Genomic DNA, 144179 nt, shown 5'->3' on the forward strand with positions numbered 1-144179 from the left:
TTGCAATCTGCTGTGTATGTACCTCTTCCTCCTTTCATGTTATAAATCGCAGATTTAAGCCTCACACATGGTTAAATATGGTTTCCATGTTAAGGCCAGGAAACCCAGAGGTCCCTTTCCCTCCACCCAGTATGCAGTTGCCACAGTTCTTGGGCTCCATTGCCACTGGCTCCTCATCAGATGCCTTCCCTCTAATGGCCACCCTTTCCAGTTCATCTTGTGTTGGTGTCTCCTCTGAGAGAAATTAATAAATTGCGCTGAAACAATTATATCAACAGGCGGCTATCTGGCTGACAGGAATATGTGTTAAAGTTGAACCTATTGATAAATAAGGGGAAGTATTAAGGCTGGCTAGACAGATTTGCTGAAACAGTGGAAATGGCCAGGCTATTTTATGAAAGTACAGGTGAAAGTTGAGACTATTGCCCTCAAGAGGAAGTGTTATGATGAGAGTAAGACAAAGTGCTGGGGTAAGGGGAAAAGACTGTGAGTTAATCTGCTAGCCATAGCAACTTATACTTCCCTATTTTATAACACACAGGAATCTAGCCAACTACTAACCGCAGACTGAGAGGGGAAGCTAAGGCCATCTCTGATCAGGTCAAGTGCGCTTGCTTAATGAGAGCTTGCGTATTATTCAGTAGTCTATGAATATGTAACCTGCTTATTTACATTTACATGGGATGCATGCGGGGGCATGTAAGGGGTGGGCTGAGGTCCATGATTTAGGCGGATGGAAAAGATTGTGACTCTTAGTACCTGTTAGCCAATGGGGAACAGAGAGGGGTGGTTTCATCGGAAGAGGATTATAAAATGATGTACGGAACAGGGAGACATTCGAGCCATGTCCTATGACTCCCTTTATTGCGCAGTAAATCTCATCCTTCTATTCACTGAACAACAGAGTCCGTGTCTTTATTCTCTAGAAGCCAAGGGTTAAAGCAGAGTGGCTGCTTAGACCCCTTTGGGGGTTTCTATCGTGGGACCCCTGAACAATTTTCCACATCCTCCAGCCTTGATGGCTCCACTGTCACCACCATGGACCTTCCCTGGACCTCCACCACACTTCTGGGTTCCCTGTCAGCCTTGGAACTTTCCACCAGTTCCTGTGCTTCCTCTGGGTTGGAGACTGCTGAAGCACACTCCCTGGATGCCACAACCATCCTCCTAAATTTCCAGCTGCTGGTTTTTAAAGCACCTGGCTGGGTAGTGGCATCCTGCTCTCCTGGCAGTGGTGGTGCTTCACTTCTGGCCCAATGTCAAGGAAACACAAAGCCAAACCCTGTGGATTCTCAGTGAAAGTGCACACAAGAACCAGGCTGTTGTTTATAAAATATTAAGTTAATTCAAGAGATATTAATACAGAAAAAATATTGCCAACACATTATTCAGAAATCACACAGAGCAGAAAACAAGAAAGCTAGCTTCAATTACCTAACACTGTCCAGAGATGTAGTAGATAGCATCAACCTTCGTTTTCAATAGGAAAGCCTGAGATTAGCATTATCTATGCTTCTAGTCATTGTAGGTCATAGTTTTGATCCATGGTGCATGAAAATCTCACCTAGCCTCCTCAGTCCTGGGATAAATTATACTTTTTGGCCACCCAGTTAGGTGATGATGACGTCCAATCAGAACACATCTCCAAGAGAAACCTAAAGAAGATTACATCACCTCTCTCAGTCTCTTGCTTCCTATCACAAGTTCCCATGAGAAGTTAATTAACCAGCCTCCAACTTTGACCTTGAAAATGCTAAGAAGCTTGCAGGCAAGAAAACCAATTAACAACACCTGCAAGTCAGCTCAGGCCCATCATCGTTCATGTTAACCCTTGAGGGGATGGAAGGGAAGGTGCTTTGCTTCACACTCAGTCACATTGATCATCAGCAAGGGAAGGCACCAGCCTCTGTTCATGGCTTGCAGGGTTGGTTTATTAGCCACACTGATGCTGGGGAAATATAATTTCCAGTGTGAGCCAGTTAGTTCTATTGCACCATGCCTCCAGCATCATTTATTATTTACACATAAGCAGGGGTCATTTTGTAGAAAAATAGGTGGTGGAGCTCATTAGCATAACTCATTAGCATATGCTGCCCCCCCCACCAGCCAAAGGCAACCCCGTGCAAGAAAGGAGAACCCCAGGTGAGCAAGGCCTGCTTGGACTGGCTAGAGATCCTGACAGCCCAAGCAGGCCTCGCTCACCTGGAGCTCTCCTTGGCCGCCCCCCCCCCCCCCAAAAAAAAAGGCCAGCAAGCCACTCGCCACCCAAAACCACATAAGAAGTGGGGAAAGGGTGGTGGGAACTTCTCCAGGGGTTGATGGGGGCTGCTGGGGGTGTGCCAAGCTCCTGGTGGGTGGCTGGCCACTCTCCTAATCTGGGGATTGTAATGCAGCTGCACCTGCTATTCCATGGACAAGGTAAGTAGGGAGGAAGAGGGGGAACCCTCAGAAAGTTCAGGAGCTGTGCTCCTGTGAGTTCCTGCTGAATCTGAGGCCTGCACATAAGGCATCAATACCAACTGAATTTAACATAAACTAATAAGGAAGTTTTCTGTTGGGGAGGGGGGAATATATAGCAAGTCTAGATAAAGCATGCACTATTATGGACTGGGGTGGGAGGAGTAGGAGGAGGAAGAAGAATAAGGACTTATATCCCACCCTATACTCTGAATCCTAGAGTCTCAGAGCAGTCACAATCTCCTTTTACCATCTCCCCCCACAACAGACACCCTGTGAGGTGGGTGGGGCTGAGAGAGCTCTCCCACCTTTTAAGAACAGCTCTGCGAGAGCTATAGTTGACCCAAGGCCATTCCAGCAGCTACAAGTGGAGGAGTGGGAAATCAAACCCGGTTCTCCCAGATAAGAGTCCACACACTTAACATCTACACCAAACCAAATATTTGAAGAAACATTTTCAAATTATCATTTTTTGCCACAAATGTGTTTGACAGTCAAACTTATGGTGTTTGAAGATACTGATCAGATATGAGCTGATCAGTCCATTCTGTTCATGCTGAACAGCTACTTAACACCTACTGAACAGGTGCATACTAGGTTTTCGCAAAATCATGCAAATGCAAAGATAGTGCTGATTTAAACCAATTAGCAGCCATAGCATCACTTGGGATTACTTAGATGAACCCCGAAGGGCAGAATTTTCTTAAAATACAGTATTTTTAAAAAAAAAATTCTTAAAATTATTTTTATGATAATTTGTGACAGATCTGTTTGTCTATTCAAACAATTGCCTTCTGAAAAGATCAGCTGAACTGCAATGGGGGGGGGGGGATTTGTACAACTTGTCAGGCTATGTGAAAATGTTTGTGCATGAAAACCAATTGTTGTATGGTTAGGTTAGGAAGGAATAAAGTGAAGCAAGCTGCAAACAACCACAGATGGGTCAATGAACACTTAAACTAATAATAAAATAACCAGCTCCCTGTTCACAATCAGTGAACAGGATGTGAGCCAAACTGGTGGGTATGCAAACCTCCCTAGTTGTTCAAATCTTCTTTACACTTTAAAGGGACTGCACAAGGCAGCCCAAAACAGCTGAGCAGTGGGGAGCAGGCACTTCCCACCACTCACCTGTTTTTCAGGCTTTTGTAGGCTGCCTTGTGCACTCCCTTTAAAGTTTAAAGGGAGTGCACAAGATAGCCAAAACAGTGAGCATCAGGGAGCAGGCACTCTCCACTGCTCAGATGTTTTCCAGGCTTTCTTGTGTACTCCCTTTAAACTTCAAAAGGACTGCACAAAAGCTGAATGACGGGGAGCAAGCTGCTCCCTGCCACTCAACTGTTTTTGTAGCTTTCATGGGGAACAAAAAGCAAAGGTTTTAAAGGACTAGGAGTCTCTTCATATCCCTGCTTTCTGATCTATCCATGAACCACCATGAACTGTTTAAAAATTCATGGAAGTTTGTGATGGTATGTCAGTCACAAACTTTGGTTCATGAACCACAAACAGGGCAAAATTCGAGATAAATTTTGCTTCATGGTTTAGTTTGCGTCCATCCTTGAGGAGTGCTTCTGAAAGCAAAAGCCAGAAGGGGCCTAAGAACAACATACTGTGCACTTCTCTATGCAAACATTAATCATGAGTTTTGCTGAACATCATAGCTCTTACAGGCACCATTTTTGAGGAGAATCTAAAGAAACTCAAAAATAAATAAATAACTCTTAAAAGTAGCACTAATATTGGGTATAAGTTCCTTTCCATTTGATTTTAAATTCACTCACACATTAGACAAGATCAACAAACTTCAATCATGCTGCACCAGTTTAGAAGATTCCAAACTGCCAATAAAGTTTAAAATAATTATCATTCCTCCACAAATTGTATAATTGTTTTAAGGAATAGGTAAGAAGCAAAGTAGCCAGTGAGATAGATGATAATACTGTAGGTTAAAAAATCCAGATGGTATTCCCTAGTCATACTATCAAATTGTGTAGAAAGTTTTTAATGGAACAAATATTGATGCTGCCCAAATTAAGCCTTGTTTGCATGACATCCAGCTCCCTTGAGTTCTAGTTATGGAGTCCATAACTCTAGTAGATAAGATTTTGCAAGATGAGGTTAAAGAGGCAATTGACTCTTAAATTATCGATGATCCCTCGGGAAAGGTGGCTCATGGCAGAACTTTATGAAAATGTAATGAGATCTGAAGAAATTATTACAAGTGTGTAATCATATGTTATGCATTTTCCCCCCAGAAAACACGTAAATGATGCTTCACGTTAGTGTTCAATGCAGGAGGGACCTTTGGGGACAATTAATTTATTGGCAGCATAAATATAACAGAATTGTGACAAATTTTGTAGTTAGCAATAGGGGCAAACCAGCAGCAACTCATAGAAATGCAGGCCTGCATATTAAAGCAGAAACAGGTTCCTCAGCTAATTAACATAGCTCCAAAATTTTGTGGTTTGTTTCTCCTGTGAAGAAAATAATTAGTATTGGGAGAATCTTATTAACGATGTTTGTGTCTAGCTTCAGACCAGGCCTGTAGCCAAGAATTTAAAAGTGGGTGGGGGGATGTAAAAAAGTCAGGGGGCACTTAGCGGCTCCCCTTCCCTATCTGCCACTGTTGTAACTCAGGGTACCCAACTAGAGTGCCTGACTTTCCCTCTGACCCCCCTGCTGCCACCACAAAGACCATGTGAGGGACTTTAAATGGTGTGGGAGGGGCAGCGGCTGCTACTGAGTCCCCCTCCCATGCATTTTAAATCATGGGGGAGGGAGAAGCCCCAAGCCTCTGCTTTCACCCCCATGGTGGTGGCAGTGGGGAGAGGGGAAGGAGGGAAGGTCGGGGGCATCTGAGTTGAGGCACCTGACAGGAAGTCAGGACAGGGCCACCACAGGCCTCCCTGTAGCTACAGGCCTACTTCAGACTTACATTTTTCTACAGCTATGGTTTCATTGAATTCTACCTCCCCCATATGTAGAAAGGATTGTTCCATGGCGGGGTTTATTATAGCTCAATATTCAAGTATATGCTTTGCATACAAAAAGTCACTGGTTCAGTCCCCAGCATGTTGAGCTCTAAAAACTCTTAGATGCTGAGAAAGGTCTTTCTCTTCTGGAGATCCCAAGGAGCTGCTGCCTCTCAGAACAAATGGCTTTCACACAATAGTGGCCAAAAATTAATCTACTAGCAAGTATATATTAGGATGATATACATCCACTACCACCATATCTGAGATGACCATATCCATCCATAATTGTGTACATTTGATTCTAGCTGTCACTTTATACACTTTTAACGGGGAACTGCAGAATTAAATGTATATACACATAACCACCATAGTCACATATGTCTTCAGTCAGATGTTACATAATTGCTAACATCCTAGCATAAATAATGTTGCCCATTGTTAGGTTTTGTTCAGTTTAACTCAGGCCTAAATCATACTATGGCAAAAGAAAACAAGTCCATTTTTCAGGTTTTTTCCCCATCTGTTGCAACGCCCTTGAAATAATGACATTTCTGGAATAGCAGACTAAGAAAAATCAAGATCTCTAGTTCCAGGAGCATCTCACTCAGAAACCTACTCCAAATGATAAAAGATGACAGCCAAATTGTTTCCTTATAGTTATTGGAAGAGAAGAGAATGGCTAAGAAGATTGAGAACCTAAACTCCGAAGATATGGGGTCAGTGGTACTTTGTATTCATCCACCATCTTTGAAAATACCAAGAAACACTTTGAGAAGAACACACATACAAAAAGAGAGACTTCTATTCATTTGGGCAATGGAAGAAGCATATGGAAGATTCAACCAAATAGACTAAAACTGTTGTAAACAACTATAAAAGATAAGTAGGGACGGGCGCAGATTAAAAAAAGGCATTTCAGGGTTCGTGCTTCGTGCTCCAGTTCATGCCCATCTCTGGTCATTAGTTTAACATTACATAATCTATATCCATGTGGTTAATTACCATGGTCCTTCACCCCAGCAAAGAAGATGAAGAAGAGGAAGATATTGGATTTATACCCTGCCCTCCACTCCGAAGAGTCTCAGAGCGGCTAACAATCTCCTTTACCTTCCTCCCCCACAACAGACACCCTGTGAGGTGGGTGGGGCTGGAGAGGGCTCTCACAGCAGCTGCCCTTTCAAGGACAACCTCTGCCAGAGCTATGGCTGACCCAAGGCCATTCCAGCAGGAGCAAGTGGAGGAGTGGGGAATCAAACCCAGTTCTCCCAGATAAGAGTCCGCACACTTAACCACTACACCACACTGGCTCTCAAATAATGACAGCTACAAGGTATAACAGTACAAAATGTAATGTAAAATTGCCAAACAATGTTTTTTTTGCTTTTTTTAATGCCATATGTTCAAGGTCATTGTTTGATAACACCCCACCCCCACCCCTCCCCACACAAGTGAAATTTGTTTCAACACGTCTGACTTCAGCTACAATGGATAATTCTGTGAAGGAAATGTCTCTTAAATAAAATTCTTTGGAGTTACGTGTGTGAACTTTTCCATTTTTTCTTTTCCTTTGTTTTACTTCCATCTTTGAGATTTCACAGTAATAGTACTCTTTGATTAATGCAACTCCCTGAGCTTGGTGGTGACTCTGAACATTAAAGTGGAAGATTCAGGCTAGTTTGGAAAAGAGTGTTCTCAGCTTCATGAGCTTTGGATATAATTCCCCAAGCTCAGTCCCTTGTATCTCTCCCTTCTGTACACTACCCATCACCAACATCACTCAGAAATATTGGTGCTCTGTTTGACACAACTGCTGCTAAATATTTACAAAGAATGAGGAACCGTTTACTAGGAATGTTGTCATAGCAAAGATGTACTCTGCAAATCTTTCATTTAAAGAACACACACTCCACCCAGACTTTTAAAGAATTTCTAGACAAGTTCTATTATGCTTCTGCTGTAAAGCTTTCACAATGCAGCTGCTCTAGCTGCTGTTTTTCCACTGGTCAGGGCACATAACTTTAAAAAATCATCTACTAGCATCTCTCTTCCATCTAATGTGGCATGAACTCCATATCCACATCTAACATCATGGTGTTTTTGTCATTATGATGTCACCTTATAATAACAATCTACTTTTTTATCTCATGATGCTATCTTGTCGAAAAGCTTTCCACAGATTTTACTAAGCTACCTTAATACCTTGAATAAGTTTTCATTTGCTTACTACCAATGAAAAACTGATCTAAGTTAGATTGCAGTTGACCAGAAATCACTCTGTTTACATCTGCAGCCACTTTCTCAGGGTTCATTTCCTTAATCTCCCATTCATTCATTTTATTAAAAATATTAACAGCATATACCTAGTTCTTAAAGTGTATGCAAAGTAATCAAAGCATACTATTAAAAACTATGAAACCGTTAAAATAATAGAACTAACAACAACTATTCAAAATAAACAGCATTAATTTAGATCTTCAAAACTAACAGGCTTGTCAGTCCCCAGGTCCCAGCAGGGGATCCCCTGATTTTGCAGGGTCCTCACCACCAGCAGCCAACTGGACAGTAGGGGGAAGCCCCACCCCAACAACCACCAAGTGCCTTTAAACCTCAGCAGGCTTAGGAGACATTTACAACCTTTAAATCTCAGCAACAGGAAAGCAGGTGGCAGGGCGAGCAGGCGGAGCCATGACTGTGTGAAGCTTTGAGAAAAGCAGAGAACAGAGTCCTTCTGTTTTGCATTCACTTCAGAAGTAATTTCTATAGTAAAATGTATAGGAAAGAGCTAGAACCTGATTATGGGATGGAGGAAAACTCCACCCCCTTGGCGGCTCTCCTTTCCTGTTCCTGTCTGAAGAAGCTGGTTGAAATACAGGAGATGGTTACATTCAGCAACTCCCATGAGTAAATTCCCTCTCCCCTTGAGATCACACATGAGTGGGCTTGCAAACTCTGTTTATTTTGGCTGCTTTGTGAGTGTGTGTGCATGTCTCTTTAAAAGCCATGCTTCGAAACACTTCCTAAGCCTGACAAGGGGACAAATGACAAATGGGGTTATGACAAATTTCACCTTCATTTAGTGAAAGTGCAGCTGCCAGGGTAGGCAAAAGAAGAGGATGAGGAAAGGAAGACTGTATTCAGGGGAACTGCACTGCTGTTATTTATTTATTTATTTAGGGAATGGGAAAGTCTTCTGGCTCCACCCCCAATGTCCCCAGATGTTTCCTGAGTCAGACCTGGCAACCCTAAAAACTAATGTAAGGGAACCAAAACAAGACAGAGGGCAATGTAACAAGATCACACTCAGGACAAAAAGACAGATAGTTTTAAATAGGAAGAGATTGTCATTCTGATGCCCATGGCCCAGATCATGCAGGGTTAGGGCTGACAAGCCCTCTCTGGATGTGAGAGTTCCGGCCCCAGCTCCCCTTTCCTGCCACTGCTTGGAGAAAAAGATACAAAAATGACCATTGGGCCAACAATATAACATCACTTATGGGGGGAAACCCAGAGTGATGTCAGTCCTCTCTTGGAATCAGCAGAAAAACTATGGTTTTACCATAGAGTTTCTGGTGATTCCTAGAAGTCATTATTGCATAATGTAACTTCTAGTTTTTACCTTCCCTCCCCCCATAGGTTTCCAAGGTTTTAAAGTCAAGGCCAGTATTTTGAATTACACTGGCAACTAATGCAGTTATTTCAATTCAGATGCAATGAGACTGCTACAGTGTGTGTGTGTGTGTGTGTGTGGTGACGATATAAATACATATAGTGACTCTTTAAAAGTCCAATATATCCTCCTATTAAAGCCTTCATGTATATTCTATAATATTCTCTTACTTTCTGAACATTGTTATCCTATCAATAGTAATGGCGCATAATAAATAGTAATGGTGATAGGGGCACCCTTGATTCCCTCCTTCTCTATCTGAAATTAGTTAGTCAACGTTCTATTTATTAATCTTTTTTCCATTTTGTTTCGTGTAGATATCTTGAATCCAATTTTGAAATCCACAGTTCATATGCTGTAATACTTTTAGCATAAACAATCAAGATAAATTATCAAAGGCTTTTTCAGCATCTAATAACACACAAAAAAACCCATTTTTTTCTTCATTATCTTGTACAAGTTCCATGGCATCAATTACAAAGTGTATATTTTATATATCTCATTTGCTTTATTTTCCATCTCAGAAAATAATTTTCAAGCATTGATGAAACTTTTCAAGCTTTATTCTGTTCAGAATCTTGAACATGAATTCATTGTTATGGCTGCATTGGTGACTACAATTAAATAAACCTGGAGGTCTGCTGAATAAACACACAAGCAATCTTTTCCTGGAGTTAACAACTGTTCCTTAATAAATTTAAAGCAATGCTTTTGCAACAGCTGCTGTTCCTGAAATAGAATATTTACATATTTTCTTTGTCATAAGAACTGAAGCATCGTCTTGTGACTCTACCTGAATATGAAGGCAAGGAGGAAATGGTTGGGAAATATCTCATTTTGCAATGTCTTGAATTAAACCTCAGGTGTTAAAAAATTGAATACCTTGAATTTTCAGACAGGTAAGTTGCGAAAATGCCCTTGACAAGCATACTGTCTGCTGCAGCTGTTAGTCATATAATTTTACAAATCTTATATGCAGGGCTTATTGGATAAAGTGATGGGAGATGACTATTTTTGAGAACTAAAATGGTGCCACATCTGACTGTCTGCTGATAAACACTGATCAAACTCCAGGCTCCTTAGTAAGCTCGAGAGTCATGGAGTAAAAGGACAGGTCCTCTTGTGGATCAAAAACTGGCTAATTAATAGGAAGCAGAGAGTAGGGTTGCGGTCCAATTCAAGAAATATCTGGGGACTTTGGGGGTGGAGCCAGGAGACTTTGGGGGTGGAGCCAGGAGACATTGGGGTGGAGCAAAGATCAAGGCTGTGACAAGCATAATTGAACTCCAAAGGGAGTTCTGGCCATCACATTTAAAGGGACGGCACACCTTTTCAATTCCTTCCTTCCATAGGAAATCATGGATAGGGGCACCTTCTTTTGGGGCTCATAGAATTGGACCCCCTGGTCCAATCTTTTTGAAACTTGGAGGGTATTTTGGGGAGAGGCACTAGATGCTATACTGAAAATTTGGTGCCTCTACCCAAAAAAACAGCCCCTGCCAGAGCCCCAGGTACCCGTGGATCAATTCTCCATGATTTTCTATGGGAATAAAACTCCATAGGGAATAACAGAGTTCCCAGCAGACATTTCCCTCCCCGCCGCTTTCTGATGACCCTGAAGCGGGGGGAGGGCCTCCAAACCAGGGGATCTCCTGCCCCCACCTGGGGATTGGCAACCCTAGCAGAGAGTGAGTATAAATGGGCAGTCTTCGCAGTGGAGGACAGTGAGCAGTGGAGTGCTGCACGGCTCAGTACTGGGTCCCATGCTCTTTAACTTGTTCATAAATGATTTGGAGTTGAGAGTAAGCAGTGAAATGGCCAAGTCTGCGGATGACACTAAATTGTTCAGAACAGATAAAAGGAGGTACTTCACACAAAGGGTGATTAACATGTGGAATTCACTGCCACAGGAGGTGGTGGAGGCTATGAGCATAGCCAGCTTCAAGAGGGAGTTAGATAAAAAATATGGCGCAGAGGTCCATCAGTGGCTATTAGCCACAGTGTGTATATATATATAAATTTTTGGCCACTGTGTGATACAGATGTTGGACTGGATGGGCCATTGGCCTGATCCAACATGGCTTCTCTTATGTTCTTATGTCTGTTGCAGCAAAAACTACAAAGAGTCTTCATGGGCCAGAGGCTGTCTAACTGACATGATAAAGCCATCCTCCACAGCTCTGCAGAATTCTTTTTAAAAAGCTATCTGGTTAGCAGTTAGCACGACATTTTGTAGCCATGCCTTCAGTAAGTTACTAAGGAATTGCATAAGGGAGAAATGCTGCTCCTGCTGGGCTTGGGCCTGTTAGCAATCAGTTCATTGGATGAGTCCAATTTCTAGTACAGAGATAATAATTAAAAAAAGATAAAAAAGAAAAGACAGAATGAAGTGGACCTAATCATCTTCTGTAGAAAATGGAACTGGAATGAGAGGCTGGGAGCAACCCTAAATAAGGCTATTCAGAAGTATGTTTGAAGAGCGGGACTTTCTTACTCCCAGGAAAGCATCCTTAGGCCCCAATTGCATACACTACTAAATAATGCACTTTCAATCCACTTTTGATGCACTTTCCAACTGAATTTTACTGTGTGAACTGGCATTTAGTGTGTGTGATTGCAGCCTTAGGATTGCTGCCACAGCTTTGGATAACAGAATGTAATATAATGGACTAGATTGGGGAAACCTGACTTCTTATCCTTATTCTTTGGTGCACTTCCCTGCCTAATGTACCTAAATTTCCTCATAGGGTGGTTGTGAGAATAAACTGGGGAGGTGGTAGGTATGGCATGCTATGCTTTTCAGAGCAAGAGTGGAGTAATAAATAAAAGCGCACATTTGTGCTCTTGCACAAAAACATACATTCTGTGCCTGGTTGAGGCACAAAGTTTATCCTTACCATCAGCTTTAACTTCTGCAGGTAATCCAATAATAAATTCAATATGCAATCATCTGTCTGACATTCACCTCACCACATTTTTAAAGGCAGATAATTAGAGGTTTTACAAAAGTATCAACCCCAAAACTAGCATAAGGTAAAGCACTGATGGAAAAGCCCAACTTTTCAGATCTGGATTGCCACAGGAGGTGAGACAACTTTAGGCACAGAAAGGTCAGAATCAATATTATCTGAACCAATGCATAAGTTTTCTCATTATATACTTATTCATTTGGGTGGCTTCATCTATCACTTACCTTTCTGGACTTGATAAAGGTCACTCTTTGCCGCCTATCTGTTTGTATTCCATCTTAACATCCCCATTACTACCATATGGGAACCCAAAACCTTCTCGCTATCCCCGGGCCAAAAGAAGCCCGCCTAAAATCCACCAGGGATAGGGCCTTCTCTGTTATGGCTGCCGGAGGAGGTGAGGGCACCGCGGGACCTTGTTCAGTTCCGCAGGGCCTGCAAGACAACCCTCTTCTGGCTAGCCCACACCTAACTGATGAGAAACTAAACGTAGCTTACCAGACTCCTGTTATATATTCTGTTGTGATGTTTAATGTTTTTAATGTTTTAAATGTTTTCAATGCTTATATATTTAAATGTTAGTCTAATTTTATGTTGACTCTTTGTTATGAGTCGCCCTAAGCCACTTCGTGGGAAGGGCGGGATATAAATCCTAAATAAATAAATAAATTAAAAAAAAATATCTTGGACCAAGAGTTTGCTTTCCAACTACTTCCATAATCACAATAACTGGGGTGAATCTGGGGAAGCAAAATCTATTCCACTGAGGTTTGTGTTGTGAGAGGAAGTGAGATTTCATTAGTCTATGAAAGTTAAGGGATCGAATTTAGCCCTGTTTCTTGAACTCCTGGATTTGTACTGTTAAATTATTGCAGCCTTAATATCAACCAGTGAATATCATACTGTATATTCTGAAACAGCTTCATATAACAGATCACAACAAATAATCTGCAACAGCCTGAAGTCCCTACAAATTGAAATCTGGGTTATGCATTTTGATATTCTTTCTTTGTAGCATCAGTCTATCCATTGTACAGTCTATCCATTGTACCTCTACACTGGAAATGACATTCTGTGACTCCATGTTTCTGTCAATGTGAAACCATTTTCTACAGTGCATTGTGAAACTTGCTATCTCACAGCCACAAGGGAATCAGAGGCAACTGGCAGAAACAGGAAATGGTTTGTCCTAAACCAATATGCCTGAGGTTTGCAGACCATTGCAAGGGACAGTGGTCTGAATGCTAAATGTTAAATATATTTTGGAAAATAATTTTGGGAAATAATTGCATATTTTGCGGCTGCCACTACTGGTTGAGATCTGGATCATGTCAGTCATATATGGAAACAGACATCAAATGCATGAAGTCTGGCATGCCTCTATTTCCTTACTTGCCTATGGAGTTACACTAGAGCATGACATTGCAACAACATCATTTCCCCAATATATCTGCAGGGGTCCTGGGGCATGCCTTTTCCTCCAACAGAGGGAACTCACACAGCCTCCAATGCTTTTCGGGAACCAGGTTTGTTTTAAACTATAAATCTTCCTGTCAGTTCCCAGGCATTCTTAGATAGCAGCAAGTGTATATGAATAGGCTCACTGCCATGAAGTAGAATATGGAGACCACTGAGGAGGTTATGTATAACAGCAACATAGAACACTTATTTATTTACAGGTTTGTTTCAAAGAACAGATCAGCCACCCAGGTGTCCTGGTATTCAAAAGATAAACCTGACTGAAGCACATAAATTTAAGCTAATTATGGCTTCAGAGTGTGGTTTGAATCTTCTCTAAGGCTTCCAGGCACAAATAAGCTTTTACTGACTAGCCACTAGGTTGTATCTTCACACACACATAAGCTTACACCCTTACCCACCTACTCTTTCCCAGGAGTCAGACTAAATGTTACAAGGTCTGCTTATTACCAGAGACAAGGTGATCAATCATGTATTTTATTCTCTTCCAGAGGTAGAGCTAAACCACTCTCTCACGCTACCAAGGAGAGCTACCCTTCTCTGCTCTTTTTCTGAGCCAGATCTGAGCAGGGCAGACCTGAACTCTCTCCAGTTGTGCTTCCTTCCAGTATTCAATTCCCCTTCTGAAAGGTGATTGGATGCTGGAGCAGCACTCTGATAGGCTCAGCTGAGCGGCTGTTTTTCTCTTCAGAAGCAGGAAAGTCTCCTGCCTGTCACAGGTCCCCTTTCTGAAGAAGAAGACCACAGAGTTATATCCCGCCCTTCTCTCTGAATCAGTCTCAGAGTGGCTTACAATCTCCTTTATCTTCTTCCACCACAACAGACACCCTGTGAGGTAGGTGGGGCTGAGAGAGCTCTTACAGCAGCTGCCCTTTCAAGGACAACTCCTATGAGAGCTATGGCTAACCTAAGGCCATTCCAGCTGGTGCAGGTGGAGGAGTGGGGAATCAAACCCAGATCTCTTAGATAAGAGTCTGCACACTGAACCACTACACCAAACTGGTGAAGAAGAAGAAGAGGAGGAGGAGGAGAGCACCTTACAATCTCCTTTACCTTCCTCCCCCACAACAGACACTCTGTGAGATGGGTGGGGCTGAGAGAGCTCTCCCAATCTGAGAGCCCACCTGGTGAGCCCTGAGCAGTGGAGGCCAGCAGAGGTGATGGAGCAGGCACACATGGCGGGTGGGCTACTTCTGGACAAGTGATGGCAAGGCCCAACGGTTGGCTGAGGCCTCATGCTCCACCTGCCTTTCTTCCTTGGGCCCCGGCGGCAGCTGTCCACTGGCATGAAGAACCCACAGCTGCAGGGCAAGTAAGAAGAGAGGCAGTGGTCAGTTGGCAGTGGTTCTGCCAGCACAAGCGGCATGGCAGGGAAGCTGCTGTGACACAGCCTGAACAAGAAGCCTGCCTGCCCAGCTCCATACACAGGGAAAGCAGGGCTCACCCGTCAGCTGTGAACTACACAATATATGTGAACTGACTGCATCTGGCTTGCAAGCTGCATTTTGGCCACCCCTGCCCTAGAGTGCAAAATCTTTGCCACTTACTCACCTGTCCCAGCCATGGTCTTTGGGAGAGATCAGTTTCAAGCACAGGTGCAAGAGCGGAAAAACAACACTGCCTATTAAAGTTGCCTGGCTCAGTATTCAAGTTGGTCGGCAAACATTAAGAATAGGATGAATCAATTTGAGGTTCAGTTCACATGTACAACTGCAGTGGACAAACATGGTATGTTCGCCTGATTATTCAGTTGACTGCAAAGTTCTCGACATGCCTAATCCTAACTTGCAGTGCAGGATGACTTTGCCTTCCACTCTGATTAGAAATGCCAGCCTCCAAGTAGGACCTGAGGATCCCCCAGAAATACAACTCATCATTAGACTACAGAGATCAGTTTCCCTGGGGAAAATGGATGTTTTGGAGGATGGACTGTATGGCATTGTACCTCACTGTGGTCCCTGTCCTTCCCAGGCTCATAAGAACATAAGAGAAGCCATGTTAGATCAGGCCAATGGCCCCTCCAGTCCAACATACACACACACACACTGTGGCTAATAGCCACCCAAATTTCCAGAAGTTTCCCAACCTTGATCTGAAATCCCTACCCACCCATCCCCTGCCAGTGGCAAGGGAGAGGGGACCAAGCAACCTTTACTCCTATAGAGTTCAGTTGGAAGTGTTTATACTTATGACATCATAATATTATATCAGTATTGGGGAGGGTGGGATGGAATCTGAGTGGGTTTATGATACCACCAGATCTCCCCTCCTCCCCAGCAACTTCAGTTGCATCCATTTCTGACTCCTAAATCAGAAAGGTGTCAATAGGGTACTATACTAGGATATCTCTTCATTCTACTGGTGACTTAGTTGGTATCCTAAGTTAGTTAGTAAACTGCTTAGGAGAGCAACTAAGAATTAAGCAATGTTTGGCCCATTTGTGTCCGCATTTGAATGTGTGTACCTAATTATATGCCAACACACTTGCTACTGGTACATTGGTATGTTGGTTTTCTAGGAAAAATGAAAGCGGGTGCAGATTTCTAGAAGGCTAAAGGACAATGGCAAACCACACCATTAAAAGTCTGTCATGAAAACGCCATGATGCAACGTCACCCCAGAGTCAGAAATGACTAGTGCTTGCACAGGGGACTACCGTTACCTTTAAAGGACACTAAGCAAGCCCACTTGGAGTGCTGGCTATAATTACTATCATTTGGGCATCTTTTTTATTTTGCAAAATTGAGCTAAATGTTTAAGGATGCAATACAGTGGTAAAGAGAAAACCTTGCTTGGTCCCAAGCACTCACATTACATTTTTTTTTGAAAAAAACAAATAGTTCTTTATACATTTTAATCTGAGAATATTCAAGAAGAGGCTTTTAAACCTTACTGTAAACAATGCCCGCCTTGCTCCCCACAGAAACCTGGTGCCCCAATGCAAACTTGTCACATTCAGCCAATTAATTATGAAAACTCTGGATCAAAAGCATATCTTCATACTCTAGTGTCTCATATTATTTTTCATTCCAGTAATGTGCTACCTGAAACAATTGCACAATTACTGTTTTGCACTGTAATTTGCATTAATTCTGGCCTTCTAACTCAGGAGTGCTGTAAATATCAGTGTGTATACATATATGGAAATGCAAAGCTCATAAATGCATCTAGTAATTAAAACTCAAATTACAATTCAACAGATGTAATGAGATGTAATTATTAATAACCTCATTAAAGAGGATGATGGATGCAGGAGCTTGCCTATAATAATTACTTCTCAAAGAAAAGAGATGTTGTTAATCTGCTAAGTAGTTGATGACACAGAAATTATAAATAATAGAAATAGCGCACAAATTAATTCTAGATTAGAAAGTCGGAGTGTAATAATAGTTGAGTTTAATAATAGGACAGTCATTTTTCAACTCAGGATAGGCGTCACCATTACCACTTAAAGACTGCTTTAGCCAGTGCTCCTAAATTTTGTTTATTATTTTTTTTTCTCCTCTAGTCATGCTGCATTGAACTTGTAGTGGAACATCAAATGCATACCACAGGGAAAAAACTTCAGTCTCAGAAAATCTCTCTCTCTCTCTCTCTTTCTCTCTCTCTCTCTCTCTCGTAGTCTACATATTTTAAACAAATAAAATTTGAAGACTAGGTCATCTTTGAAGACCATTACTGTTCTTTCTGAGCATGCGTTTGGGAGAATTTCACATGGCTCTCCAGCAGAGAATTCATGATTATTAATAGGGGTCATTTTGTAGAAAAATAGGTAATGGAGCTCATCCAGGGATTGTTATGCAGCTGCACCTACTATTCAATGGACAAGGTGGGTAGGAGGAGGTGGAGCTCTCAGAAAGGTTCAGGAGCTGCGATCCCATGAGCTCCCATTGAATGCGAGGCCTGGTTATTAATATATTCATTTTGGCAAAAGCAGAGGGATTTTCATTCTTAACCAAGAATGTTCCACTGACTTCCTTGCAGAACAACCTCTTTGAGGGACTACAAGTTTTTCCATCGTGCAGCACAGCCGACATAGCCAATATAACTTTTGACATTTTGAATTTTTAGTAAATGACGTTACTATCTTGTCCCCACATACACTCTCTCACAGTGTCTCTTAATTCAGCAATAAATCATGCCAAGTTTGCATTAAAATTTCTAGGTAGTTTTATGAACTGCAAGTAACTTTCAGCTTCCATTAAAATTGCCATCTTTGTGTAGTTATCAATTCCATGAGGAGTCAAACACAGACAATTGCTTGTATTAATCATAGAAACAAATGCTAAGGCAGCCCACATAAGAGTAAATTTATATTTATTAGTTTTCTTGTGTGAGGGGTGCTTACTCTTTCTCATCTCTCTCTCTCACACACAGAGAGAGAGAGAGAGAGTCACTTCACAATTTTAATGCATGGCTTCAGTTTATAAAACATGTTGGTCTAGGTGAGTTGTAACTGTAGCATTACAAAAATAGAATCAGACAAGTTCAGCAACTCAGGTACTTATATAATAATGGCTGAAAAGCTGAGTGTTTATAGTTGCTTTTATGACCTCTATAAATGCTTTGGTACCTCAGAGACAGTGGATTCTGAAAGGACCAGATTTTAATTAATGTCATCTTCCATCCATCAAAACTGCTGTTATGCTGCAATTTGTAATTTCTAAAACCTGTCATCAAAAGCTTAATGTACCTGATGGAAGTTGAAATCAGGCTGTTAAGTGTGTTTCCTCCTCCAAAATATAGGCCATATACAATTGCAAGAGACGTTTACATAATCTTTATGGCTGCAATATAACTGTGCTGTCCAAGTATAAGGAAAATCTCCACAGAGGAATAGGGAAGGTTGACAAGAAAGAGTCAAGGTCTAGCCCAAGGGGGGGCCAACGGTAGCTCTCCAGATATTTTTTGCCTACAACTCCCATCAGCCCCAGCCAGCATGGCCAATGGCTGGGGCTGACGGGAGTTGTAGGCAAAAAACATCTGGAGAGCTACCGTTGGCCACCCCTGGTCTAGCCTACCTCCCCCCCCCCCAGCTGTAGTTTTGGTTAAGCCAGATCACACAGTCTTCCTATTGACACCATCTCCCAGTCTGTGGTTTTTAAAAGGATTATGATTATTATGGATTGTCACAGTCCTATATTTGACTGGTAGATGGTAGACTGCAATTCAAGATCTTGCTAAATTCTTGGGAACTGCAGATGTACTGACATGATTCTTGATGTTCTAAGCAACACTGCTTTCTAGAGCTGGTGTTATTTGCTCAATACCCAGAATGTCCAGCAAATATCATTTTGGTGAGGAGGACAAGTACAGTTCTAAAGAGTTCCTACATTACAGTGAATACACAAATAATCTGCAAGTACATGCATACACCTGCTTGTAAGAAACAGTTCACTTTACAAATGAAACCAATATCTGGATATGTATTTATTTAAAACATTTTTATGCTGCCTTGCCATTGGATCAGGGTTAATAATAAGGTGGTGAACATAAAAACAATTAACAATTAAAATGCAATTAAATTATAAAATAATTCAATTAAAACACTTAAACACTAGAAGGAGGTCCAGTAACCATTGTAGAGAGTATGCCAGACAAAACAAAAATGTCCAGTGGAAAAAGACACTGATAGAGGGAGACAGATGAATCTACATGGGGAAGGAGTTACAAAGTTTTGGTGCCATGACTGAGAAGGCCCTTTCTTGAACTGTCAGCCATTTAACTTCAAATACCTGGGACAAGCAAAGTCAGGCCTCCAAAGATTATCAGAGTTTACAAGTAGGTTCACATGGGTCCCGGTCTCAACTGGGAGCATGTTGAAATGGCCCTGGGCCTGGTCAAGGCAAGGCAGACATCCTTTGGTCCAGGGCTACAAGGAAGTGCTGCTCAGAAGAGCACAAGGTTCTTTGGGGCACATACAGGGAGAGATGGTCCTGTAGATATGCTGGTCTCTGGCAGCATAGATTGGTACCATAACATTGGTACCATAACCTTGAAACTGATCTGGTAGTCAACCAGCAACTGATGTAATTAGTGCAACACTGGCTGAATGTATATATACCCTCTATTTACCAGAGGGCATGTGCTATGAACAAAGGCTGGACTACTGTGGGCCAATGAGATCATTAACATATGCACCTGCTGGAATGAAAGCACCCAGTGAGTCCATCTAGACACACACAACCACTGCCTTGTATTTGAATCCATCAGATAACATCCAGATGTCTTTCCTACGCGCCGTCAGCAAGAATGGATAATCTACATACCAACTGCCTTGGACAGGGAAAGATGAGCTGTAAATGTGCTAGGCGCATTAAATAAAGCAAGAGTTTTAGGCTGAAGTTCTAAGGACACTTCCTTGTGAGTAAAAGACATTTAATAAAATGAGACTAGCTTCCAAGTAGTCCTCATTCTGCTAAAGCCTGCTTATGTAATCCAGCCAGTCAATTTTCCAGCAAGCTGTGGGAGGTAAGTGAGCTGGCAGGATTCTAAGAGGGGGATAGACTTGAGTACACCTGACACTTCCTGATCGTGGGTAATGTTAACAAAAATCATGACTGTTCCACTGATAAGTCTCAGTTGTAATATGCACTGTCAGGAATAGTATTTTCAGTGACCTCTCATAATGCAATTCTGGACTAAGTTGCTGAGGCCAGCAAGAAACCTGTAGAAATAGTAGCCTCTTCTTTATTTCCCAAACAAGATTCAGGCTCTGAGCTTGAGAACAAAAAATATATACATTCTTTAAGAACAAACAACAATAACTTTTTAAAAACCCCATGAGATAGTATTTTTTTCCTTCCCTGGGGAAGACAGGAATCATGAGAGCATATCGCCAAGGGAGTCATCATTTAAAAGATCGACTTCTTTTTTTCTTTTTACTGTGCAAAATTCTCTCATCCACAGAGGGGAAAATGCTGAATGATCAAAATGATTGCAAAAGTGCCGCCTTTGCATGTGTCCGACCAAATATAATAATTTATTGCTCGCTCTTTTTTTTAAGCTTTACTTGGCAAAAGGGCAGGGTGTTTTATCCTGTTGCCAACTGAACTGTGAAAATAGAATGCTTACTAACAACGATGTGCAAGACATAAAATAAATACAGAGGAACACTTGGACAAAGCCATGTCAGTGGAGTTCCATTGCTGCTGATTCCTTGGCCCCAGAAGAACTTCATATACCCAAGGAAAACACAAACAGTATAGAACCAATATAGAGCCAACAGGGCATAGTGGTTGGACTAGGATCTAGGTGACTCAGGTTCAAATTGTCATTATACCTCAGAAGCTTGCTTGGTGACCTTGGGGCAGTCATACACTCTTAGCTTAACCTACCGAACACGGCTGTTGTGAAGATAAAATGTAGCAGAGAATGATACAAGCTGCTTTAGGGCTCCATTGGGAAGAAAGGGTACAAATAAATAAATATTTAGGGAAATGATATCTATTGCCAATTAAGCCCCTGGAAACTAACGATCATTAACATTGCACGCACGCGCACACACACCCACCCACCCCCAAAACCCTGCTCCAGTTCTAATGTTTTTGGTATTTCCAAGTGGGCAGCCATGTTGGTCTTATGTTATTTGCCCCTAAGTAAAACTGTGGTAAGTAGTCTGAAAACTTTCATTTGTGCATGACTGAGCAGGGATAGGTACAAAGTAGGAAAATGCAGTTTGTATCCGTTTGTGATTCATGATGTTTATGGTTCATGAACTACAGACCATCATGAACTTTTTTACACCAGACAAACCAGTTCAGTTTGAGATGCAGTAGAATCCACACACCCCTCCCTCCAGTGTGCTAGATATACTAAACTCTCATGGGATATCCAGCTGACTTTCTTCCACCTCCCCTTCAAGATTGATGAGTACTGGATTTATGGAGTCTGAGTTATAGTCCCCAAAGAAGGAAAGTGCTTTCTGGGGAAATGAGGCACAGGTTCAGGAGTGAGCTGATTTGTGCCCATCTCTAGACAGGAGCTTCCTAAAGTAACCCCATGACAGCTTGGTAGGCACTGCAGCCCCAGCAGACCAGTGGAAATAGGAGTTTTCAATTTAAAGTAATCATGGTAGGTGTTGTGTTCCAGACAAGCATTGGGGGTTTGCACTCCTCTGGACATGGGCAGGGCACACCTGGCACTCTGCCACACAGGAATCACTGCGGAGGATGTGGAAATGTTTCCAAAGTGTGTGCTGGAACCAGGGTCCTAGGATTGGAAAAGCTGGGAGGGACAATTGCTTTCTGGCACTGTGCTGGGAGGAGCAACAGAGGAATGTACTTGAGGCTGGAGCAGCAACTGGGAGTTGTGTGGAAGGGGAGGGTGCATCCCCCTTCTGAATCACTGCTGGAGTCCTCCTCTTCAAAGAGTGTTAGCAACTGCTGGGCTCTGGGCAGTTCTGGTCTCCAGGCTCTGGGCAGAGTGATTAGGAGTGTAGACTCTAATCTGGGAGAACTGGGTTTGATTCCCCGCTTCTTCACATGCACCTGCTGAGTGATCTTGCTTCAGTCACAGTTCTCTCGGAGCTGTTTTTGAAAGAGCAGTTCTTGCAAGAGCTCTCTCAGCCCCACTTACCTTACAGGGTGTCTGTTGTGGGGAGAAGAAGGGAAAGGAGACTTCAAATGAAAGGTGGGGTATAAATCCAATCTCCTCTTCTTTCTCTTCTTCTTTTGCCTCTGGGGGGAGCCCCAAGTCAGAGAAAGGAGGCTCCAAGTCCCCTGTCGATACCAGTGGGCTAGCAGGATGGTGCCCTGATGCCCAGAGGTGGAGGCCTGTGGTACGGGGCAGGGGCTTTTATTTATTTATTTATTTATTTATTTATTTATTTATTTATTTATTTATTCAGGATTTATATCCCGCCCTTCCCACAAGTGGCTCAGGGCGGCTTTGCATCACTTTCACCCTCATGGCACAGAGAAGTTCACAATCACAATAACTCAGAGGGTATAATTGTGGGTCCTCAGCCAAGGAATCCACTAGCTGAGCCCTGGAGTGAGCAAAGAAAGGGATGGGTCAGAACCCTGAGTCCACCTAACACTCTAAACCCCAGCAGGAGAGAAGAATCATAATCAAATTGTAGGTCCTCAGCCAAGGGACCCACTAGCTAAGCCCCTCTGTTTAGTATAAGCAGAAAGATGGAGTGGTTTGGAACCCTGAGTCCACCTAACACTTCCAAATTCCACAGTCACAATCAGGAGGGAATACGCTCTGCTAATCTGCTTTTAAGAAGCTCCCTGCCTCTCTGCACAACTGCCAACAGCTGACAGAAGAAATGTGTGGAGCAGAGCTGAGCATATTTATAGCAGAATGGGAACTCTGTTATTTGTAGCCAGTAGTGCCTGTTAAACTTTGGAGGGTTCCTATTGGTGTTTCCAAAGCTGCAGAATTGCACTCCTCCTATTGCCTTGGAGTTTTGTTCAAATTTAATTGAGCAGAGACAGCCCGTCTGGAAATGTAGTCATTCACAAACCACCACAAACAGCACCAAAGTTTATGAAATGTTCATGCTGGTCACCCTTCCACAAACATTGCTTTGCAAACCATGAACTGGCTAAAATTAATGATGAACTTTACTTTGTGAGCCCATCCCTATGACAGAGGATCCTTGAAACACATTTGCAACTGCGTATTTGTCAAAATAGATGGCACGCTGGAAGACCGACAATTTCAAATGCAAACAGAAACACTGTGGAACCAGCTTCATATCCAGGCTGCGCAAAGATAGAGGGAGAGTCAAAGTGATCCCCTCCCCAGAGTACTATCGTTAGTAGCCATGCTGAAAATCCCACAACAAAAATTTCACCAGACAAACATATCTTACTTGACAGTCATTAACTACTTCTGAGTCAGGCTTTGGACATGTTCATCCTGTCATCATTGGGCTCAGCACAACTCGAGCAACAACCCAGTCAACTTTGAGGCTGCATAGTAGCTATGGTAGAACAGTTCTCTGTATTTGTCTTAATTTTTTCCTTAAGCAAATGTCAGCAACTTATGTTCCTGTGTATTTGGACTTCTATTGTGGACACTAAGGATAGACACGAACCGAATCATGAATCATGATTCATGCTAAAAAATGGCTGATTTGTGGTTCACTCTGGTTTGTTTGATCCTGCTGAACTTGAACAAAAAACACAGATCAGCCTTTTTTCCTGGCATGTTGTTGGATTCTTGTTTGCTTCACTTTTCCAGACAGCCTGACAGCAGCATGATTCCCCAGCCCCTGCACTTCTGGTCAGTTTCCAGGACATGGGGAATGAACCGGCTCATTAAGTAAAGTTCAACTGTAAGTGAAACTGATTAGAAGCAGCAGCTCCACTCTCCTCAGGTCACTGAGTTCCTGGTCTGTTTCTAGTGAAACTGACTAGAAGCCAGAGCTCTGCTCTCCTGGGGCCCCTGTGCTTCTGGTCAGTTTCCAGTGAAACTGACTAGAAGTGGCAGCTCTGCTCTCCCTGGGCCTGTGGCTTCTAGTCAGTTCCACTGGAAACTGAACAGAAGCACAGGAAGCTGGGGAGAGTAGAGCTGCTGCCACTTCTAGTCAGTTTCCAAGCTTCCTGGAGGTGAAACTAACCAGAAGCTGCAGGACAGTTTCCTTTTCTTTCCCCAGCTTAACAAACTTCTAGTAGAATAGTTTACTGGGAGCACCTGCTTTGTGGGGCTTAGCTCAGCCCCTCAAAATCCAATTTGCACAAAACTTGGAAAGCATGTAGAGGAGAGCCCACTTAAGTGTTTGCCACAAGTTTGGCATCTCTAGTCGACTTGGGGGCCATTCTACACCTTCACAAACTGAACAAGCCATGAATTGTTTTGGAAATTTTTTTAAAAAATGAAATGAAATGAACCACCAATTTGGGCAACCCAACAAACCATGAAACCACCATTTTCACATTCCATGCCCATCCCTGGTGGACACATTCATGCTGTTCATATGTGCTCAGTTTCAGCAATCCGTGCCATATAATTGCAACACAAACTGAACTACCTGACGCTTGAACTAAGATTATAGCACTGAAATATTTTATGTTTTTTATGTTTTTTGTATTATTCTATGGACTATGGTTTTAATGTATTACTGTACATTTAATGTATTAATGTACAGGGCGGCTCACATATGCATGTCTATGTGAGCCGCCCTGAGCCCACCTAGGCGAGGAGGGCGGGATACAAATGGAATAAAATAAATAAATAAATTGAACTGGTCTAATAATTACTTTGTAAGATGGATAAAGATAGGCAAAAATGTGTGTCCCACTTTTTTCACTAATAGGCTAATAACTGTAAGGAAAGTAGGGGCAGAGTTCAACGTTCTCTCCCCCAACCACCTGATCCAAAATGAAGCAATGTAAACACCTCAAATTAATTTACATCTAGTCTTCAATCTAGCATATGACACAGGAAAATGTTGCTAGGATTGTGTTTTAGTTTCCTTTGAAAGCTATCTAAGGTAGTGGCTCTTGGACACATTTTGTAACAACAAATTTTATAAATTAATTATGCAACATATAGGTTTGCCAGCTCCTAGTTGGGAAATTCCTGGATATTTAGGGATGGAACTGACAAAGACGGAGGTCCTATATCTGAGTCACTACAGTTCAGGACCAGAGCTGTACTGACCTTTGATGGAGCACAGCTCATGCTGGCTCCCAAGGTTAAAAGCTTAGGGGTGCTCTTGGATCCCTCTCTAACAAAGGAGGCCCAAGTAGCAGCCACTGCCAAGTCAGCCTTTTACCATCTGCGGATGGCAAGGCAGTTGATCCCCTTTCTTGAACGTGATGACTTGGCAACAGTGATCCATGCAACGGTCACCTTGATCATTGTAATGCCCTCTACATGGGGCTGCCCTTGTCCCAAATCCGGCAACTTCAGTTAGTGCAGAATACCGCAGCCAGGCTGCTAATGGGAATTCCTTTATGGGAACACATTCAGCCTGTGCTGAAAGCATTGCACTGGCTACCGATAGTGTACTGGATTCGCTTCAAGGTGCTGGTCATTACCTTTAAAGCCCTATATGACCAGGGTCCTGCATACTTTAGGGACCGCTTTTCCCTGCACATGCTCCAGGGAGCACTTCAGTCCGGATTTCAAAACCTGCTGACAGTTCCCAGTATCAGAGATGTGAGGCTCAAATCAACGAGAGCTAGGGCCTTTTCTGCTGCTGCCCCTAGCTGGTGGAATGAGTTGCCAGAGCTGGTCAGGGCCCTGCAAGAGCTTCCACAGGGCTTGCAAAATGGCACTCTTCCACCATGCATTTTCATGATGGCGATGCCTGCAGCAATGGGACTGGCCCATAAAAATACTACCAATGGTCTACCTCATCATGTTGTGGTGATCCTGGGACCTCTTAGAACAACTAACCACCACTAGAATTTAATTGCTGTCTGAAACCATAATATTAGCACATGCAGATGTTTTAGTAATTGTTTTTATGTTTTTATTGTTGTTTTATCTTATTTGACCACACTAATGTGATTGTGTGACCCTTAATTTGTGAGCCGCCCTGAGCCTGCCTTCGGTGGGGAGAGCGGGATATAAATTAAATAAATAAAATAAACCTGGAGAGGACAGGGTTTGGAAAGAGGAGGGACATCAGCAAGGTATAATATCTCAAAGTTCATTTTCCCAAGGGGATTTGATCTTTGTAGTCTGGAGATCAACCATTATTCCGAGATATTTCCAGGTCCCACATGGAGGTTGAAAACTATAGAACTGCATGACCTGTTTTATTTTATCTGTCATGCTTAGGATCTCAGTCCTGTATTATGAGAGGTAGGATCCAACAACATGGTGGTTGAGGAAAGATTGGTAGCAAGAATACCCCCTCAAGACAGACACTACAGACCACCATGAAGGAGGAGGAGGAACTCCATAACAGGGTGACCCATTTTCTGATTCCATGGATTCAACCCAGGACCAGCTGAAGCTCTGAAATTCCTTAATCTACTATGCAGACAAGTCCAGGAGAAGCAGGAGGCATACCAGTTCTATCAGAGAACAACCTTCAGGAAGTGTGATCTTTTAATCCTGATCAAGTCCCTTTGGAGAATCTGCTTAAGCCCTTCATCAGTAATGTTCCAAGTTTTCTGTTTGGTTTTGCATCTATCAGCTTACCCCATGAGATGCCCACGGTCTTGATAATGCCACCCAACTTCACATCTTCTAATGCACTTAACCCTGGCTACTATTGGAAACGGACTATTACTCACATATACACACTAGGTTTTGTGAGTTTTTTAATGCTTAGATCCACCTATAACAGTGTTCAGTGTTCATCCTTTGAGTTTAAGGTTTAAATCCTCTTTTTAGACATATATTTCAATGTTTTGTTAAGTAGACAACTTCAGGAATATGCTGAAAATTTCTGTTCAGCAAGATTTAAATGGAGACCGGAAAGGATGCGAAAGCATACATTAATAACATTTATTCTTTTTTGTCTTAATGTGACTTATTTATTACAGAATCAATAGTGTTTCTACCTTACAACGCTTCAAAGAAACCTATAGACACCAAAGAAATATAAATATACTGTCTGTGCATTTTTCTTCAGGCAACGGATGGTCTGATCCCTTAATCAAAGTGACTTTTACATTAAATAGCTCAGTTCAGCTATTACTCTCAGAAAATGTATTTTATCCTGCTTGGCTACATTTATTTTAATGCATGTTTGTGCATTCAGTATAGAGTAGCATTTTTGCAATGCTCTACAACTTAAGGTCCTTCATAAGTTTTGTTACAAATTCTAGTTTCTGGAAATTTTGTGGACACAAAGCAGAAAAAATATATACTGAAATCTGATACTCAGAATACATTTCTTCCCCATTAAAAACAACTTTTGTAAATGTTATATAACAACAGTCAGAGGGTCAAGCCCTAAAAGGGAGATAAAAAAACCAACATCCCTCTTCTAGTTATCTGTGGTAATGTAAGAATCTGGTAATTTGCTATTACACCTAATATAGCACATTACCTGTATTTATAAAAGAAAATACACTTGGAATCACTGACATATACATTTTTTGCAGATGAATTCCATCTAGAGAAGTAATTTTGTTGGAGTGTCCCATTCATTTGTCATAACATTTCCCTTTGAATTCTGGCATACACAGTTTTTAAAATGGTTGTAAGTATGCATGGACAGTGCATGCTTAGATTGTGGCTATTAGCAGCATATTCCTCCTTACATAAATTCCCAAAGGAGCATAATCCTGCACTAACACTAATGTTCTGATCGTACCAGAACCAAATAGCTACCAGTGGTAGCCCTGATCCAGCTCCCAAGAACAATATATGAACATATGAAGCTGCCTTATACTGAATCAGACCTTTGGTCCATCAAAGTCCATCAAAGTCAGTATTGTCTTCTCAGCCTGGCAGCAGCTCTCCAGGGTCTCAAGCTGAGGTTTTTCACACCTATTTGCCTGGACCCTTTTTTGGAGATGCCAGGGATTGAACCTGGGACCTTCTGCTTCCCAAGCAGATGCTCTACCACTGAGCCACCGTCCCTTGGGCACACAAGACAGTTGTACTGCTTCTACACCCACAGTATGAAAACACCATAACCTGATATGTCAGAGACATATTCTTTAAAGCACTATCACATATAAGGTGCTATATAAGTAAGTAGCATGTCTCCAGTGTCATATGCCTTCCATGTATACTACTTAGCTGTGCTGTATCCTGAGAATCAAAATAAGAACATAAGAGAAGTCATGTTGGATCAGGCCAGTGACCCATCCAGTCCGTATAGCATTTTCCTTTCTCCAAAGCAGTCAGATCCTAGGCAGTTGGTACTAATGCGAGATGCAGTAGATCCAGGTGAGGTGGCAGCCCTCTCCCATTTAGATGTCATATGCCATCTGAAACAATTCAATCTTGCAGGCCCTTTGGAACTGCAATAAATCCCGCAGGGCCCTGATGGCTTCTGGGAGGGTGTTCCAGATTATTGGGGCTGCCACCGAGAATGCTCTCATTCTGGTGGAATTTAGCCTAGCCTCTTTTTGCCCAGGGACAACCAAAAGATTTTGAGAACCTGATCAAAGCGCTCTCTGGGGAACATGTGGGGCAAGGCACGGGGGAGGGGCGGGAGATAAATCCTGTGAATTTAGGGGGAAGTGTTTGTGAGTTTCCTGCATTGTGCAGGGGGTTGTACTGGATGACCCTAGAGGTGCCTTCCAACTCTATGATTCTATGCTCTATATGATTCATGCACTCCCATCCCCCAGCATAAGATTTCAATAGTGTGCTGCTAGTTCAGTGCGTGTGTTTTGGGGGAGGGGAGGCAACCTCAAACTGTAATACAGCTATACAATTTGTACATGCAGCTGGGGCAACACAGCCTCCCAGAAACAGCGTGGGGCCAATCAGAGGCTCTCACCAGCAAGGAATGTTTTGACATATGCCAGCAAATAACTCTGTGCCACATTTGCACATGCACATTGTGTTGAGCAAAGGAGACTCTCACACAGGGGCTAGTGAAAGGAGGGCAGACAGACAACAAAGCCACCTAAGACACCTTTGATCTCAATTGCAAAGCGGCCATGCTCCCTGGCCAAGGAATGCAGCCCCCAGCTTGCTCCCTCCCTCCTCTGTGGGATCATCCACAGGCCTCTGCCCACCCCTCATGGCTCCCTCTCATCAGCTGTGTGGGGGGGGGGGAGGAGAGGCTGCTCTCCCTGCTGCTTTCTCTCAGGGGCCAGGTGAACAGATGCTGCCACCACTGCCAGCCCAGGAGGAGAGGAGTGTCACTTGTTACCCCATGAGGGCTGCCTGCACACCCAACAGCACCCATATTGTCCTTACCTGGAAACCGTTGCTGCAAGGCCCCCCCCCCCCCAGATGACACTCAGTGAACCCAGCCACTGACTGGAGCCCACCATGGGAAGTTGCAGCGAAAGACCAGGCTCCAAGGAAAGGGAGCACCCCTGAGCCGCGTCACCTACCTGGCACTTCTGCTACCTGGTCCACAAGTGCTCTGTCATGTGCGAAGCATCCAATTTGGCACCCCAAAGGCTAGCACCCTAGGAAGCCACCAGGACCAGTCCTGCACTTGGGGATTGAGACTTGCAAAAGATGGTCAACACTCCTCCATGTTGTTAAAGAAAGATAAGCTTTGTATTTGTTATTTTATCGTCTCCTACCTGATACTTACTGTGACAAGATTATTGGATTTGTGCTGAGCCCTTCCCCCATTTGGTGGGAGGATTTTTTTCATGTTGTTATGTGTGATAAGATTGGGCTTTTGCCCAGGAAAACACCCTATGATTTGCTAATTAGGAGGATTTTCCTAATGCCACACAGATATAGGTATTGTCGAAGGCATTATTTTTGTACATTCAGTTTACATTCAACATATACCAGTGATGTCGGGTCACCAAAATTTGTTAGCGGATTTTGTTTATGCACAGCTCCTGTACCTCCAATTACCCAAACAACCAGGAGCTTCTAAAATCACATCGCTGGGTTACCAACTTTGTTGGGGGGTTTATACTGTACCCCCAGTGGCATAAACCCAAAACTAAAACCTGCAGTTCCCAAAACAACCTGCAGTTATCAGAAGGCTACTCACTAATAAGTTTTAAGACCTTGTAGATAAATTTTATTAAACTCCCAGCTTGGAAAAGCAAAACAGTTTATTAGACTCCAAGTTCCTCCTTTAGACAGAAGGCTTCAAAATACAGTTAGAAAGGCAAAACAAGAGATTACATTAGTACAGTTGGTCATACAGTTCCTTTAGACAGAAGGCTTAAAATATATGGATAGAAAAGCAAAACAGAAAACAGCTGGATAAACTTAGTACATTTAAGAAAACAATTACACAGTTAGAATTCAGTCACGCATAAAGCATAGTTCTACCATAAAGCAGAGAGCCTACTGAAAAATATGTCCCAACAGCAACAAGGACTTTAGCCTATTGGTCTACATTTTCTCATTTAAGGTCTAAGTCCCAAGTCCCATTCTATATTAGAGCTATGCTCTATATTCTAAGTTTGAGCATGTTTGAGGCTTCTTGGCTGGACTGACAAAGAGGTCCTTGCCTCTCATACAGTCAGCCAAGGCTGTCTCTCCTCTTAGGTTGTCCATCAGAGAAACTGTCTCTGCAGAGCAACCCAAGAGTCTAAGTTCCAATTAGCTTGGCATGATCTGACACAGAGGCAGTGTAGCAAATTTCTAGTGCCGATCAGCCCCTTGCGCCCAACAATCCACAGCTTTTAAAAGCTCCAACCCTGACATAAACAATTTTACAGCCAAATGTAAACAATCAGTGTCCAGATTACCCTCAGTTCACTCTGGCCTTTCACCCACTTCGTAGGCTTAGTAGCCATCTTGCTTCCTGCCATACCAAATAAGGAAACAATCCAAATAAGGAGATTCCTGTCTTTTTTTTTTCCTATTCTGCTGACCTGTTAGCAATATGAATGCATGATAGTGTTGAACAGCTTAGAGCTCTGGTGGCCAAGTTCATAACTGTAGCCAAAAATCATAGAGAGCGGTATAGAGGCTTCTAAGGTGTTTGAAGAGCTTAGTGCCCATTTGATAAGAGCATGGCTACTTTCGGAAAGAGTTCTTGTAGCCAATTTCATAAAGAGTATGTTTAAGATCATAAAGAGGGTCAACTTAAAATATTTATGGCTAAAAACAATATTTTGCTACTGCCCGAGTTACAGATTTCTTAGTATCTCCCAGTAAGCATTTCAGTAGCACAACATCTGCAAATTTCAGATAATTATCTATAGGTTTACATTTTGAGAGTAATGGAATTATTAACTGATGTCTCTCTTTGGAATAGAGCTCACAGTGTAGAAGAATGTGAGTGACAATTTCAACTTCCTTTTCTCAGCATATACACCATCTTTGGTGTATAGGCCAGTGAAGGAACCTTCCTTGCAAAACATTAGAATTCGGCCCCGCACAGGCCACGCCGCAAAGCGGCTGCGCGCCGCGGGGCCGTTCTTTGCCTCCCTGGAAGGAGGGGAGGCTGCGCCTGAGCTTCCCTTCCATCCGGGAGTTACAGGCGGGCGAAGCGTCGGGGCTATGTGTAGCCTCGACCCCGCCCTCCCAGCCAGGCTCGTTGCCGCTCTCAGCCCACCCACCCACCCTGTGTAGTACAGGTTTGACCGATCGTCTTATTAGGGGCCAGGTAGGAATTTTTCATCTCACCTGATTGGCCTGTGGTGGGGGTGTTTTTTCGCCTACCTTGTACTACTGACAGTGGTGTGGATATTGGGTAAGGGGTGGGGTTTAATTTCGGTCACTTGGCAGAAGGTGCAAGGGGTTTATACCTTGCAGGCGAGCACCCAGGCAGCTGCACCTGTTCGTGCAGTCGATACGCAGGAGCGGCAGATGGGCTTTACGGCTCAATGCTGTATAATGCGGATCGTATTCATGCCTCCTCCTAAATTCGCCTCCTTCTGGGTATCGGGGCTGAAGTTTAGGGGAGGGTTTTGGCCTGGCCGGCCTGGCATTAGCCAGAATCTTATGGCTCGTGCTGGGGGCAGGGTGACTCGCCCTTCGTGGGACTTGGCGGGGTATGTGGAAGACCCCAGGGCTTGTCCCACCGCAGGTTGCCCTTGCCGTGTTAGTTGTGTTAATTAAATAAAGTGGCCTGTTTCCCAATATTTTGTGTCAGCCTCTTTATTCCAACTAGGGGGGCAAGGGAGGACATCAAAACACGCCCTAGAAAAGGCCCATTTGTACTTTTCATATGTGATGTTAGATAAATATGGGGCTGCAGCAAATCCAGACCAAAATTTTAGTTTGCTATACATGCTAAGTAAGAGGGCTTCATCAGTTTGGACCTCAATGTCAGTCAAGCGTTGGTGTACCAAAGATTTGGCTTTACATTAATCTATTTCCAAGAGATTAGTCAGACATAACCCAGTTGATTTCAGTTTGTTCATTATTCTAATAGACCCATCAGGATAAGGGGTAGATGCTAAGAACAAAGGGATGTCCTGTAGGCTTCAGATGGATTCTTAGCCAATAGCAAATTGAAACCTTCCAGATTTTCAATTCCACTCGGTATCCCAGCCTCTTAAGACTACATTGGATGTACATTTTGGTACATTAAATAGTGCTCTGAGAAATTTAGATTGTACTTTCTCTAATTCTCTGTAATTGTTGCTGTTATTTAAAATGACTTGCGGCTCGCAAGTAAGTTGGGTCAGTACTTTGTGAGAAAAGAGCTTTCTGAAAGTTCCACCTCCTTGTCCATTGAATAGTAGGTGCAGCTACATAACAATCCCTGGATGAGCTCCACCACCTATTTTTCTACAAAATTATCCCTGGATCTAGCTACATCAGAGGCCACTACTCTCTCCATACAATGGAGAACATGCTACTTCTGTCTTATCATGCCAGTTAATAATGACTGAAACCTTCCTCCAGTCTAAAGAGCCTACCTTCAACTTAAGTGGCTCTTACAATGGAAGAAGAGAAGAGACTCTTAAGTTGGAGCAAAGCTCCTTAGGCTGGAGGAAGGCTGTTTGGGGGATGGTTAGACCCAGCATATCATGCTTTTCAAGAAGTTACAGTGTGGTCTTTGGTCCTTCTCATTAATTCCTTTACTATATTTAACACGAATCTTCTTTTCACATACAAGTTTGTCAATCAGTAGGTTTCCAGTATAAGTGGTGTCTGTGTTCATTGTATAGTGTTATACTAGTGTCTAGAAAATATATTTATTTCATAGATTGGTTCATTGACAGGTTGATGCTGGGATGAAAGTCATTGAATGCCTGGTGGAATATATCCAGGGCTTCTTTACCATGTGTCCAGACAATAAAAATGTCAATGTAACCAGGGCTTTTTTTGTAGCAGGAACTCCTTTGCATATTAGGCCACACACCCTTGATGTAGCCAATCCTCCAAGAGCTTACAGTAGGCCCTGTACTAAGAGTTCTATAAGCTCTTGGAGGATTGGCTACATCAGGGATGTATGGCTTAATATGCAAAGGAGTTCCTGCTACAAAAAAAAGCCCTGAATGTAACTATGTACTATGGATGTGGAATCTCTGTATACCAACATCCCACACCAAGATGGACAAACATATCTACATGCCTCCAGCAACCATCGCAAACATACCAAACAATCCATTGAATACAGTCAGGCTCTAAGCTACAGCTGCATCTGTTCCAGTCCTACAGACAGAGATTATCACCTAAGGGAACTACAACAAACCATTTTGGAAGTAAAGTATCCACCTGATGTAGTTAGGAAATAGCTTAACAAAGCCAGAATGGTACCCAGAGAAAACCTGTTACAAGATAGGTCGCCAGTACTTTAGTATAAATTTGATGCAGTTTCCTTCACTGATGTGGTTTTGCAAATAAACCCCTTTTCATGTTTAAACAAATTTTATTACTCCACAACGTATTGTTACTATATTCTAAAAGAAAAATAAAGACATTACGTTATGAAAACAATACATCACACTTTTCACCCTTCCTCCAATCCCCCCCTTTTCTTGACCCCCACCGGTGTTACTTAAAATTATATAAAAAAAATACAAGGTAATTTTATCAAAAGGAATTTTCATTTTAAAATAAAGTCTGTAAATCCATCTTTACTTTTTCTCCTTAGACCTTTAATTCTGGAAAGTTCTTTTTTTTAAAAAAAAATAGTCCATTATTCCAACACAGTTCAACTATTTTCAAAAATCACTAAATATCCCTTTACCATCCAATGTTTTTCAACATATTTTTGAAATTTCTCCCATTCCTTTCTAAATTTCTCCATATCATAGTCTTTTAAAATTCTTGTAAGTTTATCCATTTCACTCCAAGAAATAGTTTTTAAAATTCAATCCTATTTTTCTGGTATTTTATCTTGCTTCCATAACTGCGCATATAATGTCGTTGCTGCTGAAAGCAGATACCACACCAACATTCTATCTTGTTTTGGAAAACTTTCCATTTGTAATCCCAACAACAAAGAGTCTGGAGACCTCTTAATATCATAGCCTAAAATTTTTGACATTTCTTGCTGGATGATTTGCCAAAATTGCTTTGCCTTTTCACAAGTCCACCACATATGGTAGAAAGATCCTTCATGTTTTTTACATTTCCAACACCTATCTGACACCTGATTGTTCATTTTTGCCAGTTTTTTAGGTGTCATGTACCATCTATATAGCATTTTGAAACAATTTTCTTTAATATTATAACATGTCGATATTTTCATAGAGTTCTTCCACAAGTACTCCCATGATTCCATTTGTATTTCTTTGTTAAAATTAATTGCCCATTTAATCATTTGAGATTTAACTACTTCATCTTCTGTAGACCACTTCAATAATAATTTATAAGTTCTTGAAATCAACTTTTCATTATCTCCCAACAGCATTTTTTCTAATTCTGTTTGCTCTTATGTAATACCTTCGCTTTTAATATCCTGTTTCACCAAACTCTTAATTTGTTGCAGTGGAAACCAATTATATTTATACTGTAATTCTTCAATTGATTTGCATTCCACCTTTCCTCCCTGTATCTTTAATAGTTGATTGTACGTTAACCACATCTCTGCATCTGTTTCTGAAGATAATTTTATTACTTCCATTGGCACAATCCATAATGGCTTTCTCTCATCACCATACTTTTTATATTTTACCCAAGTACTTAGCAAGTTTCTTCTTATATAATGATGCGAGAAAAAGCCATCCATCTTTTTTTCCCCATAAAACATATATGCATGCCAACCAAAAATATTTCCATGACCTTCTAAAACCAGCAGTTTCTTATTTAATAACTTATCCAATCTTTAATCCATACCAAACATACTGCATCATGATACAATTTTAAATCCAGCAGTTGGAAACCTCCTCTTTCTTTTGCATCGGTTAAAATTTTCATTTTAATTCTTGGTTTCTTGCCCACCCATACAAATTCTGAGATTTTTCTTTGCAATTTACTGAATTGTTTATTGTCCTTCACAATTGGAATTGTTTGAAATAGAAACATAATTCTTGGTAGAACATTCATTTTAATTGCAGCAATTCTGCCCAGCATAGACAAGTTCAATTTATTCCATTTTATCAAATCTTTGTCAATTTTCTGCCAAAGCTTTTCATAATTATTTTTATACAAATCTATGTTTTCACAGTAATTCCCACACCTAAATATCTTACTTTTGAAGCAATTTCACACTCTGTTACCCTTTGCAATTCTTCCTGTTGACTCTTTGTCATATTTTTACACAAAATTTTCAATTTTTCTTTATTTATATAAAAGCCTGCCAATTCTCCATACTCTTGAATTTTACGAAGCAGCAATGGTGTCACAAATAAGGGTTTTTCATTGATAAACATTACATCATCAGCAAATGCGGCTCAACTCTCCATGATCCAACCCCGGAAGTCCAAATAAACCCCTTTTGTAAGTACAGGTGATAAAGACATCTCTATCACCTTTCCTTGCAAAAGAGAAATTCAGCTTTAAGTATAACCTTCTGTAAAATAATCAGTTCAAAAAAATGGAAATCATGTTATTTACACTCTGTGCTGTGTTATTTGGGAAAGATAGCAAATGTATAAAATGAAATCAGGCTGATGAGTAGAGATGGGCATGAACTGGGAAAATGCAGTTCCGTTTGTGGTTTGTGGCATGCCCAGTGGGCAAACTACCTGCCCCAGTCCTTTTGTGACTGACTCCAAAAGCAGTAGCAGTGGTGGAACTCCAGCCTTGGATTTGCAGCATCTGATTATAGCATGACTTTTCTATGGCAGGTTGGAAAAAATCATGAGCCAGAGTCTTATTGTGTTTTATATTACATTAATTCACACAAATACTTTCAAAGTCTGTATTGTATCAGTCCCACATGTTTCATGACAGAGAATTTGCCTTTAACAAATATCAACAGGCAGAAATGCAGCAGGTACAGATTTCTCCTTCAGAATTCATTTTACACATCGGCACGACTTCCTGTTTGCTGGAAGACAGGCTGCAGCTCCCTAACAGAGGGGGATTTTATTGTCACTGTTCAGGGTATAAAAGACCCCTGAAAAGGTCTATGCCCATTAATCCTAGGCAAGGGTTAATCCAAGACGATGTTTTATTTTTCCCTTTAGCTGTTGATATCGAACTGGAGGGGTCAGGAAGCTGTCTCCTTCAGTTCTTGATGTCCGGCCGTATGGGACGTGTCAACCATTATCTGCAGTGATTCTAAAGTCATTAATTTGACTCAAGTCTGTCGGAATCCAAACACTCTAGACGGACTGACTTTAATTGCAAGAAAACGTGAGCCGGGGGAGTTGAGAACATCTACAAGGTACATTCATCATTTTTATCTTCACTCTGAAAGACTTTGAATATAGTTTAAACACTGAGTGGATTATAAACAGATGAAGGCAAAGTATAACTGAATGGAAAAAAAACCTTTTACCTTGTTAAGCTGAGCTCTGGGGCTTTGGAAGTGAATAACAGCAAAAGAACTATAAGATAAGAGTGAAAGTTGGCAGTCTGTGGCTGGTGACGAAGAAGAAAGAAAAGAGATTTGCCGTGTATATATGCCCATAAACTGTGGAACTTTGAATGAACTGAGCTGAGTGGGGGCATAGTAGGAGAAGAATTCAGCCTGTGAAAATTGAATGCTGCAAAAATAATTGCCTTCAAAGATATTTGAAGAAAAGAAATTGTTTTGGGTTTTTGTGGTTACGGTTTCTTCATGTAGCTCAAAAAACTGCGAGACTTAGACACGAGATTAGACCAAGCTGTAACAAGAAGTGAAACTAAAAGGGGCTGGACAATAATTCAGAGCCTATAAGGATTACAAAAGCTGTGACATCCGACCTTTGAACCAGGAAGGAATTGAGTCCAAGACTAAGAAAGACCTCTCTGGACTGGAACTGTACCATAGAGAAATAACGATTGCCATTTTAAAAGGGAGAAAAACTGTCAAAATTGTTAAAATTCAATATCTTTGCTCAGGAAGAAGGGAGGAAAACGAAATTAGTCTCATCTGAAAGAACTTGCTCTAAGCTATTGGACTGGATGCTAAACTTTATGTGGGGATTTTTTTAAGGTTTGGTGATTTTTTATATGTCAGTAGAAAGAATAACACGTGCAAGAGCCCAATCATTTGATAAGATGCAGTCCAAATTTGATGCTCTGGAGGCAAAAATGTTAAAAGCAATGGACAAATTGCATTTGGCAATGAAAAAAGATTTTAAAAAAGAAGTTGGAGATCTTAGGAAAGAGATAGAGGGTTTTAAGGAAGAGACTCAAAATAAAGTGAAGGAGGTAGAGATGAAAGTGGATACACAGGCCTCTGCCTTGCTAAAACTTCAAGAAAAGGTCATAATACACGATTGTAAGTTGATGGAATCACAAGTTCGTCTGAGAGGGGTACCTGAAAAGGAAGAGGCAGATTTAAAAGGCTATATGGTGAATATCATCACTGAGTACATAGAAGAAGACCCTGACAAATTTAAGAGTATGTTGGAGGGTGCCTATAGAGTCAACTCAGTTTATGCGAAAAATAAAGGCCTGCCAAGAGACATTGTCATAAGACTAAGATCAAAAGAGGTGGCAGAGAAGATTTTGAGCAAAGGATACCAAAAAGCCTGGGCAATAGAAGGGAGCAGAGTTAAACTAATGAAAGAGCTACCAAGACAAGTGATCAGTGATAGGAAAAAATACAAGAGGCTAACTGACCAGCTACGTGCAGAGGGCACAAGATATAGATGGATAATACCGGAGGGTCTTGGATTTGAACAAAATGGCAAGAGGATTACAATAAGAAGTGAACAAGAGATGCATAGCTTTTTTGAAGAAAATAAAGAACCAACATAATAATGGAGTACAAATTACTATCTTGGAATATAAACAGACTAAACTCACCACAGAAAAGAAGGAGAACATTTCATTGGATTAAAAAGCAAAAATGTAATATAATTTGTTTACAGGAAGTTCATATACAACGCAAAGACAGTAAATTTTTGTGGAATAGAAATAGAAATTTTTTTCACTAGCAGAGCAAAAGAAAAGAGGGGTGGTCTTTTACATCAAAGAACAACTTGAGCCAAAATTAATCTTTAAAGATAAAGAAGGAAGATATATTGCTGTTGAGGTGACGATAGAGGCGAAAAAAACATTACTACTAGGACTTTATGCACCCAATGGAGCGAAAGACAAATTTTTTAAAGACATAAATCGACAAATGGATGAAAAGACATATGATCAGGTATTGATGATGGGCGATTTCAATGGGACAATACAAAATAATCTTGACAGATCAAGTTCAAAGAAGAATGATAAAGAAGGGAAGCTACCCAATTCTTTCTTTGAGTTGATTAAACAGGAAAATTTAGAAGACATTTGGAGAAAGTTCAACCCTGATGTAAGAGACTATACATTTTTCTCAGCAAGGCATTATTCTTTTTCCAGAATTGACATGTTATGGGGTTCCCAAGGCTTGGGCCTCATAACAAAAAAAATTGAGATTCTTCCAAAGGTTTGGGCGGACCATAATCCAATATGCTGGTCTACAAAATTGCAAAGGAAATCAAGAAGATGGAGAATTAATGAGGATTTACTACAAAATAAAGACATTGTGTCATTCTTAGAAAAGGAGACTGCAGCATTCTTCCAAATAAATGAAACGGAGGATATGGAATTTCAAACAGTATGGGACACTTATAAAGCAGTAATGAGGGGTATATTAATTACATTGAATAATAAAGACAAAAGAGCAAAAGAAGAAAGGCTGTCAGCACTGCAAAATGAAATAAATAAAAAAGAAAAGGACTTGAAAAGAAGACCAGGGAAGAAAAAATTAATAAAAGAAATTACGATATTACAATCCCAAGTTAAACATTTGCTGAATAAAGAATTAGAATGGAATTTAAAAAATTTGAAACAGAAATCGTTTGAAAGTGCGAACAAACCTAATAAATATTTGGCCTGGCAACTAAAAAAAAAGCAAGAAAATAAGACTATAAATAAAATCATGGCAAATTGGAAAACAATAGTGGATCAAGAAGGAATTAAAAGAGAATTCTTTAAATACTATGCAAACTTATTCAAAGGTGTGAACATAAGTAAAGAAAAAGTGGAAGAGTATCTATGAAACATCCAGGTGGCACCTTTGACGGAATATATGAAAAAGACATTAAATGATCCAATAGAGAAAATTGAAGTAGAAGCAGCAATAAAAGCAATGCAAGAGGGTAAAGCTCCAGGGCCAGATGGATTTACATCAAAATTTTACAAATCTCTTAAGGACAAATTAACACCCAAACTGTTGAAGTTGTTAAATACGATAAGAGAAGAAGGGAAAATTCCAAAGTCCTGGAGGGAAGCTGTAATTTCTTTGATTCCTAAGGAAGATAAAGATAGCACAAATGTAAAAAATTATAGACCAATCTCATTGTTGAATAATGACTATAAGATCTATACAAGAATTTTAGCAGAGCGATTGAAACAATACTTGACCAACTTTATAAACAAAGACCAAGCGGGATTTCTTCCTAAAAGACAAATAAGGAACAATGTAAGAGCTGTTGTTAATGTCGTGGAATATTATGAGAAGCACCCAGAAAAAGAAGCGGCCTTATTTTTTGTCGACGCAGAGAAAGCCTTTGACAACTTAAATTGGGACTTTATGTTTGCGGTAATGGAAAAAATTAATCTAGGGGAACAATTTATAAAAATGACAAGAGCAATATATACAGATCAGCATGCAAAACTGTGTATAAATGCAGACCTCACCAAAGAATTGAAAGTGAGTAAAGGAACAAGGCAAGGATGCCCGTTATCACCATTGTTGTTTATAATGACCCTAGAAATTCTGTTACAACAAATTCAAAAAAATGAAGAAATAGAAGGTCTAAAAATCAGAAGATTCTCTTATAAATACAAAGCATTTGCAGATGATATAGTGTTCATAATGGAGAATCCGATTCAAGTGTCACCATTGCTGTTAGCTAAGATAAAAGAGTACGGAGAACTAGCAGGATTATACATAAATAAGGAGAAATCGAAATTCCTTTGTAAAAACATGCAACCAAATAAAATAAAAGAACTACAAAAGGTGACGGGTTGTGAAGTCACAACCAAAGTTAAGTACCTTGGAATAGAGATAACAATGAAGAACATTGATTTATTTAAAAACAATTATGAAAAACTGTGGTGTAAGATGGACAAAGATTTGATGAAATGGAACAAGCTTAACTTGTCCTTACTGGGCAGGATAGCTGCAATTAAAATGAATATTTTGCCAAGGATAATGTATCTGTTTCAAACCATCCCGATTGTAAAAGATACAAAACAATTTACCAAATGGCAAAGGAAAATTTCTGATTTCATTTGGGCCGGAAAGAAACCAAGGATAAAGATGAAGATCTTAATGGATGCCAAAGAGAGAGGAGGTTTCCAACTTCCCAATCTAAGATTGTATCACGATGCAGTTTGTTTGACATGGATAAAAGATTGGATAATGCTGTTAGACAAAAAACCTTTATGGTTAGAAGCTCACGGAAATAAATTCGGCTGGCACGTGTATATGTACTATGGGAAGAATAAAATGGATGGTTTTTTCTCTCACCACTATGTCAGAAATACTTTACTAAATACTTGGATAAAATACAAGAAATACGGGGACGAGAGAAAACCGCTATGGATAGTGCCAGCAGAAGTAATAAAAATAACAGCTGAATCCGAAGAAAAAAGAGAAATGTCATATAATCAACTGCTTAAGATTCAAGGAGACAAAATTGAATTAAAAACCTCAGAAGAGCTAAATAACAATTATGATTGGTTTCAAATGCAACAAATTAAAAGCTTGATGGAAAATGACATAAAATCAGAGGGAATTAGACGAGAACAAACAGAACTGGAAAGGGTCTTGCTAGGTGACAATGAAAAATTGATATCAAAAGTATATAAGTTATTATTGAAATGGTCTACAGAAGAAGAAGTAGTAAAGTCTCAAATGGTCAAATGGGCAATCAATGTGAACAGAGAAATACAAATGGATGCATGGGAGCACCTCTGGAAGAACTCAATGAAGATATCAACTTGTCAAAGTATTAAAGAGAACTGTTTTAAGATGATGTATAGGTGGTATATGACTCCGAAAAAACTGGCTAAGTAAGAAAATGTCGGATAGATGTTGGAAATGTAAAAAACATGAAGGTTCTTTCTTCCATATGTGGTGGACATGTGAAAAAGCGAAAGAATTCTGGAAGATGATACAACAAGAAATCTCCAAAATTTTGGGCTATGACTTTAAGAAAACTGCAGTGACGTTTTTACTTGGATTACAATTAGAAAAATTTTCAAAAGAAGACAGGACTCTAATTTGGTACCTGCTATCAGCTGCTAGGACATTATACGCGCAGCTTTGGAAGCAAGAAAAAGTACCGGAGAAATGGGACTGGACCATGAAAGTTTTATCGTGGTGCGAAATGGACAAACTAACTAGAACACTATGATTTAGAGATATTCAAAAGGGAGTGGAGAAAATTTAAAGGATATATGGAGAAAACTTGGAAAGTAAAGAAACATTGGACAATTTTTTAGTAGTAAGAATATATATATTGAACTTTGAGCAGTTAGAAGTGCCTTTAATATTGATTTTGAATTTATAACCTCGGGGAAGTCAACATTGGAGGAAGGGGGGATGGAAATGTCATATGGGTTAATGCGGGGGGAAAAAAAATTAAGAAATAGTTAAGTTTTGTAACCATCTGCTACCAATAAATTGTTTAAACACAAGAATTCATTTTACACATCTATGTCATCTAAAGATCTCATCAGTCCTATTGGCAGCTACTAGGATACTCAGAAAAACTACATAAGGAACTCATTCAATTGGGTTTGTACTCTGCCTTTTGCTGAAAGTCTGAGGTGCATTGTAATACATTCAAAACAATACCATTCAAAATGAAAAAATAGGTATAAAGAAAGAAGTAGTAGAAGTCATCTTCTCAGAAAACTAGACAAAGGGGGTAAACAGGCATATAGAACCATTGACATTGGAAAATGCATCATGATCTCTCAAAATTAACAGAGCATCTTACAGTCCTGGATAATGAAATATCTAGAAAATATTTACAAACCTGCTTACAGAGGTACATTTTCTTCCAATAGATCAGTTACATTTCCAATATGTTCAGACTCATGCCCTTCATCTTTTAACAAGTTTCATTGTCGTGAATGAATTTTTAAAAGGTTTTACCATATCTGCATAAATGATCTTGGCATGGCAAATTGAAAAAGTGTGTACTTTGAACAGGTACATTCTGTAAACAGGTATTCTTTCAAATTGATTCCAACATAATAAGATACAAGGTTTGGGTAATGAGATGGAAAATTACTAACTGCACATTAGGAGATTACAGTGTTTTTGATTAAATCAATTTTGTCAGACAATAATATAGAAAACATATCTGCAGTCTATATCATACAGACATAATCAAAGGCTATATTTGTTAAAATATTTTCCAACTTGTTTCTTATCTAGTGGCTCAGGACAGGGGACTGTCAAATGCCAAATGAATGATCATAGATAGCAGAACAATTCATGAGCAAGAGTAGGATAGAAGGAAGAGAGAAATTCAAAAGCATACAATACATGTTTCTGCCTTGTATTCTCTCTAATGTACCATTGAAGTATGTTATCATTGTTTAAAGCTTATCACTGAATATTGTTTTAAACCCTGCTTCTTTTATCTTCTCATGGCCCTACAATTTGTTTCACCACTTAAAATCCAGTATAAATCAATCAAAGCATTATAAGACTGATGGAGCACATGGTTATCATATATTCTAGAAAGAAAAGCCACCAAAATTGAGAGATTTACCATCATTGTCACCTGAGAATCCATGCATAAGCACTTAATGGTAAGGTACATTTAGCAGCCACTTGGAGAATTCCAAGATCTCAGGTGTTTCCTGTAAAAACAGAATGCTTTTTAATTTTTTTCTGTCAACAGGCACAGCTATACATTTACATATACTAAGCACCAGGGGTGGAATTCTAGCAGGAGCTCCTTTGCATATTAAGCCACACACCCCGATGTAGCTATCAGAAAAAGAGCCTTGTAAGCTCTTGGAGGACTGGCTACATTGGGAGGGGGCAGGGTCTAATATGCAAAGGAGCGCCTGCTAAAATTCCACCCCTGCTAAGCACTACACAAAAAGAATCTTGATGCACACCCAACAAGTTTTTTTGCAGTGGCTTATTAATGTACATGTATGGTTTGTAAGGAAATGTAGGGAACACAGAAATAAACAGAACATTTTTTTTTTGGTCAGCTCTATTGATGAGAGTGTTTTTGCCCTCATCCCCTAAAAAGCATTGTCTGGCAATGTCTAAGGCACTGCTTTGGGCAGCCAACCAATGAAAGGCGGTATTATAAGTGGGTTATGCTTTCAGTTTTTCAGCAGAATGAATGAATGAATGAATGAATGAATGAATGAATGAATGAATGAATGAATGAATGAATGAATGAATGAATGAATGAAAGGAGCAACTGCACTTATTTTCCTAGCTCAGAGGTCTTTTTGGCTTATCTTGCTGAAGACACCCAGTGCCGGTTCTATGACAAGGCTTTGAGTCACAGTTTTTATATCAACTGCTCACTCACTCTTATCAACAATTCAGTTTTATCTTGACTGAAATGTATTGGCTTCATCCATTTATCCAAATGGCCTCAGAAACCAGTAAGAATTTACCATTTCATGAAGTTTCAAGAGAGGGAAGATAACTAACTCTATGTTGATGACACCAAACTTTGAAATCCCAATGATTTCTGTGTGTTTGTTTTAGGCAACATGGGGGACAAAACAGAACATTGTCAATAGTCACTTGGAAGAAACTACCCTCCATCAGGAAAGAGGCTGAGGCAGGGAGCCAGTCAGTCTAGACTACCCTTTCCAATTCACTCACCTCGCTAGTCTGTGCTCCGCCACCCAAGGCAACTATGGCCAACATTCCACCATATGAAAAGTTGACTTCTGCTCTGGGTGTGGACATGTGAGGGGTGGTGAGAGAAACTATTTTCCGGAACCGCCTTCTGGAATGTCACTCTTGGTAGGAAAAAAACCACTCCTAAGTACTGCATCTGCTTTCCAGTTCTCTTAAATGACCTGGGAGGATATCACAGTACCAAATAACTACTTATTAGAATTTACCACTGTATTATATGTGTGTTAATGTCTCAGATTCAAATGAATGCTTAAGCTTCACTTACTCGAGTATAAATAAAACCTTCTTCAGAGTTGCTAAACTGTGCCTATAATATTAAGGAATGGAGAAGTATCTTTATTGGGAGCTGAGATGTCTAATGGAATACTCATATTATAATGGGAAGTCAACCCACACAGTGCGTAATGAATAATTATAAGTATCCTATCTAAATGAGGAAGACCAGAGTTAGGTAACCACACACAAATTATTGGACTGTGAATAGATCTCAATGCTGACTGCATAAAAATATCATTAGGCAGGGACCCTAAAACAATACTATAGATTTAATAATGATAGGATTTTAACAATATGACCTTTGCTATCAAAAACAAAAAACCCAAGAATGAAATAGGAATATCATGATGAACCAAGGGTGTTGCACTGGTCTTGTGTTTTGTTACTCTGTTTATGGCTGGAAGCAATGCTGCTTTTAAGTAAAGCAGTAAATCATCCTGTTAGCTCTGCCCCATTATCTTATACACTTCGTGTTGGGACTGGAAATACCTTCAAATAGAAATTTATACAGTAACATTAAATAACTTCAAGCTCAGTGTGTTTCTTCAAGGATGAACTACCCATTCCTATGCACTTTAGAACACAGCCTGCAGGGGGGGGGGGAATATACCAAAAAGTGCAAGGGGAGAGTGGATGCTGGGAAGATGAGGAGTTGGGGCTAGTGCCTCTTGTGGTTTCTTTCCCCAACCTTGGAAAATAACGTTTAAACAAGCAAAAACAAAAAAGGTCAGTTAAATGCATTTTGTTTTGTGATCAATTTGGGTTTAAGCAGTATTGATCAGACATTACCCTGGCAATGGCACCTGAGCAATGGAACAAAAACCAAGTGACTCCATGCATCACAATGATGGCATCCATCGGGAAATGTAAAACAAGACACACCAAGGCCCAAGAGATGACATAAAATGTGGCATTGCAGAATATTAAGTCTTCTGCAGATAACTAGCAAAGGATGGACAAAAATTAAAATAGTCTGACACCTGCAAGCTGGGAAACATTCATTCTCCTTTCACAAATGGTTCCCTGATGGAGCTGCCCAAGGCATAAGGGGGATTTATTTTTTGAAACAATGTTATGGCACCACCAGCTGACTTTCCTGTCAGATTCAATTAATAGAAGGAATGAAGGTGCTTGAAGACATTTCCTGCCCTGTGCTCAAATGAAATTTTTGCAGAGTCATGACAGGAGATCGCTTCCAAAGGCCTATCTGTAGGACTACTGCTAAAATCGAAGGCACAAGAACTTCTTGAATAGCATTCCCACTGGACCTAATCAGTGTTTGCCCATTCCATTCTATTCTGCTTTTGTTGGTTTGTGCTACTTTGCTTGCCTTCTAGTTTAACTTGAAAAATGTCTCAAATGAATTCTTTATTGGTGCATAGTTTGTCACAGTTTTCAGTCTGCATTTATTTCTTCTTTCCCAGCTACCATTGCACACCGGAATGTATGCACATTAATTAAATGACAATAAGAAAGAAGAATCCTTACACAATTGTACAGCCACATTTTTGCCCTGTGATTTGTTCAGTGCAGATAAGCACTGATGGGCATAAGTAATGTTTCTCAAAAAAAAAAAAATGAACAGCATTTTAGTAAAGTGCACATGCATAACCGTCTGAACAAGCCCAAGAAATGTACTTATGCCATATTGTTACAGTATCTCTGCTACTCAGAAAATAAGACCAGGAAGAAATTTAGATGGAAATAATTTCTCAAGCATTATTCCCAAGTGTATGTGCACAGATCAGGCACTTGGACTCAGGTCCAATGTTTTAACAAGCTGCCATTATTTATTCTTATTATTTATTTAATCCTGCTTTCACCTGTTGTAGAGACGCATTTTTGCCCTCCTAAGCAGAGTTACATACTTCTAAGTTCATAACGGCAAACAAGCATTTAACACCAGTACGAACCTCAATAAATAGGACCATTATTTACAGGGGGTTATAACAACATTGAGTGCCCATGCTTCAGCAAGCATAAGTGAGTTAACTGGGATCTGGAAAGTGGCAACACGATGCCCAAGTAGAGTCATGGATGTTACTGCCGAGACAAGAATCACTTTACACAGACAGGATGGACTTTGTGGCTTCTCCCCAGTGAAAGTAACACGTGTTCTAATTCTTAATTGTTTACATAGAGAAAAGACAGCATCAGTAAGAATGGGCATGAACTGGCTCATGAACTAAAGTGTATGATTAATTTTGGCCAGCTTGTGGTTTGCGAAGTGAAATTTGTTGCAGGTCAACTGTCACAAACATTCCACAAACTTTCAAGCTGTTTGTGGTGGCTCATGAAAAAAGACATCTCCAGACAATCTCTGTTCAATCTAAATGTTTACAAACTTAAAAACAACATAATTTGGAGGGCATGTAGAGGAACATCCGGGGGAGATCCCCTGCAACTTTGATGTCTCTAGCTTGCACAGGATCCATTCTATACACTCCTGAACCTCCTGAACCTGTGCCTATAAAAATGACCACCTGTCATTTCCCCAGAATGCTCTTTCCTGGGGGAGCCTTCTTTGGGGAACCATAATGTGGGTACCATAAATCCAATCCTCACCAAACTTGGAAAGCAGGTAGAGGAGACTCTTGTGAATTTGTTGTCTCTAGCATGCTGGGAAGGGCATTCTACTGCATCAAGAACCTCACAAAATGGTTTGTTTGGAGGCTAAAAGTTCATGGCTTGTGAACTGAGCATGCCAAAACCCACCAAAATGAACCACAATTTTCCCAGTTCATGCCCATCCCTACTCATCAGCCTGACTTCATTTTATCTATTTGCTATCTTTCCCAAATAACACAAAAGGAGTGTAAATAACATGATTTCCACTTTTTTGAACTGATTATTTTACAGATGGTTATACTTCAAGCTGCATTTTTTCTTTTGCAAGGAAAGGTGATAGAGACATCTTTATCACCTGTACTTGCAAAAGGGGTTTCCTTGCAAAACCTCTTTTAACAATCATCATCATCATAACACCATCCCTCTTGCACACACATCATGGTTTGAATTGGGGCTCAAATAAACATAATGCCATGAATGGAGCTCTGGATATTCTTTTCCTAAAAATCAGCCATGCAGGAGCCCATTTGGATTGGGACTGCATCATGAAAGGAGACTGGATTTAGGCTTCGATGCACGAAAACCCTGATCAGAAATGGCCCTGGAAACCTGTTATTTGCCCCTGTGGAATCACTTCAAATCTGGGGAAATGGTGCAAGAAATATATAACCCTCGTCATGTCCTTGGTACTGAATGAATCAAACACGGACATGCCTAATTTTTGAAGGAAAAACAAACAAAGAGGAATCACAGCCAAAAACCAATGTAAAGAGTAACAAGGAACAGTCTAAACATTTTCCTCCTGGTCAGGTGCTATAAGAAAGATTATTTTAAAGAATTGGCATATTATTGAACACATTCCAGGATGTGAAACCCCACCATATATTGACATGAGGAAAACCAGAAGCATCAGAAATATTGTGACATGTTCTGATATTCTTCCTTTTAAAAGGTACTGTCTACTACTGGACATTTTTCCTGTGAATCATGCTTGGTATGTCCACAATCTTGGAATGTTAAGGAGCTAATTTTTCCCAATTTTGTCAAGGTTTTATCATCCTACACTAACTGTGCCTCCTCGGGAGTAATCTATCTCATAAAATGTTCCTGCCAGCTCCTATACATTGAATCCACTATACAACAGGTTCAACAAAGAATAGTGGAATGTAAATCACATCTAAAATGAAGTACTTTTGAAGCCCCTTTAAGTTGACAGCTTCCAAGAAAAAAAAGACATGCATATAATAACTTCAAATTTATTGTTTTGGGAAAGTTAGATAAACATTTATACAAACATGCAAAAAGAATTGCTAACGAAAGAATGTTATTGGATTTTTCGCCTGGGCACCCTAGAACCATAAGTTCTTAACCAAGCTTTAGATTATCCTTGTTGTTTGTAAAACTTTTTAATTATATTATGTTTGTCTGAATGAGAAAGCAGATGTAGGTACTTGATTATCTTCTGAGTGTATTTGTAACTGTTTATAAGGGGTGTGGTCATACTTACCATTAAATCCATCTTTAACGCAACTCTATTATAATCCATTGCACCAATTCCCTGCTCAGACAACAGTCGGGTTCCCATGCTATCCCATGTTGATCCTGTCGCTAGTCGATCAGAGCACTCTACCAGACCTCTTTTCAAGAGACAGCAATCTGCATTAGCGCAGGCGCAGTGATGCCCGCTATCGCTATTTGGTTTCATTAAGAGGAAGTAGAATCAGCATTTCAGCGCATGCGCGTTTGCACTGGCTACTCGGTTTGCACTACTTTTGCAGAATGAGCACTTTGCATGCTGCAAAAAGTGCAGGATTGCAAAGCAGCTCACATCCATAGTTCATGTAGTTAACATTTATTTTCAAAATTGAGTTTTATTTCCATAAATAGGGTCAAATAAGTGATTTATCAAGCCAACATTTGCTCAATCATTCAATTGCGCAATGATATCCCTTGTAGTGTGCTTTTGGCAGGAAGCGCTGGTGCGCTTCCGACGAGTCGCCACCAATGGTGCGTTCAAACACAGAAAATCCGCTCAGGAACTATTTTAAGTGTTCTGTTCTGGATTTAAAGCAGTATCAAAGTAATCCGCAATCAAGGCACATCAGCATGGGACTTGCACAAACTAACCACCATTCGCAGATGCTGATGTATGGACAACCACTGAAAATCCGACATGCTTCCGGACTCCACTCATGCCGGTAACGGGATATAATGAACATCTGACCTCACCCAAGCTGTAGATACGAGATTATATGAGTGAATGGAAGGTGAGTTCCTATAATGAATTTTCCCTGAAGTGTTTGTACTTGAACTGGAAGTTTGTGGGTAAGTTTTATTATACGAGAATTTAGATTGTAAGCCTGTAAGCTTAATTGTACTTTAACTGTATTTCTGATAGTTTAGTTTCATATTTATCCACATGTATTAGAGACATCTAATAAGAATATCATTTCCTGGTGAATGTATCACTGGCTCCAATATAAGCAGACTAGGCAGCTCCAGATGATGAAGGCTTGACAGCTGAAAATGTCATAAAATGAATCCGGACACTGTATTCTGGACTTTGCCAGGATTCTCCTGGTTTCTCCAGGAGTTTATATGAATGGACTGAGCCACTTCTTGTATGGACTGACTTGCTTCTAGTATGGCGCCTAGTATGGACTGACTCATTAGTATTTAATAGGTACTTATTGTAGATGTTTAGTCTTGTGGTATACAGCATAGAATGTAAGAATCACATGACACTGTTATAGTTTGTTGTGTCTTTATTTACAGTTTCTTGCTACTCTTTACATCAACATTAATTTTTAAAGAAAAAAAATCTCATGGTCTACATAAGCTATGAAAGCAGAGTTAAAAAAACAACTAGCAATAAAGATTTGGAGCAGCCATGGCATTGCCAACACTTCCCATGTCTGTCTAATCTCCTTGCAATGTTCCTTCCTATGCTTTTCATACAGACAAATGTATTCAAGCTAAGGACACCACATTAATTTCCCCATCTGTGTTGATACTAAGGCTCTAAGCAAAGCAAATTGAGGAATGAGGTCAGTTGGTAATTGCTTTAATTACTTTGCTCACTAATATCCGGCTTCTTCATGAACTACTCCGCTGGTGTTACTGATTCTTTTGATTCCTCCCTTGTTACACTTTGTTCTCTTCCTTGTCATCACCTCTGAGGAGTGGATATATGATCCATGGCTCATTTTTCATTCTCTCCTTGTACTTGGTTTGCTGAATCAAGAAATAATTGCTGATTCTACCCCTAGGGATTTGAGACTTTCTTAAAAGAATCAACCCAGATGGTCTGCTAAAAAGTATGGTTGCCACCAAAAATAGTAGCTGTGTGTTTAGCACTTTCTCTCCCTTCTGAAATCTAGCATATCCATATCCTGACAATACAATTTCTCTACTTTCCTCCCCCGCATACTGTGAGGAGGGGATGTGGTGCAATGGTAAATCATCTGCTGGGCATGCAAGAGTTCTCAGGTCCAATCCCCAGCTTCTCCAGTTAAAGGATCTGGCAGTAGGTGATCTGAAAGACTTCTGCCTGGAGAGCTGCTACCATTATGACTGTGATGGACCAAAAGTTTTGTAAGATTTCAGGCCATAAGTCACTTGCTATGAGGCTCGTTCGACCAACCACACTCCACTCCAACAGGTAAGGCAAAAGGTACTTCATTGATGCAGATAAACCCAAAAGACGTCTAATGCCCATCATTAACCAGGCAAAGAAAATTTGGAATGCTCTCAGAGGTCCACAAACAATAACAAAACAATTGCAATCAAATCAATTCAAACTTCAAAGGCAGGAGGGTTTCCAGCCCAGCAAACCGTGCAGGATAAAAGGAACCCCTTTTTTTGGCTTGGCTTTATCTTTAAAGCAAAGTGCCTTGACTCCCTGGCCACCTCCCTTCCTCCAGTCCAGTTGTTAATTAAGATGACTCTAGCAAATTGATTTGTGAACCATTCCTGCAAAGACTTATAAATCAGTGGTCTTCTTTTAATTTCTCGGTTTTGCTGTTTTGAGTGTAAGTTGATCTCTTCCTTACAAGTCTGATTCAGTATAAGGCAGTTTCTTGTGGTCATATTGTTGACTGCTACTCAAGTGCGAGAAAGCAGGATGGTCATGGAGGAGATAGCATCCCTGTGGTGCTCTTCTGCTCCACCAAATGTGCAATCATGGCATAGGTGGAGTTCCTCATCCCCCTCCCCTTGCCTCTCATGTTGTAGGCAAGCAGACTTGATACTGTGCCAGAACTGGGCTGCCAGATGGTGGCAAGGTGAGGCTCCCTGTGCATTTGGTGTTTATAGCATTTCCTCCCAAAGCACTATTATGGCTTGACCTTAATCTTGTTGGGTTTGCACTGCCACAGTGGCTCTGGTTCTGCAGAACTTGCAAAAATACCACCTCATCCCTTTCAGTTTCTGCCACTGAGATTCTCTGGGACTTTGATTCTGTTCTGTGGACCTTCTATTGCCCTTGCTTTTGTTGGTGGTTTTATACCACTTCATTGGTAACACCTCCCTAGAAAGCACTTTCTTGGGGGGATGTAACTCAGACCCTGTAAATCCAATAATCACCAATCCTGGAGGACAGGTAGAGGAGTGTCAGTTGGAGAACCTCTGTCAGTTGGTGTCTCTAGCATGTTGAGGGGACCATTCTACTGCACCATGAACCTCACAAAGTGAATTGATATGTCTAGTGCCAAAATTTTTTTGACGGTCCTTGATTCATGAACTTTGCCCACCATGAACCATAAACTGAACTGCATTTTCCTGATTCATGCCCATCCCTATCCATGGAATGGCAAGCCAAGGGTCCCACATGGATGTCCCCCACCTTACCACTTGAGGGCTGGAAACAGGCACCAGCCCCTGAGCTGGATATATCATGAAACAGCTACACTTCCCCTTATAGGGGCCCCCAAACCAGGGGAGGCAGGCATGCCAGCTCAAACCAATTTGGATCTGCCTTATTCCTTAATCATCCATAAAGGCTGCAACAAAGCATGCAATAGAACCCACATACTAGACACCCACAAAACACTAAATCAAGGAAGGGTGGATAGGGGAAATGAGGAGCCAAATTCCTCCTGCCACAGTCTGCACAAAGGAGGAAACACCCTCCTCTTGCTTCCAGCCCCACAGCTGTAAGGGTGACCCCAGGTAAGTCTAGAACCATTGCTTCATCAGACGAAGGCTGCATCAGAATTCACTAAATTAATAAATAAGATCATTGTGCAATACTAACCTAATGCAACCTCTCCTGTTGCTATTACCCAGTGCAGAAAAGAAAACCTGCCACATGTCCCCAGAAGGATATTAGGCAGAAGATTTATGAGGTAAAGGAGATAGGTCTCAATCTGATCTAGCAGTCTCACACACAAAAAACCTAGCTTAATAACTAATTTTGTAAAAATACATACCTATACAAAAAAAAAAAAACCACTCCAAAAAGCAAGAAGTTGATGGCATTCCCTTGTCACTAGGCAATTGGCTACCTACAGTTAGTTCAAATCAGATTAAGGACTGCTGGTTTCAGAAAGAAAGACTTTCATGAGTCCTAGCACCTTTGATTTCAAAAGATAACATTTGCCAGAAGCACTGGTACCAAATGACTGAGACCAAGTGCAGAATGTTATCCAGAAGTATACCCTACTATATTCAACTCTCAAGCAATTGTGTATACCCTGAAGAAAGCTTAGCTTCTTTTGGGAAGGAAATTTGTGTGTGGGGGGGGGGGGGTTCTCCAGCCTTTTTCCTTGATTATACACTGAGCAAGTGACTTACTGAAGTCACCTTCCATGATTATTCTTCTTCTAGCTTCTCAGTATCACCAAGAAGGCTAAAGAACAATATTCCCTATTCACACATGTACTAAGAGAGGAACTTCTCTCCACACTAATCCTACAGCAAATATCATTGTGAGACACATACCTGTGAGACAAATACCTTTCCCCTTTTAATAATAGAAAACAGCTGTCTCCGAGATTGGAAGGGTTAGAATAAATGTCTGCATTGAAATGGGCAGGGCTTTTTTGCAGCAAGAACTCCTTTGCATATTAGGCCACACACCCCTGATGTAGCCAATCCTCCAAGAGCTTACAGGGCTCTTAGTACAGGGCCTAATATGTAAAGGAGTTCCTGCTACAGAAAAAGTTCTGGAAATGGCCATGTATAATAACCACCCTGGATCGATTCTACTGCATAGCCCTGCTTCTATATGGGGGGTGGAGGCTGTGAAGCACTTTTTAGTACACTAGTTCATTGAAGCTTGATCTCCAGGCTATAGAGAGCAATTCTCTGCATACAGTGGGGAGTTATCTCCCTGCTGCACACAGATCCCAGGGCATATGCAAATGACAGCTACTGAGCTCCTGCATCTTTTTTTTCTACAAAAAGACTCCTGTATATGCTAATAAATTGTATTGTATATAGCAAATAGCGAGTCTCTAATTATTACAAAAACAGTGCAAAAACTCAACTACACATTATATGACTCTACAGACTATGTAACAAACATACTAAACCACTGCTGGCATTGTAATCAGTACACTCCCACAGCTTGGAAAATTCCACAGACTATATAACAAACATTCTAAGTCATGATATGCATAGGATAAAGTCCACAGGGGCTGAATCCACACCAGCAGTTTAAGCCGGCACAGGGATGGGACCTGAGCGGTTCAAAAAAAGCATGTCCAAACATGAACATCTGCCTGCTGTCCCGCTCCCACACGCACCCCATCAGTAGCCATCCCCATCGCAGCTCAAAAAGCTACCACTTTGAAAATGGTAACGAATTGGAGGAGTGCCTCTGGGGCACCACCCTGGCCATCTGAACGGCCTGGGAGCTCCAGAGATGCAGTGGTTCAAGCATTTGAGTGCTGTGGATGCTACTCCAAGGTGCATGCTTCCCACCCCTGTCCCAGCAGCAGGCCACATGTCACCTGGCCATTCCAGGGTGCTTCTGTTTGTGTCGGCTCACTTCCAGGTCAGCACACTGCCGCCCTAAGCTGACAGTCTGGATGATGCCAGGGTGTCTCAATTATTATAGGCAGGGCTTTTTTGGAGCAGGAACGCACAGGAATGCAGTTCTGGCTGGCTTGGTGTCGGGGGTGTGGCCTAATATGTACATAAGTTCCTGCCGGGCTTTTTCTACAAAAAAGCCCTATATGAAACAAGGGTGATGTCAGGAGGTGTGGCCTAATATGCAAATGAGTTCCTGCTGGGCTCTTTCTACCAAAAAAAGCCCTGGTTATAGGTCCCATGGTGAAAATTTCTTGTTTCATACTTGCACTTTATTAATGGCAAGTTCCAAACCCCATGCACATAACAGACTTGTCACACAAGGATTTGAAATCTGGAGGACAAAATTTCATTAAGATCTTTAGCTGGCGATAAAGCCATACCTGTGTAGCAAAGTGTCATACCCAAGAATAGACTAAATTTTATATCTGGAGGACAAAATTTACAAACCATTCTTTAACTGGCTACAAAGCATTCTGATGCAGAGCAAAAGTCCTTTTACCTAACCTGCCTCACACCTATTCTTAAATAGGATGCACATGCATACTTATTTAAAGGGATACATGAAATCGAATTTAAAGAGATATACACATATATGTAAGCCATAGTAAATTGTCAAAAAATTAAATGTTCAGAATATGTAAGCTTGCCCCCTTATTACTAGGAGACCTTCAACAAGCACAAGGAACACAATCGGGATATTGGAAAAAACCTGAAAAATCAACTGTAAATAAATACCAGATTCCACCGTTTACAGAAAATAGGAGAAATCCAATTGCTGATTCAAACGATTAGGTTCCAGACTCTGTAATTTGTAAGTCCAATAAGTCTCTGTCCTGTCTTTGTAAAATGGACTGTATGTCCTCCCTATTGTATGGATAGCCATAATATCTAAAAATGACAAAAATTGGAGCTCCTCTGGTGAGTGTTTAAATTTAATGAAATGCTCAACTAATGGTGCATCTTCCACAGTTTCTAATTTTAGATTTATGTTCAATCACTCTAGTTCTGATAGATTGTATGATATACCCCACATAAATCAATTTGCATGGGCAACAAAAGACATAAACTATTTTAAAAGTGGCACAATTGGACCGATGTCTTAAATGTGCAGTATAACCATCCTTGGGATTGACAAAAGTCTTAGTTTCAACCACTAAGGGACACACTGAGCATCCAGAAAACCTAATAATGTCCTAATAATGGAGAGGTGAATGGCTCCCTATGGAAAATATCTGATTTCACCACCCAATATCTGATGTTTCTAGTCAGTTTCAGACCAATATATGGGACATTGGCACATCCTGGAATATCAGATAGTTTAGAGATTGTTCAGAGATAATTTTACTAATTTTACCAGTCAAAAGCAAGTATATTAAAGCACAAGAAATTCTATTTACAGAAGTCCTTTCTTTACCTTGTAAAATTCCAATTCTATCCTGCTCACCTGCCTTTCCGCTAGCAGTAAAAATGGCTCATAGAGGATACCTTCTTTTGTTTAATTGTGTAGTAAGCCTGTTGTCTAGACAATATAATCCTGGGCATTAGTAGAATTACATTTCAATCATAAAAATTACCCATAAGGCAAGTTGCATTTAAGATGGGCAGGATGGAAAGATGAAAAATGCAGATTTGAATCTTTATCCATAGGTTTATGATGTCTTCATAGCGAGTCTATTCCTATGGTCTGTATATACAAGGGTGTCCAAAAAAGAAACTGACCACATGCTCCTATGGCAAATCATTTGTATAGTCCCATGAGCACAATTAACCCAACACAATTAAAACTATCAACCTATGATGGATCTTTAAAGACTACAAAAATGTCATCAATAAATCTTTTGTATACAAGGAGATGCTCAAAGTATGGATTGACCAGGGCATTGCAAATAATGGTGATCTTTAAACGAGCCATAAATAGATTAGCTATACTAGGTGCCACTGGGCCACCCATGGCAACACCCTGTTTCTGAATATAAAAATCTCTATCAAATCTGAAATAGCTATTTTCAAGGATAATATCCAATAATTTCAGCAAAAAAAAAAAGGTGGGTGCTTTACCTTCCTTTGTCTAGATATTGCTCCACTATACGACATGCTTCCTCATGGGGAATATTACTATACAAAGCAGAAACATCCATGGACATAAATATGGAGTCAACTGGCACACTTGCCCCTTCTGTTTTACCAATAAAATCTTTAAGAAAGGATGGAGACTGAGCCACAAAAGATTGAAGATAAAAATTCACAAACTGTGCACACAGCTCAAGAATAGAGTTAGACCCCAAGAAAATAGGTCTCCCACGGGGTGGAAACCTTTATTTATGAATTTTAGGAAGAATGAAAAAAATAAACTGGAATATGCAGAAACTTATTGTAAAGAAAAGCAGCAGGCTTTTCATCTATCATCCCCAATGCTAATGCCTCATCAAGAATAATTTTAATTAGGTTAGAGATCCATAGTGTGGGATCTCCCTTAAGTGGCTGATAATATACAGCATCAATCAGTTGTCATCTGACCTCAGCAATATAATCTTTGGTATTTAGAATTACTATTGTCCTGGGCTTGTCATTATAATGATGTCATTAGCTAATTTATCTAAAATAGATTAGAAGGATTATGAAACAGCAAGAGTATATAGATGATGTTCAGTAAAGTCAGATGATACCAATACTAGTACTTACATTGGCAAAAAAAAGGAGTAACTTGGGTGGATGAAAGTGATAGCTCTTATGATTTGGATTTGAGTAATGGTGAGGACTCTTCAGTGACTAACTCAGGAGACAAAGTCCATCACAGAGATATAGACCTCCAAGACAATCTAAGATAAGAGCAGAGGAAATTTCTTTTTCAGTATCACCAATGCAGGGGATGAAAGAAAGTTTAGTGATTAATCTCTCATCATTATTTCATCATCAAATTTTTAGATAATTTTTAGATGCTAACTGCAGAGGATGAATAGATTTTATACCTAGGACTAGGGTATGTACCTACCCCATGGTATGATTCCTTTAAGACCCACACAGAAATTTTAAAGCTGATTAGAATGTTGAAACAAACAAAAAAAAAATGGTAGGTGTTTCTGAATGTCTGTCAAATAGGTTTAAACTGAAATCTAGGTTTATACCCAACATCTTGGATCCTAATATTATGGTAGTTGAACAGTTAATCCACAGAGATATAGCAAATGAAGGGGAGTGGCTTGCTAATTGCTGGAATAAAAGAACTAATCTGAATATGAGGTAATGACATTTTTTAGATAATTTGGCCAATAATAAGTATAACTTTCAAGGAAGCTGACAAAAGTGGGGGAGGGGTAGTAATTCTAAATACCAAAGATTAGGGAAGGACCGGCTTGCAATTCTGTGTTAGACAACAGAGGCTGACTTAGCTGACAGCCTGCCACCCACTGGACTGTGTCTCATAAAATTAGCAAGGAGTATGGTTGACAAGTCACCATGGCCACTGGCGGGGGATAGGTTTAGAGTTGCCTACTCCAGGTTGGGAAACTCCTGGAAGTTTGAGGATGGATCCTGAGGAGAACAGGGGCCTCAGTGGGATAGAGTGCCAATAGCGTGCACACTCCAAAGCATCCATTTTCTCCAGGGGAACTGGTCTCTGTAGTCTGAAGATGACCCAAAATTTCAGGGGATCAGCAGATCCCAACTCGAGGCTGGCTTGCGTAATGAGGAGGTAGTCAGGAGGGAGCTCAGGGGCAGCCTGAGTTGGTGAGCATTGCTTCATTCACCCTAATGGATCAGTTTCCACCAAGTTGGCCCAAACAACTAGACAGCCATAGAAAAGAACACAATTCACAAGAGTCTTCTTTGCCACAAGTCCACAGTGCTGGAGGTGGATGTGTTTGTAATTTAGATGCTAGAGCAAAACAAATCACAGGCAAGCAGAGCTCATCCTAAAGCAACATGTCTTGAACATAGTCCAAACATTCAAAAACCCAGATGGCTTCTTTGCAGCTATCTTAATATGTATTTGATGAGATATTATCTAAGGCAAATTATTATCCAATCCTTTACCATTCTGTAGTGTGAGTCAATGTCCATGCCTGGCGTAGCTGAAGACTGAAGCAGAACAATAGTGTAATCCTATGCAAGAGTTACTCAGATCAAAACCTTTATATTTCACCAGGATTAGGCTGATTTTACTCTGTATAGAACTGCACAGTAAGGGCCTAACTGATGCCTGATCTGACTTGGGCCTCCGTTCATCTGAGAATTAAGTTTCAAAATAAGCATATCTTGTTTGATAGGATCAACAATGGTTTTGGACACAGTGGGGTGGGTCTAAAAAAAAGGCAGTCCCCTGTGCAAGCACCAGTCATTTTCAATTCTGGGGTGACATTGCGTCATGATGTTTTCAAAGCAGACTTCTTTACAGGGTGGTTTGCCATTGCCTTCCCCAGTCATCTACTCTTTCCCCCCAGCAAGCTGGGTACTCATTTTACCAACCTTGGAAAGATGGAAGGCTGAGTCAACCTTGAACCGGCTACCTGAACCCAGCTTCTGCCAGGATCGAACTCAGGTCGTGAGCAGAGCTTAGGACTGCAGTACTGCAGTTTTACCACTCTGCGCCATGGGGCTGCAACAGTGGGGTGGGTCTAAAAAAAGGTAGTCCCCTGTGAAAGCACCATCTAACCATCCTCAAAGTAGCCTCTTACAGCTTAAGGAAACTTCTTCCAATTTAAGTGGCTCTTTCTCCAATGGAACAGCCACTTAAATTGGAGAAAGTCATCTTAGATCGGAGAAAGGCTTCAAACTTGAATCAAAAGGAATGGTGAACTATAAATATTTCAATAATTGTGTGTGTGTGTGTGTGTGTGTGTGTAGCAAGCTATCTTGCCGATGATTCACCTATTCTCCCATTGGCTGAACTGTGTGTCACTCAATCTCCATGGAAAGCAACCCACCCTCCAGATGCAGGACAGACAAGGATTGGGCCACTGGAGAAGCTGCCTTTGCATCCTACTGACCCGTTCCTCTGGGTCCTCCACTTTCCTCCAGTGGTTGTTGCTTGGCAACCATAGTATTCCAAGCTTGGTTCTGTCAATAAAGGGTGGGAAGGCGGCCCTTTCCAGGCCTATTTTGGCCATCAATTGCGAACTTATTGGGGCCAGTCCTGACTAGGGTTGCAAACTCCATGTTGATGGGGAATTCCTGGAGATTTTGTTGTGGAGTCTACAAGGACTTTTTTTGTAGCAGCAACTCCTTTACATATCAAGCCACACACCTCTGATGTAGCCAATCCTCCAAGAGCTTACAGGGCTCTTAGTACAGGACCTACAGTAAGCTCCAGGAGGATTGGATACATCAGGATGTGTATCCTAATATGCAAAGGAGCTCCTGCTACAAAAAAAAGTCCTGAGTCTATGGAAGCCAGTGTTTGGGAAGGGGAGAGGACTCAGCTGAATATAATGCCATAGAGGCCAGCCTCCAAAGCAGTTCTTTTCTCCAGGGGGAGAGAGATCTGTTGTCTGGAGTTCAGTTGTGATACCAGGAAATCTTCAGGCTCCACCTGAATGTTGGCTACACTAGGCCTGGCAGCACCCTCTGGGTGACTTGATGCCATATGACTTGGCATGACTTAACTAGGCCTGATTGTTTGCTCCTGTTCAGCAGCAGTCCTGCTATGACAGCCAGTGTGGTGTATTAGTTAGCACTTCAGAGCAGGGTCTGCCAGACCCAGGTTCTTGCTGTAGAAGTTGACTGGGTGATTTCAGACCAGTCACAGACTTTCAGCCTAGCCTACCTCACAGGGTTGTTGTGTAGATCAAAATGGGGAGAGGAGAATGATGTAAGCTGCTTTGGTCCACACTGTGGAGAAAGACTGTGCTTTTCCCAGGTAGAGGCTGCAGGGACCGGGGAGGAGATGATAAATTGAAGTCAGAGGGGCAAATAAAGGTAGGTTGATGGCTGGCTGGGAAGGAGTTAATGTTGCCAACTCCAGGTTGTGGAATTCCTTGAGATTTGAGAGGTAAAGCCTGGAAAGTGTGGTGTTTGACAAGGGGTGGGACCTCAGACAGGTAGAGTGCCATAGACTCTACCCTCTAAACCAGCCATTTCCCTCTTGGGAGCTATTGTTGCCATTCTCCAGGTGAGGTAGAGGAAAACAAAGCAAAAGCTCCATAAAATCCAGTCTCCCATAAGTCAAAATATTCTGTACACTGTAACAAATATATAATATATGTCAATTCCACAAAGTAATAAATTCAGTCCTTTATATAGTCCATGGAACAATTCAATCAAAACACCAGTCCCTCCTCTTTCAACAAAACAATGCTCAGACTTCTTCAGGGAAGTTCCGATGAAAATAATGGATGTTCAATCAGTCTAATTCATAAACAAGTGCAGCCAGCAATCCATAAGGCAAAAGGTTTGTACTAGTGCCCCTGTTTTGCATAAGCTTCTTCAAGCCTGTGTGTGGCAAAATTTCTAGCAGCTGTGGTCAAATCACATGACAACTTTTGCAGTAGCAAGCTTTAAGTTCTTCCATGTTTTCCTCTGGAACAAGAGTTTGCTCTTTATGATTCTGGCATAGAATCTGACCTGGAGGAGTGGCCCAGCACTGCTCTTTCTCACCATTTGGCTGCTGCGTAACCAGTCTTCCTAGTTCCTCCAGGTGAGGGCTGGAGATCACTCAGAATTATACCTGCTTTCCAGATGTCAGAGATCACTTCCTCTAGAGAAAATGGCTGCTTTGCAGACTCTGTGTGATTATACCCTGCTGAGGTCACTTCCCTCCTGCTTTGGTTTCCATGTTTGTGCTTAGCATGGGGTCTTCTCGAGACTTGCAGAATGAAGACTATACACAGTTGCTGTTAAGCTAACTATATACAAGGTTTATTTACAATATTTATACAGACTGACAAAGCGCTCTGCCAACACATCCACTATACACACACCACAGACAGAACAGGTCTATAGCACATTTATACAATTCAATACCCAATCACTACCCCATTACATCACCTTGGCTGATGCAAACTGGAGCAATGCCAGCTTGTCCAGCTGTAATTTAGATCATACAGATCTAGCTGTGGCCTGTAGACTGGATATACTGACATTCCACTGTGGAGAAACACTGTACTTTTCCTAGGTAGAGGCTGCAGGCAGTGGGGAGGAGATAGAAAGCTGAAGTCAGATCAATTCCCCTACAGAAAATGGCTGCCTTGAGGCACATACTTTATGGTATACTATAATATAAACATGCCAGGCCAAAAAAAAGAGATCATGCTACAAGCACATGCTGATGCTAAATGCCACAAGGCCAAATACAACAGGAAAAGGTGGCAACAGTACAGTGCAGATGAAAGCAATGCTGAGCTTCAGCATCTGCTCAATCATTGTCATGCTATGATGCCACAGCAAATTGACCCTGAGTGCCCAAGGCTGGGGCACTCACCCAGAGTGGCTCTCATAATTACATATTATCAGGTCTGTAACCTGTGAGAAGGCAGTTGCATTGGCATAAGCAGTAAAATCTCCCAGTTCCAAAAAGTCTTGGAAACTCCTCCAGCAGGTGCAACAGGGTATCTGCTGGTGCACTAGGCAGCCAGTATACCAACCAGACAGTCAAATTCTCTTCAGCATCCCATGCCAGATCCACACAGTCAACATCAGTGATTCTTGATGTGGGGAGTGGCCTGAAGGAGAAAACCTCAAAGTTTATCAGAAGCCTAACTCAACAAAGGCCATATGTTTTCAAAAGGTCATAAATCTCCATACCACTATATCTGAATGCTGACTTCAGATGTTGCTGGTAGTCTATCAGTCTTTCCAATTACAATCAGAGTTCCAGGAGTCCAAAATATTGCAAAGATTGCCAATTTCAGATTGTTAAAAAGAATAAGAGAAACAGGAATAGGAATAGGAATGTTGATATTTTCAGAACCTCCATGGAAACCTGATAAATCAAGCTTTCCCACAAGTTTACTTGTCAGTTGGGTCTCCCTCATGAAGAAGAAGTAAGGGTAGAGAAATAAATCCCCCTCTTCCCTGGCATTGTTCACCCCATAAGAAGATAGGATTGGAGCCTTTAGAAGTGCTCCTTTTCAAGTTGCCATGTTTCATTCTCCAAATTATTAATTTGATTTTCTCCCCGCAGAGGCCTAGATCCTACTAAGATTTGTTAGTTCAACTCAGCTAGAAACAAAATAAGATCGAATCTCCAGCACATAATTTTGTTACTAATTAATTTGTAATACTGGAAACACATATGAATTCTACTGATGGATTAAATTTGTTTGCATATAAAATGAACATAAACATTGTTTGAATATTTTTACTAATTGTTGGAATAAACTGAAACATTTGTGCACATATTAGTTATGTAGCTTGCTATTAAACAAATCCAAGCATGAGTTTGTACAGCAATACTTTTCTTGAAATATTTATACCTTAAAATATTTGTCACATCTAATACTTGATTTTCAAAACTATGTTGCTTATTCATATAAGAAACATTTTTGTTACTCTTAGAGCACAATCTTATTGGGAAGGGGCAAAGTGCTTTGGGAGCAAACCTTCCCCCATGTTGGCGGAAATCACATTTGCGCTGGTGTAAGTCCAGTCCCACTGTGCCGGAGGGCACTTAGGTGGGCGTGGGGCCACCAAAGTGCTGCTCTACCTGAGAGCAGCAGCACCGTAGGGCTGCGCTCAAGTATTGGCGGAAGTGCAGTGGAGTGAGGCGCTCCAGTGCAGGAGAGGGTGGAGTTGGGAGCGTGGACTGGCTTAGGCAGCTCCCCAACGAGTTTGGGCCATGACGTGCCCCCCCAAGAGGCGTAAAGTTACGTCTGTGAAAATGGTGGCATATCCCATAGGCACTCATTAAAACTGAAAACAAAGGTTGCCCCCGCCACAGCGGGAGCTCGCAAACCCCTTAGGAAACAGTGTAATTGCCTCACCAATCCTCTCATGCCCCGGGCCAACAAGCACTCTTCCCAGCAGCCAATTGCCATTGCCCCCCTCCTAGAAATATTCCACTCTGGCCTCACACAACTCAGTTGTTAGGGACAGCCGTGTGCAGCGAGGGGCTCTGCCAGGGAGCACCCTGTGATGCAGATTTAGAGCGAGGGACAGGCAGGTTGGTGATGGGCTCTTCACTGTACGATTGCTTTGACAGTATCTTTGACTCATGAGGGGGAGAGCGAGGTCTCTTTCCTGGGCCTAACTGCTCTTGTTTCCAGGTTTCTATAGGTTCCTGGCTCCTGGAGGCTCAGCATGCAAGGACTGTTGCCCATGGCTAGGTAAGTGCAACTGTGCACCCACACTGTCCTCCCCCTCCCCTCACTCAAGACTGGGTGATGTGGAAGTGTCTCTGGCACTTGAACCAGGCAGTGGGCACAGGCAGGGGGCATTTGATGGCCCCACTCCCCTGAGCTGCTGCCGGCTCCCTTCCCTTGGTCTGTCCTCTACAGCATTCCCACCCCTGGCAGGACAGGGGGGGTGTCTGGCAGCTGCCCTGATGCAGGGAGGTGGGTCAGAGACTGTCTTTTTAAGAGAGCGCCCAGATGAAATGCAGCCTGCTCCTCCAGCTGCCGCCCCTGCAGGTGCTCTTGATCTCTGTCTATGTTTTGCACATGGGAATCCAACACAGAGGCTTCTGTGTGTGGCGCTCCCCCTTCTCTCTCTCAGCTGTTCCTGCCTGCTGCTGTGAGTGGCACCCTGCGCCCGGCGAGACTACCCAACATGCACCGGGGAAACCATTGCACTCTGTTATAGAAAAATAAAGTCTGAGCTGTGCCCTCCATTTTCTCTCCTGCTTGGCATCTGCTGCACATTCCTTGAGCACCTCCCCCCCGCTCCTCTGTCTGTGGCCTCTCCGAGGGAATGCCTGGGAGGGTGGGGAGAGGGCTATGAGCTGTCACACTGCCCCTGCATGGCTGGACAGGGGAGGGGGGATTGCCGCCCCTCAGCCTGGCTTGGATGACAGCCTACCCAACCCCACAGGGCTGTTGTGTGCAAGGCACAAAGGGGGGGGGGGGCTGATGAAGTGGATGCATGCTCAGTGGCTTGCACTCTGAGTTCTGCGCCCCCCAGGAGAGGTGTACCGTGCACATAGCAGGGGGTGTCAGGGCAAAACAGGGGGTCTCTGTGTGTGTGGGGGGGGGTGTCTGTGGAACTTGGTGGTCTGCTCACTCCCAGACACACATTCCAGCCGCTGTTTATGGCAGTGAACTCCTGCACTTTGTGCATCCTGTATGTCTGCGCCTGCCTCTGTCCGTCTGCCTGCCATTGACAGAGTCTCTGACAGCTGGAGGGTGTGAGAGGATTGATGGCTTCTCAGACGCAGGCTTTCAGCCCCCTCTGCCAGTCACATGCAACGGGTTGGCCAATCCTGTGGTCCCACGAGACCCTGTTCCCCCCCTCCCCCCGCCTCGGCAGTGGGTCAATGATGTGGCATGGGCTGAATCACCATGGTGGCAGCTTTTCTCTTGCTTGTCCACCGGCACTCCCCCTCCCTGCCTGGTGTAACATCTCCCCTTTGGGAACCAACTGTGACTCCCCTGAGCTGCCTACACTAGTTCTACACTCGGGCGCAGCTACATGGTGGTTCTCAGGATTGGGCTCTTATAACACCAAAAGAAGCAAAAGAATTCCCAGTTTCCTATTTAAGATGATAAAATACTAATATAGAAATAGAACACATTCAAAATGCACTGTACACTCTTGGGTTTTGTGTTTGTGGATCTAAAGTTATCAGACTTCAAAATCTTAATCACTGTGGTGAATATATTACAGCGACACACATATTTTCTTGAATGTTATTGACAAATGAAGGCTTGATGAATATGTAATTATGCTTCATCTGCAAATCTGGAGCTGCAGTTTCAAACAAAATTGTAATTTTTTGTTAAGTGCCAAGTTTCAGCATAGGAGGAATAAATGCATGATATGAATATGGATTAGATCCTCAATATTCTACTTTTAGGGCTGTGACCTCTTGAACTGCTGCAGCTTGAACCACAGAATCTATAGGCAGTATAGAAAGAAACCTTGTAAATAAAAGCAGTGCTTATATTTAATGTGTTGCTTATGAATACTATTCAGCTTCAAATAAATACCCTGCTGGATGATTCTCCAAGGACACTGAGCCTCAAGGCTAATAGAAAAAGCATATTTGGATATCCAGTAGAGAAAAGTATCCATATTGCTCCAGGTTCTGAAGAACCTCTCGCTGGGAGTGTCCCAAATGAACAAGCTTTGATGTATATTTTAAACAGCAGCTGCTCAGGATGCTAACTCATCATGAGAAGACTGGTTTTTTTCTTTGTGGAACATTCGTTGACCTATGTTACCTACTGAGTTGGGAGAACTGTGGAGGTATTACATTAAAATATGTGTAGGATGGGAAAGAGTCAACACAGAAGACAGGATGAAATAAAATTAATAACACAAAGGTGGAAAGAGCTCCACCACCACCCCCTCCACGAATGTACTTATCAGATTGCCTCACAAAATGCACAATGCTGAATGCCTTTGTGTTGCAAGCTACACTATTTTCAAACATACCGTCTGAACAACAACCCCAAAAAGTGTTTTATTCACTTCATTTGATTATAATCCAATCCAAACTATGTATGTATGTGTATGTATTGTTGTGTTATATTGAATAAGACCATTGATCCATTAAGATCAGTATTGTCTACTCAGACCCGAAGCAGCTCTCCAGGGTCTCAGGTAAAGATCCTCCACATCATCTATTGCCAGTGCCTTTTAACTTTAGATGTCAGGGACTGAATCTGAATTCTTCTGTATGCCAAATAGAAACTCTTTCACTGAGAGAGCCACTCCACACCAAATTATAGCACAAAAATGTGGTGACACAACAAATAAGCAATCTAGACAGAACAGTAGTCCTACTGCAGGGAAACAATGAAACAGTACTTCAATGAAGTATTGACATCACTGAAGACACCTTGCATTAGCTATGGCTGAGAGGAAATGAACTTTAATAGGAAGGATATAAAACCTACGCTTGAGTGTACATGACGCAACCAGTCATCACAGCCACTGTTTCCAGGCTGAGGCATGGTGCTGATAAAAAGAGCAATCTGGCTCAGAATGTTTGAAAAGTTCAGTTCAATACAAAGCCACTGCCAGAAAAGAGGGGGGGGGGGGGTTGGCTTCTTTTGTAACCTCACTACTGTACTTTGTTTCTCAAAGCTTCCCTTTGAAAGGCTATAAAGCGTGTTGAGATACTCTTTTCCATTTGATATGACTTTTCTGCTCACCTCTTAGGATAATCAGTATCACTATATAATCTTCTTCCTTTGCTCAGGAACTGCAGTCATTGTAGCCTAAGGTCCAACTACATCCAGTTTTAGCAGATTAAAACCTGTAAGGGGATCAGGCTGAGCTGGCTCAACAAGTGATTGACAGTGCACTCCAAAGCAGATATACACCGTTTATGTCCTTTGGCATTAATGGGTTTAGAAAGGCATTGTTACCCAAACTGGACTCAGAGAAGGGGAAATTAGCTTTTAAAAAGACTCCAGAAAGGAATAATGTGGGACCTTGTAAGTCTGTGTATACCAAAGTGGATCTCAGTGGAGATACCCCGAATTAAAATGAGGAAGAAAGAGAGTGTGTGAGAGTGATGTCTTTCCAACATTAAACTGCCCACAGTCCTCCAACCATTAAACCGTTACCCAAAATAAAATGAGGCAGAAAGAGTGAGAGAGTGATTGTGAACACAGAGAATGTTATTATATACAAAATTTAAAAACTGAACACCTGAGAACTAATTCCCTAAGCAATCTCTCTCTCTCACACACGCAACCACCAGCAAGAAGGGCACTTATACAAAGGAAGAGGGAGGAAACTGGGAAGTTTTAGGGAAGGGACATATAACCTGAAAGCCTGGGCTTGAGGTCTGGAGTAGCCCAAGGAACAGAGTGAGTTGGCGGGGTGGGGAGCCTGCAACACAGTTGCAGAGATGTTTAGGTAAGGAAAATCCTAGCATATATTTCACTGACCTGAAATGTTCTTTTTATGAGGAAGAGTTCCATAGCTGGACATGAGAACCTACTTTCCCAGGAATATGATTGGTACAAGATAAAAAGTTTGAATCTCACTGGCTGGTTTAAAGCTTGCTGATGTCAAACTTTGGTAGGGGAAAGTAGGAACAATACCTTGATTAAGCTACTGTGAGCCAAATCTGCAAGGGCATGTGATCGGCTGCACTTTTGAAGAGGCTTAGAAGCACTGTATCAACAACTAAAGGGCTGTAAAGGGTTAATTCTTCACAAAGCCGGAGAGCCTTGCTTGAAGCAATCTGACTGGTTAGCATCAGCTGAGCAAAAAGAAAAAAACTGAGTGAGCTGGATACTTCAGAGATTTAGTCAGATTCCTGCCTTAACTGAGAAGAGATGTGTACCAACGCCATCTGAGAATAGCTCTGACAAAAAAGGACTTAGAGCTGACAGAGTCAGATTTTAGCATTGACTGAATGCAGACTTAATTCAGCATTAGCAGTTTGAATACAGACAGAGAACTGGAGGAAAATTTGGCAAGGAAGTTCAAGTGGTAGAGAATACTCCCATTCAGGCCAAATGAAAGGGGATAGAATGTTTAGAGAGAGAAAAGGAGATTCCCTGCCCAGTCCTATCTCTGAGGAGTACAGAATTCCCTGGTCTGGTGTGATTAAAAATTTCCTGTAGAGACCTTAAAAGTCAGTGAACAGCTCAAGAAAAGCACTGGTGTTCCAAGAGAAGGGGGCTGGGTACAGGGAAGAGGGTACCAGCCTTCTGGACACCAAAAAGAGTCAGTGATTCCGCAAATAAAGTGTATTGGAGCGTTTGGGAAAACACTGGAACAAAAGCCTTTTAACATAAAGATCTAACTAACAGTGAATAAATTAAGGAACAAACACCCCCCTCTCTCTCGTCTGTCTGTCTGTCTGTCTGTCTATCTATCTATCTATCTATCTATCTATCTATCTATCTATCTATCTATCTATCTATCTATCTATGATCAAAAGTCTTTGCTTACACCAGTTTTACTTCAGTAATTTCAGCCCCAGATTTCACCTGATCTTTTCCCTCAGTGTTTTGTTATTGCCGAATTTTAAAGTATCTCAAGTGCCATGTTCAATGAATTAAGTCAAAGGATAATTCTGTCCCTTTCCTCAGGTCCCAGGGTTCAGCAAATAGCCAAAATATACATTACTGACAGTATGGGACAGCCAAATTTTCTTCAGAGGAGAAGAAAACACCAGGGCTGCTCAATCAGAGAAGGGAAAGAGAAATGGAGGGCAAATCTTGTCTCTGAGGACAGGATGCATCATGGGGCACAAAGAGCTTAAGAGAGACAACATGATTAACATACTTTAATTAAGATGAAGTGAGTCAGACCTTCATTGACACAAAAGTTCGGGTGAGTCGAGATAGTTTCTGAAACAGGATGGAGCATAAATTAATGACTTGAGTACCCTTCTTGATTGCATAAAAAAAGGAAAAAGAGGAACCAGGTGTCAGTTAATGAAATAGCAACTTCCTTGGGTTGGGCAGACTCCTCTGGGCTATTTTAGGATATTCCACTGTTGGAAAATCTTTTGTTATTGAGAGTGAAGTGAAGTATTATTGGCATTGAGAACCCTGAGCTGGGGGAGATTGCATTTAATCAGTTATTAATGCCAGCACGTCCAAACCTCTTTCCTGGGCCTTCATGGCTGTACCCAGGTGCCTGTATGACATTCCTTAGCTTTAGATCCTCTGGTGTTTAGGCTCTAAAAGGATGCCTACTAAAACAAATAAGAGGTGATTCAACTGACTATGGGGTTCTCAGCTGGAAGAGGGGGCAGGGTTCTTACTGTGTAAGTCCACTTCAGATTGTACCAAAAGAGGCAGAAGACAAGCAGAGTTTGTAAGCACAGACCACCTAAAGAGCAAGGAGAAATTTTACAAGACAAATTCTGCAGTACAATGGCCAGCTCCTCTCTATCAGACCAACTTACTCCACCCAGTTTCAGAGCAAGACTGAACTGTCCTATCTACATTTCAACTCCTCTCTGAGCTGAAATTTTAAACTCATTTTTTTCTGGAGTCTTACACTATTTTATGAATCAACAGTTTCCTGATGAGTCCAGTGATGTCTTCAGCAAGATAAACTGGAGGATCGTGGAGTTCTGAATATCAGTTTGTGGAGCAGTCCAACATTTGAGTTTGGAATGCCTACATATGAGGCCTCAGTGGTTGGTCTCTGGTCAATTATGCTTAATTCAGTAACAAGGTTAGTTCCTGACTTTTCTGAAGATTTCGTTGGTGGCAGCCTGCAGCAATGCTGCTAGGCTGCTGGGGAAAGCTTTGTCTCCCTGGAAGGGAAGGGAGGATCGTTTGGGTGCGCGTTTGAGGTGGTGGGGCTTGGCCATTGTAATGGCCGGACCTCTGCTCCCTGCTTCAGTTCCCAGATGAGGATCAGTTTGGGGGGGAACATTTTATTGCACTCCAGGAAGGTGTGGGAGCTCCCTGACTGCTGTTGAGGGCCCCTTCCCCATCGGTTTCGGCATCTGCGTGCTTATCAGTGAAGGCGTGGGGGCTCCTTGACTGCTGCTGGGCCCCCCACCCTGTCGGTTTCAGTGTCAGTGTACTTATCAATTATTGGGTCGCTGATAAGCAGGAAAGGAGCGGCGTGCTCGAGCGGTTTGCTTTGGCTGTCTGGCTGGGCATTGAGTTTCATGGGGGAGAAAGGAGCTCTATTGATGGCCAGTGTATCATTTTATTATCACCCCCCCCCCCTTTTTTCACCATAATTGGGTAGCAAGGGTGTTTCTGTGGCTAAAATTGTTTTTTCTTTTGCTGAAGGGTGTGGGTGGTTTGTTCCTTCCCATCTTTTGCAGGGCAAAGGGTTTTTTTGTGGTTGTGTGGATCCCCTGGTTGAGTGGTGGTGGGGGGGTTGTGATGTTTTAGCAGAGTCAGCCATATTTTGCTTCCCCTTCTTGAGGATCAGTTTGGGGGGGAACATTTTATTGCACTCCAGGAAGGTGTGGGAGCTCCCTGACTGCTGTTGAGGGCCCCTTCCCCATCGGTTCGGCATCTGCGTGCTTATCAGTGAAGGCGTGGGGGCTCCTTGACTGCTGCTGGGCCCCCCACCCTGTCGGTTTCAGTGTCAGTGTACTTATCAATTATTGGGTCGCTGATAAGCAGGAAAGGAGCGGCGTGCTCGAGCGGTTTGCTTTGGCTGTCTGGCTGGGCATTGAGTTTCATGGGGGAGAAAGGAGCTCTATTGATGGCCAGTGTATCATTTTATTATCACCCCCCCCCTTTTTTCACCATAATTGGGTAGCAAGGGTGTTTCTGTGGCTAAAATTGTTTTTTCTTTTGCTGAAGGGTGTGGGTGGTTTGTTCCTTCCCATCTTTTGCAGGGCAAAGGGTTTTTTTGTGGTTGTGTGGATCCCCTGGTTGAGTGGTGGTGGGGGGGTTGTGATGTTTTAGCAGAGTCAGCCATATTTTGCTTCCCCTTCTTGTTGTGTGGGGTGGTGGCCATTTTTGGTTCCCTTTCTTCTCCGAGGGAAGGCGGCCATTTTAGGAGGATTTTGAGGGGAGGCCATTTTGTGGGCCTGCCCTAACTTGGGACAGCTTCGCATAGGCAGGCATTTTTACTGCTTCCAGGGGCTGCTATTTAGTAGTGAGGGGCGGTTTTGGGGGCACCTTCATAGGGGGCCACTTGGGTGTATTTTGTAGGCTCTATTGGCCCTGGGCATTGCAAAGATGTCAAGTAGAAAGGGGTCTGGAAAATCCAAGGGCAAGCAGCCTGCATCAAAGACCCCTAAGGCTCCGCCAAAGAGGCACCACCGCCCTTATCTTCTTCCGATGATGAGGGCGAGGAGAAAGTTAATGCTAGCATAATGCAAAGACTGTTGGTGCTGGAGGAGGCGTCTGGTATTCCTCCTTCGGAGAGGGTAGGATTGGAAAAGGCTTCTAAAATGGCACTCCAGGTGAATATGTTAACCAGGTTGTCTATTCTCGAGGGCAGGTCTGGTGCATTCATCGCTGGCAGTGCCATGGGTCTTGGCGGTCCAGATGGGGGATCAATGCCATTGTCAAAAGCTGTTGGACCCGAGTCGACGCTGGTGCCTATTGGATCTGTTGGTAAGGCATTTCACAGGCATATGCTGGGCTGGATTGGCCTTGGGGTCCATGGGGGCATGCCTTGCCTGGCATTCCTGCTGTGAGTTCTGGGTTTTCTCCACCTACAGGTATGGGCTCGCAGCCAAATTGGTCTTGGCTGACTGGTCATTGTGGCCCTTGTGGAGGTTGGCCGGGTGTGTGGCAGCAGGGTCTTGCAGGCTCTTTTATGGAAGGTTGGGACTTCCCTTCTCCTTACAGGGCAGTCCCTTTTTCTGCCTTACTTTTGGGGATGTAGCATTACCTTTGGGTGATCATTTGTTGCCTGCAACAAAAGATAAGATCCTAAAGGGTGAGTATGTCGATATCTTCTCCCCCCTGTTCCGGGAGTTGGAGAAGAAGGATAAGGAAGACTTGGATGACAAGGAAAAAGAAAAATTGAAGAAGCATAAGGTGGACCGGACTTGGGCCAATTGGCTGCCTGGGTGTTTTATCTATGTTGGAGTGATTGCACATGCTCAGCCTTGGAGGGCGGCTGTGCTTATCCAATACATGGACATAATTTATAAGGGGTACACAATGTTTAGTGGGCCTGCCTGGATTCAATATGATGAGGAATTCAGGATGAGGGTTGCATTGTACCCTTCCCTTCAGTGGGATCACATTCACCAGCAGCTGTGGCTACAAGTCATGTCTCCTGCGCAGCTAAATTTGGTCGACCGCTCCTATAGCGGTCATTTGGTGGCCAGCAGCAACCTCTTCAGTTTTGGCAGCCTCTTCCTGCGGTTCAGCGGGGCAGGCGGTTCAACCCCGCCTGCTTTGTTGGGAGTTCGGTCTCAGGGGGTGTGTAGCAGAAAAGCTTGTCAGTGCAAGCACGAATGCCCCATGTATGGCGGCTCTCACTCCTTCAGTAACTGCCCAAAAGCCCGGCTGGGTAAGAATCAAAAGAAACCAGGAGATGGGAGAGGTAATTATCAGACTGGAAAAGGGGCCCAGTCTGATAAAGGTGGGACCTCTTGAACACTGGCTGTCCAGGTATCTGCGAAAGGTTGATAGCGTTTACCTGCTAAAAGGTTTTACATTCGGATTTAGGATTCCTTTTCAGGGGCCCCAGGTTACATTTATGTCCGAGAATCTTAGTTCTGTTAAAGGTTTAGAGCAGGTAGTCAAGGATAAGATTGCCAAGGAGTTGGCTGAGGGCAGGATTTGGGGCCCATTTCCCAATCCCCCTGTGCCTAACCTTAGGGTTTCCCCCTTAGGCGTGGTGCCTAAAAAGGCGCCTGGGGAATTTCATTTGATTCACCATCTATTCTTCCCCAAAGGGAAGTCTGTTAATGATGGGATTCCCAAGCATTTATGCTCAGTTAGGTATACCAGCTTCGATCAGGCCATAGCCATGGTTCGACGCTGTGGTGAGGGGGCGGAGTTGGCAAAATGCGATATTAAATCTGCATTTCACCTTTTACCTGTTCATCCTGCTGATTTTGAGCTCTTGGGATTTTCTTTTGGGGGTCAATTTTACATGGACAGAGCATTGCCAATGGGCTGCTCTGTATCGTGTGCAGCTTTTGAATGTTTCAGCACATTCTTGGAATGGGCTGTTCATGAAAAAGTGGGTTTGCAGGATGTCATTCATTATTTGGATGACTACCTCTTTGTGGGTCCTGCAGGGACTGGGCATTGTGCACAGCTGTTGTCTGGCTTTATCGAGCTGGCTGCAGAACTTGGGGTTCCATTGGCTCAGGAAAAAACGGAGGGTCCGGCCCAAAAACTGATCTTTTGGGGGATTGAGCTGGATACCCTGGCGCAACTGTCCAGGATACCTTTCCAAAAAATAGTCGATTTAAGGAATAGGATTCATTCCTTTCTTCTTAAACAGACGGTCACTTTGATTGAGTTACAGCAGTTGGTTGGGCATCTTAACTTTGCTTGCAAAGTGGTGGCCCCGGGGCGAGCCTTTCTTTGTAGGCTATGTGAAGCTATGGAGAAACAACATGAGGTTTGAAGCTGAGCTCCAGGTCATGTCTGATGCTGCTGAGTCTTTAGGTTTTGGAGTTTATTTTCGTGGACACTGGTGCGCGGATAGTTGGCCAGACTCCTGGATTCAGGTAGGTGTGAACCGAGGTCTTACGTTTCTCGAGTTCTTTCCCATTCTTGTTGCAGTTTGGCTGTGGGGGAACTATATGGCCAATCGCACAGTTCATTTTTGGTGTGATAACATGGCGGTGGTCCACGTCATTAATTCCCTTTCATCCAAATCTCAGCAGGTTATGAGGTTGGTGAGGGCCTTCACTTTGCGTTGTCTGCAGCTTAACATATTGTTTTTGGCCAAGCATGTGCCTGGGGGGAATAACGAGGTGGCTGATACTGTCTCTCATAAACAGATGGAGAGGTTTCGTCAGCTGGCCCCAGATGCCGATCGAGAGCCAGCGCCAATGCCCCAGGAGCTATGGCTGATTGGAGAGCCGAGGCCTGCAGAGCGATAGACCTAGCCATTGCACCTAGCACCAGGAAGTTTTTTCCTGACAAACCACATCTACTGAAATATGGGTTAGACTACAGACAGAACACCAATGAATAACCATACCTTGGAGTAATGATGCAAAGTAATCAAAATTTCAAAAATTAAATAATTGGTTTGTGCAGTCATGAAATTATCATATACTTATCCCAATTAAAACCCTGTTAACTTTCCACAATGTTTCCTTCTTCATCACTGATCAAACGTTTTATTTATGACCCTGATGCATTATCCTGCCCCTCACATCCATTATTGGACCTCCTCTCTCTGTCTCGCTGTGTCTCTGTCAGCTATTTCGGCTATTATGCATGTCTACCAGCAGGGACTTTTTCAATCTGTTTGAGGGTGGAGATAGAAGAGAAAGAGAAAAGCAGCCCTTTAAATTTATTTCAGAATTAGTCCCTCTGAACAACAGCTGCCCTCTGCCTCTGCACCCTGCTTAGCCATGCCGGAACATCTGTCTTGCTTCTTGGAACCTGAAAATCATATCAATATTTTCAATAGCCAGGACTCTGCTGTTGTGAGTAGTATCACTTGACATGCTGATGCCATATGGCAGCTATAAGTCTTGCTGACAAAAATAGCAGCAGCTTATCATGCTAGAGTAGGGGCTGTCAAACTCTGTCACAATGGATGTCCCTACATAAAACAAAAAAAGAAAAATTTGTTCAAACTTCCACAAGTGTAACTGAAACAAAAGCAAGATAGATGGTCTCCCTAGCAAGGCTCTGTCTTTCTTCCAGAGGAAATCAAATCAACAGCGAAGGGCAAGAAGGGAGCCATTCCAAATCAGAGCATGATTTAAGGTGCCTATGGCACACACTTTCAAAAGACTAAAGGCTAAAATCAACACTGCAATGAAGAGGGACACATAGTTCTCACCACTCCTGCAAAAGCTATTCGATGCCAGCCACTTCTCACCACTTTTTCTCCCCATATACTGGATATTGATCAGACATACTGGAGAGAAATCTCACAGAGTATCAGTATAATCCTAAAAAGATACACCTTCTTGAGCTCAATGGCTGGCCACTGTGCGAAACAGGATGGCTCAGTGGTTTAACAGGGCTCTGTTATGCTCTTACAAACCTGGAAAGGTAAAGGTAGTCCCCTGCGCAAGCACCAGCCGTTTCTGACTCTGGGGTGGCGTTGCTTTCACAATGTTTTCATGGCAGACTTGTTATGGGGTGGTTTGCCATTGCCTTCCCCAGTCATCTACACTTTCCCCCCAGCAAGCTGGGTACTCATTTTACCGACCTCGGAAGGATGGAAGGCTGAGTCAACCTGGAGCCAGCTACCTGAACCCAGCTTCCGCTGGGATTGAACTCTGGTTGTGAGTAGAGAGTTTGACTGCAGTACTGCAGCTTTACCACTCTGCACCACTCTTTACCACTCTTTGCAGAGTTTTATTCTGTTTTATATATTATGCTTATTTTTAATATTGTCCAAATCATTCAGTCAGTTTGGTCCCCTGTTTGTCTCTTGTTTTTCACTTTTGGATAAATGTTTTGCATCAAAGATAAATAGTTTAGATTTATACTATAAATATTAGAATTGTATAACAGTTTAAAAAGCTATAAAAGGACTGTAGAATTTAATAGTAATCATAGAATCACAGAGTTGGAAGGGACTCCTAGGGTCATCTAGTCCAACCCCCTGCACAATGCAGGAAACTCACAAACACCTCCCCCTAAATTCACAGGATCTTCATTGCTGTCAGATGGCCATCTAGTCTCTGTTTAAAAACCTCCAAGGAAGGAGAGCCCACCACCTCCCAAGAAAGCCTGTTCCACTGAGGAATCACTCTTTAATATTTGATTAAATCTCAAAGACCTGCAGGAAGAAGAAATCTGGTATCTTGTTTTGTTGCAGAAAGGTAACTGATATTTTTTTTTTGCTTTCCCCTTGTTTTTTCTGTTTTGCCCCTTCTTTTTTTCTTCTGTACCCTCTTTCTTATACTTAAAACTAATAAAAGGTTAAAATGCAAAAACAACCCTGTGAGGTAGGTTAGGCTGAAAGTATATGGGTGGTCCAAAATCACCCAGTCAGTTTCCACTGTAGGAACCTGGGTCTGGCAGACCCTGCTCTGAAGCACTGATTGCTTTGTCACAGTGGCTGTCATAGAGGGGCAGCTGCTGAACAGAAGCAAGCAGTCAGACCAAATTAAGTCATGCCAGTCAGGTGGCACCAAGTCACCCAGAGGGTGCTGCCAGGCCTAGGATAGAAAACCTCCAGGTGGAGGCATAAGATCTCCTGGTATCACAACTGAAATCCAGACAATAGATCTCTTCCCGCCCAGAGAAAATAAGTACTTTGGATGGTGGACTCTATGGCATTATATTCAGCTGGGGCCTCTCCCCTCCCCACAGTCTGGCTTCCATAGACTCTGCCACAAAATCTCCAGGAAATTTCCAACCTGGAGCTGACAACCCTAGTCAGCACTGGCCCCAATGGGCCCTCCTTCAAAGGCCAAAATAGGCCTGGAAAGGGCCTCCTCCTCTTTACTGACAGAACCAAGTTAGGTATTTGGTTGTAGGGTTGCCAGAACCAAGTTAGTGTATTTGGTTGTAGGGTTGCCAGGCCCAACTCAGAAAATACCTGGGCACTTTGGAGTGGAGCTGGGAGACTGGGGACAGAGCAGGAAGGCTTTCCCATTACTCTCAGAACCATAAATAAAAATACAGCAGTGCACTTCCGCTGAATACAGTCTTCATTTCCCCATACCCCAGAAGATGGCTGCACTTTCACTAAATGAGACTGAACACAGACACATACAAACACACTAAGCAGCCAAATTAAAAACAGTTAGCACACACACTGGGACAATTGACTCACTGGAGCTGCTAAAGGTAACCATCTGGTGTTTTTCAAGCAGCTTCTTCAGATCAACAGGAAAACAAAAGTAGAGCAGCCTAAGGGGTGGAGTTTTCTTCCAAACAAACAGAGGGACTCTGCTGCTTCTCTTCCTTTTACATAACCAGGAAGACCCAGGTGGCTCTACTTACCCACCCCATCCATTCAGCTTTCCTCTTGGTCACCCATCCAAGCTGGCTGCACTTCCATGAAATGAAACGGAACACACACATACATACACACAAAGTAGCCAAATTAAACACAGCACACACGCACTCTCGTGATCTCATTGGGGCAATTGACTGCTAAATTGAGCTGCTAAATGTAACCATCTGTTGTATTTCAACCAGCTTTTTCAGACTAACAGGAAAACAAAAGCAAAGCAGCCTAAGGGGTGGAGTTTTCTTCCAAGCAAACATAGAGACTCTATTGCTTCTCTTCCTTTTACACACTCACCAGGAATACCCAGGCAGATCTGCTTACTCACCCCACTCATTCAGCTTTCTACTTGGTCTCCCATTCAACTGGCTGCACTTCCACAAAATTAAACTGAACACACACACTCACAAACCATCTGCTGTATTTCAACAAACCTTTTCAGACTAATAGAAAAACACAAGCAGAGCAGCCTAAGGGTGGAGTTTTCCCCCAAACAAACAGAGGGACTTTGCTACTTCTCTTCCTTTTACACACTCACCAGGAAGATACAGGAGCCTTCAGCCAATTGGGAGATGACTTTCTGTGGCAGTTTCCCTCCTCCCTCTGTCTGCCAATCAATTGAAGACTTTCTTTCTCTCCTCTGTGAAGCAGTGCCTCAGTCCTCAGCCAGTGGAACACAACAGACCTTGACTGATGGTTTGACAGGTTGATGCAGTACAGTCCCGACCAATCAGGGTGCTCATTTTGCCACCACAAAAGGGTGTTTATTATATAAAGGATATCATTACTAAGCAGTATTTCATGTTGTTTTGTGCATTATGTGGAAACAAACTGAATTTTGCCATTGAGCTTTGCAGAGCATTCTTCTCATACCTCCTTCCTCATGACTAGCATTGTTGAGAAATTTCTTTGGCCCACACTTACACACACATACACACACTCATACATACATGCATACAGCATTTCTTCTTCCTCTTTTCTCTTTTAAACAGGGTGTTTTGCTTTCATTTTTCTTTACCATCTCTGAAAAGAAATCAATGCATCCTTCTGTAACTTCAGCCTGTGTAATTTTTTGTGTGTGTGTGTGTTACACATCACAGAATGGTACTGTAGCAGGACAGGAAGGTTTGGGAAGACATTCTTGCAACTGAGCATCTACATAATGAAATTCTGGATTTTTGCAGAACCTCTCTTTTTGCCTCTACTATCTTCAAAGTTATCTTGGATCAAAATTGAATTGATCAGAAAAAGACTCCAAATTGTTAAAAAGAGGACAAGAAATGTGGATTTCAGTAAGAAATTGGATTAAGAGAATTTCCCTTTACAACCTTTCTCATGGCCCTGTGACCCACCTGGGGGAGACCCAGAACCCATTTTTTGAGAACTACTGCTGCAGATTGTACTTAGGAGCTGATCTGAGGCACAGGTCTAATATAGAATTGAGGCTGGGGATCATCATTGCCCCTGTGTTTTATGAAAGAGCTGTTTTTACCTTATTGTTACTGGATTTCATGATGATGTGTTACAGTGATCTTCTAAACTGCTGTGGACCTTGTATAAGGTGTAGATGATTTCATAAACTCCCAGGAGCAATGGAAGCTGCCTCAACAAAGGTCTCAGTTTGGCTAGGCAGAATACCTAAAAAGCAAAGCAACCCTACTTCATACCCAGCCTCAGCAAGAAGATTAAAAAGAGCAGGTCTTGAAGGCTGGCACTCCTGCAAGGCTGGGTGGCCTCCCTTGGTCTTTAGTACCTGGTGTAGGAGAGCAAAAGGCAGTTGGAAACATGATGGAGTTGTGGAATCAGGCTACTCATTTGAGGCATATAAATCTCTAGCTTCAGCCAGCTGTAAAAGCCTCTGGCCCTCAGGATGGCTTGGTATCTGTAGGATTCCTGAAGCAAATTCTCACTGACCCACCTCCATAGAGAACCACTGTCTGGGAAATCCAGTGATTTGGCCTACTATCTCCAGGTACTTTGAAATACAGCCTTAAAATAAAACTTGCAAGATAATCATTTTGATACTATAAGTGCTACATCTACAAATGAACTTTTAAAAAGAATTATCAGCAAACTGGAACATCTGCTGATGAGTTATCCTTCTTGGAAACATGGGGTGCTTTGTGACTTGTCTCTAGGAAGAGTAGCATAGCCACCAAGGTGAAAAAAAAAAGCATAAGGCAGACTTTTGTGCCAAGCTAAACCTGTCAACCCCAATTAAGCTAATAATATCTAGGGGATGGGCTTGATCTTCCAAGGGCAAAAGGGGCTCAGATCTGGGGAAATAAAGTGTACTCTATGTTTTGAGAATACTGTGCCTTTAAGGTGTCCTTAGCAAAAATGCTGAGGTTTTTCAACTGTATTCTTTGAAAGATCTTATCAGGTTCTCTGCTTACCTAAATAGAATACTAGAATATAGTTCTAACTATATAGATCATTAGGTAATAACAACACTGAAAAACACTACAAAAGCCTTAAGGATGTCTGGTGGGGGGAATCAATCCTGAATGCTCCTTTGCCCAGCAAAAAATAAATTAAACTAGCAACTAAATGTAGACTGCCCATTTGTTTCATTGTTTTGATATGACTATTAACTAAACCATTAAAACAAAGCAGGAGTCAAGTTGCACCTTTAAGACCAACCAAGTTTTATTCCGAACATAAGCTTTCGTATGCTCTCTAAGCACACTTCATCAGATGAGGGGATCAGGTATAGTGGGCTGAAATACATGCAGTTTCTTGATTAAGAGGGCAAACTGACTTTGATCACATGGTAAAACAGTGTGGCTTGGCCATTTGGTCTGGATAGCCATAAAAGGTAATAGTTCCCTGCTAGTTGGTGTTTCTGCAAATCTAGGTAAATCACAAAAGAACATGTATTTCCTAGTTGTAGTCCACCTAATTTACTTATCAACATCAGTCTATACATTATATACATCATTCTAGTCTGCCATTAGAAAATAAGAATACATAAAATAAAAAATGGGTTAAGTATATGTAATGAGATAAATAGCCAATATTCCTTATTTGAGTATTTCAATATAAAACATTATTCTGATACACTATTATAAAAGAGAAATACATTCGAATACTGTGGATGTATAGCTACACTCACTGAAAGTGGGTTTAGCATATGTAATGAGATAAAAAAAAACCAATATCCCTGTTCAGTCCTGGGGGGTGTTTGTTCCAAGTTTCATAATAATTTGTAATTCAGCAATTTCTCCCTCCATTCGGTTTTTGAAGTTTCTTTGCAGTAAAACAGCTACCTTGAGGTCACCCATTGTATGCTTTGGAAGGTTAAAGTGTTCTCCCACAGATTTCTCAGTTCTCCTTCTTTAGTTGGCAAATTCTTTCCCCTCCCTCCTACCACACCTTCCTCAGCAAAGGTTCCCGTTGCCTTCGCTTTCCTGCCCTCCCCTCACGGAGCCAGCTGCGCAGTGTGCCCTTACCTTACCTTGCCTGCCTACACAACTCTCATACTCCAAGAAGTCTGGAAGATGCTTGACAAAGGCTCTGAAGGCTCTCTAGAAAGTTCTTTGAGCACTTTTGGGTACATGACCTCATTCTGTTAAAATAATTTACTTTTGAGCAGTTGTAAGGATGAGGTCATCTCTGTGTAGGAAACTTTGGCTGGATTTGGACAGGCAGCTCCCATGGCAGCCTCTTAGCTTTAAAAAAAGCTGTCAAAGTTTAAGGTGCCCAGGGCTGTGTGCACCCCAGAGGAGTGATCACACCACTCAGGCACATGGCAGGTGCTTCCCTGGTGTGCCCTGGCCATTCAGATAGCCAGGAAAGGCTCCAGGGAAGTGCTTCAGCGATTTGCCACCAAGAAGTAACCAGTGGCTTTTTGAAGTAGACTGGAGGCATTGGAAGACAAGGTAAGGGTGAGGATGCAGCAGAGCCCAGATGTGCACATATGAAGGAGCCCGTTTAATCCAGCAGTGGGGGGGGTGGCCATGTCAGCCCAAATCTCCTGTCTGAATGCAGCCTATGTGTTGTTTTGAGGGGGCATGACTCATCTGTGTGTTGTGCAAAAGGTCCCAGGTTCAATCGCCAGCAGTTCCAGTTAAAGGATCTGTCACTACATGGTGTGAAAAACCACTTTCTGAGACCATGGAGAGCTGCTGCCAGTCTCAACAGATAATTCTGACTTTGATGGACCAGGGTTTGACTCAGAAGAAGGCAATTACGTCTGTATTCACAGATGTCAAAGTCTATCGCTTTTGCTCTTTTCCTTTCAGTTTTGTTTATTGAAAACAAGGTTCTTGTCCTACACAAATAGTGCCTAAAACTCTCCTGTGGATGTATTCCTACACCTAGTCTGAAGTGCTATAGTCCATTCTACTGGCTCAGGTCATTGCCACTGTTATGTCTTGAACATAAGCTGATGTACCGCATGGTGATCGCTACAGAGGCGACCCTGCGGGTCCCTGGATGTAGCTCGCCAGACGCCCCGCCCATCAAGATCTGTGGCGGGAAGTTTGACTGACTAGGATTGGACTGGTCAGACTGGGGGGGAGTTCCGGGTAATGTATATAAGCGGGACCCAGCCCGCGTGTTCTCTCTCTTGTAAAGTACCACTGAATAAAGCATGTTGCCTTCAAACCGTCTCACAACTCAGTACATTACAGCCACCTCATTAGCAGCTGCAGCATGTATGGCTGTTCTTCAGCGACTGGCTTTGCTTCTTCATAGCAAAATGCAATTATTCAGTTTGTATGGAATAAAGCAGCATGCCCACAAATTGTTCTCTCTTTTTTTTAAAAAAACAAAACCTGTGAAATGAGAAATGCAAATGCTAACAGAACACTCCGTTAGTTCTGAAATGGTAACATTAGATGTTACTAGCAAACTATCATTAATATGCAGTCCTAAGAACATAAGAGAAGCCATGTTGGATCAGGCCAACGGCCCATCCAGTCCAACACTCTGTGTCACACAGTGGCAAAAAATTTTATATATACACACACACTGTGGCTAATAGCCAATGATGGACCTGTGCTCCATATTTTTATCTAAACCCCTCTTGAAGGTGGCTATGCTTGTGGCCGCCACCACCTCCTGTGGCAGTGAATCCCACATGTTAATCACCCTTTGGGTGAAGAAGGACTTCCTTTTATCCGTTTTAACCTGTCTGCTCAGCAATTTCATCAAATGCCCACGAGTTCTTGTATTGTGAGAAAGGGAGAAAAGTACTTATTTCTCTACTTTCTCCATCGCATGCATTATCTTGTAAACCTCTATCATGTCACCCCGCAGTCGACGTTTCTCCAAGCTAAAAATTCCAAAATTGCGTTTCAACCTTTCTTCATAGGGAAAGTGCTCCAGCCCTTTAATCATTCTAGTTGCCCTTTTCTGGACTTTCTCCAATGCTATAATATCCTTTTTGAGGTCCGGCAACCAGAACTGCACACAGTACATAAATCCACATTTAACAGATACGACACAAAAATAGCAGATATGACAAGCACAAAGTAGACATGACAGAAGCCACATGGCAGTAAGCCTCACTAGGCCATAGGGAGAGCTTAGATCCTTGGCATCTATTTTTTTTTTTTTTTGCAGAGGATGTACGATTAACTGGAAACTGAATACAATTTATTCCAAAGCCCTGTTACCTCCCATGTCGCCCTCCCTTCAAAGTTCCCCATTCAAACAAGGCTGGGATCAGTGGGAATCTGATTCTAAACCTGAACATCAATCGTATTTTGACAACTGCCAATTGTACAAGAATAGCACACAAATTATGGATTGGGTGCCAAGTTACCAAGAACCACGCGGCACAGATTGGTAAAGCTGCAGTACTGCAGTCCAAAGCTCTGCTCATGACCTGAATTCGATTCCAGCAGAATCTGGGTTCAGGTAGCCGGACCAAGGTTGACTCAGCCTTCCATCCTTCCGAAGTCGGTAAAATGAGTACCCAGCTTGCTGGGGGGAAAGTGTAGATGACTGGGGAAGGCAATGGCAAACCACCCTGTAAAAAGTCTGCCGTGAAAACGTTGTGAAAGCAACGTCATCCCAGAGTCGGAAACGACTGGTGCTTGCACAGGGAACTACCTTTACCTTTTTACCAAGTTAGCTTTCTGTTAATTGATGATATCTTTCCATGATTAGAAGGAAAGCTTGGGATCCAACTGTTTCTATTTATAAATTGAAATGCACAAAATAACTTTGTTTCAAACACATTAGCATTGCAAAACCTCCTCCCCCACCAGTTCCCCAGTGTTGAACAAGTTGGCTTCTCCTGTGTTAATTTTCTCATTTCCCACATCAGCAAAGATGTTCCTCTGGAAGCATATGTGACTTTCACAAACCCTATTGCTTGTCAAATAATCCATGATGAAGAATATGATGATAGTTTCTGCCATTTGCTTGATATGCCTCACTTACATCCACACAAAGTCGGCATAATTTTTCATGATCCTGGAAAATAGTTTCCATTTAGTGAATTTTAAGCTCATTTATTTCAAGCACATGTACCTAACAGCAGCCGCTTAACAGCCATTCCATAAACAACATTTGTAATTATGCCCATTGTGGATTTCTACTGTGGGTGGAGTATAAAAAATTAGCTTCACCATGTTTACAAACTGCTGGATCCAGGTGAGCATTACATTCCTGCAGGCTGAACTAGAGCAACTCTAGTCCTCTGAATGACCTACATTTTTAATTTGGCATGAAACTACTTCAAGCTAGGTGCTGAAACTAATGAGCCTGCCAAAACTGTGCAAAGCAATAATCCAGCGGTACTTTATTGTTCTAAAGTGCATTACACCAGTGAACAAGGTGAAGTGAGGCAGATTTTTTGACTTCAGGTTTGTTTGGGGGATTTTTTTTTGGGGGGGGGGAGGTGCGGAGGGGGGTTTATTACCAAATATGTTGCTGGATCCATACTGTTTCTCTGAAAATGAATAAATATTCCACCAATCTGCAGGAATTGAAACCAGTTCAAAATGATCAGTTTGTTTCTTCGAAATGCAAAACACTGAACACTCCCCCTCTATCATTAACCCAGGGAAAAATTTCAAGATGAGGTAGATTCCTGGTCGCACAACATTAATCTTTTGTAATTCAACAAATGATAAATGAAAAGCAACAATAAAGCTAATATATTACACACCATGACATTTCACTCTGTATAATATATCAAAAAAGGTGTCAGACATTTCCTGATATGAAACATCTGTTTAGCATTTATACCATGCCAGGTGCTGTATCAAATATAAAATTGTTGTAATCTTTGCTCACATGGCTAAATGGCGGCTACTCTCATATCTTATGTGCTTCGTACTGGTTAATATTGATGGAAGAAACAGAAGAACATATGAAGGGGAGAAAAATTCTTCCATAGAGAGGGCAGGTCACTGCCTGAATTGCTGGGAAATAACATCTGAAGTAGTCCTCAGACAAGCAGAACAAAAACAATATAAGAATACAGAGCAGAAGTAAAGATTGTATGGTAGAGAGATGAGTGTAGTGACAGAATGCATCATTTAAAGGCATCCCTTTATATTTAATTGTGTTGTAGTTAGGACTTGCCCTAAGAACGCATGAACTTAGTTTATTGAACAAGGCTTACAGACTGCTGTTCAAGATGTTTTAGCTGCTATTCATATATATATAAATCCTCATTTTTTGTAAATGTTCTCATTTTTTGTCAATGCCTGTGTGGAAAAAATATTGGCATTAAGCCAGTTGGAGACATGATGGCTTTGATTGCCCACCACCTTCAGTCATTTCATGAGTGTGACACACTGTGCACAGCATATTTTGCCTATGAGAAGGCAGAGACTCTCAGTCACCTCTTCGGTTTGATGACAATTATAGTGTGTGTATTATACAGCCAATTTTCAAGTGACATTTGAGAACCAATATTTTTTAAAAGGGAAAACATAGGACAGTGATAGCACCAAATTTCCAAGGAAGCCTATAGTCTGCAGAACATTGGATTGGCTTAACGTAACACAGAAGACTTGGGAAAAATTAATTAGGCAGCAGGAGCTTGACTATTTAGATTTATATGCTGCTCTATAGTAATATGTGGCTTGTCCTGTTCTGCTTTGCCACCTATTAGCTAACGGTTCTAAGTCTTCCTGATTAAAAGGATGATTCTTTAACTGTAAAATCTATATTCTATTATATTCTCTATTTATTACCCAAGCTGTCTATTTTAGAGATGCTTCCAACTTTCCCTCCAGGAAGATTATTAGTTTTATCAAGGGAACCATAGAAATGCAGCTCACTCATGCTCCATGAAGGAAACTTCTTGGATGAAAATTAAATTACCCACTTTGAAGAAGGATAAATAGATTTCTTAGCACACAGGCAGACTGACATGAAACAGTCTAAAAATAATAGCATGGCAAAGAAGACTATTTCACCTTATACATTTCGGAGGGTTACATTTTTAATCCTTTCTTGTCCTTCAGGAAAGGTCAGTTTCTAGTCAAACCTTTCTGTTGCATTAAACTGATCCCTTTGAGATTCATGGGATATATATATATATATATATATATATACACACACACACACACCTTCCCTAGTACAAAACTATAGTATCCTGAGCCCTGGTAAATCAGCAACAGCTGCACAGCTCACAATGGTGCCTAACCAGTTCAGACTAAAAGTGATTTGGATTTTTTTTTCTGTTGATTGTCAATGAATCATTTCATTTTGCTACTGCAAAGAGACAGTCGGGTACTAATGCTAAATTAAGACCAAAGTTAACTGGAATTATTCAATTAAAGAAAAAATGTCAATGTTTCACTGGCTGAAGTTAAGAACATGAAAGAAGCCATGTTGGATTAGAAGGCAGATGGTCAGAGAACGAAAAGCGGACAAAAACATGAACAGACATAACATAAAATCAAGTTGAAATAAGTCCTTATTAGCATACAGTATGTAACATTATGGCACTATTGTGTAAGGTTGCAAGGCCCAGCCTGGTATACAGCAGGAGACTTGGGGAGTTGGGTATATGGGGCAGCAGCCTGAAAGTGATGTCACACCTCTCTAGGAATTGCCAGAAACTCTATGGTACAACCATAGAGTTTCTGGTGATTCCTAGAAAGGACTAGCATCACTTCTGATTTTTTTTTTGGAAGTGATATTACTCCATCAGCGCAATGGCAGATCCCATACTCCATCAGGGGGAGGGGCTGGCAAAAGGCAACCTTAATGTCAAATTAAGCAGTTTCTAGTCTTACTAATTCTAATGGAAGAGGAAAAGTCATGTTTAAGCTAATAAATCTATGGATTTGAAAGCGATTAATGAAACTGGACTGTGATGATTGGGGGAGGGGGGCGGAATATGATAGATTTATTTCTTTTGTATATTTTTATCTGGCCTTTCTATCATGGAGTTCAGGCACCATTAATTGTTCTGTTTATCTACACTTTATCCTCACACAAAAGCCCTGTGAGATAGGTGAGGCTAAGAGACAGAGTGAGTAACCCAAGGTTTCCCAGCTTGCTTTTACAGAAGAGTGGGGATTTGAACCTGGGTCTTTCCTGTCATACTCCATCACTCTGTCCACCACACCACACTGGCTTTATTCTAAATATTGTATCTAGATCAGTAGCATAGAATTAAATAACTTGGTCTGAACAAAATTAGCACTCCTGCAAAGTACTGCCTTCTCTTGCAGAGAAACACAGCCCTACCTGTTGTCAGCCCTTGGGTTGAAAGGTAGGAAGGTCTCTTTTGCCCTCATGGAAGGATTAAAACTTGAGTTGTAACATGCAGACTTGCTGTGGGTGGAGCCTGAATTGTATAGGCTCTTGTTCCCAGATTCAGTCAGTCTTCGCTTATCATTTGATCCACCTGCCAACCCTGCCATAGAACAGGCTTATGTTGTCCCTCATATTTGAGGCTAGGTAGGAATTTTTTCACCTCCAACTCAATTGGCCTGAGTTGGGGGTGTTTTTCACTTACCTCATTCTGTGTAAAGAGGTTTGGGCATCTGACCTGGATGGAGTCTTATAAATATGTGTCCTGGCAGATATATGGCAGAATTGGTTCGGAGAGCACCAAATTGCAGACCCCCTCCCTTAGTTGGGGTGTGTGCCTTCTTGCAGAAGGTGTCTGGAGGAGCATTCCCAGTGGGAGAATGCTAGCAGCCTGCAGGGACTTCTGGAAAGGCCCTCCCCAAAAGCTCCATGGCTTGAGGGGGGAACCGTCCAGGCAGTTCCTTGCATGAAGAGCTACCCAGCAACAGCCATGCAGTTTGACAGGAGTCTGAGGCTCAGAGCTCTCTCTTCTGGTGGGGTGGGGACCTGGAGGTATCCCCTGGCATGTCAGTTGGTTGCCCTTGCCATGTAGCAGTTCATTGTTAACTTCCAGATTGGGCTATTGTAACTCATTCTATGTGGGCCTACTCTTGTATCTGACCCAGAAATCGCAGCTAGTGCAGAACACGGAGGCACATGTGATAACCATGACATCTTCCCAGGTGCACATTCATCCTGTGTTCCATTAACTGCACTGGCTGCTGATGAAATTCTGAGTCTATTTCAAGGTGTTGGTACTAACCTTTAAGGCCTTGAACAGCCAGGGACCAACATACTTGCAGGACCGCCTCTCCCTGTATGTGCTCTGTTGAGCCTTGAGCTCATTAGATCAACATTTATTAGTGATCCCTGTCACAAAAGATGCCCGTTTAACCTCAACCAGGGCCGGGGCATTTTCAGCCCTGGCCTCAACCTGGTGGAATGAGCTCCCCCTAGAGATCAGGGCCCTGCATGGCCTCTTACCGTTCTGCAGGGCCTGTAAAATGGACCTATTCCACCAGGCTTTAGGCAAGGCAACAGACATCAAATACCATCTGGCCCCTCCTGTTATAATCTGTCATCATCTATAAGGCTGACTTTGAAGATCTTAAATTCTCAGGCTTTTTTGGCCACTGTGTGACAGAGTGTTGGACTGGATGGGCCATTGGCCTGATCCAACATGGCTTCTCTTATGTTCCTATGACACCATTTGTCTGAACACCATCTTGTTAGGGGTTATAGTTTTATAAATTTTAATGTCTGATCTATTGTTTTAATCCAGTGTTGTAACCCACCTTGAGCCCATCCACAGGAAGGGGTGGGATAGAAACGGAATTTAATAATAAATAAATAAATTTTTAAATAAAAGCTGCCCATAGTTCAACCCAACACGTCTCCAACTATGGTGGCCAATGTTGATGACAATGAGCCCTATCGCTCTGTCCACCACACCACACTGGCTATATAATATATATTATATCTAGAACAGTAGTATAGGATTAAATAACTAGATCTGAACAAAATTAGCACTTTTTCAAAGTACTGCATTCTCTTGTAGAACAGGAAATATTGATGATAATGAACATTAGGTTTCAATGCATGTCATTCATTACATTCTGCATGTTTATTATATCAAATGTACCTTATCGAAGGAATTCAGAAGCTTCTATAATGAAAAGAAATTTTCACTAGCACTGGTTAACAAATGTGGTGCTAATGCTAAATTCCTCCATTCAGTCATTTACCTGCTCACATGTACCTGAAAGCACATGACGATAACCCTGTGTGAACAGAAAGAACACATCTATGTACATACAAGTCACTCTGCTAATTCTTTAATCTGACAGGTTCCAAAATGGTCACTCAAGATAATTGCTGCAATACATTAATGTACACGTTTCTACAGGCCTTGTGAAGCTACCTCTGTTCAGTTTCAGGCATGCAGAATTTGGAGACCAATTACATCACCGCCATACCTGTAAGCTTGAGGACAGTCATAGTATGAACATTTCATGACACCATCACATGTGTTAAGATAACTTTACCTTTCAGATGAGTTCATGGGTTACATGTTTAGAACATCTTGTGTCTAGGTTTGGTGTAGTGGTTAAGTGTGCAGACTCTTATCTGGGAGATAAGAGTAATTCCCCACTCCTCCACTTACAGCTGTTGGCATGGCCTTGGGTTAGCCGTAGCTATCGCAGGAGTTGTCTTGAAAGGGCAGCTGCTGTGAGAGCCATCTCAGCCCCACCCACATCACAGGGTGTCTGTTGTGGGGGGGGGAGAAAATATAGGAGAATTTAAGCTGCTCTGAGTCTCTGATTCAGAGAGAAGGGCAGGGTATAAATCTGCAGTCTTCTTCTTCTTAAGTATGGAGGAAAGAAATAATAGTAGGCACTGATTAGTATCACATGCAGATGCTCATATGAGAAAATCAAGACTATTGAACATATGGTTGAGGGCTAACTTCATCACCCCTTTACTTAAAATACAGAATTGCTAAATGTGCAAGTTCATGGCTACTGTTGGATACAAATGATGATGCTACCCTTTCAGTGGTAAAATCCATAGATGCAATAATCAAATATAAGAGAAATAATACTGAGTAAGGTCTCCTAAAATAATTGGTTCTAACTTATGTTTAAGGAGATAGCTATATGAGCAGTACAAGAGAGAGAGAGAGAGATCCTGCAACAAGACCCTCAGCTTTCATCAAATTGGGATATAGTACAGGCATCTCCAAAGGATATGTTTTCTTTTTATTTTTGAAAGCTATATAATAGATATGCAGGGGCAATTCATTCCTGGACACACACATAGAGATAATTTAATAAATTTTAATTTTTACTGTCTTTTTCCTAGAATGGTTTTGTTTCATGGCATTGTATTTCGCCAGGAAAAATGGCATTGTGACTTTTGAAGCTATTTTTTTAAGTTTTCTCGTCACAGTATTTGAAATCGAATCCAAATCCAATGGATTTAAAGCATACAGAATACCATATCATTTACACTTATATTCTCCTGTTACAAAGACAGGCTGGCACAGAATTGTTTTTAGAAGGGATATGTGTCCGATGACACACTAATAACAAGGTGCCTGTTGAAGTCTGCAGATCTCAGCTGAAAAAAAGAATGCAAAGAAACACTTTGGTTAAAACACATTTCTCTTTAAAACATAATATAAGGTTGCAGTCATGCAACCAAAAGTAAGCAGCATGAGGTTTGTGTGTAATACGATGAGCAAGAAGGGCGCAAGGCCTCCTGGACTAGTTCAACACCACTGCAGGGTGTTAAACCAATTTTAACCTGGAGTTTTACTTCAGCCAAGTAATACGGCTTGATTATTCTCCTTCACTAGAATAGACAGGCAAATTCAAACTAGTGTGTACAAACTGTAGTGAAGGAGAGGTGCAACTCTAGCTGAAAAAGCCTGCACTGATGAACGGTTCTGCTGGTCACTTACTGACAATTTATTCAGATAGGTAGCTGTTTTGGTCTAATTTGCTCCTCTAGATCAATGGTACAGCCATGGCTCAACAGTGTACTAACATCATTATGGCTGGCTTGGAGCAATGAATGGTACCCATAGAAAACCTATTGCAAGACAGTCCCAAAAGAGATAATAACAGAATACCACTAGTGGTCCCATGCAACTCTCAGCTCTAAACAGTTCAATGCACCATCAACAATTTACATCCTCTACTGGACAATGACAGCTCTCTTTCACAAGTGCAGGGGGGCGGGATCTTTTCTTGTACATAGACAGGCCCCCCAATCTCAAACAACTCCTCACTCACAATAATGCAACGTCTAATTGTCAGCATATAAAAATGCTCAGTAAGGCATGAGGCTGGTGACTACAGGGAGCGTGCTGATCTAACAGTCAGTGTCAAAACAGATGACATCAGTGTTTCAGCAAGGCTCAACAAAGTGAAACTAGTTCTAACCAGCATACAGGAATGAGTGCAGAGATTGTGTGACCAGTGCAAAATGACTCAGCACTTATAGCCCATTGGTACAGAGACTATGTAAATTGTATATAAGCAGTGCTGTGCTGTACAGTTTATTCCTTCTACTTGTTTGGCGGAGCACTTTGCTGGAAGAATGTATATCTTGTAAATAAAACTGTATATAGTTAAGCACAGAGTGTCATTGGACTGTTGCTTGCTATGTTGACTCACCTACCAGGGCTAGTGGTACCAGGACTAGCGGATATAACTATATAAAAACGACACTAATTTGAACATGGGCACTGCAATAAACCCAGATGTCAGCTTTGCTGCCACATACACTCAGACAACACAATCACAGAAATCATCAACTTCACCATCTATGGCTTATCCACATGTTCATCTTCTAACATTGTATAGGCCATTAAATGCCAACAATGTTCTTTGGTTCTCTTTTTTGGGGGGCCACTGTGTGACACAGAGTGTTGGACTGGATGGGCCATTGGCCTGATCCAACATGGCTTCTCTTATGTTCTTATGATCTAACCCTATGCCAAAGGATAAATGAACACAAATATGACATCAGAAACCTGTAGGTGACCTCAAAGTAGCTGTTTTATTGCAAGGGAACTTCAGAAACAGAATGGAAGGGGAAATTGCTAAAATACAAGTTATTACAGCACTTGGAAGCAACACCCTCCTGGACTTCAGGAATATTAGTTTCTTATCTCACAACATATACTAAATTCATTAAGTCCTTACATCTGTATTCTCACCAAGAAGAGCTATACATTCTTTTTATTTTAGTCCAGGCTTTTTTTTGTAGCAGGAACTCCTTTGCATATTAGGCCACATACCCCTGATGTAGCCAATCCTCCAAGAGCTTACAGTAGGCCCTGTACTAAGAGCTCTGTAAGCTCTTGAAGGATTGGCTACATCAGGGGTGTGAGACCTGATATTCAAAGGAGTTCCTGCTACAAAAAAGCCCTGATTAGTGTATTTCTTATTTGGAATAGTAGATTAGAATACTGATGTAATATAATGCAATGGATATTCAAATGGTACAAGTGGGAATCTGCAAGAAACGTGCAGTGATGGTGAATCCCTTCCCCATCTTTGCTTCCTTCTCTCTTCCTCTTTATCTATCATTCTTCCCTCTCTTTCTACCCTTTCCCTTATCACAGTAACTCTGCATAGGTCTGCACTGTTAGTTTGCACCCTACATACAGCCTACAATGCAAACATCTTCTTCTCAGTTTCCAGGCAGCTGAACATTTATTTATGTATTTTAAATATTTACACACTGCCTTACACCTTCAGATCTTTAGGGATCCACAAGGATGTTTAACAACAGCATCAAAACAACTAAAAATAGCTAAACAGCAGCCCCTTAAACACAGTCACTGTACAGAGAAACAACCAGGTCCTGTAGAGGCCCTGAATTAGCCATGGATTGACTGGACCCTTAGAGAGAGCTGGCTTCAACTTTGGGAAGCACCTTGGGGTGAGGTAGTCCACACAGGGTCAGGCACATATATGCAGTGGGGGGAGAGGCGATGTTCCATCCCCAGCCTTGGCAGGAGGGCCACAGTGCCCTCACACAAGATGGTGCCCACAGCTTTCTGCCCAATCCACAATCTCATACGTTTCTAGGGAAAGGGCAGGAAGCAGTGCTGAAGTGTTTCACTCCAGCACAGATAGGTGAGGAAGTTTATCTCAACCAGTTTTTTTATTGGGGAATATTATTTTTTCTTAGCTCAAAATGGTAGGCTACAAGAGGTGAGGTAAGCAGGAACTCTGTTAGTGTTTATGGAGATAGACCACTGAAATCCTTGGTTAAGTTCATGGATTTTATGATTGAAAAATGATTTTACATAGTTTCATCCCAATCAATTTCAGGCATACAAGAGGAATTACAGAGGGTAGCTAACAAGTAGGGAGGTGGGAAGGTGATACGATATCCAGTTCTTGCAATGTAGGCTCAGTCAGAGGAAGAGTGTACTCTCTCTCAAGAAGAGACGGGGGAGAGGCACTCTTGACAGGTAGGATGGCCTGTTTTCTAGGGTAAATTACGTCACATCAAGAGACTCCAAGTATTCAGTGAAAAAGCAGGGTGTCAAATACACACAAACCTCCAAAAAGGGATTTTAATTACTTTGAGAAAATGGTTTTATGGCCCTATTATTGCAGAGCCTAGTTTGCCTTGAAGCTCATGAGAGGCGATGAATTTTTCTCTATGTGTCAGGATGGACATCAATTCATCACGTGTTTAGGAGATGGTTCCACTTTGATGGCTTTCAGCAGTAATGAAAGAAAAATATAGAATCTATAGTGAATAGTTTCCCTGACAGAAATGTAAGACCAGATTAGAGATATACCACACATCCAGGCCCAGCTTGAGGGCACATGGTGCCCCAGGCAGCCTCAATGCCCGCCCCCTGTGCCGCCCCCCTCCACGGAGCCTTCCCCTCACTCCCTCCCAATTTTAACACCCGGGGAACCAGTGGCCAAGCACTGGCTCCTGGAGCTCTTTCAAGGTGCCCCCCTCCCTCGCTGATCAGCTGATTGGCAGGAAAAGCCTCAGGGAGGCCTGCACTCTCCAGAGGTTCAGCACACTCTCCAGAGGTTCAGCAGCGGTGGTGGTGGGGGAAACCAGCGAGCCACTGAAAAACCAGCGAGCCACTGAAAAAGCAGTCACCTCTGCTTCCTCCACTTCCCCCCCTCCACTTCCCACCCACCCCCGGTACTGCCCAGGTGAAGGGACCAGGAAGGGAAAGGAGGGGTGGGCAGTGGCGACGCATTCTGATCACACAGGGGGAAGTGGAGAGGAAGTGGCAGCTGCTGCTTTTTCAGTGGTGAAGGGATGGGGAAAGGAAGGGAAAGGAAAGGAGGGGTGGGCCGTGGCAGCATGCTCTGATTTCACGGGGGGGAGCAGAGAGGAAGCAGCAGTGGCAGCAGCCACTTTTTCAGCAACAAAGGGACGGGGAAGGGAAGGGAAAGAAGGGGCGGGCAGAGGTGGGCAGAGGAGGCAGGCAAACTAGGCACTTGCCTCGGGCACCGGAAGGGTGGGGGAGCCCAATTCTGTGCCCCCACCCTCCTAGCGCCCTAGGAAACCACCTAGTTCGCCTAGTGGGCGAGCCAGCCCTGCACACATCCACCATAACAAGATGGGACTTAGCCTTTAACCTTTGTGTTTCTGCTGTCTTTCCTGAGAGACAACAGACCATACCATTCAGGGCATTTGTTTAGGAACTGCTAGGGTGTTTGTGTTCCTGTTGTTATTTATGGTTTGAGAACAGGGTTTGGCAGGGGAGAAGCATTGCCCATAATATTCCTTCTCTGGGCCTGGGTTTCTTCATTCCCAGGATCAGCAAATGAATGTCTCTTAGCCTTTCAGCACGGCCAAAATGTCTGCCAAGCCTGACCAAACCAGACTTGGTTTCATGCTGGCCTGCCTAGGGTCTTAGAGATTGGACTGGGTTTGCCTCTCTTCTGTGGAAAAAGAGACCATCTCAGTTCAGGTGGGCATTGCTGTGTCATATTGCAGGGCTGCATTGCTATATCACATTCCAGGGATACATAGTTATATCATATTCTAGGGGTGCATTGCTGAGTATCAGAAGAAGCTGGGTCTTGTCCCAACTGAGTGGCAGTCAGTATGGAGCAACCATAGAGCACATCACGACACTGAAAGTAAGGGGATGGCAGGTCAGGAAAATCTCTGAGCATGTGCAGAGTGCACCTGCCACATTTGGGACACCATGCATGGCTGGCAGTTGAAGCCCTTCATCTTTTTGCCAGGCATTTCCCTGAACCTCACTTGCATCTTGGCTCTGAATTCTGGGGCTCTAAATTCTGGGGCTCTACTTTGGGGAGGATTCAAGTATCCCCTATATACTTTTTTAAGATGGAAGATTTTTCTGCACATCTGAGGAGTGCTCCAAGTGTACAGAAAAAAATCTCCTTACCTACTATGTACCACCTATCTGTGGAAATAAGTATCCTCACATAGGGGGTACAGTTGATAATTAGTTATATAGATAATGGAATGCATTTCTCTGGTCTGGTAACAGAAGAGATAACACTGAGCTACAAATCACCCCACCTCAAAGGAAAAGATGCTATGAGTTCCCTCTGTGCTTGAGAGGAGACAGATGGAGCATAACAACAAGGTCTTAGTTAATTACACTTAGCATTCCACAATTAAGAAAGGTACATTTATATATCGATTCCCAGTTTCGCTTCACTATTTCTCCCCGGAATGAAATCCACACAATGGTTCAAAGATGCAAACTTAGCTTGCTATTCCTGTTTGCATCTGTTAAAATGTTTTCATTATGTTGCATGCTGATTTGCTGTAAAATCTCTGCCTTACGTATGAACTGGTGAATTCCATTTCAATGCACCTGAGGAAGTGCGCATGCACACAAAAGCTCGTACCTTGAATAAAACTTCGTTGGTCTTCAAGGTGCCACTGGACACAAACTTTGTTCTGACGATTTATTGAAAGCTCTACAAAAATATAATCAATTACGATCAACAGGTTGCATCCAACCTGCTATTTCACTGACGGAAAGGGTTTGATGGACAATGTACTGACTGAAGAAGGGCTTCATGAGATAAAAGCCATGTGCTGTAGTAGTGGTTGACAAAAGGCCACAAAGGCCAGTAGCTGCAGGTGGGAATGAAAATCAGTTGAGATTATGCTTCTTCTGTTAGGATCTTCTGGAGCTCTCCACAGGATATGACTTAATACTTATGATGTTTGAAGCAGTAACCAGGAGCATTATAAAATCTAGCTGAGCAGAACATTTGAATTTTTGCTTTACACAGAGACAATGGATGAAAACTTAGAACCACCCTATTCAAATTTACTCACGAGTAAATCTCACTGAAATGAAGGCTATTTACTAGCAATTAAGCATGCATGTGATTAGAATCTTAGGCTGGGATCCAGTATGTAAATTGCTTAAATCTAATTGACTTCAATTGGATTTCAGCAGCTGGTGAGCAAAAATCTCGTTCTAATGCAACGATAGCTTGGAATCCCTATGTGGTTCTTTAACATGCCATTTGGGGTTCTTTTGAGCACCATTTCCTAATGTGGCACCCACCCTATGTTTCAGAAAAGTGAACGAATTCCTTACCTGGTAAGAGACTGTGGTTGGGAGTTGATTCCTATCTTGAAACAGTGGCTGCTGGTGGAACAGAAAAGCTCTGAGCCTTTCTGAGAAGCAGGCTGTGACAAGGCGACTGCTTTATTAATCACCCCACTAAAACAATCACCCTGTCATTTCTTCAGTTGTCAAATATTTCCCTTCAGAAATTGGCACAGTAGGCACAGGTAAAGATTGAAACAGTTTTTGTTTTATTTGAACAAGGCAGGGAAGGAAATCAATATTTACATAGGGTTTTGAATTTGGGATAGATAGGCAGGAAGTTAAATATAAACATAAAACGGTTTCTTGCTGAATGTAGCAGAAAAAATTCATCCTGGTCCCTGGGTCAGATGTGGACTGATGAGAGACCATCCCAGTGGGCAAGAGACAAAGACAAAAGTTTGCACTTTGTTCTATTTTATTCATCTAAATATCAAGATAACTGAATTGCTCAGAGCGTGTGTCAGTGTACATGTATTGCTCAATAATCAAGAGATCTCTTGAGATGCCTAAATGCAGAGCCCAACTGGCCATCTGAAATGGCAACCCTCAGCAACTAAAATTAATACCTTTTATATCCTTTCATTGCTAAGCATTTCCAAAGTGGGTATCACAAGGAATGTCATACCAGCAATGATAGCAGACCCTTCCCACTAACCACATCATAAGCTATACACAATTTTGGGACAAAAGAAGTGTCTTTTGGATAGCACTGACTGGCATGCTCTTAATCTATAACAGTTTACACTTGCTGCTGGAACACTCTATTCTTGAGCAATATAAACAATCTGGAGGGTATAGTTTGGCTAGTTACAGGGTGTTCATGAGACACAAGCAGAGATAGATTACAATGCCTTCTGAGGTAGAACCAGAGTCCATTCCTACTTGAATATGCACCTTAGCACCTTTAGAGAATATATTGAGAGGAACAGAAATTCTCACATCTCCACCTAAGTCAAAATTCTGCCACAATGAATTAACAAGAGATGGTTTTATACTTAATGCTGTTTGGCTTTCACTAAAGGCACTGCAGATATTATGAGACTTCTTCTTAGAGGTTACTTGTAAGCTTCCCACTTGATAAACACTCAGTTTTGTCTCTGGCCATTTTCCCACTGACCTTACCCCGGAGCGACGTCCCTCTTCACCGCGCAGTGTCTGCGTGGATTTCCCACCAACTGCTGCGCAGAACCAGGAAGTGCCGCGGCTTTTGCGTCGCAGATGTAAACCACTAAAAGCCAGTTGATATCTGTGACGCAAAAGCCGCGGCTCTTCCTGGTTATGCGCAGCAGTTGGTGGGAAATCTGTGCAGACGCTGCGCGGTGAAGAGGGACGTCGCTACGGGGTAAGGTCAGTGGGAAAACGGCCTCTGTGTTTAAGACTAAGTTCTTCCCACCAGATCCCTTTTCCTGGAAAGATCATTATTATCTCTTCTTTAAGATAAAACCTTGGGCCTTTGGCACATTGAAGGTCTTTCAATGCCACTTCAGATCTTCTTGCTCAATCCTTATCTTCCAGACTGACAGTCTTTACACTCTGGACAGTAAGCTTAACTGGAGAATTAAAATTCCCTTGTTAATATGTGTTTGTTTTTCAGAGAGAGAGAGACTCTTTAACTTTTAGAAAGTATCCTACCAATCTGGCTCTGAAACAGACTGTCCATTTTAGACTTTCACCCTCACGTCTCACAAGCAACAGCTTTCTTCTTCATCCACTCTTTAACTCTCCAACTGCCTGATCCCCAGAGGTTACAGTTCACCAATCAGAGTGAGTTCCATTAGCTCACTCATTTGCAGTGCCATTAGCTGTCACTCATATACTCTGCCTCTAAGCATACATATATATGCCTGCTGTCCATCACACAGGCCTTATGCTAGGAGTGGAACTAAATGTGGCTCTTTTTGTTGATAGTAACTGTGAATGTGGTTCTTCACAGCCCACAGACTGAGTACCACTGCTATAGTGATTCTCTATAATCCATCAGTAAGTCTATTACTGAACCTGCATTTGAACCGAAAACCAGTATTTTTCTGGTATATCATATTGGTTCTCATTGCCCATAGCATGGGTGTGAAATTACAGATATATGTGCAGAATAGAAAAGTCCCCTATGCAAGCACCAGTCATTTCCAAATCTGGGGTGACGTTGCTTTCACAACATTTTCACGGCGGACTTTTTTACAGGGTGGTTTGCCATTGCCTTCCCCAGTCATCTACACTTTCCCCCCAGCAAGCTGGGTACCCATTTTACTGACCTCAGAAGGGTGGAAGACTGAGTCAACCTCAAGCTGGCTACCTGAACCCAGCTTCCACCAGGATCGAACTCAGGTCGTGAGCAGAGCTTAGGACTGCAGTACTGCAACTTTACCACTCTGCAACACATGCAGAATACACACTTAAAAATACTGCTTGACTGTGACTGTTTGTCACTGTTGTATTAAACCATGAATGTTAATTCTACACTGAAAAATTCATTGATTTCTTTCAGATGCCAACAAGCTTGTATGGCAATAGCATCCTTTGTTGCAACTAGTGAATATTAGAGTCTAATGATGGATTCATAATGCGATTTTAAGCAAGTAAAGTTTCCCCAGGAAGCTATTTTACCATTATTTAGCTGCTGACAAAATCTGTATTAATTCATTAGATGTGACTTTGTGACTGTAAGACTGTAAGAAATGGTGAGGATATAAGACATTTCTTCTAATTTGTCACTCACTGTATTCATTGCAACTCTATTTCTAAATTGCTTTAGTTCCCCAGAGAAATCTCATCACTTTATATTGAGATAACAATGTATTTGTAGTTGACACAAGTTTAATGTATTTCCTATAGCAGCTATACTAAAATAACTTGTAAATAATGAGCACAAACTAGCAGAAGTAGCTGAGGCAGTTTTTAAAAGAACTTTTAGCATTTACCTTTTCTCCAGTTGCAAAATGATAGTTTCCAATTTCTTCAGTTCAGAAATTGGAAAAAACCAACAAACCCTTGTGCACTACTGATGTGCTTTGGTTGTGGCAGGAAAACAATAAATTCTAGTGCTGCATGATTATATTGTTTCTGGTTCCAAGTATGTGATAACTTATTTTTCCTTTAAGCCACTACCTAGATCTGAACTGCAGGAATGTTCTTTCTTTCTTTCTTTCTTTCTTTCTTTCTTTCTTTCTTTCTTTCTTTCTTTCTTTCTTTCTTTCTTTCTTTCTTTCTTTCTTTCTTTCTTTCATTTGCTTTCTTTTATAACAAATTATAGACTAAAATTCCTCGGAAGATACCTGTAAAGTGCCATGACCACTGGATACTACCAAAATGTCTAGAATTGTTAACTTTCCTAATTTCTCTTTAGCCAGTTTCTCCTTGAAATTCAATTACTCATTTCTTTTCCTATTTTTAGGTATTTGGAGTCATTTTCAAGTCAAATCTGTTTTGATCCAAGAGAAAAACTGATGACAAGAGAGAGAGGAAGAGAGAGTCTACAGAATTTCAGAATTTCATCTGTGGATATTCCTAGGCAGAAACCTATTCTTCTGAAACCTCCCTTTCCTCCTAGTAGAGCACCACCCTGTGGTGTGCAACATAAAACAACCACAAGTTGCAAAAGGGTGCACTGATTTCTCTTCAAAGAAATATAACAGAAATCCTCCTTTCAAAACAGAAAGAAGAGAATAAGAAGAATCATTGGTTATACCCAAAAAGGGAACAGTAAAAGAAGTGCTTCTCCTTACAACAATGATAGAAATGTCATTATTATGACACAACCAGAACACTTTCCCTATGAAGAAAGGTTAAAACACTTGGGGCTCATTAGCTTGGAGAAACGTCGACTGTGGGGTGACATGATAGAGGTTTACAAGATAATGCATGGGATGGAGAAAGTAAAGAAAGAAGTATTTTTCTCCCTTTCTCACAATTCAAGAACTCATGGGCATTTGATGAAATTGCTGAGCAGTCAGGTTAAAACAGATAAAAGGAAGTACTTCTTTACCCAAAGGGTGATTAACATGTGGAATTCACTGCCACAGGAGGTGGTGGCGGCTACAAGCATGGACAGCTTCAAGAGGGGGTTAGATAAAAATATGGAGCAGAGGTCCTTCAGTGGCTAGTAGCCACAGTGTGTGTATATATGTGTGTGTATATACAACTGATAGACAAATAAAAACTAATAAGTCACCAGGTCTGGATGGCATACATCCAAGAGTTCTGAAAGAACTCAAAGTTGAACTTGTGGATCTTCTGACAAAAATATGTAATCTTTCACTGAAATCTGCCTCCGGTCCTGAGAACTGAAAGGTAGCAAATGTCACCCCCATCTTTAAAAAGGGTTCCAGAGGAGATCCGGGAAATTACAGGCCAGTCAGTCTGACTTCAATACTGGGAAAGTTGGTAGAAAGCATTATCAAGGACAGAATGAGTAGGCACATTGATGAACACGAATTATTGAGGAAGACTCAGCATGGGTTCTGTAAGGGAAGATCTCGCCTCACTAACCTGTTACATTTCTTTGAGGGGGTGAACAAACATGTGGACAAAGGAGACCCAATAGATGTTGTTTACCTTGACTTCCAGAAAGCTTTTGATAAAGTTCCTCATCAAAGACTCCTTAGTAAGCTCGAGAGTCATGGAGTAAAAGGACAGGTCCTCTTGTGGATCAAAAACTGACTAATTAATAGGAAGCAGAGAGTGAGTATAAATGGGCAGTCTTCGCAGTGGAGGACGGTAAGCAGTGGGGTGCCGCAGGGCTCAGTACTGGGCCCCATGCTCTTTAACTTGTTCATAAATGATTTGGAGTTGGGAGTAAGCAGTGAAGTGGCCAAGTTTGCGGATGACACTAAATTGTTCAGGGTGGTGAGAACCAGAGAGGATTGTGAGGCACTCCAAAGGGATCTGTTGAGGCTGGGTGAGTGGGTGTCAACGTGGCAGATGAGGTTCAGTGTGGCCAAGTGCAAAGTAATGCACATTGGGGCCAAGTTGATGGGGTGTGAACTGTCAGAGACTGACCAAGAGAGAGATCTTGGGGTTGTGGTAGATAACTCACTGAAAAAGTCAAGACAGTGTGCGATTGCAATAAAAAAGGCCAACGCCATGCTGGGAATTATTAGGAAGGGAACTGAAAACAAATCAGCCAGTATCATAATGCCCCTGTATAAATCAATGGTGCGGTCTCATTTGGAGTACTGTGTGCAGTTCTGGTCACCGCATCTCAAAAAGGATATTATAACATTGGAGAAAGTGCAGAAAAGAGCAACTAGAATGATTAAAGGGTTGGAACACTTTCCCTATGAAGAAAGGTTGAAACGCTTAGGGCTCTTTAGCTTGGAGAAACGTCGCCTGCGGGGTGACATGATAGAGGTTTACAAGATAATGCATGGGATGGAGAAAGTAGAGAAAGAAGTACTTTTCTCCCTTTCTCACAATGCAAGAACTCATGGGCATTTGATGAAATTGCTGAGCAGTCAGGTTAAAACGGATAAAAGGAAGTACTTCTTCACCCAAAGGATGATTAACGTGTGGAATTCACTGCCACAGGAGGTGGTGGCGGCTACAAGCATAGCCAACTTCAAGAGGGGTTTAGATAAAAATATGGAGCAGAGGTCCATCAGTGGCTATTAGCCACAGTGTGTATATATGTGTGTGTGTGTGTGTGTGTGTATATATATAATTTTTTTGGTCACTGTGTGACACAGAATGTTGGACTGCATGGGCCATTGGCCTGATCCAACATGGCTTCTCTTATGTTCTTAAGGGCTTGGCATTATGTGGTCCATTGGGTTGCAAAGAGTTGGACTCAACTGTGCAACTGAACAACAATTTTATTGTTTAAAACTAAGTCTTTAGACTCAACCAGCCTTTGTGGAGAGATTCCTTTTTTCTTATACCTCTGCCACAGTAGGGGCTAGATACTTTTCTAAACAAACTGAATTGGGAATTCAGAGAACCTAGCTGACTTATCCTTATAGCTAGCAATAATATATCAATATTATAGTGCCCTTTTTTTTAACAAAAATGAAGCCATGTGATGGGGGGAGTGGTTTGATGATGACAGCATTCCAATAATAATTTAAAAAAATGGTCTGGAGATGCATGGGAATGGGTGATTCAAAGAAAACTGACAGAAACATTACACTTGAGGAAAAAGCCGACTCAGAATTGGCTTCCAGAAAGCTATCATTCTCAAAAGCAATGGAAAAAACAGATAAAAACAAACAAAGAAGTAAAACTAAAGACTACAAAAATATGTGGAAATCAGAGGATAAACCAAAGCAGTATGGTGCCAAAGCTGATGGGAAGACCCATGCATAAAAGTCCTAATTTACATAATTCACTGCAACAAGTTATGGCTTAGTTGACTCTAGAAGGGGATTCTACAAAATCTATCTAAGCCATGACAGCTGAATGGAACCTGCAGGTTTCAATGCCATTTGTAGGCAAAAAGTTTTCTTTATGCCCAGCATGCACTTTTTCAGAAGCATCTACCAGGCTGCAGTTAGGATGGAACCAGTGGGTACACAGCACCAACTGGAGCTCTGATTCATATCATGTTAGTGTTGGGTAGGATTATATTGTTTTGGAAATAATGCTTTTTTTTAATTTGTGGCTTTAGGAAAGACCAGCATCTTTTTAAATATAGGGAAAAAAATCTAATTCAAAAAGCAGAGTGGATGCTGGTACCTTCCAAAACAATAGCACTTCAAAGTCCAACCAGATGAATTGCTCAGCTCTGCCCCAAATATTCCTCTGGCACTTTCTTCCTTATCGCATTTCAGTAATCTTGAAAATAACCAGTCTTTAGTTGGTATTACTGTAGCTAATAGATTGCAGGATACTTAAAAATTTGATAAGTAATTTGAGCAAGTTCATATTCTTTTTTACAAATTTTGTAAATTAAAATAGGCAAAAGTTCAGAAATACAAAAAAATATTGATTGCTTTAACCAACTAAGACATGCCTGCAGCCGGATTATGTTAACGGATGAATAAGCTCCTGATTCCGCCCCCCCCCCCAATTTTTTTTTTTAAAGCCTTACATGGAAGTGTAGCAGTTCTATTTAGTGAAGATGGCTAATTAACTGGACAGATCACTGCACCGACAAAACAACTGACATCTTGGACCCCTTCCAGTCCAGCTTTCACCCTGCCCATGGGACAGAGACGGTGCCGGTCGCCTTAGTGTATGATCTCCAGAGGCATCTGGATCAGGGTGGATCGGTGCTGCTGATACTCTTAGATCTGTCAGCAGCGTTTGATACAGTTAACCATGAGGTGTTGGCCCACCACCTTGCTGACACAGGGATCCAGGAATTAGCTTTACAGTGGCTAACCTCCTTTCTTCATGGTCAGGGACATAGGACAGCTCTCGGGGGGGGGGAATTGTCCCAGCGGCACCCACTCGAATGTGGTGTGCCACAGGGTGCAATCCTTTGCCCGATTTTGTTTATTATCTACATATGCCCCCTCACCCAGATGGTCCGGAGATATGGCCTGGGTTGTCACCAATATGCTGATGACACCCAGCTCTATCTGCTTATGGATGGCCACCTGGACTCTGCCCCTGATGAACTGGGTGAGGCATTACAAGCCGTAGCTGGTTGGTTCTGCCAGAGCCGACTGAAGATAAATCCATCAAAGATGGAAATCATGTGTCTGGGTCAGGGGGCAGGAAGTGGGATCAGGCTCCCGCCCCTCGATGGAACTCAATTAGTCCTGTTGACAGAGGTGAAGAGCCCAGGGGTATTCCTGGATGCTTCTTTATTTATGGAGGCCCAGGTTGCCGCCACTGCAAGCGCCACCTTTTTCCATCTGAGGCAGGCCGGGCAGTTGGTCCCTTACCTTGCCTCCCAAAAACTAGCCACAGTGATTCATGCAGCGGTTACCTCCAGATTGAATTATTGTAACTTTCTCTACATGGAGCTACCCTTGGTCCTGCTCCAGAAACTCCAATGGGTGCAGAATGCAGCAGTGCAGTTGTTGACATCAAGGCCTATCCAGGCGCAGATGCATCCGGTGCTGCGCAAACTGCACTGGCTACCCATCAAGTACCGGATCCGTTTCAAGGTGTTGGTCCTTACCTTTAAGGCCCTTTATGGCCTGAGGTCTGCATATCTTCTGGACCACCTCTCCCCATATGAGCTCCCCCCTGGGCACTGTGGTCAGCTACACAACATCTTCTTGTGATCCCTGAGCCTAAGGACACCCTTCTGGCTTCGATGAGGGCCAGGGCCTTTTCAGTCCGGCCCTTACCTAGTGGAATGAGCTCCTGCTGGAGATCCAGGCCCTGCAAGGCCTATCTAAGTTCACAGGACCTTTAAGACAGAGCTCTTCCGCCAGGCTTTTACCTGATCCAGCAGGCGTCCTATGAAGCCATGACTCCCCCAGCTTCTAGCACCTTACCATTAAGGTGCGCAAGCTGTGTTGAAAGCTTCAAGCCTACACAATGATGTGTGGTTTATTGTACTGAGTACTGCTCTGGAATCTGATTGATATTTTTGTGGTGATGATGTTTTGAAGTGATGAATTTTAATGTTGTTTTAATGTTGCAAGCCACCCTGAGCCCGCTTGCAGGATAGGGCGGGGTATAAATCGAAAAATTAAATTAAATTAAATTAAACAACAATGCCCCATCACCCACAGAATTGAGAAAGGGCTAGAAATATGTCAGACCTTTCCATGTCCAGGATAGGAAATGTTTCCCATGCTGAGTCAAATTAACCACAGGCAGCATTCTTGATCACATCTGTCCATTAATTCCTTTAGGTTTCTACTTTGCTACCACATTCCCAAGAATGCAAAGACTTTGGTTTCTCAGAAGCTGCCTCTCACATAATGGGAATAATACCACCAGATTACCAGTTGGCATGATTTAGAGTCAGAACCACAACAATAGCTGGATCAAACCTCTGATTTTTGTTCTTGACTGATGAAAAAATTCTCGGCAGTGCTATTGCACCGGCTCAAAATGGTGCCAAGGCTGAGTGATAGAACACCTGGATTGTATGCAGGTTCAGTTCCTGGCATCTCCATTTAAAAGGAACAGGTAGAAAGTGATGGGAAAGACAAAGGACTGAGACACTGGACAGCCACTGACCTTGCTAGACCAATTAGCTGTCTCAATATATTGCAACTTTTTGTGTTCAAGTAGCTGGCTGAGGTCTTGTCTGGTCACTGTTGCAAACGAAATGATAGAAGGATCTTTGGCTCTTTTCCTGCTATGTACAAAGATTTTCAAAAATCCACTAATCTGAATGTTCTCTCAAATTCCTGATTAGTATTTGTGCCATATAGATAGATAGATATGTGAGTACTGTCAAGTTGCAACCTACTTATGATTTTCAAGACAAATGAGAAGCAGGAGTGGTTTGTCATTGCCCTCCTCTGCATACCCTTCCTTGGTGGTTTCCCATTCATGTACTGACTTTGTTTAGCTTCCAAGGTCTAAAAAGATTGGGCTATACCATGCCATGTTCCTTCCCATTCAATAAATTCTGTGCTTTATCAAAATTCAACTTTATCAGCACCTCCCAGCTTATTTTAGCCCAATTCGCTTCACCTTCCATTATAATGGTTTGTTTTCTACACTGGCCATGTGGCTATATCCCTACATATTCTAGTATTTTGTATTCTGCTTTGTTTTTGCTATTATGATCTATGTCTTCAGATAACGCTGTTTTGAGGAAGGCAGCTGAGAAATATAAACACATCCCTGCTCTTGTGTAAAGCTCACTGGGTGACCTTGGCTCATTCCTTTTTGAAAGCTGGCATGGTACAGTGGTACAAGTGTCAAACTAGAATCTGGGAGATCCAGGTTCAAATCCCCACTCTGTCATAGAAGTTTGCTGGGTGACCTTGGGTCAGTCACACACCTTGGGTCAGTCACACACCTCCCAGGACTGTTGTGAGAACAAAATGGAGAAGATAATTATGTAAGTGGCTTTGGCTCCCCATTGGGGAGTAAAACAAGGTATAAATGAAGTAAATAAATATCAATAAATACTTTCCCAGTCTAACTACCTCACAGAGTTGTTGTGAGGACAGAATGGAGGAGAGAGCCCTAAATATTTCCCAGAGTTCCTTAGAGAAAGAGGAGGATAAAAAAAAAATACTAGATAGATTTGTGAAAAGCTCATCTTATGCAAGCAGACACACACTTCGTTGGTCAATAAATCACAGTTTTTGTACACACACAAAATTACTGCAGCCCACTGTGCAGCAGCTACACACAGACGACTATTATAGCATCCAAACTCTCACAGTCACAGAAAAATAGACAGGGATAATTTTTTTTTCCCTTTGCACAGAGGTTAGCACCATGTAAGAACAAATTGTCATGTGTAAAATGGCCCTAAGTGGATCAGTGTGTGACTTATCTTCAAATTAGACAAGGCTATGCTTCTCTTTCTCACAATAAAGCATTCTGCTCAGAACCTGATCAGTGACAAAAATCTCAAACTTGATCTCACCCTGATTTAATTTTCAGCTTTCTGCAATGCTAGCAGTAAGATCGCAGCAGTTGTACCGCTCACAATCTGAAAAGTAGTTTGATGGCTGGAACTCACATGAAGCAATAATGTTAGAGCCATTTCAGCACCTCTATGCTGTATAACAGCTGCTCCTCCTACTTATCATTTTGATTGTACATTCATGTCCAAAGCTCTTTACAAAACATAGCAGAGAGAGAGAGAGAGAGTTTCCATGATGAAGGCCAAGAGCAAGAAAAAGAATAAGCTGCAAAAAGCAATGGCTCCTATGCATATGTACTTTCAATCCATGACCTTTATGTGAATAAAGCAGGGGGGAGCAAATGAGTTGTCAAGAAATGTTGGGGCGGGGGGGGGGGGGGGAGAAATGTGACAGTTCTTTGGATGATTTTCAGTTTTAAGAAATAACATGGAAGAATGGTAAAAGCCAGCTGATGGAGAAGACAATCACCAACAAGACCATTGCCTCTTCTGAAGCAGGCGGCAGCATTTGCCAGCCTTCCCATCTCCTCGAAGGAAGCATAAGGCTGGGGAAAACCAATTGGAGATCGGTACGGGAGTGCTGGCCAATGAGATGGCTCGCCAGCCAGGTCTGGCGTCAGCCACCCTTCAGCATCAGTTTGGCCCAGCACAAGCTGCCCATCCACCCATCCTCTTTTTAGAACTTATGGGATCAGTTAGTCGCTGGTTTTGGGGGCTAAGCAGGAATTTTTTGGGCCTCTCTCTGATTGGCAGGGAGGGAGGCCTTTTTTGCCTGCTCCACATGGTCAGAAGGGGTGAGGGATAATTAGGCCTAGCAAAGCTGTTTAGGCCCTAGCTGGGAAGGCAGGAAAAGCACGGGTTGAAGGGATTTTGAGTTGGCAAGTGCCTCGAGATATCAGCAATAGTGGAGTCCTCAGACTGGATACCTATGGGCTTTGCAGTCAGGGTGTCTCAGTTGGGGTCCTCTTCGGGATTGAGGAAGCATATTACAAGCCTTAAGGCTTGGCAGTCGTGGGCTGGAATGTGCACTCCCTCCCCTCTATGCACAGTTGTGCAGGCTGTGATGAGTAAGGTCCAGAGGAATCCCAAACCTGGCTCTGAGCCGGGGTGGGTTTGCCCTGTTAGGACACTTGCTCTGCAAGCACAATACAACCCATGCTTTAATGTGTTGCAGATCAGCTTATGTTTAAATAAAATTCCCAGTTTAACCCATAACTTGAGTTGTGTTTCATTTGAGGGGTGGGCAGGCAATACTTCCCTCTCATGGATTGCTACCTTGAAATGGTGAGAGGGCTTGCGCGGTTCAGTGAGGCTGTGGGCCATGCAGGGCCACCCAGGATGGACAGGCCACAGCTGAGAACCCAGACAAAATGTGATCCACTGGAGAAGGAAATGGCAAACCACTCCAGTATCTTTGCCAAGAAAACCCCATGGACAGTAACAAAAGGCGAAAAGATATGGCACTGGAAGATGAGCCCCTCAGGTCAGAAGGTGCCCAATATGCTACTGGGGAAGAGCGGAGAGCAAATTCAAGTAACCGCAGAAAGAGTGAAGCAGCTGGGCCAAAGCCGAAAGGACACTCAGATGTGGATGTGTCTGATGGTGAAAGAACAGTCCAATGCTGCAAAGAACAATACTGCATTGGAATGTGGAATGTAAGAGCTATGAATCAAGGTAAGCTGGATGTAGTCAAACAAGAGATGGAAAGACTGATGGAAAGAGGAACATAGACATCTTGGGAATCAGTGAACTAAAATGGATGGGAATGGGTGAATTTAACTCAGAGGATCACTGCATCTATTACTGTGGGCAAGAGTCCCATAGAAGAAACGGTGTGGCCTTTATAGTTAACAAGAGAGTGAGGAAGGCAGTAATGGGATACAAACTCAAAAATGATAAAATGATCTCGGTCCGTATCCAAGGCAAACTATTCAATATCACAGTAATCCAACTCTATGCCCCAACCACTGATGCAGAAGAGGCTGAAGTGGACCAGAGGCTGAAGTGGACTATGAAGATCTACAACACCTTCTAGAATTAACACCAAAAAAGATGTCCTCCTCATCATAGGGGACTGGAATGCCAAAGTAGGAAGTCAAAAGGTAAGGAACAACTGACAAGTTTGGCCTTGGAGAACAAAATGAAGCGGGGCAAAGGCTAATAGAGTTTTGTCAAGAGAACAAGCTGATCATAGCGAACACCCTCTTCCAACAACCTAAAAGGCGACTCTACACATGGACATTACCTGATGGGCAACACAGAAATCAGATTGATCATATACTCTGCAGTCAAAGATGGAGAAGCTCCTTACAGTCAGCAAAAACAAGACCTGGAGCTGACTGCAGCTCAGATCATGAGCTACTCATTGCAAAATTCAGGCTTAAACTGAAGACAACTGGGGAATCCATTAGGCCATTCATGTTTGACCTTGATCACATCCCTTATGAATATACAGTGGAGGTGAAGAATAGGTTTAAGGAACTAGAGTTGATAGACAGAGTGCCTGAAGAACTATGGACGGAGGTTCGTGACATTGTACAGAAGGCAGCAATCAGCACCATCCCAAAGCCACTTGTGGGAAGGGCGGGATATAAATCTCGAATAAATAAATAAATAAAAGAAAAAGAAATGCAAGAAAGCAAAGTGGCTGTCTGATGAGGCTTTACAAATAGCTGAGAAAAGAAGGAAAGCGAAAGGCAAAGGTGAAAAGGAAAAATTCACCCAACTGAATGCAGATTTCCAGAGAACAGCAAGGAGAGATAAGGAGGCCTTCCTAAAGGAACAATGCAAAGCAATAGAGGAAAATAATAGAATGGGAAGGACAAGAGATCTCTTCAAGAAAATTGGAGAAATCAAGGGTGGGTTTCATGCAAAGATGGCCATGATAAAGGACAAAAATGGTAGGGAACTAACAGAAGTAGAAGAGATCAGGAAGAGGTGGCAAGAATACACAGAATAATTGCTAACATTTGCTGGATTATGGAGAAAGCACGGGAGTATCAGAAAAACGTCTATTTCTGTTTCATTGACTTCGCTAAAGCCTTTGATTGTGTGGATCACAACAAACTGTAACAAGTCCTTAAAGAGATGGAAGTACCAGACCACTTCACATGTCTCCTGAGAAACCTGTATAAGGGTCAAGAAGCAACGGTCAGTTCGACAAGGATGTATATTGCCACCCTGCTTATTTAATTTATATGCAGAATACATCATGCAGAATGCTGGCCTGGATGAAGCACAAGCCGGAATTAAGATTGCGGGGAAAAACATCAACAACCTCAGATATGAAGATGAAACCACTCTAATGGCAGAAAGTGAGGAGGACCTAAAGAACCTGTTGTTGAGGGTGAAAGAGGAGAGCACAAAAGTAGGCTTGAAACTCAACATAAAAAAAACTAAGATCATGGCATCCGGCCCCATCACACCATGGCAAATAGAAGGGGAAGATGTGGAAGTAGTGACAGACTTCACATTTCTGGGATCCAAGATCACTGCAGATGGTGACTGTAGCCATGAAATTAAAAGACGTTTGCTCCTTGGGAGGACAGCTATTGTGAACCTGGGCAGTATAATAAAAAGTAGAGACATCACTCTGCCAAACAAAAGTCTGTATAGTCAAAGCGATGGTATTTGCAGTAGTAATGTATGGCTGTGAGAGTTGGACCATAAGGAAGACCGAGCACAGAAGAATAGATGCTTTTGAGCTGTGGTGCTGGAGAAGAATCTTGAGAGTCCCTTGGACTGAAAGAAGATCAAATCAGTCAGTCTTAAGGGAAATCAATCCTGACTGTACCCTGGAAGGTCAGATGCTGAAGCTGAAGCTCAAATACTTTGGCCACCAAATGAGAAGGAAGCACTCACTGGAGAAGATCCTGATGCCGGGAAAGACAGAAGGCAAAAGAAGAAGGGGATGGCAAAAGATGAGATGGCTGGACAGTGTTACTGAGAGAGCCGGTTTGGTGTAGTGGTTAAGTGTGCGGACTCTTATCTGGGAGAACCGGGTTTGATTCCCCACTCCTCCCCATTCCCCACTCCTCCCCCACTCCTCCACTTGCACCTGCTGGAATGGCCTTGGGTCAGCCATTGCTCTGGCAGAGATTGTCCTTGAAAGGGCAACTGCTGTGAGAGCCCTCTCCAGCCCCACCCACCTCACAGGGTGACTGTTGTGGGGGAGGAAGGTAAAGGAGATTGTGAGCCGCTCTGAGACTCTTTGGAGTGGAGGGCGGGATATAAATCCAATATCTTCTTCTTCTTCTTCTTCTTGATGTAACAAACACGAATTTGAGCAGACTTCAGAGTATGGTGGAAGACAGGAGGGCCTGGTGTGACTTTGTCCATGGGGTCACAAAGAGTCGGACTCTAATGTGCGACTGAACAAGAACAACAGGCAATACTTAAAAAATATTCTTTAAAGTTCATCTATATTTCTCGGTCGAATATTTGAAGCTGCCTTTGGCTGAGTCACACCACTGGCCTGTCCAGATCAGTACTGTCTACTCTGACAGTGGCTCTCCAGGGTCTCAGAGAAAAATCTTTCTCATTACCTACTACCAGATCCTTTTTACTGAGGATTCCAGGGACCTGAGATCTTCAATATGCCAAGCAGGTGTTTTACAACTCAGACAGGACTCCTCTCCTCCTTTATCAGGCCTTCTCCTCTTTCAACAGGCTGTAGATTGTCCCACAAACATGACATGGAAAAATTGTATGATGAAGCCCTACTGGGACGGTGTCACTTTATATAATATAAAGTGCCAGTTTGGTGTGGTGGTTAAGTGTGCGGACTCTTATCTGGGAGATCTGGGTTTGATTCCCTACTCCTCCGCTTGCACCTGCTGGCATGGCCTTGGGTCCGCCATAGCTCTGGCAGAGGTTGTCCTTGAAAGGGCAGCTGCTGTGAGAGCCCTCTCCAGCCCCACCCACCTCACAGGGTGTCTGTTGTGGGGGAGGAAGGTAAAGGAGATTGTGAGCCGCTCTGAGACTCTTTGGAGTGGAGGGCAGGATATAAATCCAATATCTTCTTCTAAACTGATGAGATTGATGTGTAGCCATCCAGCCATCTTGTGGATATTACGACCCATAGTAATGTAGCACCTTTTATCTATTTTAACTAACTTATTTATTATGTTATTGATTATTTAAAATTGCTGTTGTATTGTATTGTTTTATTGAACCATGGAATTCCATGCTTGTGAGCCGCCCTGAGCCCGCCTTTGGCGGGGGAGGGCGGGATATAAGAATAAATTTATTATTATTATTATTATTATTAAATCCAATAATATAAATCTATAATATAGATAATATTTTGTTATTATTGTTATTGTATTTATGGTTACTTCCTGAAAACTCCATGGGAAAAACTATATTGAAAACCCCTTTGGAGTTGATCATCTTCTGAGGAAGATTCTTTATAAATGGAGTTGGAACCTAGGAGCTGGTGGCTCCTTGCTTATTACAAGCTGCAGCTGTATACAAGCTGAATTTTGTTGTTTGAGTTTTCACATAAGCCAAGACGTGGTGATTACTAGATTCACGTTACAAAAACTACCTTATTGGTGTCAATATAGGTCCATAGTACTTAAATCATGTATTGAATGTATATTATTTTATATACAATTGAGGAACCTTTTATCACTATTTACACCATTTAACACAGATCCTGTGTTATTTGTACTTTGTACTTTATATTATACAGACTCAGGTGAGAAACCTAATGCTGAAAGATATCCACCTATACCAAAAACAATCCACACAAAGTGAAGGATAAAGCTATACTAGAACATTTCCTCCCAACTTGTCCGTTTTATAGATGGGAAAAAGATATTATAGGAGAAGCTTTCAAACATACAGCCTTCATGAAGATGAATATAATCTTGATTGTCTCATAGTCTGATGGTGAGTGCTGAAGAGGATGTGTCCAGTTGTCTAACGGGTTTGCTACAAAATTCTATGGAAGTGCTACTGGTAGACAGAAGTCCGAACCAGGATATAAGGTGTCATCTGTTCGTGATAGAGTTGCATTTCTCTTGAATAAACAGATCAGTAGGCTGGGGGGTGCTCTAGAATTCAGGCCCACTGCTTGAATAAGCAGGTGGCAGCTCTGTCCAGGAGTGCCTTTTACCAGCTTTGACTAGTTAGCTAGCTATGGCCTTTCATGGGCAGGAAAGTTCTAGCCACTGTGATGCGTGGTCTCATTACATCTAGAATAGATTACTGCAATGCACTATATGTAGGGCTGCCCTTGAAAAATGTTTGGAAACTTCAGTTGATACAGAACACTGCAGTCAGGATGTTGACTGGAGTGAGTGAGAGGGACCATTTCACTTCAGTCTTTGTCTATCTACACCACCTCATCCCTTATGGCCAGTTTAGTGTAAGGGTTAAGTGTGCAGACTCCTATCTGGGGGAACCGAGTTGGATTCCTCACTCCTCCACTTGCAGCTGCTGGAGTGACATTTGGTCAATCATAACTCTCTCAAAGCTGTTCTGTTCGAGAGCAGTTCTTGGAGAGCTCTCTCAGACCCACCTACTCTACAGTTTACTCATTGAGCATTGGGGGAATGTTAGAGAGTCTTTCTTTCATGGTGATACCACTTCCTAGTCATGCCAGAAATGATGTCACTGCATCACTGACAATCCACCCCCCCATTTCTCCCCGAGCTGGCCCACCATGCAGCAGCAGGGGAAGAGGGCTGTAAGCAGGAGGAGCTGCAGTCTCAGCTGTTTAAAGAGGCTTTCTTGGGCAGCCAGCCCCTGGAGCTAGCTTCCCAAGAAAGCCCCTTTAAACAGCTGAGCTGTGGGAACCACAAACCATGAACTGAACTGCAGTCTGCAGCTGGTTCCCATCACAAACCCATATTGATCACACTCTTTCTCACATGCCTTCTACTAGAACTTTCTTTCTAGTATTTTAACAGGGATAAATGTAAAGTTCTGCATTTAGGTAGGAAAGATCCAATGCATTGTTATAGGATGTGGGAGACTTGTCTTAGCAGTAGTATGTGTGAAAAGGATCTAGGGGTCTTAGTGGACCATACACTGAACATGAGTCAACAGTGTGATATGGTGGCTAAAAAGGCAAATGCAATCTTGGGCTGTATCAACAGAAATATAGTGTCCAGATCACGTGAAGTGATGGTATCGCTTTAGTTTGGTAAGACCTCACCTGGAGTATTGTGTTCAGTTTGGGCACCACATTTTAAGAAGGATATAGACAAGCTGGAACAGGTCCAGAGGAGGGCAATGAAGATGGTGAGGGGTCTGGAGACCAAGTCCTATGAAGAAAGGTTGAAGGAGCTGGGGATCTTTAGCCTGGAGAGGAAGCAGAAGGAGCTGGAAATGTTTAGCCAAGAGAGGAGGCGGCTGAGAGGTGATATGATCACCATCTTCAAGTACTTGAAGGGCTGTCATATAGAGGATGGTGTGGAATTGTTTTCTGTGGCCCCAAAAGGTAGGACCAGAACCAATGGATTGAAATTAAATCAAAATTTAATGTTCCGGCTCAACATTAGGAAGAACTTCCTGATCTTTAAAGTGGTTTCTCAGTGGAACAGGCTTCCCCAGGAGGTGGTGGGCTCTCCTTCCTTGGAAGTTTTTAAACAGAGGCTAGATGGCCATCTGACAGCAATGAGGATCCTATGAATTTAGGAGGGGGAATTTGTGAATTTCCTGCATTTTGCAGGGAGTTGGACTAGATGACCCTGGAGGTTCCTTCCAACTCTATGATTCTATGTGCAGGAACTGAGGAAAAGTCATAAGACATGCATGAATGTGTAACATCTGGCACAGGATGGAGATCCAGACCCAACCCGTGCAGTCTATAATAGAAATCTGAGTTATTTGAAACATTAAGTTGCATTTGAAAATAATTTGGAGGTCAGAATTTTTGTTCACATGGTGCTGTTTCTTGCCAAGAAACTTCTAGAGTATATGTTTATTATGGAGGCTAAAATTCATATAATTTAGAAAATAGGTTGTTTGCACTTAAAGGGATAGCACACATCTATAAAGAGAAATGAGAACAGAAATTAGAAGAACATGCAATCAACACAATCAAATGTTGCATCTGGGGGGGGGGGTACAAACTAACAAAATTGAGGTTTATCCTGGTTTGTAGTTCATGACATCACATGAACCACAAACTACAAAGTAGTTAGGACCTTCCTGGTTTACAAACTGGTTTGGCTTCGTTGGGTTTGTAAAATCCATTTAACGAACATTCCCTTAAAATGAGTTCTGACAGTGGGTGGTGAGTAGGAGTGAAGTCCAAGCAGTGAATTCACCACTTCTAAGTGAATTTGTGACTTGGACTCTGCTCCCGTATGGCACCCGCTGTCAAAACCCATTTAAAGAGAATGTTCCCTTTAAATGGGTTTTGTAAGCTGGTAATGCAAAGGAGTGGAGTTCAAACAATGAATTCATCTGAAAGTGGTAAATTCACCACTTGGACTTTACTCCCACTTAACGCCAACTGTCAAAACCCATTTAAAGTGCAAGCTATGGATTCACTGTGAGGGTTTGGGAAAGGGATGAAAGGCGTGGCTGAACTGACGTTTTTACAGAACTGCCTCCTCCATTATGTCCCCAGGAGAGTACTACAGTCCTCAGACAGCAAGTTGCTGGTTGTCTACGGCGCTAAAGACTTCCAGCTGTCCTCAACCAGGACCATGGTGAAACTTTCTGCTGAATTTCATCAGGGTCTTTTTGGATCTTTTACAATTCTGCAAAGCCTGTAAGAAGGAGATGATCTGCCAGGCTTTTGATTGAGGACAGTGGTGGTTACAATCTTGGCTGGCACCCTCTTTGATTCTCTGTGTCTGTCCTGACCTCTTCCCCCCTGCCCACAAAGTGGCTGGCAGTCTACAACTGTACTAGGATTTAAATGCCTTCTCAGCTCATTTGCTTTCAGCCACCACAGTGGCAAAACTTGCAAGTGTATCATGCTGCAGCAGCAGCACAATTCCCAAATGAACTCAAGAGACATTTTGGCAAGTGAACTTAGAAGAGCACGTGCCTTCTGTGCTCCCTGGTGAGTCATGCCACCCTGGTGACCATGAATGGAACAAACCACTGCAAAAACCATGAATTGGTCTGGTTCGTGATGAACCCTGGTTCATAATTCACTTTGACCATTTTCGCACACAGCTTACCACGCGGTCACATTCCTGTTCTCTCCGCAGCGTCCGTCGGATTTCCCACTATCTGCGCCGAAGTTACAGGAAGTGCCGTGGTTTTTGCACATCAAACGTAAACCACTAAAACCTAGTTTACATTTGCTACGCAAAAGCTGCGGCACTTTCTGTAACTTCAGTGTAGATAATGGGAAATCTGATGGACGCTGCGGAGAGAACAGGAACGTGACCACGTGGTAAGCTGTGTGCGAAATCGGTATTTGTGTCCATCCCTTGTTGCATCAACAAATACCTTATTTTAAAATTTTACAGACCATTGGCTGAAATTCAGACTTTTCTGGCCTACTTCACAAGTAACTGCATTTCTTTCAACAGTGTAAAGAAACACTGGTGTCCAAAGAAATGGTCAATTCATGTATTATAGTCACAGGCTATATAAAAAGGTGTGTATGTAAATGTACATAACCCTCATTCCTTGCTTTATTCATTCAGAAAGTTGTTTTTGGAGCTTTTTATCAGCTGATGCTTGCATTTGAAAGCTTTATCTTCCACAGAAAGCATAATACATGGGCCAGATGGACATGCAGTATTTTTAGTGTCAGCATTGTATGTGAGCCATATGGAATACAAGATTTACACAGAGGGTAACTATTTTTGTATTCATATGTGTGAACAAGATAGTAACTACCTAACTGTCAGTTCTGTCAATTTGATGCTTTTGTGTATATAGAGCCAGGAGAATACAGGTAAACACACAGGGAACAAGTCCATTGCAAATCATGAACAGAGATGTACATTTGTTAGGATTTTCTTAAGCATTAACTTGTTTAAAACAAATTTAATTCATTGTTTGGATAAATTAGTTTAACAGCCCAATCCTGATTTACACAGAGGCTGGCCGCTTGAACATGGGTATAAACTGAGGTGCCGCTAGTCCACTTCCTAAGGGCTTTGGCACGCTCAGGAGCGTGGGGGGGGGAGAGAGAAGAAGTGTAGCTCTCCACATGTGAGACTGTCCCCGTGGCAACTCTGTCGGAGTGCAGATGCATGGCCAAGGCGGAGGAGGCAAGAGGGGAGGGGCCTCACAGAGCTGCTGAATTGGCCAGTCCTGGCACAGGCGCATGGCACATGACAGTTGGAGTGGAGGGAGGCAGCCCCTGAAGGGCTGATCGCCTGTCCCTCTCCACCCCCTGAGAGAGAACTGTGCCAATCACAGGCAGATGCCCCAAGTCAAAGGTGAGAAGTCCTGGTGATGTGGGGAGGGGAAAGGAGTGAGACTGGGTGTGTGCGCATGTGTGAGAGAAGCCTGTCTCGCTGCCAAGATGGGGACAGGGGGCAGGAAGGGGAAGTGTGGAGCTGCAGGATTGGCCAATCCTGCAGCTGCACCCACCCACTGTCAGAGACCCGTGCCAATGGCAAACAGATGAGTGGAGTCATGTGCCTTTCCCATGAGCCATAAACTAAGGGGGAAAATATAGTGCAGGAGTCTGCAATCAGAGAAACCAGGCAAAATGTGTGTATTGAAGGAGCAGACAGAGTCCCAGCATGCCACCAAGTCCCACACGGAAGCCCTCCCCAGCACAGACACTGGGTCTCACCCTGATGCCCCCTGCTACTTGCAGGGAACCCCCCCCCCAGTGGCAGCAGGACACAGAGTGTGAAGCACCAACCAGGTGCCCATTGCATCGCCCTCCCCACTTCCCTCTGCTCTGTGCCATGGGATGAGGAGTGGGAAGACCCTCGGGCTCCCTGTCCAGCTTCTCAGGGAGGTGGCTCATAGGTTTCCCCCCCTTGCCCCCTGTGGAGCGAGCTCACCCTCTTCAACATTTCCTGGGGAGCCCACAGACAGAGTGGCAGTAGCGGGGGAGAGGGGCAGATAGGAGCATGAAGCAGAAGCCAGGCAAGAGAGATAAAGTGAAGACACATCTAAGGCTTTATTGTGCAGGAACCAGGTGGAGGTTGGAAAGTCCAGCAGGGCATGGGGCTCCAAGCTTAGAGGAGGGCAGGAACAGCTGACTGAGGGGGTGGGGTTGTATCACCAAAAATGGAAGCCTGTCTGTTGAATCCCCACCTGGAAAATAGAGATAGAGACAAGGAGCACCCAAAGGGGTTTCTGGAGTGCTTGCAATTCGTCAGCCCCGACAGCTGCAGCGTGAGGCTGTGTTTCGGTAAGGGAGTCTCTTAAAGGGACAGTCGCTGACCCACCTCCCCACTGGCACTGGAGCAGCTGCCAGACCCCCCCTCCAACCGGTGCCCTGCCAGGGGTGGGACCGAGGCAGAGGACAGACTGGGGGGGGGTCCTCCGTGGCAGGCAGGGGATGAGGCAACCGCCCCCTGCCTGAGCTCGCTGCCCGGGTCAAGTGCCAGAGACGCTGTCACTCTGCCCAGCTTTGAGCAAGGGAATGGGGGAGGCAGGTCTGGGGTGCGCAGTCACACTTACCTCTCCATATGTGACCACCCTTGAGCGGAGAACCTCTGGAAGTCGGGCACCTGTTGGGACTTGGAAACGGTAGAGGTTAGCCACAGAGGAAAAACTTTGCTCTGCTCCTTGCAAGGCAAAGAGCTTGCTCTGTACTAAGTGCCCTTGTTATGCAGCCTCCACCACCAAAGTGCCCGGGTCTTCACTCTACGTCTGCATGGCACAAAGCTCCGTGGCAGAGTTCTGTGCTGCGCACCCTAACTAAAGAGTTTTGCAGGTTTGGTGTGGACATTTTTCAAGATGGCAGGGAGCAATGATTGGGTGTTGGGGAAGGGGCTCACCCAGCCTGGGGCACAAGGGGATTGGTGAGGCAATTACACGGCTCCCTAAGGGGTTTGCAAGCTCATGCAGCAGTGACGGCGACCTTTGTTTTCTGCTTCAACGAGTGCCTGTGGGATATGCCAGCATTTTCCCTGTTGTAACTTTATGCCACTTGCGGTGGGGGGGTCCCAGGCTGGAAGGTCTTAGAGAGCCGACTAACACTGGCCACACCTCTGGGACCGCCCCTCATCCATGGCATAGCTGCCTATGCTCCAGTTGTGCTGTAGGCTGGGTGTGGCACCGCTCCGCCAGCAGCCATGGGCGAGTGTATGTTGAGGTGCCCCTAGACGAGTGCAGCTCCCATTTGCACTGGCGGGGAAGGAGCTAGAGTGGTGCGACTGGCATTTACACCGATGCAGTTAGTTTGCTCCCAAAGCACGTTCAGCCCCCCTCCCCTTAGGATTGCGCTGTAAATGACACACCGTTGTTTCCAATAATTTCTCAGGGATTTGTTGGTTTACTTAGTTCTTTTAAAATGTTATTTATTTTAAAATGCTTTCTCCTGCAAAGCAGAACCCGGCAGCTTACATTAAAAGTCATACTAAACAAATATACTGAACAAATTAATTCACAGCCATTAAGGCTAAGGTGGTTGTTGCCCTGCCCTTCTCAAGTCCAATGAGGCATGAGGTAGTGACTGGCAACCTTCCAGCATTGCGATAAGTCCTGTGATGAGAAAATGTCAACAGGAAGTGTTAGATATGTGTTAGAAGTGTTTAATTGGTGTATTTGGGATGAATAATGAATACTTGGAACTGTAATCCAATATATTACCGGTTCAAATAAACTTGTACAAAATGTGAAGGCCTATAAAGGAGACCCCTTTGAGAATATTGGAGAGGAGGAGGAGGAGTTAATACCGGCAGGGCTTTTTTTGTAGAAAAAGCCCAGCAGGAACTCATTTGCATATTAGATCACACCCCTGAAATCACCACTGTTTTGCAAAGGGCTTTTTTGCAGAAAAGGCCCAGCAGGAACTCATTTGCATATTAGACCGCACACCCTGACAACCAGCCAACTAGAACTGCATTCCTGCTCAAAAAAAGCCCTGAACACTGGCATTGAAGTGACTGAGAGTTTATTAATTGCAGTACAGTAGGCAGAGATCTACTAGGGATGTGCATTCTGCTAAGCTGAACCAAATAAAAACCCAACAAATACCTTATCAGTATTTGTCAGATACTTATTCAGCCAAATCAGATTCTCTAATCTGATTTGGAAAACTGATAAGGTGATCCCAAATAAAAGTCAATCTTATTCAGCCTTTATTCAGATGCATTTGGAATTGCTGAACATTTAAACCTAACAGCTGACAGGCAGTCTGACAGGGAGCAGCTGCAGGCAGACTGGGGAAGGAACAGGGAGGCATTTGCCTCATGGCCATAGGACAACTGGTGAAGGGATGGGAGGCACGTTTAAATGCCTCCCCAATATTTTCTCCCTTCTCCGGTTGGCCCACTGCAGCAGGAGGACTGGGGAAGGCATGGAGAGGCATCTTTAAATGCTTCCCCAACCTCTCCAGCCTTCCCTGGCCTGCCCGTCATGATGAGCAGGCTGAGGAAGGCACAGGGAGGCATTTAAACACGCTTCTTTGATCCCTCCAGCATTCCTCAGCCGGTCCACTGAAGTAGATGGGCTGGGGAAGGTATGGGGAAGCATCTTTAAATGCCTCACTGATTCTTCCAGCCTTTCCCAGTCTGCCCAGGGCTGTAGGCCAGCTGGAAAAGGGAAAAAAGATCACGGAGGCATTTAACTCCCCTGGAGTCATACCGGGGGGGGGGGGGGGAGAGGCTCCCATCACTGATGAGAAGTCATATAGCCTTCCCTTCAGTGAAGGGAGCTTGCCACCAATGAGGTGTGACTCCAGAGAGGGGGTGGGATTTAAACTTTAACCCCCTTCAGTCTCTGGAGTTGTGCCACAGAGATGACATTCTTCCTTCATTGCCTTCCCTTCAGTTTCGGGAGCCTGCTGCCCCCCCAGCATGTCTTGAGGGGGAATTATTATTCCCTATGGGTAATTATTATACCCTATGAGTATAATTGAGATGAATATACTTGGCAATATTGCTCATTCCTAAATCCTAAATTTGGGAAATCAGCAAATATTGATTTTTTCCCCAATATTTTTACAACTTAGGGGAAGTTTGGTATATCCAAACCCCAAAACATCATTTTTTTTATCAATACCTGAAACATGTCACATATACTATCTAAAAGTGTAATAATTATCTGAGAAATTTTAAGGGGTTTTGCATCACTATTAAGATATCACTCTTCTTGCTTCCAGCTATATTATAAAGCCCAATAAAAACAAGCAATTAAGGAAAAGCCCATCAGTTTTTTTACATGAACAAATAACTATGTTTTTAAACATGGCATGCCAATTAGCAACCACGGATATATAGCAAAAAGTGAAAAATGTTTTAATTCATTAAGCAAAAACAAACATGTACAGGAAATATTAATGTAAATACTTAACAAATATTGGCCTTAAACATTTTTATCTTCTGCTGTATTTATATTTGTTTATTATAAATGCTTTTTTGGGGGGAAGAGAACCTAGGAAAAGTAGGCAAAATATCAGTTTTTAGTTAAAAATAAAGAACATAATCAAGTCCAATTATCAATGTGGAACTCTAATATAGCCCTTTTTAAATGGAATTCATAATTTGCTCTTCATCCTTCATCATCTAGATTTGAGTCCAGTAGAAATTTACAGACAAACAAGATGCTGGGTTGTAAGCTTTCCTTCATGATCATGAGCTTTCACTATCTTCTGATTCTGGATTTTTAATAGATTCCTATCCTAGTGCTTATTGCATCAGATTGAATAAGTATTCAAAATAAGGACTGTGAGCTTTTACTTGAAAGGAATAACATCTATAGGAAAATGAACTCAGAAGCAAAGGACTCACAGTTAATGTTTGTCTTCATAGAATTGTTCATTCCCCATATTGCTGGTCTACCAGGGAACGATGGGGTGTAAGAAAGCTGTATTTTCCTAGACTGAGAGAAAAGCTAAATAGAACAATGGTCCAGTGTCCCTTTAAAGACTTAGACCGATTTTGCACTCACCTTACTTTGCCCTCACATCCGTCTTCTCCACGTGGGGTCCTCCCGATTTCCCACAATTTGTGCCAGGGCTGCAGCAAATTACTAATATCATTCTATATGCTGAACAACTGCCGCTGGTGAAATGTCCTAAACCATCTGAGGGTTTTCACATTGCATAGCATCAGACTTCACAACCATGTACCTAATGGATTTGATTTTGGGTTTTTTTAAAGCCCATCACTGGTGGATATTGACAACCAGGCAGATCTTTAACTATATGCCAAAATCTACAATTTTCTCAATCTGCTCTGCCAGCATTGAATATTGCATGGCCCATGTTAAACCTTCTCTAACTTTAGTAATATTTTCCTTTAATAGATCTTCTCTTCTTCTGAGTAAGGAACATTGTTTAGTTCCTCCTTCTACTTCCATAGAATACCCCCATTATAAAAAAGGTTGTTCCATCTTCTTATACTCTTTATGAAAACCTCATTGGTTAGCTGAATTTCTTTTTATCCTGAGATATTGGCTGAATGGTAATTTTTTCCTAAAATAAGATAGATGGCATGATTTAATTTATTCACAGCTTAGGGTGGCAGGGTTTTCTTTGCTTACAGGAAGCGCACACACACACACACACACACTCAAAACTGCTTTTCATCAACAGCCATGGAACACTCAATGGAGATACAAACCCTGGAATCAAATCCTGCAATAGTTCACACAGTCGAGTCCAACTCTTTGCAACCCCATGGTTAAAGTCACACCAGGCCCTCCTGTCTTCCACCATCCTCCAAAGTCTGCTCAAATTCGTATCAGTTACATCAGTAACGCTGTCCAGCCATCTCATCTTTTGCTATTCCCTTCTTCTTTTGCCTTCTGTCTTTCTCAGCATCAGGATCTTCTCCCGTCTCATTTGGTGGCCAAAATATTTGAGCTTCAGCTTCAGCATCTGAACAGTCTGGGTTGATTTCCCTTAGGACTGACTGATTTGATCTTCTTGCAGTCCGAGGGACTCTCAAGATTCTTCTCCAGCACGACAGCTCAAAAGCATCTATTCTTCTGCGCTTGGCCTTCCTTGTGGTCCAGCTCTCACAGCCATACATTACTACTGGAAATACCATCGTTTTGACTATACGGACTTTTGTTGGCAAGGTGATGTCTCTACTTTTTATTATACTGCCCAGGTTTGCCTGTTATTAAGAGTACTGTCTCTTTAAGAATGGTGGAAAACAAATGTAGCTGCAAATGATTGAAGTCCTGTAAAAGGGTACCTGTGTATTAACATGGAATAACTTGAATGTATTAGGGCTGGAAATCACAAGAGCAGTTGAAGAGTTTCTTATTATAAGGTATGGGCATTTTATACATAAAACAAGGCTGTGAAAATTTAGTTGTGTAAGCATTTGCAACTGCATTGGGGGGGGGGTTGTATTTGCTAGGTAAAGAATCTATTCTTGAGAATCTGATTAAGAAGTGTGCATGCTGTTTGAAAGAATAGTACTCTGTACGGCTTCTGAAGAAGTCTAGTTGGAAACGGAGGGTACTAGTCAAAGTCAAGGCAACATAATTCTACAGAGAGCATGATGAAACAATTGATTAATTTGGTCTGATGTTCATTAATAAAATACTGAGCCAGGGGAGAAGTTTAATAGCAAAGCTAGGCTGACAACTATCAGGAAAGTAAAATTGAAGCTAAATTGGAATTGTATGCTACAATCCAAATAAAGATGAAGAGGTCATTGTGTTGCCAGTTGGTAATCAATCAAGGAGTACATAATGTTCTCAAGTGGATCATTGGGGAATCTTCAGAAGAATTTAGAATTAAGGACTTGTACTCACTCTTAAGGATTACAGTCAATTTACCTGATGAACTGCATTAGATTCTCCAGTTGAACACCTTATGAATTGTATATGATTTTGGGTCAGACATTCCTGTTGCTTTAAAAATTGATAAAATCTAGAACATTTCATAACTTGTAGGTTCATGTGATTTGTATCCATAACGTTTGATGAAATTTTAGGGGAATCATTAATTATTGTATGACTACCTCCTAACCTGTTTAGGCTAAGGCTGTGGAAGCCTGCCTTGCTGGATTAACCAGTCCACTAGGTGCAAGCCTGTGTTTCAACTCCTTGGATCTGGCTCCTGTTGCTACCCTTGTTATCTAAGTCTGAGGGCACTACTCCAGAGGAGATCTGACTTGTCCTGCCTGCAGAAAGCAGGACAGGACAGGACAGGGCATAATTGACAGCCAGAACAGCCAGGAACAGAGTGAGAAAAAATTCCTTCCAGATCATCTAATGGTGATTTTTGTTGTTCAGTCACACAGTCGAGTCCGACTCTTTGAGACCCCATGGACAAAGTCACACCAGGCCCTCCTGTCTTCCACCATCCTCCGAAGTCTGCTCAAATTCGTGTTTGTTACATCAGTAATGCTCTCCAGCCATCTCATCTTTTGCCTTCTGTCTTTGTCAGCATCAGCGTCTTCTCCATTGAGTGCTCCCTTCTCATTTGGTGGCCAAAGTATTTGAGCTTCAGCTTCAGCATCTGACCTTCCAGGGAACAGTCAGGGTTGATTTCCCTTAGGACTGACTGATTTGATCTTCTTGCAGTTCAAGGGACTCTCAAGATTCTTCTCCAGCACCGCAGTTCAAAAGCATCTATTCTTCTGCGCTCGGCCTTCCTCGTGGTCCACATGGTCCTCAGCTCTCACAGCCATACATTACTACTGGGAATACCATTGCTTTGACTATAATGATGATTAGATCAGAGTTAAAAGAAACAATTAGTATTCTTTTGGCCATGGCTAGATTACAGATAGCAGCTCAATGGAGATCCCCAAACCTCATTTTGATTTTTAAAAATTGGAAGGTTTGCCTATGGGACTCTTTTGTAATGGGTAAATTAATAAACTGCTTTTTGGCGATTTACGTTTGAGCGGCTTTTGCGACGGGAGTTTCCGGCGCAAAAGGCTGCTCCGCGGCATTTAGTGCGAAATCCACGCAGATCCTGCGCGGTGAAGAGGGGGGTCGCGCCGGCTGGAGGTGAGTGCGAAAACGACCTATGAATCCTACAGCCAAAAATGTGTGGCCATTTGGTCCCTCAATGCGGAATATCTCTCTGAGGAGGAAATCTCACTCAATAATCAAGGCTCTTCTTGTTTGTCCTACTGAATGGAATACATTGGTATTAATGTCTGCAGAAGGTTTAAGTTTTAATGTTTATTTACTTTGTTTATGTTATGTTCTGATGTATTGTATTTTGTTTTGATGTATATATTGTGTTGAATACTCAATATTTTTTTTAAGAAAGAACTGAGTAAGAAAAAGGGGGACTAGGAAAAAGTGGAGATTGAATTCCAGGAATGGAGGAAAGGTATAGTATTTGTGTTTTGTGGCTAGTTTTAAGGTCGTTTTGAGGGATTGCCTTCTTTATCTTTTTACTTCTAAATCACAAAGGTTTCTGGAATACTAACTTCAAGGTGTATGTTCAAGGTGTATGCTTGTCTGCATAACCAGCTGAAAGGAAAAAAGAAAAGGGAAAGAAACATGAACATATGAAGCTGCCTTTATACTGAATCAGACCCTTGGTCCATCATAGAATCATAGAGTTGGAAGGGACCCCTATGGGCATCTAGTCCAACCCCCTGCACAATGCAGGAAATTCACAAACACCTCCCCTTAAATTCACAGGATTTTCATTGCTGTCAGATGGCCATCTAGCCATCAAAATCAGTATTGTCTACTCAGACTGGCAGAGGCTCTCCAGGGTCCCCTGAGGTTTTTCATGCCTATTTGCCTGAACCCTTTTTAGTTGGAGATGCCGGGGATTGAACCTGGGATCTTCTGCTTACCAAGCAGAGGCTCTACTACTGAGCCACCATCCCTCCCTTCACACACACACACATCCTATTGCTTCCGGGGAGGCAGGGGAAGTGAGGGCTCCAAATTCAATTACTTGATAAACTATGGACTATATTTTTCTGTATCTTCCCTGGCATAAAGGAAATAGTGGGGGGGAGGATGAACATTTTCTTCTCATCCTAGTTTTAGGAGGGGAATACTTTCTTACATCAGTGCTGACAGTCACTGCCCATACAAAATATCAATATAACCTCCAGTGTTCAACTCCCTTCTGAAAGACACTTGCTACTTTAGATTAAAAATCATCTACATTTCCTGTGCAAGTGGCATGGGAAAATTTCGCAGTCCTCCATTTGGCACAGAGGCAGTCCTATAGTATTTTTGATATATTGTATTATATATTCTGGTATATCAAAATTTAAATGGGCTTTAAGAGAAGCAAATTGTGTCCCAAGGCATAACAACAATCCTGCATAAGAACCCAGCATTCAGGCTCCAGCTGCCAACAGAATTTGAGTTAATACAGATCAAAAACTTTCCATGCTACCCTATAGCGGTGTGGGGGGAGATAAGCACTACCCAACAGAGTAGCTCAGTGACCTAGCTTAGCAGTTAGTAAGCTGCAAGACTACAGAGTGTGCAATATAAGGGGTATGGATCAATGTTCCCTCTAAGCTCCAGAGTCTTTTGAGAAAAAATTCTACTTTGTGAGCTACTGGCATTGAAGTTGTGAGCTGCTGCATAAATTAGTGTTCTCTGGGGTCATCCCTCCTGAGCTAAGACAAAAATGTGTGAGCTGAAGGCTGAAAATCTGTGAACTAGCTCACACTAACTCAGCTTAGAGGGAACACTGGCATGGATGTAAATGAGAGAGAGAGAACTAGCATCTATCCATGCAAATTGTCATTTTAAGCAAGCATATTTGGCTCAATTTCTCAAACTACTTCCTAAATTAATTCGGCCCCTTCCCAGCCGAGCAGCTACCAGCTGCTAAGGCTGGGGGCTGTCTTTTGCATCCCCCGGAAGGAGAGAGGCAGTAGTACCTTCCCAGTTACCTGCGAGCTCAGGGGGCAGGCACAGGCTTAAAAGAGCCGGACCCAGTCCCTGTGGCGCAGTTTAGACATCGCTCTTGCCTGGAACGGAGACCTTCTGCTGTTCTCCATGGTGAGGAGCAGCCTAGAGGGACAGGGCAAGCTTCGTAGGCCCCAGAGCATGGTGTGCAGTGGCAGGGATGAGCGGCAGAGGCTCTTACGTGGAAGTGAGAGCCTAGCTGAGAGGGTTCTGAGCAGCGGAGGAGGAGTGGCGGCGCAGCTGCAGCTTGCGGCAGCGAGTTGAGCGAGGCAGCAATTGCTGAACCAGTGCGAAGGGTGGCTGAGCAGCTATAGCTGGGGATGGCAGGCTGCAGGGAAATGGCAGGCTCTGTCTAGGGAGGGGGTGGGTACCACAGCAGGGGGCCTTTGTCAGGCAGATGAGAGTGTGCCAGGCAGGCCATGGAACTTCAAGGGGGGTCAAGCGAGGCCCAGTAGGGGCCAGCTGCTGGGCCTGACTGAGGCAAGTTTTGCCCCCTAGACCAGCATAGGCGACTGAGGAGCCTTCTTCAGTCAGGCGGTTTTTGGTGCCCTAAGGGCAGTAGGTCTGCACCCGCAGCACAGTTAAGAGGAGGTAGAGGAAGGAGGGATGGCACCCAAGAAGGGGCAAGATCTGCCCAAAGGCAAGCAGCCTGCAAAGAGGCCTCCTAAAAGACCCCTCTCGATCCAGCCTTCATCTGACAAGGAGGATGTGCAAACAAGACGGGCAATCATTGAGCAGTTGGTGGCTCTTGAAGAGGCCAAGAACATAGGTGGCAACCTGCACAGATTTGCAGGCTTAAAGGGTTCAGGGCGGCCACTATGTATTTTTAGAAAGAGGTCCTTGCAGGACTCTCTGCCTTGCAGGAAGCCGGGGACAGCAGCAGTGGGGCAAGGGAGAGAGAACCAGTTGAAGAGGAGCAGCTGGAGGAGGTGCACTCTGAATGCGAAGGTAGGTCCCTCACTCTGTCACAGGGTCCGGTTTGGCCTTGGGGACCTGGCATAGCAGCGGGTCCACAGGGGCCTTTATCGGCAGCACCAGCTAATTCGGCTGGCGACAGGGTCTTGAGACCCCTTCTGGGTTTGCCCTCACACAGCAGTATCACGCCCCTTATGGTTGCAAATCCGACATACCAACAAAACTGGCCGGGGAGTTGGTCTCCTTGGCACACAGCAATGGCAACAGGTGGCCAGGGTGGCAGCTCGGGGCCAACAGTGGTCCAGGTCGCACCTGGAGTCTTGTCCTGGGGTTGGCAGCCGGCAGCCTTCTTACCCCCAGCATGGTCACCAGGACAGTGGGGAGAATGGGGAATTCTGTCCCATCCCCCAGTCCCATATAGTTCAGTTCCATTTCATGCCCTCCCCTTTGGCGATCCAGCTATGCCTCTGGGGTTGCCTTACGGTGGCAACTAGGGACAAAATTTTAAAAGGGGAATATGTGGACGTGTTCAGCCTTTTATACAGGGAGTTGGAAAAGAAGTCCAAAGAGGAGATGGATGAAAAAGATAAAGAAAAGTTAAAGCGCAGGAAGGTAGACAGGACATGGGCTAACTGGCTACCATGATTTCTCATCTATGCCGGAGTTATCGCATGGGCTCAGCCGTGGCGAGCTGCCCCCCTTTTTCAGTATTGAAATATCTATTGGGTGTATACTGACTTTAGTGGAGGGGCATGGCTACAATGTGACGAGTTCAGGATGTGGGCTGCAGTTAATCCCAGCCTTCCCTGGGACCAAATTAATCCACAATTATGGTTGCAATTTATGGCTCCTGCAAAGCCGAATGTGGGGGACCGGTCAGATAGCAGACATATCATTCACAAATCTTCAAACCTAACAGGCCCCCCGCAGGGCAGTCAGTTCAGCCACGACTGCTTTGTTGGGAGTTTACCTCCCAGGGGGCCTGTGCCAGAAAAGCATGCAAGTACAAGCACGAGTGCCCATTGTGGAGGGGGCATGCTTTCACAGCCTGCAACAAGGCCGAGTCCAAAGGGGCCGGCAAGCGAGCCGAGGGGAGCAGGCCCGGGCAGCAGACTGGCGACTGACAGTCTACTGACGGTCCTTAAGGATCTGTTACATGCCTACCTCAACCGGGGTGATAGGAGGTGTTTATTGGAGGGGTTCACCAGTGGGTTTCGAATTCCATATCAAGGACCACAGACACTGTTTTTCTGTTCAAATTTGCATTCAGTTAAAGGTTTGGAACATACAGTGCAGGCAAAAATTAAGAAGGAATGTTCTGAGGACCGGGTTATCGGCCCTTTATGGGATTCCCATGCCTAACCTGTGGGTGTCACCTTTAGGGGTGGTTCCCAAGAAGGTGGTGGGCGAGTTCTGCTTAATTCATCACTTCTCTTTCCCTCGGGGACAATCAGTGAATGATGCCATACCAGAGGAATTGGCCTCTGTTAAATATACTTCCTTCAACATGGCAGTGCGCATTGTCCAGCGCTGCGGTGTAGGTGCGGAGATGGCAAAATGCAACATAAAGTCAGCCTTCCCCTTCTCCCAGTTCACCCCAAGGATTTTGACCTGTTGGACTTTGTATTTGATGGCAGTTTTTACATGGACAGGGCCCTCCCTATGGGTTGCTCTGTATCTTGTGCTGCTTTTGAATGTTTCAACTAATTTTTGGAGTGGGCACTGCAGGTCAGGTCAGTGTTGCATGACACAGTGCACTACCTGGATGATTTCTTTTCATGGGCCCCGTGGGATCCAGACAATGCACTCGGTTGTTAGCAACTTTTGAGGAGCTGACACGGGAGCTCGGGGTCCTGTTGGCAGGCAAAAAAACAGAAGGCCCTGCTACTGTACTGACCTTTATAGATATTGAACTCGACACCAGGCAACAGGCTTCATGGCTGCCTGCCGACAAGTTGAATAACCTGTTCGGTATGGTGCGGACAGTTAGGGAAAGCGTAAGGTTTCCCTCCTGAATCTGCAACTGTTAGTGGGCCACTTGAACTTTGCGTGTAACCATATCCTGGTTACGGTGCGCATGTGCGAAGACCTGAGCATGTGGGAGAGTTTTTTGTGTACATTTATTGGGATTTCTTTTTGGTGGGAGAAAATGAGAATTGAAGTGGAGCTACAGATTATGTCTGATGCCGCTGGTACCACAGGCTTTGGAATCTATTTCAGAGGGCACTGGTGTGCAGAGTGTTGGCCTCCAGAGTGGATAGAGTCTGGCTTGTGTTGGAACTTGACATTCTTGGAGTTTTTTCCCATTGTGGTAGCCCTTTTCCTGTGGAGCACAACTCTGTACAATTAAACAGTGCATTTCTGGTATGACAACATGGTGGTGGTCCATGTAATTAACAATCTAACCTTGAAATCTCCTCCCATTATGGACCTGGTTAGAGCCTTTATACTGCGTTGTTTACAACTGAACATGTTGTTTCTCGCAAAGCATATTCCTGGTACTAGTAACGGCGTGGCAGATGCTCTGTGTTGCCAATAGATGGAGTGATTTCGGCAACTTGCCCTGAAGCTGACCAGATACCAGTACACATTCCCAATCATCTATGGAGGCTTTGAGGGAGGAAGCTATCCAGGCGATTCAACTCACCATAGCGCCTATTACCAGAAGGTCGTATGGCCGGGCAACAAGTAAATTTAGTGCTTTTAGAGGGGAGGCGGGCCTAGCCAATAGCTGGCCAATACCAGTGGAGCATTTGATACCAGTGGAGCAGTACTTGTGCTTCAGAAAGCAAGGGGCCTCTCGGTTAAAACCATTAGAGGTCAGTTAGCTGCACTGGCATTTTTAAGCAAGGCCCAGGGTTGCGGGGAGGACACATGGGACTTCCATATCCAAAAGATGATGGAACGGTGGTCCCATGAGGCCCATGTCACCAAATGTATTGAAAAGGACTTCATGCCACCTGGGCCGCCATCTGCAGTTCAGCGTATGAGGAGGCACTTTTTCATGCTGCAGCTTTAACTGCCTTTTTCGGGGCACTGCGGGTCTTTGAGTTTGTGGTACTCTCTCGCCACAACACTTCAGCTCAAGCCTTGTTAGTAGGCGATGTTCAATTCAAGGGTGACCTGGTGCTATTGCACATCAGACAGTCAAAAACGGACCAAAGACAACGTGGCTGCATGGTCACCCTGGGAGTTGTGCTCGGTTTCAGCCCTTTCACAGTATGTGGGATTGTGGGGCGGATGTGAGGGTCCCTTGTTGCAGCATGAGAATGGGGCCGCTTTGACAAAGTACCGATTTTGGGCCATCACAGGCCATGCACTGGCTAGGCTAGGGCTAGCCCATGTAAAATTTGGATCATTTTGGATCGGGGCAGCCTCTATGGCGGCAGCCTCTATGGGACAATGGAGGTCTGAGGCCTTTAAGGCCTATATTCAGCCTCTGTCAGTGGCTTAAGGCTTTTCCCTTCCCACGCTCCTTTTCTCGTTATTATAGTCCTCCTCAGTTATTATGTTTATGTTAGTTAGTACGTTCAGGAGGAGTCTAACTGTTTTTCTTTTTCAGGAACTGTGGCTGATGCTGGGAGGAGACGGATCCTCATATGTGGCGACAGTATGATCTTTTGAGTGGCCCATCAAGCACGACAGATTCCGGTGGGGTCCCAGCTGGGCCTCAGCGAGCAGGCTGTCATTGAGTGGCAGGGTCGCCGGGGCATGCAATGACCGGGACTCCTGCCACTTCTCTTTGAGGGGAGGAAGGGTCCTCCACCCCATATTTTGGTGATCCACCTCGGTCGTAATGACCTGGGCTTGCTAAAAGGCAAGGCCCTCTCTTTGCAGGTGTAGGCCAACCTTAACCTGATCCGGGATAGATGGCCTGGCATCCTGATCCTGTGGTCAGCCATGTTGCCATGCAGGGAATGGTGGGCAGCTTGGAACCTGGCTGGGTTGAGAGAGCTCACAAAAAAGCCAACAGGGCCATACAGAAAGCCCTTGAACAGGGGCTTGGAATTTACATTCCCAATCCCACGATACATGCCAGCCTAGTGGAGCTGCATAGGTCAGATGGAGTGCAACTGTCAGAAAAAGGTAATAGGATTTTCCTAGATGATCTGTGGCAAGGGCTTAGAAGGGTTTTGGCTGGTCAGATGGGCACAAGGGCCTAAACAGAGGCTTGGCCCTGGTGGTGGCATGGGTATTGGTGAGCACATGGGGCACCCGACCTTTGGGTTATGGACTCTCTGGATCGGCCATTAAGCTTCATGGCTTGGGGCCAGAATCCAGATGGCCTGGGGATCCCCTCACAATGGGAGTCATCCTCGTCCCAGACTTTACGGTTTGGGGAGGGTGGGGTTCCGTTAGGTGAGGATCAGTTGGGCCCTGCTGGCCAGGTGGGAGCCAATAGATTGGCTCATACCTGGGACTTGGTGCTCACCCAATCCAAGTCAAGAGGGTGAACAAGTGACTGTCCCCGGCTTGACCTGACCCATTAGTTTGCCCTTGCAGTTGATGTTAAATTAATAAAGTGGACCTTTAATCCCAAAAATCTGTCTCATCATTCCGACGGGGGGAGGGGGGGCAATAAGCATTTTGTCTGCTTTGAGTGCACTTGAGTTTACAGCCACTTGCATTGGTAAGAAGCTATTTCAACACTCAAATGGTGTGTATCATTTTGTCAGTTTTTCTGTAACACTAACTCATCTCTGTGCATCTACTAAAGTATATTCTTGTGTATGAAAATGACAATGAATTAGTTTTCAAAAGTAGAAAGGATCAGAAATTGTGAGTTTTGCTAAGACTATAGCCATATAGCACTGAGTGATTGTCATGCATTCCATGGGGAATATTTAACAAGTACCTATAAACATAGGGGCTGTAGTCACACAAGCAGTTTGATCAGATATCATTGTGGTACCCTTGCAGATTTAAGGAGCATGATAAGACAGCAACATCTGCCTTCTGTGCCCCAGTTGTCACCACCCCATTCTGCCCCATCTTTGAAGCAGAATTAATGGACTCAGGGAAAGTTTGGTTTTTAGGAATGCCAGTGCTCTCCCCCCACATTTCCAACTTTCTGAAATCTTCTCTTGTGAAGTCAAGCTGTTTGGGAAATCTGACCCTTCCCTTCCATTTCTGCTTCCTTTTTTTTATCAAGTAGCGATGTGAGCATATGTGCATAATTGCCGCTGGTGCCGTCAATCACCAGTAGTCATTCTGGATTGAGAGGCCCTGGGGGAGTTGTTTTTGAGCAACAACCCCCCCCCCCAAAAAAAGCCCCTCTCTCCTGTTTCTGTGTCAGAGTTGTTATTGGAAGTGCATCCTATGATTAACACAAGGATAACTGTACTATAGTCAATGGGACTACTCTCATGTAAAGCTACACTTTACCTCCCCCCCAAATGTATTCCAAGGAAGAGAGGTGAAGGGAAGGAGGTTGAGATGGGCTTGGGTACTTGACAGAGGCACTGTGGAGCTGTCAAAAAGGAGCCAGAGCTTTGGATACAAATTTATGTGCATGGATGAAAGACAAAAAAAAAAAAAAAAAGGATATTGCAACAATCTGACCACAAGGCAAACGTGCTGTGAAGCTGGTTCAGGGTGGGATGTCTGATCAAAATTTCCCATTACAAAATAGTACAGTGTAAATAGAGGTGCAGTCAGAACATGCCAAGCCTGTAGCGTGACTGTAGCCAGGGAAAACACCTCTTAGTATGGAGAGAAAGCTTTTTTAAAGGGGTGCGACTTGCCTAAACTTGCCTAAAACTTGTCCAAGATTGTTAAATGGATTTATACAACAGAAGACCCCCTCCCACAAGAGGACTTCAATGATGTTTGACCCTACATGATACTATGAGATGAAGAAAAGCATAAATTGCTAGATTTTTGATCATATTTTGTGGAATTGCACCAATGGCTTTGGAAAAATTAATGGATTCAGTGGAATTCAGTGTAAGGAGAACAGAAACTGGCATGTTGACTGGGATATTAACTTTGCCAGCTAGCCAATCTAAGCAGTTGCTGAGATGCCGTGAGAACTAGGTTGCACAGAACTGGGTTTCACGCATAATGCCCATCTTGTAATTAAAGACTACTCTTCTTTGAACCCCAACCTGAAACGTTGGAAAGCCCCAGAATGCACTGCTGACTGCTTAGAAAGCAAAAAGTTCTTAGGGCTTGAACACCTATGACTCGGATGAACAAGAAGACCCACGGCTAGTGCATGGAAATAGGCCAAGTAGGCAGGTACCTAGGGTGCCACCTTGTCTAGGGGGTACCACCAGGTGCCCCCTCTCCCCACGCACAGCATGTGTGCTCTTTGAAGCCTGGCTTCCCCAATGGGAAGCAGGCTCCATGGAGTGCAGACTCTGCCTGGCCAGTTTTGCGTTCCCTGGGCCTGTTACAGACACGAGGAACATGAAAGCGGGTGGTGCCTGTGCAGTGCACTCCTCGGATCCTGGCAGGCTCCAAGGACCACACTGCGCAGGTGCTGCCTCGCTGCTTTTGCTTTCTGCCCCAGCAGCCTCCCAAGGCTTGAACCTGGGGGCAATGGGGGGGGGAGGAGGTCAGGTGCACTGAGGAGCATTTGGCAGCTGTGCTGGGGGGGGGGGTGCAAGTAGATAGTCTTTCCTAGGCCACCGAAAAGCCTAGCACTGGCCCTGTCAGGATTCAAGAATCCAGGTTTTTCCAGACCTTCCTCCAGAGTTTTTAAAGATTAGAAGGGACCTTAAAGATATAACTACCAAACTACGGGAATTAGGTATAAAATATCGCTGGCTTCCTACTTTGTGTTAAACAAGGCTCAAACTCTTAGACAGCTTGTGACTCTGCTTCAGCAAAATCAATGCTGGCTGCCTTAAATCTTTCTCCAGCTGTAGCTAATGAACACAGAGCCAGCAAAAGGAAAGAGCATTCTCCCCCTATACCAGTTAAAACAACCTGCATATGTACTTCTGAAGACCTTGAAGATTCTGTAGACAGGCTGGACTCTTTATAATATAAAAACTGGGTAATACACTTATTTTGAGAGGCTAGAGCAGCGGGTGATGGACATTCAGGTATGTTCCCCCCAATATTCTTGTTTTGTTCTTTTTGCATGGAGGGGTTTCATCCCCCCCCCCCCGATCTTAGTGATGTCCTAGAACAGAATTAAATCAGTTCAAGGATTAATTTTATGATTTATTGTAAATTAATTATAACAAACTAGGATAAGTTTGGTAACCCTATAAGTTTAGTGAAGATACTTTTGAGAGAAGAAAGAAGATGAAAAATAGATGAAGATAAATCTTTTAGTCAAAGTATGCTTATTTAAAAAAATGATTATGTTTGCATTGTTACATTTTAAAATTCTTTCTTCAATAAAAGATGCTGGGGAGGGGGGGAGTCACAGCTAACATGGCAATCCCATAGTTTTTTCAAGGCAAAAGACTTTCAGAGGTGGTTTGCCATTGCATGCCTCTGCATCATGACGGACGGTGGCTCAGGGGAGGGACGGTGGCTCAGTGGTAGAGCATCTGCTTGGGAAGCAGAAGGTCCCAGGTTCAATCCCCGGCATCTCCAAAAAAGGGTCCAGGCAAAATGGTGTGAAAAACCTCAGCTTGAGACCCTGGAGAGCCGCTGCCAGTCTGAGAAGACAAGACTGACTCTGATGGACGGAGGGTCTGATTCAGTATAAGGCAGCTTCATATGTTCATATGACACTGATATTCCTTGGAGGTCTCCCATCCAAGTACTAATTCCTTGGAGGTCTCCCATCCAAGTAGGCCTACTCTGCTTAGCTTCCAAGATCTGACAAGATCAGGCTAGCCTATTTATTTATTTTATTTATAAAACCCTTCCCAAACGGGCTCAGGGTGGATAACATCATTAACAACAGTTAAAACCAATCAAAGTAAAGAATACAGTCTGGTAGCTCAATTGGGCACATCATAATATACTGAGAGTCTCAGACATCAGATAGCATAAAACCAGTATTTCGGCAAAGGTGGTATTGCAGCATAAGGCCAGCCAATAGAACAGAACACCCACTGCCTCAACCGAAAGCCTTGCAGGCCCTATAAAAAGGTAAAAGTTCAGTAAGGGCCCAGATCTCTAAGGGGAGCTGATTCCACCAGGCTGGGGCCAAGGCCGAAAAGGCCCTGGTCAAGGTTAGTCTAATGTCCTTCGGGCCAGGGACGGTCAGCAGATGTTGGATGCCAGATCGTAATGTTCTCCAGAGCCTAGGCTATTTAGGTCAGGGATATAAAATAATACAAATACATAAAACCAATCTAATTATCACCCTAAAACCATTGGAACCCCTGCAACCTTCAAAATTACCCACAAGCAAACTTTTGTTCACAATAAGGAGATACTATGAACCAAAAGCATGCTGAAATAATGCTGTCTTATGTGAAATACCATCAGGTCTGGTTGTGCACAAATATCTTCTGACAGGGCATTCCAGAAGGAGGGTGCTGCAATCATGAAGGCCCTCCCCCAGTGGAAGAAAGTCATGCTACCCTGGGACCCAAAGGGAAAATTTTCCCGTTTCACCTATGTGCCATTCTGTCCAAATTTGTAAACTTTTTAGAAAGTCAGAGAGCCATTTTGGTGTAGTGGTTAAGTATGTGGACTGTTATCTGAGAGAACCAGGTTTGATTCCTCACTCCTCCGCTTGCAGCTGCTGAATGGCCTTGGGTCAGCCATAGCTCTTGTTGAAGTTGTCCTTGAAAGGGCAGCTGCTGTGAGAGCTCTCTCAGACCCACCCACCTCATAGGGTGTCTGTTGTGGGGGAAGGAGATAAAGGAAATTGCAAACTGCTCTGATTCAGAAAGGGTGGGGTATAAATCTGTGGTCTTCTTCTACATACTCCATGATTTGGCCTTGAGAAAGAAGTGATGCATGTGCAAAGCCTATCATTTCCTCCCCCCCCCCCACCACCAGTCAAGTATAAACTACAATTAGAATTAATCATTTACTAATAATTTTTGTATTGCTAACTGTATATGCACTACATTTTCCTTATTATCTTTACAGTTATCCTTATGCATGGACATAAATCAGAATGTTTATAACAATAAAAGAGTTTTATAGGTTGGAGGATTTGAATTCATGCTAAGTGGGTTTTATTCTCTTACATGATGTTTGGAAACTAAAACAAACACATCAGTGGTTTTATATCAGTCTCTGCAAGACAGAAAAGAAATGTGGAATTAACACCACAAGGAGCTTTAAAAGCTTCTCTCCTAACAAGAAAAGTAAGTAATAAAAACCACCCGCTCAATTTCTTATGAACCAATGCATTTTTCAGTTTTAAGGTTTGCTGACAATGTTTTAAGAATTAAAAGAAGGCTAAAAGTGCTGCCATGAGTAACTCCCAGACCACATGTTAATGTTTCATATGCTGTTAACATGCATCATTTCTACTAACTGTAAGAAAGCTGTCTTATTATGGTTTTATCCTTCTTTCAAGGAGTTCATGATAGCATGCATAATTCTCTCCTCCTCCATTTTAGGAGTTAGTTGTGCTGAACGGCACACAGAGTTGCCAACTCCAGTTGGGAAATTCCTATAAGTTTGGGGATGGAGCCCAGGAGAGTGGGGTTTGGGGAGAAGAAGATCTCAGCAGGACATACCATATAATCCAGCCCCCCAAACAGTCCTTTTCTCCATATTCAGTAGGGCTTATTCCAGGAAAATGTACGGCCAACTTGCAAGTTTTGTTGAAGTCACAGACTGAGACTGACCTAATAGTCCACTCAAATCAGAGAAGTTATATCTGCTCGGAAAAGTATTATCTGGTCAAACAATGTTCACACATCAGCAGCCTAAATTATAATTTCATTAGTAGTAATAGTCATGTTTTCTCCAGCTTGCAGTAACCAATTACAAGCCCTCTAAAGACAGGAGGCTTGACAGCAATGCATTTCTGCATTTTTTTTCCTCAGAAGAAGCATCCAATGGGAGGGAAAGTTGGTGTTTGAAATGACAATGAATATATTCTTTAAACTTCTAAAATATCCTCACTGTTAGCTATTCAGGGAAGAATAATTTGCTTCTAATCATACAATGCATTTATATACCTTAAGTATCTATATTTGTGTACTTACAATCTTATTTCAATGCTGAGCTGGTATGCAGGGTAGAATTCAAACTCCTATAAGGAAGTAACATGTAGAGAGTGATTGCTATTAACTAGTAATATAATTTCTAAAATGGAAGATTCCGCAGTTCCACCTGCCTGTGAGTTGTTCCTTGCAACTCCTATATCACATAGATCCGGTATTAGGTTACTGGGTACTGAGAAAGGCATTTTGAGCTTGTCAGGAATATTCTCTTCACATTTTTGTTTACCTGTGGAGGGCAGGGTTCAGATTTATTTAGCTATTCCATCCCTCCAACCTCTGTTTTCTATACTGAGACGTGATAGGGCTTAGAACTACTGGAATGTTTGGACTAATTTAGTCCTTTGATTTGAAAGAATTCAGATCCCTCCCGACAGCAGGTTAAACAACCATGCCATTGGAAAGCTGCATTTGCCACATTAGGAGGAAGAGTGGCAGGACACAGGGCACCCTGTGAACTTCGGGGGCAGAGCTGGAGCTCTAATAGCTGGCTCCGGTCCCGCCAAAGGCAGTCCCTGCCTTGTCCTTGTAGAAGGCATGTGAGAAAGAGTGGGATCAATATGGGGTTGTGATGGGAACCAGCTGCAGACTGCAGTTCAGTTTATGGTTTGTGGTTTCCACAGCTCAGCTGTTTAAAGGGGCTTTCTTGGGAAGCTAGCTCCAGGGGCTGGCTGCCTAAGAAAGTCTCTTTAAATAGCTAAGCTGCAGCAGTAGACTGCCCCATGGCTCAGTTGTTTCTGATCTTTTGGCAGCTTTTGCGAGGAGGAGAAAACAGGGGTTTAAACTCCTGCTTTTTGTTCTCCATGAACCTTCATGAACTGCCTTACAAATTCATAGATATTTGAGGCTAGGCAGGCTGCCCAAACTGTCCAAAATTAGTCAGGAACAAAGGTTCATGAGCTGGTTTATGTCCATCATTACTTGTAAGATAGCTGGTGGACTTATGGTTGTCAGGTCTCTCAGATTAGCAAGAGGAAGAAGAGCCCCGTGGCGCAGAGTGTTAAAGCTGCAGTACTGCAGTCCTAAGCTCTGCTCACGACCTGAGTTTGATCCCCGGCGGAAGCTGGGTTTTCAAGTAGCCGGTTTGAGGTTGACTCAGCCTTCCACCCTTCCGAGGTCAGTACAATGAGTACCCAGCTTGCTGGGGGGAAGTGTAGATGACTGGGGAAGGCAATGGCAAACCACCCCATAAAAAGTCTGCCGTGAAAATGTTGTGAAAGCAACATTACCCCAGAGTCGAAAACAACTGGTGCTTGCACAGGGGACCTTTCCTTTTCCTTCCTGCTTACAGTCTTCTTCCCCTGCTGCTGCATAGTGGGCCAGCTCTGGGAGAAATGAGGTGGTGGTTTTGTCAGTGATGCAGTAACATCATTTCTGGCATGACCAGGGAAGACTCTAACATTCTCCCAAAACTCAATGAGTAAACTGTAGAGTTTGGGGCAAATGCTATAGGGTTACCCTGTGCTATGACATCACACAAGAAGTTATGTTGCTGGAGAGTCTGCCCCCCTCCCCCCCACCAGTAAATGTCCTGTTGGTTGACAGCTTTAGGTTGCTGGCTGGCAACTCTAGATGGAGTAAACTGTGTATACATTGTTCCTTTTTTCTCTCTAAGTGAAAATCCTAAAAAAATTACTTTTAAAAATTAAAGTTGGGAATTTTGCTGCTGGTCTGCTCCTCAGGTTCCTTATCAGTAGTACTATGCTCCGCCTGCAACAGATATGAGCCTGCTTTGGCAGGGAGGGCGGGATATAAATGCGAAATAAATAAATAAATATGCCATGAATGCTATGGACAGTGTAGCTTAATAGCTTTGTGGTATGGTGCTGCTTAGTGTGTCAAACCAGGAGCTGGATGAGTTGGGTGCAAATCCCCTCTCAGCCATGAAATCCTCAGAGTGACTGAGGGTCCATTGTGTTCTCTCAACTTAGCTTCACTGGATTGCTATGAGGATAAATGAGGGAAGGAAGAACCATATTGATCTATCTGAGATCTTTGGAGGAAGTCTGGATAATAATGCACTGGATATTTTTCGCCATACACAGACAAAAAGTAGGGAGTTCTTACTAACCTGATACAATAACAGGATGATGATGATAAAAATCATAGTTAGACATTTGACCGCTAGATCTGCAATTCAAGATCTAGCCAGGTTTTGGGGAATTGCAGATGCATCTTTGTAGGATTCTTGCTCTTCCAAGCAACACTGTCACCTGGAGCTGAGATGGTGTTATTTGCTCAATGCTTAAAATGTCCAGGTGTTTCTTGAGACTTCTAGGCGCTGCTCCAAGGAGGACTCCATTGACAACTGGCACAACAGTTGCCTTCTTCTTCCAAAGATGCTCTGTCTCTATTCCTAAGCCTTGGTATTTTGTGATCTTCTCCTGTTCTTTCCTTTCTATTCTGCTGTCTCCTGGGATTCCAGTGTCAATTATCCATATTCTATTTCTCATTTCACCCCCTACAATTGTGATATCAGTAGTACTATGCTCCATGTGTTTATCTGTCATCAGAAGTCCAAAAGGATCTCTATTTCATCATTCTCCATGATCTTGTCTGGTTTGTCCTCCCGTGAATTTCTGGCTGATGGTAAGTCATACTTCTTGTAAAGATTCGATGATGATGATGATATGGCACATCTAGTTGAAGGAGGTAACCATCTTGCCACCATGCCACTTGTCATTGGAGTCCTTGGAGCAATGCCCAGAAATTTCAAGAAACACCTGGACAGTCTGGGCATTAGATAAAGATGGGTAGCCATGTTTGTCTGTGGCAGAAGAAAAAAGTTGAGAGTCCAGCAGGACCTTAAAGACTAAAAAAAATTGTGGTAGGGTATGAGTTTTGGTAAATTCCTGATTGATTGATTGATTGATTGATTGATTGATTGATTGATTGATCTGATTTACTGAATCACCCAATCTTGGCCTAAGCTGGGCTCTGGGTGATGTACAACAGATAAAAACAGTATATGGATTAAACAGTGCAATAATACAAATTTAGACAGTACATTTCTAAAACCCCAATGGTGTCCTGGTGATTCTGTTCTTTGTCCAGATATTTGGAGCATATGGTGGGGGGAGGAAAACCCTTGGGGGAGGGAAGGAAAGAAAAGGAAAGGAAAGGTGCCAGCTGTCACTGTCCTCGATCAAAAGCTTGGTGGAACATCTCTGTTTTACAGGCCCTTACACTGCATCTGACAAAAGTGAGGAGTGACTCACAAAAGCTCATATCCTACCACAAATTTTGTTAGTCTTTAAGGTGCTATTGGATTCTGGGCATTGAACACCAGGTCAGCTCCAGAAGGCAATATTGCTTGGAACAGCAATAATCCTGTGAAGATACATCTGCAATTCCCAAGAATTTGGCTAGATCTTGAATTGCAGAACACCATCTACCAGTCAAATATCTGACTGTGACAGTTCATAATGAATAATACTAATAATCTATGATGTCATCACCATCATCATGTGCTTATGTTTTCTGGTATTTCTCATCTAATTTTTGGAAAGATCTTTCTAAGTTAATAAATTGGGCGTGAGAACAGATGCTTTATTATTACTTATAGGAAAAGCTCAGCATTCTTTTTTGTTTGATTCAATTTAGTTGAATTGTATACTTTCAGAATTGTATATTCTGAAAGTGAACAACAGAAATGCACAATAACAAGGCATGCCGACATAGGTTTTCCTCAGGCTTTCAACAAATGATGGAAAATGTGTCATCAAAATGAAAGGTCCCCCTTTTGCCAGTATTTTATATTTGTATTTACCCAAATGAGCAACCATCTAAAAAATCTGTTGATTCTGTCCCCCTAAATTAGAGGCTTCTATTAATCTTACAGGTTTTACACTGGTGGGTACAGAACTCTCAGTAGGAAAACATAGACTTCTCTGTGTTACTGAAACATATTAAATGGTTTATTGAAAAGCATTACTGAATAAAAAACTACAAAAGCAAACTGCAGGATACAGGAATACACGTGGTAGACCATCAAGGATTAATGCCTAACAGAGTCTGAGAACCTTTGAATGACAGGTTGAATTCTGTTGAGAGAGTCATTTAAGGGATGACAGTTGGGAAATGATAGTAGAAGAGACAATTAAGCACTGATAGCAGATGGGGAAGGAGGCAAAAAGAGTAAGAGGATCAGAGAGGATCCCTATTCAAGCCAAAAAAGAAAAATGCTTCTAGTAAACAGAAGTAATCCCTGCCCAGTGAAAAGCTCTTAAAGGAGAAATTATCTCTGGTCTGTGTATATAGAAGGATTTTGGGAACTTGGTTGCATGTTCCAGTCTTGATAAAAGGAACAATCATGCAATATATGCTGAATTGAATCGGGAATATTCGTTCCACAGGAACAGAGTCTGTCACCTAAAGGGACTCAATGATATCTCCCTTGTAAAACTTTGGAGAGAAACGCATTTAGTCTAGCCAACATAAATGCCCTGTGATGACTTGGAATGGTCAAGTCTGATAGATAATGGGGCATTTTGCCGCAGAAAGCATAAAGACCTAAGGAAGCTGAGGAGTAAATATAAGGGTCTGTTGGATGTAGTTTCGTTTCCTCCAACTCCAGCAGTCTCAGTTTAATACATCAGTTTAATACATCTGTAGTAAAAAAAATCATCAACCTCTAACTCCAACTGGTTAAGTTTGGACATAAGAACTGCTGACCAGGATGAAATATATGAGTCTCTTTTCATACAATCAAGAAGGCTGTTAGGATCTGTTCTAAAGTGAATTTTGAGCCAGAATTTAAACACTGCAATCCAGGCTTTTGTCTCCACCAAAGACTGACCCACTTCAGAGCAGAGAGCAAAGTAGGACACATATTTTGGCATACCAAGAATTTGTCTAAAGAATGAGGCTTGAATGCCCTCCACTTTCCTGGTAAATGCTGAGATCCATATAGGGATACCATAAAGAATTTGAGCTAGCGTTTTAGCTTTGAACACCTTAATTGCTGCCGGAACTAATTGGTTGCCCCTTGCAAAAAAAAAAAACTGTTTAATTTGAGCAACTGAACATTTAGCCAAGTTGACGGTGTTGTTATGATGTGAAACCCAGCTTAATTTATGATTAAAAGTGATCCCCAAGTATTTAAAAAAAATTGTTTGCTCAAATGTTGAGTTGCCAATAAACCATATCTGTGGGAGCCAGCAATTTGAAAAGACAACTACTTTAGATTTGGCATAATTGATAGAGAGTAAATTACAATTATAGTAGTCATAGAAGGCAGTCAAATACCATTACAGGCCCATACTTGTGCAAGAGAGGATGGTAGTATCATTGGCATAAAGTAATAAGGGGACCGCTCAGCCTGCTGGTTTAGGCAGATGACCGTTAATAGGGTTCAAAAATTGTACCAGGTCACTTAAAAATAATTTTAAAAGATGTGGGGCCAGCATGCAACCTTATTTAACACTGGGATTTTGCTAGTCAAGTCACCACTAGAAGAAAATTTCACTTGGCAATAAGTATTAAAATGAAGTTTCCTCAAGAGAAATAGCAGACGAGGGTCCATTCCCAGGTAACCTAGCTCAATCCATAGTTGGGGTCTATCTATTGAATCAAATGCGCCCTTCAAGTTGATGAAGGCAGCATATAATTTTTTTGTCCCGGTATGCATATATTTTTCAGCAAGGAAGGCCAGAGTGCAGCAATGGTCCATAGCAGATCTGCCTTTGGAGAAGCCAATTTGCTCAGGACCTATGATGTTGCCTAGGCGCATCCAGTCAGTTAATCGGAGTTCTAAATGTTTGGCATACAATTTGCCCACTATAGATAATAAACTAATGGGGTGGAAATTTTCTGGTAACTCCAATCCCCCCCTTTTATAAATTGGGATAATTATAGAATCAAACCAAGAGTCTGGGATGGAGCCATGCAGATCAATGAAAGAGAATAGGGGCAAGAGCCACCAATTGGCAAGGGGCAAGAGCCACCAATTGGCAAACTTTGTGAAAACCTCAGCGGGAAGGCCATCAGGGCCTGGTGCTTTACCCGCCTTTAAATCCTTCAATAAATCACTGATTTGGATTTCACCAAAGCAGCCAGTCCTGCTTTACTGTGACCTTTTGAGTGAGTTCTATAAGCAGGGAGATAAAAAAAACTTTAAAATCCATCAGATTGAAGAAACTGATTTCCCCGGCTCTAAAGACCTTTGCAGCTGCCGCTTAGTACATTCAAGTCTTATGAGGATCGCCTGTTGTTCTTTTGCTGGAAGGCTCCCAAATGACTGCAGAAGGTCATCTTCTATTGAAACATTAAGGGGACTATGCATCACATCCATAGAGGGCTGCACTGATGACTCATTATCCAACTCGGGGTTTAATTGGGACTGACCAGAGCATGCTCTGGATATCTTAAAACACATCGAAGCCTTATATTTTGCCGCTGAAGTTGATGCCTTCTTCAAAAGATGAGGGTTATTTTGCGTACTGTCCCTTGAGGACAGGTTAGGCAGCAGGGCATTAGTTTGAGAGTTAATAAAGGATCGCACAGGGAAAAACCCCTTCGACCACAAGTAATTCTTTCCCCTCAAAATTAGTGAAGGAATGTTGGGGGATTGAAAGGTAAGCAGAATCCTCTGCATTTGAGACTGATGGTAGTCAAGTCAATTTTGTGATAGTTCAGATGAAGAAGTTCACAGAGATGAGATTTAACTAAAAGTTTACTTCTCCAGCATAGGGTCTTCCCGCCACAAGGACAAACTGTGATGCATACCTTATTGTTCCTTTCATGGCCCACGGTGACCTTACACTCCGTAAAGGAGCTTCGGAATCCACATCCTGTGTTGCAGACGGACACCACTTTAAAGGGGCTAAAGCTCCAATAGAGGTATCATCCTGCTGGGCTAAGTGAACTTTATCCATTGACACTGATAGTCTCTTTATTTCCAAAGAAAGGTCAAGAATTTGATCTTCTAATCCCTTTAACTTTTTAA

Source organism: Heteronotia binoei, chromosome 8, assembly GCF_032191835.1.
Source record: "Heteronotia binoei isolate CCM8104 ecotype False Entrance Well chromosome 8, APGP_CSIRO_Hbin_v1, whole genome shotgun sequence".
Lineage (NCBI taxonomy): Eukaryota > Metazoa > Chordata > Lepidosauria > Squamata > Gekkonidae > Heteronotia > Heteronotia binoei.